General features: G+C 48.5%; 2 protein-coding genes across 2 annotated transcripts; both read right to left on the bottom strand.

Annotated features, from left to right (window-relative positions):
• Nucleotides 1-24,089: 24,089 nt before the first annotated feature.
• Nucleotides 24,090-39,244, bottom strand: CCM2L (CCM2 like scaffold protein). Its single transcript, XM_060277387.2, has 10 exons — nt 39,105-39,244; nt 35,041-35,208; nt 34,494-34,577; nt 33,600-33,783; nt 30,894-31,402; nt 30,294-30,429; nt 29,072-29,135; nt 27,453-27,600; nt 25,824-25,962; nt 24,090-24,625 (listed from the first exon to the last, which is right to left on the bottom strand). The coding sequence occupies exons 1-10, from the start codon at nt 39,132-39,134 to the stop codon at nt 24,312-24,314; spliced, it is 1,776 nt and encodes a 591-aa protein (XP_060133370.2). The 5' UTR covers nt 39,135-39,244; the 3' UTR covers nt 24,090-24,311.
• Nucleotides 39,245-61,527: 22,283 nt separating this feature from the next.
• XKR7 (XK related 7) lies at nt 61,528-108,138 on the bottom strand. Its single transcript, XM_060277500.2, has 3 exons — nt 107,459-108,138; nt 65,259-65,458; nt 61,528-62,489 (listed from the first exon to the last, which is right to left on the bottom strand). The coding sequence occupies exons 1-3, from the start codon at nt 108,136-108,138 to the stop codon at nt 61,528-61,530; spliced, it is 1,842 nt and encodes a 613-aa protein (XP_060133483.2).
• Nucleotides 108,139-129,813: the final 21,675 nt, after the last annotated feature.

Genomic DNA, 129,813 nt, shown 5'->3' with positions numbered 1-129,813 from the left:
ATCAATCATGATGGCTCTGTTCTGCCTCCACAGTTGGAGGCAGAAATGCTTCTGAATCCCAGTTGCTGGAAACCACAGGAGGGGAGAGGGGTCTTGGGTTCAGATCCTGCTTGTGTGCTTCCCATGGGGGCACCTGACCTCTCAAGAGGTTAAAGGGTTATGGCAGGTGGGGGGGGAGGGAACGGGGCTTTCCCTCCCTGGCAAGCGGCTTATTTCTCTGCTTGCCCCTCCCCACAACTGGACCCCTGCGGTTACTTGCACTGCTCAGTATCCAAATCACAAACTGCAAATTCAAATAAGGGTGCTGCTGCTGCCTTAACCACTAGAACGTTAACTCCTGAAAAAAACCAACAGGACTTCCTTCGGAGAAAATAAGCGCCAGGTGTTTGTGTGGAATGTGCTGCTGTTCGTCTTTCAGAAATGTGGGGTGGAGCCTCTCCCCAAAATGCAGTTGTTTGCCCCTTCTGAACACCCCCAAATCACATAGGATAAGGCCACCATTGGCTCCTATCTCCACTGCTGGAGGCAGTTTGCTTCTGAATGCTCTTGCGGCCTCATCCTGCTCATGGCCTTCCCTTTGGAGCACCAGGTTTGCCACTCTGGGAGCAGGATGTTGTGCTAGATGGGCCGCCTGTGGTCGGACAATCCAGCCACCAAATACCCAGTTCGGTGTTGCAATTTTTGCTTTGTTAGTCACTTAAAACCAAACCGTCACTTTCTTTTCTCCCTCCGGAGTGTCGGTGGCTGGTGGGTGGGTTAATCACATTAGATTTCTTTTCTTCCTTTAATTGCCACACCAACAATCTTCCAGGTTGGTTTGCAAGTTCAGACTGTTTCCGTTTAGGATATTTTAATTTCCGATCCATTTCATGTAGAGTCAGAATTGATAACTGTGTTTGTAGCATTTTAATAGTCTGCATTACAACCGTGTTTCCCCGTTTTTCAGTTCATTTATTTTCATTCAGAGTAAGTTCTTTTATTATCTCTTGCTTCTTGGCTTCTCTTGATTTCTTTTGGAAAGTGTTTTGTTGCATATAAAGAAGCCTCTTTTACTACTTACTGCCTTACCGGCACCCCGTACCATATTTAAGTCTGTCCCTTTGCTTATATTAATTATATTAATTTCAAAGCAATCTTTTAGGACTTTCCCCAATACCTCTGGCTTCTTTAATAATCCTTCATTTAATGACCATCTATATGTTGATTTTCGTTTTATTATTTATATGCCACCTACCGGACTGGATTTCCCCAGCTGCTCTGGATGGCTCCCAACAAAATATTTAAAACACAATAAAACCTCAAACATTAAAAAACTTCCCTGTACTCCTGAAAGTACTGTAATAAAATTGTTTATCTGTTTTACATCTGACAGGAGGGGATTCCACAGGGAGGGTGCAACTGCCTGGTTCCCTGTAGCTCAGGGGTCAGCAAACTTTTTCAGCAGGGGGCCGGTCCACTGTCCCTCAGACCTTGTGGGGGGCCAGACTATATTTTGGAAAAAAAATAATGCACCAATTCCAATGCCCCACAAATGACCCAGAGATGCGTTTTAAAGAAAAGGACACACCCTACTCATGTAAAAACACAAGGCAGGCCCCACAAATAACCCAGAGATGCATTTTAAATAAAAGCACACATTCTACTCCTGTAAAAACACCAGGCAGGCCCCACAAATAACCCAGAGATGCATTTTACTCATGTAAAAACATGCTGATTCCCGGACCGTCCGCGGGCCAGATTTAGAAGGCGATTGGGCCACATCTGGCCCCCGGGCCTTAGTTTGGGGATCCCTGCTGTAGCTTCACTTCCCACAGTGAGGGAACCACCAGAAGCCCTCGGAGCTGGACCTCGGTATCCGGGCTGAATGATGGGGGTGAAGATGCTCTTTCAGTCTATTTCTACTGCATAAATACCGGTAAATAACCTTGCACTCTCTGGGGAGAAGAAAAGAGGAAACATCCCTCTCCCCCGTACAGTACTTCCCTCTCTAGCTCAAAAAAGCATGACAACTCTGGAGCCCAACCCCCCCAGCCCCCACCCACGGGAGTTTCATCTTCCGGGGTCACTGAGGAAGGGAGCTTTGCTGACTTGCTTCTCTGTTAAAAGTTTAAAACAGGAACGTGCAGAAAATAGAGGGAGGAGGCTGCTCTGGCAGCTGCACTTTGAAGCAGAACTACTCTGGGGTAGCATTAGAAGCCACAGCAAAGCCTGGGCTGCTTGCTGTCCTGCAGGCCACCTCCCCACCAAAATGCACTGCATTTTTAAGGGCTCATTATTTGTTCCTTAGGGACCCAGGTGGCGCTGTGGTTAAACCACTGAGCCTAGGGCTTGCTAATCAGAAGGTCGGCAGGTTCGAATCCCTGTGACGGTGAAATGTACTCGGAGTCGAGAGTGAATTTCATGCTCTTTATTCAGCTCATAGTCATCAAGGAGAAGAGGAGAAGAAGAATGGCTCTTTTCCCAAAACCATCTGCTTATATACATTATTTACACAATGGGCCTTGCGTGATTGGCTACTTCAGGGCTACACCTGTGGGCCAATTATATTGTGGATTGACTTCTGCCTGCAGCCTGATTGGCTGCTCCTACAGGCCAATCAGGTAGCAGATTCACTTCTGCCAGCCGCCTGATTGGCTGCTCCAGCAGGCCAATCAGGTTGCGGATTCACTTCCACCTGGAGTTGGATTGGGTAGCTCCCGCTGATTCTGAATCCTATTGTTCTAGGATTCAGCTCAGTACATAACACCCCTCCCCTCTAAGTTCCAGTCCTGCCCGGGAAGTTGCATTCGTAGTCCCCAAGGTCTGCTGGCCGCCTCCGTGTGCGTTGTGGCCTGGGGTGTTCCTTGGTCAGGGGTTCTGGTTCTGGCTCGTGTTCCGAGGCTGCTGGCTGTGCCGGGGCTGTCTGGTCTGGCGCCACTGAACCACTAGGTTGTGGCTCTGGTTCCGGTGTCCTTCCAGCCTCGGGGCGCCCCTCTGTGCCTACTGCTTCTGCTTCCCCTGTCCACCCCTCTCGCTCTACAGGCCTCACTGCCCTGCTGTCCCCTTGGGACCCCTCTGTCCCACTCTCCTCCCGGGTTCCTCCTGGGAATCGTCGCCGTAGCTGGTCGCAGTGGCGGCGCCAACATTGCCCCCCTTCCGTTAGTACCTCGTACGACACGGGACCGGTCACCTTGGTGACTGTGGCGGGTACCCATGCTGGGCCTGCCCCAAAATTCTTTGCGTACACTGCGTCCTGGGCCACAAATGGTCGGGGGTTCCTGCCTTTCCCCACCACTACCTCATCCTGAGCTCTGTCGGGGTGAAGTCGGTCCAGTCTAGTTGCAAGGCGCCGGCCCATTAGTAGTTCAGCTGGGCTCCGGCCCGTCGTTGTGCTTGGGGTGCTGTGCTGTGCTAGAAGAAATGCGGCAAGGCGGTATTCCCAGTCCCCTTGTGTCATGCGGCGGAGGCTGTCCTTGGTGGTCCGCACCATGCGCTCCGCTTGGCCATTGGTGGCCGGGTGGAATGGTGCTGAGCGGATGTGGCGGATGGCGTTCTGCGCTGTGAAGATCTGGAACTCCTCTGACGTGAATGCGGTTCCATTGTCCGAGACGAGGGTGTCAGGGAGCCCGTGGGTTGCAAAAAGCTTACGTAGTACCCGGATGGCTGCCGCCGTAGAAGTGGACGGTACCAGTGCGACCTCCAGCCATTTGGTGTAGGAATCCACCACTATGAAGAATGTTTTTCCCTGGAAGGGGCCAGCGAAGTCCACGTGCAAGCGTGACCCTGGATGTCGGGCGGACTCCCAGGGCTGGACTGGGGCCCTTGGGGGATCCAGGCGGGATTCTTGGCAGGTCTGGCAGTGTTGGACCCAGGCCTCTATCTCTCTGTCAATCCCCGGCCACCACACATAACTCCTGGCAAGGGCCTTCATCCTCACTACCCCTGGGTGTGTCTCGTGTAGGGCTGTGAGGACCCTTTTGCGGAGGGGCTGGGGAACAACAACCCTGCTTCCCCATAACAGGCACCCCTTGTGGGCCGACAGTTCATGTTTGCGGTTTGTGTAGCCAGCGAATTCTGGCCCGGGGCTGCTGCTGGGCCATCCTCGCCACACCCAGTCCAGGACCCGGGAGATGACCCTATCTTTTGTGGAATGGTGCGCAACTTCTTGTGCCTGAATGGGTCGGTCGGGAAGCAGCTCCAGGGTCATAACCTCTTGCGCAGGCGCTGGGTCGGGGCCTGTTTCTGGTAGTGGTAGCCTGCTGAGGGCGTCTGCGTGGCCCATCGCCTTCCCAGGGCGGTGGATTAGTGCATACTGGTAGCCGGCAAGGAAAATTGACCACCTGAGGACACGTGGAGACAACACTTGGGGGGTCTGCTTCTCGGGGGCAAACAGGCCAAGCAACGGCTTGTGGTCAGTCACTATGGTAAAGGGCCGCCCGTACAAGAAATCATGGAATTTTTTTACGCCCTTCACGATTGCCAGACCCTCCTTGTCAATCTGTGAGTAGTTTCGTTCGGCTGCAGCAAGCGTCTGGGAGAAGTATGCCACCGGCACCTCTCTTCCATCCGGGAGTTGGTGTCCCAGGACAGCGCCGATGCCATAGGGAGAGGCGTCGCATGCCAGCACCACTGGCAGCCTCTCGTCGAAGTGTGCCAAGACCGAGTTCGAGACGAGCAAGTCCTTGACTGCCTGGAATGCGGCCCTTTGTCGATGGCCCCACACCCAAGGGGCCCTTTTATCTAGGAGTCTGTGTAGGGGCTCCGCTACCGCTGCCTTATGGGGAAGGAAGGCATGGTAAAAGTTCAATAGTCCCAAGAATGACTGAAGTTCGGGCTTGCTCTTGGGCGCTGGGGCCTCACAAATGGCCCGTACCTTGTCACCGGTTGGATGGACCCCTTCTGCGTCCACCTTAAATCCCAGAAAGTCCACCTGCGGCACTCCCAGTAAACACTTTTCCCGCTTCACCTTGAGGCCCGCCGTCTGGAAACGGTGCAGGACGGAGCGGAGGCGGTCCTCAAATTCCTCTGGTGTGGGCCCGGCGATCAGTACATCATCGAAGAAGGGGGTGACGCCAGGAATCCCTTTAAGGAGAGAGTCCATTAGATTCTGGAATATGCCTGGTGCCACGCTAACGCCAAATTGCAGCCGCTTTACTCTGAATGCCCCTCTGTGCGTCACAATCGTCTGAGCCTCTGCTGTGGCTTCGTCCACAGGTAACTGTTGATACGCTTGGGCCAAGTCCAGTTTGCCAAAGATTTTTGACCCAGCCAGGGTGGCGAGGACATGGCTGACCACTGGCACTGGGTATGCATGGGCCGTGAGAGCCTTGTTTATGGTGCATTTGTAGTCTGCACAGATGCGGACCGAACCGTTAGGCTTGACGGGTGTGACAATTGGAGTTTCCCAGGGGGCGTTGGGCACCGGCTCCAGCACTCCTTGCTCCACGAGCCGGTCCAATTCCTCGTCTATGCGGGGTTTCAGGGCGAACGGGACCCGGCGGGCCTTGTGCCTGATGGGTCGTACAGCGGGGTCTAGCTGTAGGGCAATGGGGGGTCCTGTATATCGTCCCAATGCCCCATCGAAAACCCCTGGAAACTCTTTGCATATGGCGTCCACATCCACTTGTAAGCTAGTGCGGTTCACCCCGGTAACGGCTAGCCCCAGAGGTCCAAACCATGCCAGTCCCAGTAAGCTAACGTAGGGGCCCTTAACTACCAGCAAGTCCAATTGTTGCTTTCGCCCTCGATATTGCACCCTGAAGGTCCCCACCCCCATTGTAGGGACCTTACGTTTCTGGAAGTCCCGGAGGGTGAATGGGGCCGGCCTTAGTTTGGGACCCCCATTAGGGCACAGTTCCCTTAATGTTCGGGCCGAGATTATGGATAGAGTTGAACCCGTGTCCAGCTCCATGCGGCATGGGGCTCCCTCTATCTGTACCTCTATATAAATTTTCTCTGTGCTGGGATGGGGCAACTGGAATACCTGGTAGTCCGTGATCTCCGTCGAGTTGCCTTGGTGCATGGTGCCGTGTGACCTGGGGCTCCTGGGTCGGTCATCTGATGCTTGTCGACGGGTGAGTCGAGCCCGACACACCCGGGCGATGTGTCCCAATTTTCGGCACTGCCTGCACTCTGCGTTGCGGAAACGACAGGTCCTCCTCTCGTGGTTCTCCCCGCAGCTTGCACAGTTCCCTCCTTCTCGTCGAGGCTGCTGTGGTGTGTGTGCTGCTTGAGTGCGCCGCTGTACTCGGTGTACTTCCTCCCTGTCAGATTCGGATTCGTCGGTGAGGTCTTCGTGGTAGACCCTCGGTTGGGATGGCGGGGCCGGTCGTGCCTCTTGCGTTGACTTCTCGGCGGCTTCGGTTGCCAGGGCTTCCTCCAGAGCAATCTGGAACGTGAGGTCTTTTTTTGCGTAGAGGCGTCGTTGCAACATCTCGTCCCTCAGGCCACCGACGAGGCGGTCACGAAGCATGTTCTCCAACTCTGAGAAGTTGCATAGCCGGGCGGCTTGGCGGAGGGAGGTCACAAACCCAGTTATGGTTTCCCCCGGGGCTTGCCGCTTTGCGTAGAAGGCATTTCGGCAAGCTACCACCGAGGGCTGTGGTGAGAAGTGCTCCTTCAGCCGTTCCATTATTGTTTTGTAAGAGACGGTAGCGACATCTCTAGGTGCAAGGAGAGCCCGGGCGATTTCAAACGTCTCCTCTCCACAGACGCTGAAGAATGTCGCCCTCTTCATGGCATCGTTGGTGACTTCTTTCGCTTGCAGGAGGAAGTTGAAACGGGCGGCGTACCCTTCCCAGTCTCCTGATGCTGGTTTGAATGGCGAGAAGCTGCTGTCGGTTGCCATTCTGGGTTCCTTGGGTCCTGGAGCTGAAGCCTGGATGCACGGTGCGATGCAGCGGTGCAGCAGGTGGCGGTGCTGCGGTGCAGTGCGTGGTGGCGGTCAGCTCAGCAGGATCCCACCTTCGTCGCCAGTGAAATGTACTCGGAGTCGAGAGTGAATTTCATGCTCTTTATTCAGCTCATAGTCATCAAGGAGAAGAGGAGAAGAAGAATGGCTCTTTTCCCAAAACCATCTGCTTATATACATTATTTACACAATGGGCCTTGCGTGATTGGCTACTTCAGGGCTACACCTGTGGGCCAATTATATTGTGGATTGACTTCTGCCTGCAGCCTGATTGGCTGCTCCTACAGGCCAATCAGGTAGCAGATTCACTTCTGCCAGCCGCCTGATTGGCTGCTCCAGCAGGCCAATCAGGTTGTGGATTCACTTCCACCTGGAGTTGGATTGGGTAGCTCCCGCTGATTCTGAATCCTATTGTTCTAGGATTCAGCTCAGTACATAACAGACGGGGTGAGCTCCCATTGCTTGGTCCCAGCTCCTGCCAACCTAGCAGTTCGAAAGCACGTCAAAATGCAAGTAGATAAATAGGAACCGCTACAGCGGGAAGGTAAACGGCGTTTCCATGTGCTGCTCTGGTTTGCCAGAAGCGGCTTTGTCATGCTGGCCACATGACCTGGAAGCTATACGCCGGCTCCCTCGGCCAATAATGCGAGATGAGCGCGCAACCCCAGAGTCGGTCACGACTGGACCTAATGGTCAGGGGTCCCTTTACCTTTTATTTGTTCCTTATGTGCTGATTTTATACCGAAATAAGCCCCAGGGTACGCAGTTGACAAAACAAAAACAAAAGACAAAGCAAATGAAAAAACCACAAGCACCTCTCATCTAACTGTGCACCAACACCAACCCTTTACAGAAAGGAAATTCATAAGCTGATCACATTGAGAATAGTGTTATAGGTTGTGGGCTAGTCAGTCACGAGTCACAACCCGTGACTCCCTTGCACATCGGTGAGCCTGCCATTGTGAGTCTAGATTCTACAAGAGGAAGCATGGAGAATTGGTCAGACTGGTTTATTGGTAAGACAATGGCCTTAGCTGGTCAGTTAAGCACAGACGGAAGTTTACGTGGGCAAAGAGTGAGCTCTGTTGCCATAGAGGCAAATGGATGGGACTTTTCACAACTCATGCTAGAATGGAGAGCAATAGGCCAGGGAGGAGCAATGTGTGAGACTTGTGGCTGGTGCTGGAAGCTGGAGACACAGAAGCTTGTCTTGCTCTGAGCTGAACCCTACAAAGGACCTGCGACATAAACATTTCTTTTTTAACTGACTGAAACCCAGAATGTGGCTGAAGTATCGCACCAGTGCATAACGGCAGCTCCTGGCTGGGTGGCCGTCAACACGTCCCCTCAATACAATTTTGCTTATATTTATGTAGCTACGAATGTTGGCTTCTTTCCGTCTCAAGAGATAATGGAGTGCACCTCTGGGGGTGTTTCCTGCACCAAAGTGATCTCCCCGGGTGCAAGCCTGGGCAGGATGTCTGGAGCTCCTGGGTTCCCAGACAACAAGACACCCCCCCCACCCCAAGCCTCGCTGCTGTGGCCCAAAGGATATATATTCATAGCCATGGGGGCCCCCTAAGAATTCCTAGGGGGGCAAAGAGGCAAGAGAGTTTCAAGGGCTGCTAGAGGTGTAAATGACCATCTCTGAAAAGCTGGCATCCCTGGATCAAGTTCATTAACATGGTTGAATTAATTGAACTAAGTAGTTTAAACAGACCCTCCAAGTGTCCCTATTTTCCACAGATTTACGTAAGTCTTCCTATTTTCTGATTTGATCATGGAATGCCCCTCTTTGCCTTAGGCCACCCCTATTTTAATCAGAGAAATGTTGGAAGGTATGGAGTTATGTGACCTGTGAGCCAAGGAGATAAGTAATCATGCAAACTTTAGAAGGCAGCCATGTAATAATAATAATAATAATAATAATAATAATAATAATAATAATTATACCCCACCCTCCCTAGTGAGAGCCGGGCTCAGGGCGGCTGACATCAATAAAATTACAATAAAACGTAAAAGAAAGAAAAACAATGGATTAAAATGCAGATTAAAATACAATTTAGATTTAAAAAATATTTTAAAATGCAGCATCACTTTAAAATGGCCCAAATCAAAACCCAAAGGCCAGGCGGAACAGCTCCGTCTTGCAGGCCCTGTGGAAAGATGTCAAATCCCACAGGGCCCTGGTCTCCTGTGTGAGAGAGTTCCACCAAGTCGGGGCCAATACTGAAAAGGCCCTGGCCCTAGTTGAGGCCAATCTAGCCACCTTATGGCTCGGGATCTCCAAAATATTGTTATTTGTGGACCTTAAGGTCCTCCGCGGGGCATACCAGGAGAGGCAGTCCTGTAGGTACGAGGGTCCCAAGCCGCATAGGGCTTTAAAGGTCAAAACCAGCACCTTAAACCTGATCCTGTACTCCACCGGGAGCCAGTGCAGCTGGTAAAGCACTGGGTGAATGTGGTCCCATGGCAAGGACCCCGTAAGGAGCCTCGCTGCGGCATTCTGCACCCGCTGGAGTTTCTGGGTCAGCTTCAAGGGCAGCCCCGCGTAGAGCGAGTTACAATAATCAAGCCTGGAGGTGACCATCGCATACATCACTGTGGCCAGATCAGGGCAAGAAAGGTAAGGGACCAACTGCTTGATTCGGCGGAGATGGGAAAATGCCACCTTTGCTGTGGATGCAACCTGCGCCTCCATGGAAAGGGAGGCGTCAAAGGTTGCACCCAAACTCTTGACAGAAGGCGCTAGCACTAGTTGAGCCCCCGCAAAAGATGGGAGTTGGCCCCCCAACCCCATGTCATCCTGACCCAACCAGAGGACCTCTGTCTTCGAAGGATTTAACTTCAACCGGCTCCCACATAGCCACAGCTTCCAAGCACTGGTCAGTGTGTCCGGGGCGAGGCAGGACGGCCGTCCATCAACAGATAAATCTGGGTGTCATCAGCATATTGATGACAACCCAGCCCAAAACTCTGGACAATCTGGGCAAGGGGTTGCATAAAGATATTAAAAAGCGCTGGGGAAAGGATTGCGCCCTGCAGGACTCCACACACCAAGGAGTGCCGCGGTGACAACTCCCTCCCTAGTGCCACCCTCTGTCCCCGACCTGAGATAAAGGATCGCAGCCATTGTCGGGCTGTGCCCTGAATCCCCATGTCAGCAAGGCGGTGGTCTAAAAGTTCATGATCAACCAATGTCGAAGGCTGCTGACAAATCTAAAAGAATCAGCAGTCCCGACCCGCCTCGATCCAGCTGTCTACGGAGATCATCTGTTAGGGCGACCAGAGCCGTCTCAGTCCCATAACCAGGGCGAAGGCTGGACTGAAATGGATCTAACACCGATGTTTCATCCAGAAATCTACCCATCTGTTTGGCAACCGCTCTCTCAATTGCTTACCCAGGTACGGAAGATTCGAAACTGGGTGGTAATTGGAAAGATCTAAAGGATCTAGAGAAGTTTTCTTTAAGAGCGGAGACACCACTGTTTCCTTCAACTCGCCTGGGAAAGTCCCCGTGCCAAGGACAAGTTAATGATCTCCCCGAGGGAAGTTTTTAAAGTTTAATGTTTGATGTTATGTTTTCATATATTTTGGAAGCTGCCCAGAGTTGCTGGGGCAACCCAGTCAGATGGGTGGGGTATTATTATTATTATTATTATTATTATTATTATTATTATTATTATTATTATTATTGGATGCCCCTTTTTTCATCAGAGAAATGTTGGAGGGTATGGTTTAAATTGAATTTTGAATAAACGTACAGTGGAACCTCGGTTTATGAACACCTCGGTTTATGAATTTTCGGTTTACGAACGCCGCGGACCCATCTGGAACGGATTAATTCACTTTCCATTACTTTCAATGGGAAAGTTCATTTCAGTTTATGAACGCTTCAGTTTATGAACAGACTTCCGGAACCAATTACACCCATGCTTCGGGTTAAGTACGCTTCAGGTTGAGTACTCTGCGGACCCGTCTGGAACGGATTAATCCACTTTCCATTACTTTCAATGGGAAAGTTCGCTTCAGTTTATGAACGCTTCAGTTTATGAACAGACCTCTGGAACCCATTGTGTTCATAAACCGAGGTACCACTGTATAAGGGCCACTGCGTGCAGATGAGTTTATGGAACCAAGCGGGCGGTGGCTAGAAAATATTTGGGATTCTATTATTTCAAGTTCCCACACTTCATAACAGGACGGCATGGGGGTCATTGTCTAAGAGCACCATGAGTCATTTCCCCCGCTTGACAAGGCACTGGCATGAAAAAGAAGGCACAATTTTGTTCTTTTCTCAGTCCCTCCATGCCTCTATGTGGTCACTGCCCTGATCGCGGCGAGCTGAAGAAGGTTCCCGACACAAACTGTGCCACTTCACTGATGTGAAATAACTGCCCACTCGCCACAATCATAGAATGGTAGAGTTGGAAGGTACCCCCAGGGATCATCTAGTCCAACCCCCTGCAATGCAGGAAGCTCCACTCAAGCATCCATGAGAAATGGCCATCCAACCTCTGTTTAGAAGACTTTCAAGGAAGGAGAGTCCACCACCTCCCGAGGGAGTCCCTTTCACCGTCGAACAGCTCTTACGGTCAGAAAGTTCTTCCTGATGTTTAGTGGGAATCTCCTTCCTTGTAACTTGAAGCCATGGGTTCGAGTCCTACCCACCGGAGTGGGAGAAAATGAGCTTGTTCTCCCTTCCAGGTGACAGCCCTTGAAATATTTGAAGATGGCTCTAATATCTCCTCTCAGCCTCCTCTTTTCCAAGTTAAACATACCCAGTTCCTTCAACCATTCCTCATAAGGCTTAGTTTCCAGACCATTGATAATCTTGGTTGCCCTCCTCTGCACACCTTCCAGCTTGTCAACATCCTTCTTAAATTGTGGTGCCTAGAACTGGACACAGTATCCCAGGTGTGGTCTGACCAAGGCACGTTAGAGCGATACTATTGCTTCCCCTGATCTGGACTTTCTAGACTTCTGTTGATGCAGCCTAGAATAGCATTAGCTTTTTTTGCTGCTTCATCACACTGTCAACACATGTTCAGCTTGTGGTCTACTAAGACACCTATATCATTTTCACAAATACTATTGGCAATTCAGGTGTCCCTCATCTTATATTTGTGCAGCTGGTTCTTCCAGCCTTATGTTTGTCCCTATTGAAATTAATTTTATTAGTTCTGGCCCAGTTCTCCAAATATGGGCCCAGGACAGAACCCTGCGGTACCCCACTTGTCCCTTTTTTCCAAGATGATAAGAAACTTGTTCAGCTTTAGTAATGATGATATTATATATTATATATATATATAAATGTAAAAATATAATATAAATATAAATGTAAAAATCGTGAAACTGCGTTTTTTAAGTTTCTCCATAACCGCTTGACCGATCGTCCTGAAATTTTGACACAACGATCCAGGCCACTCCCAGAGCGTTGTTGGGGGCAAAAATCCCTCAAATCGCACACCTGCGCAGGTACAGACCTGGATTTCCACCAAGTCAAACAGCGCCCTCAAGTGGAATTCCTCCCACAGTACACCCCCTCCCTTCCTGTGAAATCTAAGCCACACCCACAAACCAAATGACATCATCGTCAACCAAGCAACTGAAACCCCCAAGGCGGCCATTATCACACCACTACGCCTTTGTTTAATGTAGGCCCCTGACAGGCCCGGGGGGGGGGGAACCCACAACAACGCACTTGGGGGCATGGCAAGGGGTTTTTACTTTACCATTTAGCACCACTAATCCCCCCCCCAAAACCCCCCAAAAAACCAACATTGCCAAGTGGAGGTTGGGGCCTGCCTGGGGGTGGGTGTGGCACAGACCGCAGCACGGCCTTTGATTTCTGTAGACTCCTGCACGGCAAGGGGTTTTAACTTTACCATTTAGCAACACCACCACCCCCCAAAAACCCACCAAAAAACCAACATTGCCAAGTGGAGGTTGGGGCCTGCCTACAGCCCATTAAATACTATCCCAAATGGAGCCCTGGGTGGGAGGTGGGGGGAGGAGGAGCCCAAATAGGTCATGGGCTGACGTAGGGGGGGGGTAGATAACCTACAGCATCGCACTTGGGGGCACGGCAAGGGGTTTTTACTCTACAATTTAGCACCACTACCCCCCCCCAAATCCACAAGACAAAAATTAATACCATCCTTCAAAACTTCATGAGATAAGCCAGTCATGGATCATGACAGGGTGGGTGGGGGTCACAGGAAAGAACCACAGCAACGTGTGGCCGGGTCAGCTAGTTATTATTATTATTATTATTATTATTATTATTATTATTATTATTATTATCAATAATAATAATAGCCTGCCCATCTGGCTAGGTTTCCCCAGTCACTCTGGGTGAGTCCCAACAGATTATTTAAAGCACGATAAAACATCAAACATTAAAAAATTCCCTAAACATAGCTGCCTTTAGCTCTCAAGTTTCTCTTAAAAATTGAGAGCCAGTCCAGTTGGACCAGAGTCATGCCCTCGATTGCTTGAAGGGAAGTTGCTGAGACTCCTGGCATTCCAAAAGGTTAAGAAACTGACTTGGACTTCTACATCAATTTATCATTTATATTCCTCTTTTCCTCTGAGCATAGCTGTCAAGTTCTCCCTTTTTTAAAGGGAAATTCCCTTCTGCTGAATAGGCTTCCTCACGAGAAAAGGGAAAACTTGACAGCTATGCCTCTGAGTAGCGCACACAATTCTCCACCCTGACCCATTTTACCTTCACAACAATCTGGTGAGGTGGGCCAGGTGATAAGATTGCAACTGGTTCAAGGTTTCTCGGTCAAAGCTCAGTCCGTGTGGTCTTCTTTGAGATCTCTAACATGTTGCTACATGGGAAAACCAGGCTGAAAGAGGTCCAGATAACCCTTTTCCTACAACCACATTTGAAGCTGACCAGCCACCATGGATTCAATGAATTTGCCTGCCCACCTGAAATGTTTTTTTTAAATTTATAGTTCTTTGTAAGTGTCTATAATTCATGTATAGTGAATGCACCTGATAACCAACAGCTAGTCCACTTCTTTGTCATTCTGGGGGAGGTATTCTGGCAATACTACGAGTTACTTTGACTTTCTTGAATTGTACTGATTGTGTTGATGAATGTGCGGTTGTGGTTGTCGTCTGCTTTACAGTGGTACCTCTACTTACGAATTTAATGCGTTCCAAGCGCACATTCGTAAGTCGAAAAAATTTGTAAGTCGAATCCCATAGGAATGCATTGGGAGAAAAAATTCATAAGTTGAAGCAACCCTATCTAAAAACTTGTAAGTAGAAAAATTCCTATCTAAACAGCATCCAAGATGGCAGACGGAGCTCCATTCGTAAATAGAAACATTCGTAAGTCAAGTCATTTGTAAGTAGAGGTACCACTGTATATGCTATTGTGTTTGATATTACAGTGATCACCGTGTTCTTCCAGCTCTACAATTCTAGGGTTCTTGTGAGCCACTTGGGAAAGAGGAATCCAAATATTAAATCAACTCTACTCAATCTCATCTCAATTATGCCGTGGGGCGAACTCAGGGCCATATTTTTATTAGCAGTTTTGGAATGTTGTCCATTTCTCTTCAACCTGCAAACATTGCATAGCTCTTCACGAAGTAACCTTTGTGAAACACGGACCACTTTTAAACGCCAACTCCTCAAAAGATTCCATCACCGGTGTCTTCGAAATTTTTTACACCTCACTTGGGAAGACAGGTGAACTAACACCAGTGTAATGCAAGAAGCAAAGATCACCAGTGTGGAAGCAATGATTCTTCAACGTCAACTTCGTTGGACTGGTCATGTTGTGCGGATGCCTGTTTATCGCCTTTCCAAAGCAACTACTCTATTCAAAACTTAAAAATGGAAAGCGTAATGCTGGTGGTCAACAAAGGTTCAAAGACTCTTTCAGGGCAAATATTAAAAAATGCTGTATAAACACCGACAATTGGGAAACACTGGCCTGTGAGTGCTCCAGTTGGAAAACAGCCTTTACCAAAGGTGTCATGGGCTTTGAAGACACTCGAACTCAGGATGCAAGGGAGAAACGCGTTAAGAGGAAGGCATGTTTGGCAAACCCTCACCATGATCAACTCCTGCCCAGAAACCTGTGTCCCCACTGTGGAAGGAAGTGTGGATCCAGAATTGGCTTCCACAGTCTCTTACGGATTCACTGTTAAGACTGTGTTCATGGAAGACAATCTTACTTGGCTACGAGGGATCGCCAAAGAAGTAACCTTTCACATGGGGTTCGGCTTGCTGTTGTGTCCATGCCCCGGGGATGTTGGTTTGGTGCTGCCAACACAGCGGTTTGACTTCATCCCAGAAGGTGCACTTGATTGTCTCCAAAGACAGAGGTTAACTCAACTCAACTTTGTTGAAGAGCTGTGCTGCACAGAGGCGTCTTTGCCATAGGGTAGGGGTCCCCAAACTAAGGCCCGGGGCCCGGATGTGGCCCAATGGCCTTCTAAATCCGGCCCATGGACAGTCCAGGACTCAGCATGTTTTTACATGAATAGAATGTGTCCTTTTATTTAAAATGCATCTCTGGGTTATTTGTGGGGCCTGCCTGGTGTTTTTACATGAGTAGAATGTGTCCTTTTATTTAAAATGCATCTCTGGGTTATTTGTGGGGCATAGGAATTCGTTCATATATTTTTTTCAAAATATAGTCTGTCCCCCCACAAGGTCTGAGGTACAGTGGACTGGCCCCCTCCTGGAAAAGTTTGCTGACACCTGCCATAGGGCCCAGTGGCATGTTGCGCCAGGGCGCCAGCTTCTGGGGGGCACTGGCGGGGCGCAACCAGCCACTAAGCCCTATGCTGGTCCCGCCACTGTGCTGCGCCTCCTTCTCCTTTTCCCCTCGCTCCCCTTTCCGGCCCTGCAGCTCTCCGAGTGGCGATGGCTCAGCTGAGGTGGAGTATTGAGGCCTCCCAGCGAGGGGGAGGCGGTGAGCACGGCAGGCCTATTGTGGGATGTGGCGGCAGCGGAAGACGAGGCACTGTGGTCGGGGCCTGACAGTAAGGTGCACCGCACTCCCCAAGAGGCTTCGGTGCTGCTCTTCCCTGGCCATGGCAGCCGCTGAGGAAAGTGCGGGCGAGGCTGCAGGCATGCGTGTGGGAGGGTGGGGGGGGTCCCCCGGGGGATCCCTGCACCAGGGCGCGAGACAAGCTGAAGACGCTACTGGTGCTGCAAAACCCAGAGAAGTGTGCATTTTGAAGGGTTTGCACTGGTTTGCATATTGTTTCCGAAAGTGTGAACGAGGTTAGTTTGTCTTTAAATGTGAAGCGAGCCAGATTTCTTCCCCATCCCTTGTGCCTGACACCTTCCTGCCTGCGATCATAGCTGCCAAGTTATCCCTTTTTTAAAGGGATTTTCCCTTATGCTGAATAGGCTTCCTCGCGAGAAAAGGGAAAACTTGGCAGCTATGCCTGCGATCCAACAAGAGGAGGCCATCAGTTCCCTGCAAGAACTCAGCTGAGGTTGGTGCCATGCAAACCATGTCCACTTCCCCACGGCAAGAGAAGCTCTGTCAAGCCCTTCTTGCTGAAATCTGGTTATCATTTTCATGGACTACTTATATAAATACACCCCCCCCCACACACACATACACGTACCCACACCTTTTTCTGTTTCAAAGAAGGAACTAGCAAAGCCTCTGAGTGCAAGATTTAAACAGAAAGCCTTTGCTCTTCTGCAGAAAATGAGGTGGTGGATTTTTCTCTCTTCACTGAACCCCACACCCACCCACCTCATCGACCTAATGTGCCGTTTTGCACACCCCACTTCTCCTGTGAAATGCTACAGGAAATCCTGATCAAGTTTGCAGAAGACACCAAATTGGGAGGGGTGGCTAATACCCCAGAGGACAGGATCACACTTCAAAATGACCTTAACAGATTAGACAACTGGGCCAAAGCAAAGAAGATGAATTTTAACAAGGAGAAATGTAAAGTACTACACTTGGGTAAAATATATATATATATATATGAAAGGCACAAATACAGGATGGGAGACACCTGGCTTAAGAGCAGTACATGTGAAAAGGATCTAGGAGTCTTGGTAGACCACAAACTTGACATGAGTCAGCAGTGTGATGCACCAGTTAAAAAAGCCAATGCAATTCTGGGCTGCATCAATAGGAGTATAGCGTCTAGATCAAGGGAAGTAATAGTACCACTGTATTCTGCTCTGGTCAGACCTCACCTGGAGTACTGTGTCCAGTTCTGGGCACCACAGTTGAAGAAGGATACTGACAAGCTGGAACGTGTCCAGAAGAGGGCAACCAAAATGGTCAAAGGCCTGGAAATGATGCCGTATGAGGAATGGCTTAAGGAGATGGAGAAGAGAAGGTTAAGGAGATGGAGAAGAGAAGGTTAAGGGGTGATACGATAGCCATGTTCTGACTCAAAACTGCTAGTCTGCAATTCTTTTCCACAGACACTGGGATTTACTGATTTCTTCATCTGGGAATCAGTGCAGATGAATGGTCTCTTAGCTACCCCAAACTACTCAAAAAGCTGCTGCTGTTGAGAATTTTAATAGCGAAGAATTGGAAGACGCAAGAAGTACCAACAGTGGACGACTGGCAAATGAAGATGATTGAATTTATGGAACTTGCTGAACTGACAGGGAGACTGCACGACCAGAGAGAAGAGTCGGTGGAAGAAGATTGGAAGAAATTCAAAATATACTTTAAAAAATATTGCAGTATTTGAAATTTTGAAATATATAAAAGTTGTTATAGGCTGTAGGTGTAGACGTAGAGATTAGTTGTAAGGAAATTAATGGTAATGGAGTTAAGAAATTAAGGTTATGATAAGGTTATACTAGAAAATATGGTTAAAATTATGAATTTAGAAAATTGCTAAGGATGATATATAATGGAACTCAGAATGGGGGGATTTGAGGAAGTCACCCTAAGATGTTTAGAAAATTAGAGTTGAGAATAGAATTTTTTTTCTTTTTCTTTTGTAATTGTATGTGGTTGTTGTTGGTTTTGATATTGTATTGTGATGCTTTGTTTTGTTTTGTTTTGTGTGTGTGTGTGTGTGTGTGTGTGTGTGTGTGTGTGTGTTATAATAGAAAATGAATAATTTTTTAAAAAAACAACAACAGCAACAAACTACTCAAAAAGCCAGGGATCAACGCACAAAGGAGATCTGCTAGGCTAGGCTTAGCCAGACCCATTTATCCTAGGATTTCATAGAATCACAGAGTTGTAAGGGACCCTGAGGGTCATCTTAGTCTAATGCCCTGCAATGTAGGATCTTTTCACCTGACGTGGGGCTTGAACCCACAACGTTTAGATTATTATTATTATTTTTTTTTTATTGATTTTGCATATAAAAATACAATCAGCAAACATCAGTCCAAAATCTAAGTCAAAATGCCGAGTAAAATATGCATAAAGATGTAAATAAATGATAACAAATCATACCCCTCCCTTTCCCTCCCCAAACCCTACCCGTCCACCATCCTCACCCTTACCAATAAGGAGTGGGATAAGAGGGTGGACCTATTGACTCCTTGTTGTGCTTAATTTTATTTCCTTCCTCAAACTTCCCGCCTTCCCCGATGCATAATTCCGTCTTAATTTTGAACGTACACAACACAATGCACTTATCTATATCTAATATCAAATACGTTCATATTTCTTATTGCACCAATATTTTACTATCCAAACGTCTACTATCCCGCCACATTTAAGTATCAATCCGGCAATAAAACAGGTAATATTCCTTTACAATATTTTCCCACATATAATTTATATTTCTCCCACTTTTCAGTGAAATTTTGTTTTGATTTACCTCGAATATTATTAGTCAAAATGGCCATTTCCGCTAATTCTTGTAACTTGCCCTGCCAATCACATACTGTGGGAACCTCTATTTCTTTCCAACTCTTGGCGACCAGAATCCTGGCCGCCGCTGTTGCGTATAGGAATAATTCCTTCATTGGGTTCGGTATGTCTTTCCCTATTATACTTAGTAATAGTGTCTCTGGTCTTTTTGAAAATGATATTCCAAGCATTTTTTTTATTTCTTCATATATCAGCCCCCAGAACTTTTTTATTTTCTCACAGGTCCACCACATGTGGTACAAAGTACCCCTACTCCCCCCACACCTCCAGCACAGATTTGATAAGTTTTTATAAATTTTTGAGAGTCTGGAGGGAGTAAGGTACCAACGATGTTGCATCTTTAACATGTTTTCTCTAATAGCATAACTAGCGGTAAAATTTATTTCTACTTTCCAAAGGTGTTCCCATTCCTCCATCATTATAGGCCGGCCAAAGTCTTGGGCCCATTTTATCATACTCACTTTAGTTGCCTCGTCCATTACTCCCCATTCTAACAGAAGCCTATACATTCTGGATATTATCCTTGTCTTATTGTTTATCAATTCGCTCTCCAGTCTTGATGGGTTTTTTTGGAATCCTAATTCTTTGTCTTTTTTGTACAACTCGTGTGTTTGGTGATATTCAATCCAAGTTGTGAAGTAAGTTTTCACTTCCTCATATTTTTTAATTTTCTTTTGGCCCTCATGTTCTGTTAATAAATTATTGTACGTTGCCCAGCCCCTTTTCATGTTTCTCCTTTTTACCGCTAGCGCTTCTAGTGGGGATACCCAATTTGGTGTCTTTGGTTCTAGGAACCTCTTATACTTTTCCCATACTTTATATAACGAATATCTTATTATATGATTTGTGAAAGCACTATGCACCCGTTTTTTCCCATATATTAGGTAGGCGTGCCACCCAAAGCGGGTGTCATGCCCTTCCAAGTCTAGTAATTTCGTATTGTCGAGAAGAATCCACTCCTTTAACCAAGCCATACAAGCGGCTTCGTAATATGTTTTCAGGTCCGGTAGACCAAATCCACCTCTTTCTTTGATGTCTATTAGAACTTTATGTCTTAATCTAGGTCTCTTCCCAGCCCAAACAAATTTTGATATCTCTTTTTGCCACTTCTCTATACAATCTAGTTTTCTTATAATGGGTATCGTTTGAAAAAGAAAGAGAAGCCTAGGTAAAACATTCTGCTTTATTGTCGCTATCCTCCCGAGAAAAGACAGCTGGAGCTTGGTCCACATCTCCATATCCTTTTTTATCTCTCCCCAGATCTTTATATAATTGTTTTCAAAGAGATTTATATTTCTTGAGGTTACCCAGATCCCTAAATATTTGATTTTAGTGTGTATTTTTAATTGTGTCGCTTCCTCCAATTCTTGTTGCTCTGCTTTTGTTAAGTTTTTAACTAATAAATTTGTTTTGTCTATGTTTAACTTAAAACCTGACACTTTCCCGAATTCCTGGATGATTTCTATCGTTTTCCGTATGCTTTTAACTAATAAATTTGTTTTGTCTATGTTTAACTTAAAACCTGACACTTTCCCGAATTCCTGGATGATTTCTATCGTTTTCCGTATGCTTTCCACTGGCTGTTCTGTGGTAATCATGAGGTCATCCGCGAAAGATCTCAATTTGTATTTATTTTCTCCCAGCTGTATACCTATAATGCTCTTTTCCTCTCTAATTTTGTTACATAACACTTCCAAAATCAATATAAAGATTAATAGCTCTACTGACTGAGCTATCCAGGCATTTTTTAAAATAAAAAAAACAGTATAGATTTAAAAGGGGGATTTAAGACTTTTGTCCGGGGAGTGGACAGTGGGGTTGTGATCCAATGGAATTAAGACTTCAAGACCTGGGACTTTTCTTTTACTACGGTAATATTTTGTTAAGCATTTCTACAGGGTTTCCCCGCAAAATGTGGTTTTTACCACGTTGCAAAAATGCAAAGCTTTGCCCGAAATGGTGAGAGAAAGTTGGTGCAGATTCCGGAATGATGTCACAAGTGCATTCTTCTGGTGACTCACCTTCCAGCCTGGTTGGGGCCGTCTGTGGGGCCAGCAGGTACCAAATGAGAAGCAACCTTCGCCCCACCCAGCTGACAGGAGGCCTGGGCTTCTTCTCGGAAATTGCAAGAGGGGGAACTTCCTTTTCTGAAATGCAAATTGCTCCATGTTGACACTTTGATGCAACCCACGAATCTTTTTTTCACTGCTCAGTCATCTGAGAATTGAGGAAGGAGGAGGTAGAGGGAAAGTACTTAGCCATCAGGGCTCACTGTTTCCTCCAGCATCCGTGCTGGACAAGGCGGACCCCCTTCGGCCTGATCCAGCCACACGGCTTTTCTCCTGCCCTTCACATTTTCCAGGGACAGACCTTGATGTGGAAAACACCTTATACAGGAATGATTTTCACGAGTTATAAGGGCCACTGCTGAGCCAAGAAACACAGGTAGCACACAAGCCACTCATTGAAAGCACATGACTTACCCAGCAAAAAACCCCGGGAAATTGTAGTTAGCAATGCTGGGAACTGTAGCTCCACGAGGGGCAAACCATTCTGCCTTAGACAAACCTTAAAAGGGTAGGGTGTTACGGAGAGAGGACAGCACCCTCTCGTGGTTCCCCAAAGCACCACCAAATGGACTCATACTGACCTTGCTCTGCTTTGCTGCAGGTCAGAGAAAACCTTTGGTCCCCAGGTTTTGTTGGGCTACTACAACTCCCACCATCCCCAACTAGCTGGTTTGGGATGATGGGCGTAGGCAGGGGGGGCAGGAGGGGGCAGCTGCCCCCCCCAGAAGCAAAAAATTAATGTATTTTACAGACCATAACCAGCACTTTCCCCCTCCAAAAATTGAAGTGGAAAGGGCTTTGCTTTAGCAAGAGCAGCTCAGTCTCCACTTGCTGGGGGGGGGGGGACACACAGCTGTAACAAAAACACATCAAATAAATAAAGCAAAGTGGCTACCAGTAGTTAAGCAGTTAAGACAATGGAGCAGATATCCCCAGGCAAGATTTGACAGCTCACCACTTCACCCTATTGTTCGGAGCCGTCGTGGGTGCGGCCATGCCTTGCCTCGCCCTCGCCCGCCCTGCCACCCCCTCTCGCCTGCCCAACCCTCCCGTCCTCTCCAGCCAAGCAGGGTAGCCGCCAACGCTGCCAGCCCCAGAAGCACAAGGTGGCCGCCGCTGCCGCCGCCACGATGTCATTGTGCCCGCTGGCCCTGTAGCCCCGCCCACATTCTCACTTTGTGGCCCCTCCCCTCCCATGCCCTGGCCCCGCCCCTGAACGACCATGGCTCCCCCCCCTAGTTTTGATCCTGGCTACGCCCCTGTTTGGGATGATGGGAGATATAGTCCAACAACGGCAGGAGATCCAAGATCGAAGAACGCTGGCTTAGAGGACTCTCTCGCTCAACCAAGGACTGTCCGCAGAGCTGCAAAGCAGCCATTGCAGAGACCTCAGGAATGGTGAGCCCAGGGGCTTCCAGATGTTGTTGGACTCCATCTCCCATCTGCCCCTGCCAGAATGGCCCAGTGGGCAGGGACGATGGGATATGGAGTGTAGCAACGTTTCAGGGACCCCAGTTTCCCCTCTCTGCGTTAGAGGTAGGGCAATGGGGAAGGATAGGATGGATGAAGTCCCATTGTATGAGTGGAGGTCCACTTGCAGAAATGTTGGGCTCTGCCTAAGCTTTTAATGATTTTGTTGTGAGAGGGCCATTGCATAGGGCTGAAAACCAGTCCAGGAAAGCTTCTGTTAGTATGAAAACAAATAAATATTGCAATTCCTAAAAGAAATTCTAACCTCATTTCAAAAACAAAAGAAAAACCCTGCCATTGCACAAATTGTAAAAGCTTGAGTCTGGAAACAGAACTTGCACATGAGGGTGCAATGTGATACCTGTCTTGGTATCACTTTATAAGCCCACTGCATAGGGTTCTCCAAGCGACCAGCAGAGGGCAGCCTTGCTCTATTGAAAATTGCTTGGCACTTGACCAACTTCACAAGGCAGAAGCCAAGAGGAGAAGACATTGGAAGTCCATCCGAGGGGGACTCTCCTGAACCTAGCAGACCAGCAGGACGAACTTGAGCTGCAGAGAGCAAGCCATAGGTGGGACAGGTGCAAAAACATAGGCAGAATTCCTGCATTGCAGGGGGTTGGACTAGATGAACCTTGGGAATCTCTTCCAACTCTACAATTCTACAATTCTATGATTCCTGGTGGATCGGGCCAGAAGTCCATCTGGTCCAGCATCCTGCTTCTCACATTGCGCAGCCGGATCTTTCTGGGATATACAAAGGCAGGACATGAGCTCCACAGGCTTCTCCCAACCCCACCATTCAGCATATGATATTGAATGGTAGACTGTCTCTGAACATGGATGTTTCAATGCAGATCAGTTTCACAACTGGGGATAGAAAGGTGTCTCTCACCTTTGCTCGCCAGGATCCATGCCCTCCAACATTTCTCCGATGAAAATAGGGATGTCTTATTCAATAACAACAACAACAATTATACCGTGTCCATCAAACTGGGCTGCCCCAGCCACTCTGTGAGGCTTCCAACATATATAAAAACATAATCAAACATTAAAAAACTTCCCTATACAGGGCTGCCTTCAAATGTCTTCTAAAGGCTGTATAGTTATCTCCTTGGTTCTGTACTTATTCTACATTTCTCTGATGAAAATAGGGACACCCCAAGGATACTGGTTTTCCCAGTAGTGATGTATGGAAGTGAGAGCTGGACCATAAAGAAGGCTGATCGCCGAAGAATTGATGCTTTTGAATTATGGTGCTGGAGGAGACTCTTGAGAGTCCCATGGACTGCAAGAAGATCAAACCTATCCATTCTTAAGGAAATCAGCCCTGAGTGCTCCCTGGAAGGACAGATCGTGAAGCTGAGGCTCCAATACTTTGGCCACCTCATGAGAAGAGAAGAATCCTTGGAAAAGACCCTGATGTTGGGAAAGATTGAGGGCACAAGGAGAAGGGGACGTCAGAGGACGAGATGGTTGGACAGTGTTCTCGAAGCTACGAACATGAGTTTGACCAAAATGCGGGAGGCAGTGCAAGACAGGAGTGCCTGGCGTGCTATGGTCCATGGGGTGACGAAGACTCGGACACGACTAAACGACTCAACAACAACAACAACAAAGGATAAGCAGGACATTCTGTGCTCAAATCAGAAACTGGGATGGCTTCTGTAAATCTGGGACTGTCCCTGGCAAATAGGGGCAATTGGAGGGTCTGCAGGATCCAGATATTTGCTGAATAGAAGGCTCAAATAAGGATTAGCTGCCCCTCCACTAAAAATAAATGCAAAGGGCTGCAGCCCCATCGTAGAGCATCTGCTTTAATTGCAGAAAGACCCAAATTCAACCCCCAGCATCTCCAGGTAGGGTGGGGAGAGACCCCCCCCCCATCTGAAATCCTAAAGAGCTGCTGCCAGTCGGTATAGACCATATTGAGCCAGGTGGACCAATTGTCTGACTTCATATTAAAGAGCTTTCAGTGTTCCTGGCTCTCCTCCACCATTCAGGCCTAGGTGGTCCCCCCTTCTCACAGGTAGTTGTCTTCATTATCATTGTCACCGCTGCCATTGCTGTCATCGCCGTCTTCCTCCTCTTCGTCCTCATCCCTCGCCAGGGCTTCGATGTCGTGGGTGATGTCCGTGATCATGCGGTTGAAGGACTCCGACTCCGAGCGCAAGGACCAGCTGTCGTAGCTGCGCACGGCGGAGGCCGAGGTGTTGCTCATGCTCTTCTTGATGCGCCCGAAGCTGTCAGTCAAGATCCCCCCTTCGCGGATGCCGATGTTCTCCAGGAAGCCCTCGAAGTAGCCGATGTCCTGGTCGGGAATGAAGGGGCGCATCCCTGGGGAGGCAGAACAGACAGGGAAAGATGCGAGGGAGATTGGGCGAAGGCTCCCTGGCCCATCAGGTAACCAGGAGCCCGTCCCTGCCATCCCCCCAAAGGGCAAAACACCACCCAATCTAACTCATCACCACGGAGGTCAGCCTCTTCCCAGCCCCTAGGAAACAAGGTTCATGTTGCATCGCACAACACAGACTTCTAGCATTCTCTCTTTGCTACCTGCCTGTCTCTCTCTCTCTCAATATCTCAAGGACCACAATACTTCAAGGACAGCCTCTTTCCATATGAACCGACCTGGACCCTGAGATCATCTTCTGTGGCCCTCCTTCGTGTATCTCCTCCTCGAGAGGTCCGGAGGGTGGCAACACGAGAACGGGGCCTTCTCTGCAGTGGCTCCCCATCTGTGGAATGCTCTCCCTGGGGAACTTCGCCTGGCGCCTTCATTATACACCTTTAGTCACCAGGCAATCACGTGCCTTTTTAACCAGGCCTTTGGTTGATCTGATTTACATCCTATGCACATTTAAAATGTGGTGGCTTTTTTGTGTGGGGGGATATTGGGCTGTTTTTTTAAATTTTATTATGTATTTTGTGGTTTTATATCTTGATTTTATTCTGTGAACCACCCTGAGACCCCTGGGGAAAGGGCGCTATATAAATTCAATAAATAATGATGATGATGATGATGAGCACAGAAAGTGGCGCTTGAATTCCAGGGCCCGAGAATCTCAGCTTTCGTTTTTTAAAGCGGAGACTATTAGGTCTGCAAAGACAGGCGTGGCAGAGCCTGAGATCCATTAGCCAAAGGTAACTGGGAATGAATGTGGGGAACAGGAAGACTTTGTGCTGCAACATGAGATGGGATTTAGTGGCAAGAGACCATATGCCATGCTGAGCATCCCAGTTTCAACCTCTGACACCTCCAGGTGTTGTTGTTTTTAAGGTGATGCTTCTTCTCAGTTCCCTGGAGAGCTGCTGCCAGTTAGTAGAAAAACCTGGCTGAGGTCATAGCACTGTAGTTTTGGAAGGGACCCCAGGCATCATCTAGTCCAACCCCCTGAAATGCAGGAATCACAGCTAAATGATCAGACAACCTGACCTGACCTCCTCTGTTAATTCCCATGATACCTCCCCCAGTGGCGATTTCCCCATCTCTTTCCTCTTCTGCCCCACCCAAAAGCAGAGATTTTTCATTTACCCAGCAGAAGGAACTTCCGCTTTTCTCCGTAGAGCTGGAGGAGGCCATCACAGTATCCCTCCACCGCCAGACCCATCCGGTACTCTCTCAGCAAGAAGGCAAACTGTTGTATCTCCTGCGGGGTCAGTTTGTTCCTGAGCTGCGGGGGGGAGGCAAAGAGACAGGACACGTTGCAACGAGGAACATTTATCATTTGCAAAGAGGGAACTGTAAAAACAGCCGTCTTGCACCTCTTTCAGACTTCTCCTTTTGGCAGCGGGTGACAAGGATTATAAATGAAATTACTGGTAGGAAAATAAGCCAGGGGAGGGGAGGGGGCTCTTGTGCTTGGATCCTGCTTGCAGTTTTCCCACTGTGGGCCACTGTGAGAACAGGATGCTGAGCTAGACCCACAAGCAGGATTCAAGCACAACATCAGCTCTCCCCTTCCAGCAACTCTATCCTGGATAGGAGCCATCAATAGTCTTCTGCTCCATGGACTTCTCTAATCATATTTCAAAACCACCCCAATTGTGGCCACCACTGCCTCCTGGGGGAGGGAGTTCCACAGAAGTCCTTCCTTTCATCTGTCTCGAATCTTCCAAAATCCATGAGTTCTAGGGTTGCTAGAGAGGGAGAGAAACTTTCTTCTTCTTAACATATAGAACAAGAGAACAAGAAGAACATATGTTTAAAGATCGGAAAATGTTTATTGAATAAACCGTAGGGGAAATAATTGTGTACATCTGAGAATGCTGGCAGCATTAAGATAAATTCAACGGTGTAAATAAGTTTTGATGGATGCAATAATGGAATACTGATTGGTATCGTTTTTGTAAACTATGCAGGGATTTATGATATGTAAAATGAACCATGGAAAGAGAATAAAGGAAGTCATTGATATCTTAAGGATGTAAAATGAGTATTTTAAATTGTAAAACAGAAAATTTAGTAGCACACACACACACACACACACACACACACAGAGAGAGAGTGCTTTTTTCTTTAAAAAATTGTTTTTCTAAAAAAACCTCTCATTTTCGTACTCATATTGAAATACTGCCCCTCAATGAGACCAAACTTAGATTCACAAAATGTTTAGGGGTATGTGTACCCCTGCGTCCTCCCCAAAAGCAGTGTGTGTGTGTGTGTGTGTGTGTGTGTGTGTGTATCTTCTATGTACTTGCTCCATGCCCATGCAATGTTATAAACCAGGCATCCCCAAACTTCGGCCCTCCAGATGTTTTGGACTACAATTCCCGTCTTCCCCAACCACTGGTCCTGTTAGCTAGGGATCATGGGAGTTGTAGGCCAAAACATCTGGAGGGCCGCAGTTTGGGGATGCCTGTTATAAACTTCTATCATGCTGCCTCCGTTTACATCTATAGGTGAAATAGTTTGTTTTGTAGTGATTTTAATTTTTGCAATAATAATGCTAATGGACAGTTCCCAGGAGGAGGTTTCAGGAGCACCACCCAGTGCATAGCTGCCAAGTTTTCCCTTTTCTCGCGAGGAAGCCTATTCAGCATAAGGGAATTTCCCTTAAAAAAAGGGAGAACTTGGCAGCTATGACCCAGTGACTGCAAGGCTCATGGATTCAGGGCACCCAAAGTGCACCCCCCCCAGGCTACCCCCCCACACCCAACTCACTGTGATCATGTAATCCTGCAGCTGCTCCAGGCCGGCATTGCTCTGGTCGCTGCCACTGCAGGCTGTGGCCAGGCTGTGATGGGACTGATGGAAGGAGGGGGACGAAGTGTCGCTGCAACAGGCCTCAAAGGTGTCGTGGGAACCATCGCTGTGCGAGGGAGGGAGTGGATCAGTAACCCTTCCTGTCTCCTTCTCCTCCCCACTCCCCAGTTGCCGAGGGCAGAGGAGGCATTGGACTTCCCCAATCTTGTGCCCTGGGACTACAACTCCCATCAGCCCCTGCAGCCAGCGCAGCCATTGTGGACTACAGCTCCCAGCATTCCCCAGCCGGCGCAGACATTTTGGACTACAGCTCCCAGCATTCCCCAGCCGGCGCAGACATTTTGGACTACAACTCCCAGCAGTCCCCTCAGCCAATATAGTTGTCACGGACTGGTTGGACGCAGAGGAATGGCAGGAGGCACCTGCTGGGGAACCGCCAAGGGAAGAAGGCTCAGAGTCAGGGGACTGGTGGTGGGACAGCGATGAGTGGTCAGAGGGGGGGGGAGAATGGGAGGAAAGAGGTGTTGGAAGCTGAAGAGCTAACAGGGCTTGGTGAGCAGGGAGATTCTGTGGCAGAGAGAAGTCCAGAACCAGAGGCAGAAGCTGAAGCGGGAGGGAGGCCAAGAGACAGAGATGGTTCATGCTGGTGAAGAAGCATGGGTGTCTTTTCTTTCTGCTGTGATGAGCTCCCCTTTGCGCTGGTCTCCCAGAACCAGGAGAGGCATGAAGAGGGCGGAGGAGAAGTTAGCTTCATGCAGGCGCAGTCTCAGATTGCCTGGGGGAAACCCTGGAGAGGAGGGGACTTAGGCAGCTGTGGGGAGGCAGGGAACTTCAGTCTCAGCAACTGCTTCTTGGGGGCAAGATCTGCCGGAGATGAGTTGCTGTGCTCATTAGGCCTGACGCCCCTGTGCAGATCCTGCTTTCACTAATAAAGATTTAACTCTAACTCGCTCAGTGCAATTTGCGGCTGGCTCGCTCCTGTCAACAGACATTTTGGACAACTCCCATCAGCCCCCTCAGCGAGAGGAAAACAACGACCTGACTTTTAGAAGACATCTGAAGGCAGCCCTGTTTAGGGAAGCTTTTAATGTTCAATATTGTATTTTAATATTCTGTTGGAAGCCACCCAGAATTATTATTATTATTATTGTCGTCCAAAATATCTGGAGGGCACCAGCTTGGTGAAATCTGCCTTGGGATCATAGAACAGGAAGTGACCTCAGGCTATACATACACCTAGCAGGGCACATTCTAGCTGTCCAAGGCCTTTGAAGAAAAGTGCTCTTCCCAAATGGTGCCTGCTATCTTATCTGCACTAGTTTTAGAAATGATTTATTAAAGAATCCCATGGCGGATTAAGTGGTTTTTTTTTTTTACCTTTTTAGCAGATGAAAAGGTGCTTAATTGGTTAACATAACGAATTAAATGGCAATTCAAGTCAGCCTTAAGAACCAGGTACTGTTCCGATGTCAACTCCCACCAGCCCCAGTTGGTGCAGCCATTTTGGACTACAACTCCCATCAGCCCCAGCCAAACATCCCACTTGTTATCAGAGGTGGGGGGGGGGCAAGACTCACAAAGAGCTACAGCAGCTGAAATCAGCATCATATCCGTACGTCCCATCCGTCCGACAGCTCTCACCTGGAAGCAGACAACACAAGGGGTGATACGGGGTAGTATAGGAAAACAGGTTTCTGCGCTGCCAGACCTCAGCCCTCCATCTTGTCCTCTTCAAATCTGTGGCCCTGGTGCTCATCACTTTGCAACCACCAAGTGGCCCAGGGGCAGCCCATGCAGTACTTGGCAGATTTTTTGGACTACAAATCCCATTATCCACAGTCAGCCAAGCCCAAGGGTCAGGGATGAGGCAAGTCATAGCCTATGGAAGGCACCCATAAACCAATTTCCACCAGTTTTTTTTTTAAATCACTAACCAAAGGGTGTTTGCAATGCTAAAAAAATGTTTGCTTGCAATGAGATTCAGGAACCAATGGCACTGTTCTACTCATCTGAAGACCCATATCTAGTTTTGGGCACAACAGTTCAGTCACTGCTGGTCACAGCAGACAATACTGGGGTAGTATTGATTCTTCAATGTCAACTTCGTTGAACTGGTGATGTTGTTCGGATGCCTGATGATCGTCTTCCAATGCAACTAGGCTACTCTATTCCAAACTTAAAAATGGAAAGCGTAATGCTGGTGGTCAACAAAAGAGGTTTAAAGACTCTCTCAAGGCAAATCTAAAAAAAATGTAGTATAAACTTCGACAATTGGAAAACACTGACCTGCGAGTGCTCCAATTGGAGGACAGCCTTCACCAAAGGTGCCACTCGAATTCAGGACAAAAGGGAGAAATGTGCTAAGAGGAAGGCACGCTTGGCAAACCCTCACCATGATCAACTTCCGCCTGGAAACCTATGTCCCCACTGTGCATTGGTGTAGGGATATGGGGCGGTGGAGGGGCGCCCCGCCCCGGGTGTCATGCCTAAGGAGGGTGACAAGATTGCCCCCCGGGTGGATTGCTGCCACGCCGATCTGCTCGGGGAGCAATCTTGTCACTCCCGGCGGATTGCCGAGGTTTCGATCCATTTGCGGGGGGGCCTCCTTTCCAGTTGAGGTCAGACATGTCTCCTCTCTGCTCAAATTCTTCATTCCAGCATGCATTTATATTTGTTTGAATAGTTTTAACTGATTTTCCCCCATTGCAACTTTGTAATTTGCTTAGAGATGCTTGCAGTTAAGCGGTATATAAATTGTTCAAATAAATAAATGAACGAGCTGACTCTGTATGTACTCACTCCGGCTAGATAGCCAAGGACGCTTCATGGTGGATGTGTAGTGATAGCCAGCCCGGTCCACACACTCAATGGTTTGGTCCCCGTAGATGATCTGGAAAACCTGGCAGATGAGAGCACACGATTCCTCTGCCATGTCCTGCACCCAAGGGAGAAAGGGCAGTCAGATCCACGTTCCAGAGTTGCTTGATCATTTGTGACCAGTCTAGAGGACGTGGTTTTTAAGGTGGTATATCATACCCTCCAACATTCCTCCAATGAAAATAGGGATGTCCTATTCCATTACAGTATTATTATTGTTATTATTATTATTATCCCGCCCACCTGACTGGGTTGTCCCAGCCACTCTGGGTGACTTCTAACATATAAAAAAACATAATAAAACATTAAACATTCAAAAACGTCCCTACCCAGGGCTGCCTTTTTCTCCTTTTTTTTGTTTTCATATACATGCTCCACCCCCTCTTCTTTTTCTGCTTTTGTTTTGATACAGATCATTTTTTTATCTTGTTGATTCATAAAAAAAAGCTTTTAAAAAGATGAAAGAGAGAGAGAGATTGTCTATTTTGAAGGGAGGACAAGACCGGGCTCCTGGCCACTCACCCTGTTAGCCACAGCCAGGATGATGAGATTGCAGTAGGCTTCAGGGCTGGGCTCCTTGGGGTCCAGGGGGTTGTTCCCGGTGTGCCACCGGCGCTCCCAGCTGCCCCAGGTCTTGCCCCTCTCCCAGCTCCCGCTGTAGGCCTGCCGCCTCCTCTCCCAGCTGCCCCCAGCTTTGCCCGTGGGGCGGCGCTCCCAGCTCCCGCTGTAGGTCTGCCGGCGCTCCCAGCTCCCGAAAGGCCTGCCACCTGCGGGACCCTGCCTCTTCTCCCAGCTGCCCGTGCCCTGCTTCCGCTCCAGGCTCCCCCCTCCGCTGGGCCTGCCCTCCGGCCCGCCCCGGGCCATCTTCCAGTCCAGGCTGCAGATGGTGTGGCGTCGCTCCATCGTGCCCCCCAGCTGCCGGGGCTCTGCTGGTCTCTTCTCAGCTGGCCCTCCGGGGAATTTCTTCTCCTGGGTGCTTCCAGGGTAAACATCCAAGCTACCTCCTGCAGGAACTGGGTCCACTCCCAAGCCTGGAAACAACAACAACAACAATTTATTATTTATACCCCGCCCATCTGGCCGTGTTCCCCCAGCCACTCTGAGCGGCTTCCAACAAAACATTAAAATACAGAAATCCATCAAACATTAAAAGCTTCCCTAAACAGGGCTGCCTTGAGATGCCTTCTAAAGGCCTGGTAATTGTTGTTCCCTTTGACCTCTGGTGGGAGGGCATTCCACAGGGTGGGTGCCACTACCGAGAAGGCCCTCTGCCTGGTTCCCTGTAACTCAGCTTCTTGTAGCGAGGGAACCGCCAGAAGACCCTCGGCGCTGGACCTCAGTGTCCGGGCAGAACGATGGGGGTGGAGATGCTCCTTCAGGTATACCGGACTGAGGCCGTTTAGGGCTTTAAAGGTCAGCACCAACACTTTGAACTGTGCTCGGAAACAACAACAACAACAACAACAACAACAACAACAACAACAACAACAACAACAACTCAAGCTTAACCTGAGCCAGCACTGTGATGTAGCAGCAAAAAAGGCCCGTGCTATTCTAGGCTGCATCAGCAGAAGTACAGTGTCCAAGAAAAGCTCACTAAATGCTGCTGAAACCTCCTCCTCTCAGACTTCTCCTGCTTCTCCCTTTGACCACTCATCTCCCTCCCACCACCAACCCCCTGGCTCTGAATTTTCTTCCCTTGGGGGTTCCTCAGCTGGTGTCTTCCACCTCTCCTCTGCATCCAGCCAGTCCATGACAGCTAGTACAGTGGAACCTTGGTTCTCGATCGTCTACATTGACAAACGTTTCGGAACCCGAATGCCGAAAACCCGGAAGTAAATGCTTCCGTTTCCAAACGCGCCTCGGAAGCTTCTGCTGCGTGTTTTTCAGTTTTCTCAATTGAATTTGCCAACAGCCCTTTGTGCCTCAGTTTTTCAACATTTCAGATGTCAAACGGTCTTCCGGAATGGATTAAGTTCGAAAACCGAGGTTCCATTGTAGCAGCAGCAGCTGCTTGCAGAGAACTTCTTGGGATCTCCCTTTGGGACCAGAGCGAGGAAAGTTTACTGAACCGCAGTAAAACTTTGAAGGACTTTATTGCAGTGGAGACACATCATTTGTACGCAAGGTCCAGATCAGGGAACAACTCTAACACAGACTCCCTCGGAAGGTGGTGGACTCTCTTTCCTTTGGAAGTTTTTAAGCAGAGGGATTCTTTAGTTTTGACTCCTGCATTGCAGGGGGGTTGAACTAGATGACCCTCTGGGTCCCTTCTGCCTCTGCAATTTTCAGATTTTATGCACAACAAGCGGTGGTGCTTAGGGAACTCCAGTGGAGAAGAGGCTGTATTTGCTTATCTCTAACCTTTCAGGATAATAGTGAATGGTTTTTTCTTGGTCTAACCTCAGAACAACCTGGTGAAGCAGGTTAGGCTGAAAGATAAAGGTAAAGGGGCCCCTGACCATCAGGTCCAGTCGTGTCCGACTCTGGGGTTGCGGTGCTCATCTCGCTCTATAGGCCGAGGGAGCCGGCGTTTGTCTGCAGACAGCTTCCGGGTCATGTGGCCAGCATGACAAAGCTGCTTCTGGCGAACCAGAGCAGCGCACGGAAACGCCGTTCACCTTCCCGCCAGAGCGGTACCTATTTATCTACTTGCACTGTGATGCGCTTTCGAACTGCTAGGTGGGCAGGAGCTGGGACCAAGCAACGGGAGCTCACCCCGTCACAGGGATTCGAACCGCCGACCTTCTGATCAGCAAGCCCTAGACTCTGTAGTTTAACCCACAGTGCCACCTGGGACCCAGGCTGAGAGATAGTAATTCTCATTTGCTTTCAAGTTGGCAAGAGAGGGCACACTTGTAACTGTTGCAAAACAAGACTGCGTTTTGGCAATGGAAGACGCATGCCGCTATAAGTAACCGGGTGAACAAATCTTGCGCATTCACACATTACAGCCAAGGAGAGCCGCTTATCCTGGCTGAACACCTGAGCTCAGGAGAAATGTTTTGACTTGTTCTTGGTACTTCTTTGTATCAATTCCATAAAAATCCCAGTAAAAATTATTGCAAGAGAAAAGGGAAAAGATATTGCGTGTACCAACTGAGCCAGCACATGCAGAAACACACATTCTGCCCTGAGGCCCATGGCTTGGAAGTGGCCTGGTCCATTTTCAACCAGGTGAGAATTCTCTAGTCGGGAATCCCCCAGGTTACCTGAACCGACCCACACCTGTTTTGAGCACCAGGAGGTGCAGGGCATCGTCCCGCAGGTAGGAAGCAGCTGCAATTTCATGGGTGGGGATCCTCAGGATCAGCTCCTCATTGTCCCTCCAGGTAAGAAGCAGGCAGCGGGCCGAAAGGCTCAAGATGCTATCCTGCTCCGGGGTTGTCTTCAGAGGAAGCTCCTTCAATTGCTGCAGGAAAGGTGGAGCAAAAAGGGGGGTAGGAGCCCATTAAATGGTGCCCAGTTTCGCGTCCCTGGGAAGGACTCAGCTGTAGTCCTCCAGGCCAGATGCTCTGGACCACAACTCACATCAGCCTCTGGAGGACTCCAAGTTGGGGGAAACTGGACTATGAGGCCATCCCATCAATGCAGAAAAGCACGGGTAGGCATTGCAGGGGGTTGGACTAGATGAGCCTCGGGGTCCCTTCCAACTCTACAATTCTATGATTCTTTTACTCTCGGGGTTCCTCCCAACTCCACACTTCTATGAAATTGGCTCAGATAACTCAGGCAAGTCAGCCAAGCCACACACCACAGGGAAAGGCAGAATAGTCTCTGAGCCTAAAAATACATGCTTCACTGCTGCAAGATATGCCGATGATTGCCACCACCAAAGAGGTAGCTTCAGAAAGGGAGTAGAAGGACTGGTCCAATATGTTTTGCCAGCTGGGGTGGAGCACCTGGGATATATAGCATCCCAGGCCGGCTAAGTTATTTTGGCAGCCGAGACATGAGGACATAACTTCTTCATCCTAGTGGTTCTTTCTAGAGGCACCTGTCACAAGTCTCTGCAGGACCTCTGCATCCCTTTGCGTCCTCCCAAGCGGGCAGCTTCCGTTCCAAGCATATGACTGTTAATTGAACAACACCAAAGTGCATTGAAGTACATTGGAAGGTTACCCTTGCAGTGTCCAGTAGCTGCAGCAGCTCGTCACGGCTGGAGGGGTTCAAGGAAGTCGTTACCCAAGTCAGGTGACCTAAAAACTGGAGATAAAGAGATAAGAAGCCACGATAAAGTGGAAGAAAACTAAGGCAGGAATCTCCTAAGCGATGGTTCCATGCTGAAAGCAGAGGGGTCTACCTGGATGGATCTGTGGTGAGGAGGACAGATTGCGCAGATCCAGAACACACTTTGCGTCATTTTGGGATGATTTCGTAATTTAGGCTGTCAAATAGTTTGGAAGTTTTAATTGCATAGGAACACACAAAAAGCATGAGTTCCATAGCTGCCAAGTTTTCCCTTTTCTCGCGAGGAAGCCTATTCAGCATAATGGAAAATCCCTTAAAAAAGGGATAACTTGGCAGCTATGATGAGTTCTCACAAATGCAGAAGCAAGGGAAAAACCCTCCGCTCGAAATCCACACCGGCATAAAATATGTCACATGGCCCTCAGTTGCTGCATTGACACCAGCAAGTTTCGCACTCAGCCCCCTTGGGCACCCTCACCTTCACTTCCTTTTCCACGTAGTCGTGCAGGAGGATCTGAGGGTCGATGAGATAGTCGGGAGGGTAGAGTGGGACAGAGTGCAGGGGGCGGCGGCAGAGGCTGCTCTTGAGGGCCTGCCTTCGGGCTGCCTTTGGGAAGACCAGCCTCTTGATGGGTGACACGAAGCCCTGTTGGGGAAGCAGGCAGAAGGGGAGGCCCCATTGGTAAAGTTACAACAGGAGGGTGATGGAGAACGGGCTGCGGGTGGCCCAGATGCTGGAGATGCCCTCGTTGCAAACATGAGTCAACAGTGCAATGCAGCAGCAAAATAAGCCAATGCAATCCCAGGCGGCATAAACAGAAGTCTAGTGCCTAGTCCAGGATTCCCCAAACTTTGGTCTCCTGCTGTTGTTTGACTACAACTCCCATCATCCCTAGCTAGCAGGACCAGTGGTCAGGGGTGATGGGAACTGTAGTCCCCAAGCAGTTGGAGACCCAAGTTTGGGAAACCCTGGTCTAGATCAAGCTGGAAGGTGTGCAGAGGAGGGCGACTGAGATGATCAAGGGTCTGGAAACCAAGCCTGATGAGGAACGGTTGAAGGAGCTGGGTATGGTTAGCCGGGAGAAGAGGAGACATAGCCATCTTCAAATATTTGAAGGGGAATCACATGGAAAATAGTGCAAGCTTGTTTTCTGCTGCTGCAGAAGGTAAGGCTTGAATCAATGGATTCAAATGACAAGAAAGGAGATTCCGACTAAACATTAAGAATAACTTTCTGACACTAGGAGCTGTTTGACCGTGGACTGTGGAGCGGATTCCCTCAGAAGGTGGTGGAGATTTTCAAGCAGAGGTTGGATGGCCATCTGTCACAGATGCTTTAGCTGAAATTCCTGCATTGCAGGGGGTTGGGCTAGAATAGATAACCTTTGGGAGTCCCTTCCAACCCTACAATTCTATGATTCCGTGATGAATGCAGATGGCTCCGAGCGCTCTCTCTGCCAGAAGGCCAAATTAAGTTCTGTATCAAGGAAATAAAAAGCCTGCAGCCTAATTGAAAGCAATTTGCATATCATTGCTATTTTGCATTATTTATCTTTGCTCCTGCTACAGCAATCAATAGGAAGGAAGAGGAAATGACACCGGGCAAGGAAGCCCAGCCTCTGTCACCCCAAACAGACCCTCCTCTCACATTCCCAGAAAGCAACTAGGTAGCCCCTTCCTCTCTCCAGAGGTTTTGCCTCAGTTTCCAGCTAATCTCGTCCAGTTACACACATTAAGGGCTCATCCATATTTACCTTTCGCCCCATGCTTTCCAGGCAACAATCACACAGTAATAGAATTTATCTATATCTATAAACTATTGAAAGATACAGATCATCATAAAAAACATCTCAGCACCAGCCCTTTCCTTAAAAAGAGTCCGTGGTTTCCTCAGGTGGGCAGTAGCGACTCCTGGGGGGCAGTGGGGGATGCTAAGAGGCAGGGGGCACTAGAAGTCAATGACTATCAGACTTCGAAATCATCATATTAAATTGAATTCGATTGTTTTAATTGGATTTTGTGCAATTATTTGTCACTGCTTTGAATTTTATTGTGTTACTGTATTATCTTCCTTAGCGGGACATGCAAAGCACTCTTCCAGGTGATGCTTTCTATAGGGTAGAGGGCACAGGGGTCCCACAGCATTTTGGAGCCAAGGGGGAGGCAGCTCAAAAAAGTTTGGGAACCACTGCATTAAGAACAGTCATCACAAACAAATCGCAATGCACGTTCATTAACCGGCCGGTGTTACCCAATCTCCCTGCAAACAAATCAGGATGAATTCTCCATTGACAGGTCACCTGGCCACAAAGTGAGGTGGATGGATCCTTCAGGTGTGGGGGTTTGGAGATATGACACACACGCCTGGAGAAATTTTCCTGTGCAAAAATCTCACTGACGTGGGATCTTTTGCAGCTCCCGTTCATTTCTGTGGGGCTTCAACTGGACAACCTTATGACGGATCAGGAGGCCTCTAGACAGTTAGAGAGAAGGCAGGGGGACATTTGGATCACCTGCCTCAGGCACCCAAAAACTGCCTTCGCTTTGCCCCAAGCAAATCAATTTAACACGCTGGTCTTGGGATCGGCTGCTGCTGTTTTTCCGGCCAGGAGCCCAGGCTGCCAGCTGGGCTTCGCCTTGGGCAGCTGGAGGGGAAGTGTATCCCCAGAGGCTTCGGATGGTGCTGGATCCATGACAGGGCGAGGAAAGGCCACCCAGGCCCATCTGCTCAGGATATGGGCAGGGCGGGGGAGAAGACATCGTTGCCCCCCGCTCCTCAATTCCCAAAGAACTGCAAGCACATTTGCTTCCCTTGAAAAGATTTTGCAAGGCTCGAGATGAGCCTGGGCTGCGTCCTGGGACTTGCTGGGCCAGTTTAATGCCTGTTTGCCTCAGTCTTGGGGGAGTTCCTCTGATCATGTGCAGAGTACATCCCCCCCCAATCCCAGGGCTCCTCCACCTTGAAGGCATCTCAGCTGTGGTGAGTGACAAAATGAGACTGTCAGTGCCAGGTAAGGAAGAGCCAAGAACAGCTTTCAGGTGATTCTGAAGCAGTCTGTGGCTGAATCCCAGTTCATAGAATTACCTGCACAAACACTATGCAATAGAACGAAAGAACATAACCCCCATGTCTCTCTCTCTCTCTCTCTCTCTCTCTCTCTCTCTCTCTCTCTCTCTCTCTCTCTCTCTCTCTCTCTCTTTCTCTCTTTCTCTCTTTCTCTCTTTCTCTTTCCTTTCAACCCCATGTAAACACAACTAAAGACTCCCTCACAGATGCTCCCCCCCCCAACCTCTGTTTAAAAACCTCCAGTGAAGGAGAGCCCAAGACCGTCTGTTCCACTGCTGAACAGTTCTTTCCATCAGAAAGATCTTCCTAAGGTTTGATCGGAATCTCCTTTCTTGTAACTTCGGGTGCCTCCCTCTGGATGAGGAGAAAGCTAGTTTGCTCCATCTTCCGTGTGACGGCCCTTCAGATACTTAAAGATGGTTCTCCTGTCTCCTCCCATCCTCCTCTTTTCCAGGCTAAACATACCCAACTCCCTCAACCGTTCCTCATCAGGCTTGGTTTCCAGACCCTTGATCATCTTGGTCACCCTCTTCTGCACAGCTTCCAGCTTGTGAATATCCCTCTTAAATTGTGGTGCCCAGAAGTGGACACAGGACTCCAGGTGTGGTCTAACCAAGGAAAAATAGAGTAGGACTATTCCTTCCCAAGGTCAGGCTGGGAATATAGGCTATCTGAAGCCCTGAAAACTTGCTGCCAGCCAGTGTGAGCAGTACCAAGAGAGATGACCCAGTGATCTGATTCAGTCCAAGGCAGCTTCCTACATTCTGATGTGTAGCAGTTTGTTTCTAAAATGTGAAAGTGCTGGGCACCCATCCCAGCATCAGAGCCCTGCCACCTAACCCAAGATGGATTAAAGTTACAGGTAATTACTCGGTTTGCTCTGATGCATTGCACTTATTTTTTGCAAACCCTGGCACTCAACTTGCAGGATGAAATTCTGGGGCCAGCTCAATCAAAGCTCTGGGAGAAGCCGGATAGCAGCATGGGGCTGGGGCTGGGCAGAAAACAGTGATGGAAACGGTTCTAAAATAGATTCCGTGGCACATGGCTGTCTCCTTTCACTGCGTGCCGACAGTAGTGGCATCTTTCTTTGCTGGCTCCTCCTCCTCCTTTCTAAGGGCCGTATCCTTTTTGTGGCTTAGGGGAAAGGCTGTGTGGCGTTCGCATAGGGCAGTCGGGGTTCCCCGAATCCTTTACACAGCCCATGCCAGCCTGGTGCCTGCCAGATGTTTCGGACTACAACACATGGGAGTTTTAGTCTGAAACACCTGGACTATACACTTTGCTGCCGCACGCTCCCTTAAAAGATCCAAGGATCTGTTTTGCACCCGGGGCCACAACTCAGCCTGCCACATCAGGTCAGGTTGGAGAGCTGGAAACTGATGTGTTGTCCCTCCCACCCCACAAAGCACCCAACACCCACTTACAGAAAAGCACCCCCATACGGCATTTGCCCCCCTCCGCCCCGCACTCACCTTCTTGCCTTTCTTTGCTTCATGCTCCATGCCTCGTCCTCGCTCTGCTCCTGCCCCAGGAAGGCGGCTTTTCCTTTACGCCAGCCATCCTTTGTTTCCTCCATCCTGTTTCGGAAACTCCACCAAACGAGCGGCCCTGATGTCAAATTGCCAAGTTCCTGCCCCTCCTGGGGATTGATAACCAGATGGAGCTGCTGTGGAACAGCAAGGGGGCTCGGAGGGGCTCTTGGATGTCGGAGAATGATCCAAGTGTAGAATGGAGAGGTCCCCCCCAAAAGCTCATCCAGTCCAACCCTCAGCAATGCAGGAATCACAACTAAAGAATCCTTGCTCGGTTGCCAACCAACCTCTGTTCAAAAACCTCTGTGCAGGGGGCTGGGTGGAATAACAAGGCAGCGTGAAGTTTCTAGGTTCATCCACAATTCCTCTTGCCCTGCCACTTTCCCCCAGGGTAAACCCACTGTTTACTGCTGAATCACAGCAAATGCCAACTAGTAGGTTTTATCCGGATTGACATTTGCTCTGATTTAGTGCTAAAGAATAGGGACTCAGGTGGCGCTGTGGTTAAACCACTGAGCCTAGGGCTTGCTGATCAGAAGGTCGGCGGTTCGAATCCCTGTGACGGGGTGAGCTCCCGTTGCTTGGTCCCAGCTCCTGCCAACCTAGCTGTTCGAAAGCACGTCAAAATGCAAGTAGATAAATAGGAACCGCTACAGCGGGAAGGTAAACGGTGTTTCCATGCGCTGCTCTGGTTTGCCAGAAGCGGCTTTGTCATGCTGGCCACATGACCTGGAAGCTATACGCCAGCTCCCTCGGCCAATAATGCGAGATGAGCGCGCAACCCCAGAGTCGGTCACGACTGGACCTAATGGTCACAGGGTCCCTTTACCCTTTACCTTTAGTGCTAAAGAATGGGCTTTCTGGGAGAAAGCAAAACTGCTTGGACCTGTGGTTTCTAGGTATGGGATGGGTGGAAGTGAGGACAAGCCTGGAAACAAGAAAGACAAGTGTTTTCCAGTGGGAACAGAACACCGGTCAAGTCATAGAACTTTAGAGATGGAAAGGGTTCTGAGGGTCATCTAGTCTAACCCTCCTGCAATACAAAGGTCAGGAAGAATGGAATCTCCTGGGTGTGGGACGTACATGGAAATCATCTCTGCCGGCTGAGGCTGATGGGTACTGTAGTCCAGAACAGCTCGAGGGCACCAGGATTTCATTCAGGGACTTCTTTGAGGCAGAATGCGAGAAGGCACCGAGCCCTCGCCTCCACCCTACAACAACAGATGATTTTGTTTTTCTCTGCCGTGGGGAGAAGTGTTGGAAGTCGGCACCTCCTCTCCCCTCCTGCAACAGATAGGCGCTGTCCCTTTGTCCAGAAATGGCAACAGCTCTGAACGCAGCTGGTAACTTAGCTGTCTCTCTCTCTTTTTAATTGCTTGAAATGGCAGGAAGCCTGGACATGAGAAGCGGCAGAGAGCCAGCCAAGAGCCGGTCAGATGACAAGCGTAATCATGGCTAGTAGCCACCAAGAGACCTCTCCTGTGTTGCAGGCATCTGATCTTTGCATTAATCTGGAATAAAGGCCTGCGACCTTGCAAATGACCCCTAAGAAGGAAGACCATAAAAACAGCCCTGTCGGCTCCGGCTGAAGCCATACCATGCATTTAAAGTACCATGATACCACATTGAACAGCCGCGGCTACTAGGGTTGCCAGGCTCAATAGAGGACAGGACTTCTGTGCCTTTCATTGCCCTGCTCTCTTTTGAGTCCGGAAACCTTGAAGAGAAACCAGCAGACCCTTTGTTTAATTTCCAAGCAATGGGTCTGCTGGTTCCTCTTTAAGGTTTCCAGACTCAAAAGAGAGCAGGGCAATTAAAGGCACAGAAGTCCTGTCCACTATTGAGTCTGGCAACCCTAGCGGCTACCCCAAAGAATTCTGGGAGCTGTAGTTTGTTAAAGGTGCTAAAGAGTAACTACGGTCCCTCCTGGGTGCTACCATTCCCAGAATGGTTTAACAATCAAGCCCTCTTCGCAGGGAATTCTGGTGTTATAAGAATTTTGAGGTCATATATATATATATAATAATTGTTCATAAAACATGTACATGAATGTACAGAAACATGTCTGAAGCAGCACAGGAAAACAGGCCTGACTGACACCATTTTGACTCTCTCTGACCAGGTGTTCCTCTGCAAGGAAGAAGGGGGGTGGGGGGAACCTTCTCATTGTCTCAGGAATTAAAGTGATAATCCCTGGCATCCTGATACCTGACTGCCAGACAAAAGGGTGTGATTAACTTGGCTGGGAAACAGGGAAATGTAAATATCTCTCAATTTTGTTGATTAGGTTCTGGGGGCAGGGGGCAGGGTCCAGGGTGCTCAGATTACTGCCACCAGACCTCCCCTTTCATGATGTACCTATGATGAATCTAGGGAGGGGGGGTCTTGGGCTACACCCCTTCTGTGACATATGGATGATGCTTCTGGGGGGTGGGCTGAAACCAATTTCAAATCTCTTTTTAAGGGCAAGACATCTTTGTTTGGGGTTCCTTCCTTGTTCTCCTGTGTGAGAGGAAGGACCCTGTTGCAACAGCAAAAATAAAAGTGCCTTGCTTCGCACGTCCTGGTTTGGTCTCTGTTATTTGGTGGGCAGGAGACGCTTAAACTTTGTCTGCTTGCCAGGATACCTGGACTCTTCCTGGGTCAAGGATCCACTTAATTCTAGGGCCGTGTAGCTCTGCAAAATTTTTACAACAGTTTGGCGACCACTTCGGGGACCCAGTTTTGCCTTGAGCTCCGGGTTCACTGAGGAAGGGGAGCCCAGCGCGCCCTTGCCTCTTTTGCAGGGGGGTAAACCAACCTCAGGACCCGAGGCACTTGGTAGTAATTGAGAGTCCAAGCGGGACCCCCAGGACGAAGCAACGTTTAAAGGGACAAGGCTGTTTTTTTTTAGGAACCAGTTGGAAGCTGGAGACAACGGGATTCGACTGAAAGGATCGGTCGTGAGTATTAAAAGGGGACACCTTGGGTGAGCTAAGAACCACAGCAACTAAAAATCTATTTCTCCACTTGGACTATCCTTTTCTACTCTCCTCTTTGGACCTTAGTTGCAGCAAGGCTGCCAGGCACAGTTACAGAGTAGAACTGAGGTCCCGGGCAACAGTCTTTACGTTAAACGCAGAGCTTAGAAAGACTGTCCCAGCTCCCTTCTGCCAAACTGAGCAGAAGTCTGAGCAAACTGTCGCTTTTCTACCAATCTGGGAATCTGGCTATCCCAGCTCTGTTTCCTATTCCTCTGCTCTTAATCTTCGGGTGAAGACGCCCCCCTGCCACGGCGACCCTTGTTGGGTAGGACCCGTGACCAGGGAATGCAAGTGCGCCTGTTCCTTTCTACTCTGTATTCCTCAGTTCCGACCTGACATTGCGTAGGCAAGCGTTCAGTAGGACCTGAGTCTAGTGTGTAAGAGGCAGGGAAGTTGCTGTGGAACCCTCAGGCAATTGATGACCAGTGGGAGGGTTCCAATAGGGTTTTAGCTGCACCAGGCCGCCTAGTAGTTAGTGCACGCGAACGGCAGGCAGGAACACCACTAGGACGTGGGGGTGAGTCATAGACTCGGGAAGTTAAGAGTGTCCAGGAACAGGGTCGGGGACCCAGAACTGCAGTATAAAAAGACAGAAGTAAAATGGGTGCAACCCACTCTAAGGAATTCCTTTCCCAGACTCCCAACCGAGGCAAAGCACAACTGAGGCTTTGCTCCGGTAAGGACTTTGAGGATGAAAGTCCACTCCAATTCGTTCTCTTAAATTGGCATGAAATCCCCGGGGCGGACAAGCTTGAAGGGAACCAATTGCAAAAACTTTGTAAGAAAAAAACATAGGGTCCGATTTACTATGGACCACCCAGATGAGGGGAAATGGCTACCAGGAGGTTCCTTTAACATACAGTGAATCTCCGCTTTAAAATTAACCCTGGTGAACTCTGAATGGGAAAAGTTTTGTGAGGAATCCTGCAAAGTATGTTATGGTATAAAATTATATATGTTTGCATGTTACATGTTGTCTGTGTTGTCTGTTACGTGTATGTGCGTCTGTTCCTTGTGTCTGCTATAGATAGTTGTTTCCTTTAAAGTAAATGAGAGATATAATCCAGGTTTAGGAAATTAGGGGTTTGTGTTTAAAATTTGGCCATGACACCCACAGACTGCCTTTTTTAAAGCATGCATAGTTTAAAATAATATAAAAATTAAGGCAAGCTTGCTTAAATAATCTTATGTAAGGGCTTGATCAACCCAAAAACATGGCAAATATTTAAAAGAGTGGAGGTAGTGTGTAAAGGTTTGTTTTAAAGAGGCTGTAGAAGGCCATTGTTTCCTCTCCAAAAGTAAAAAGAGGGGGCAGGATGAAGGAAAATAACGAGCTGTAAGTTTAAAAATGCTTGCTCAATGCTTTGAAAATATTTTAAACTTGAAAATGTTCATAAACTCCAGCTATAAGTGGATAAGAGATGTACTCAAGGTTTAGAATGTTATGGGGTGTGTTTAAATTGGCTACAACATCCATAGACTGCCTTCTTAAGTGTGCATAGTTAAAACTGCCAACTTGTTTAAATTTCTAGTATAGAAACAATGTTGAACCGATCAATCTTAAACATTATAAATATGAGAATGAGGTGTGCAAATGTTTGTTATTGAGAGAGGCTCCAAAGGGGAGTCTTTCTCCAAGTGACTAGATGAATATTGACTAAAGGAAAATTGAACAGCTATTCCAATAAAGGTGATTTGTTTGTCAAAGGTAGAGCTTCCATAGCCAGGAATTGTCTATCTGAGTCTAGTTTTAACTTCAATTGTGTTGGACAGAAGGGTTATTGTTGGGCTCCTAATATCAGTCTCTTAAGAAAAAAACAACTCATCTGCTCAAGGGTTCTGTATAAAGTTGGTATTTTCATTCAAATCTTGTGAATCCTGTATCTTAGAGGGTTAGACTAAATGACCTCAGGGTCCCTTCTAACCCCCATTTTAGAGCTATGTGAAAGGCAATGTGTCTGATGTGGTGATGGGTTGAAATTCAGCCCAGCTCTGCTTTCTGGCAAGGAAAGATTATTGGTTTTCAGAGTTGGAACAAGAGTGTAATTGTTTTTTTTATGGAGTGATTATATAAGTTTTTATCACGTTGTCTATTAAGGTTTAAAGTTTAAGCACATATGAAAGTCTTGAACATTTCCCAATCTTTATCCAATCTTAAGGTTTGCTAAAGGCTTCTATATAACGTTGGTACTTTTAATCTTCCCCTTCCTTATTTTTCCCTTAGTACACACATGTGCTTCCGTGATAGGGCATAGCCTGTGTTTCCTTCCCAGTCAGGCGTCTGTACTCAAATGTATGTGTATCCTAAGGGCAGTGATAGTGTTGAGATCCCCATATTTCAGAAGGGGGGGACTAGATTACTCAAGATCCCTTCCAACCCTTTCCAAACTTAGAAAAAGGAGGGAGAGAAAATGTGTTTGTAAGCACTGAAAAGTGAGTTTAAACCCTGGTGGTATAGTGAAATGGCCTGAATTCAGTCAAGCATTACTCTTTGGTGGAGAAGGATGGAAAGATAGATTTTTAAAGTTTGGCATGAAGAGTTTGAGGTGCCATTCAGAAAGAGGTAGAGATGGTATATCATGCATTGAAAATGAATGTCTGGTGTTATTTTTTCCACCATATTGTCAGCTATTTTTTTTAACTGCAAAACTCCAGCCAACAGTTCAAGTAAATAAAGGGCCAGAAAATTTTGTCTGGAATTGGTAAGGCTGAAAATCAATGAGAATGCAAAGGATTTTATGAATTCTGGCTCTATGGCCATATTACCCATAGATAAAGGGGCAGAGAATTTAGTCTGCCATGGCTGTAATAAATTAATTAAAAACAAACAAACAAACGAAAACATTTGCAATTACGAATTCACCCCGAACCCTGTAGATAAAGGGGGCAAATCAAGATTTATTTTGCCTGGGGTATGAGGTGTTTATTTGGTGACTTCATTAGGACTTTAATCTGACCCAACTTTTATTGCAGCTTCCAAGTTAGTTTAAGGTTTATAAGCCTGCTTCTTAAGCAGCAAGAAACAAGAAACAATGTATCAAATTGTATTAGGACTCCAAACAAGGAAAAAGAATTTAAACTGGCTCTGAAAAAAAAAACACTGCTATGTTTCTATCTTTTGTTTGAAATCTAACCCTACTTTAAAATCTACTCTTTCCCCTTCCCTTCCTTTATTCAGATGGTAATGTTGTCAAGAGGTACAGCACTTTAAAAAAAAAAAAAAAGGTATAATAGACTGCCGAATCATGAACTCTGTACATGCACAGAGGCTATGTCAGCTTGAAGAGGAAAATAGAGGAGAAAAAGGAGGTTTAAACTAAGGGGCGAAAAGGTTATAATCTGCTCATGAAATATTATTCAAATTTCTTAATGTAAAGCTTTGAACCACTGAGGGAAAACAACCTCATGTATGTTACTGGTCCATCAAAGTTAAATGGTTGCCAAGTTTCAAAATCTTAACATGCCAGATTCTTTCCACAGGTATAAATAGCAGAGTACTACTATAAGTCTGTCTCTTGAGTAGTTTATAAATTAATTAAGAGGTTCAAGGTTATGCTTTGCACATGAAACTTAAATTTAAATTTCTTTATGTAAAAATAAATAAATAGATAAAGAACCATTGAGAACCATCAACTGTTTAGAAGCTGCCAATTCCAGTTCAACATGCAAAACTCTGTAGATTTTAGGAACATTTCCTGACTGATTTTCACATGAAATAATTTTCCCTTTCCAGCAGGATACTGAGATTCAGTGTGCAGAGAAATTCTTTCAGAACCTTAATGCAAAATTATCTCCCAATGGGGGGGGGGACGCCACCTAAACAAGCCCCCTCCACACTTGGAAATTCATAGAAAATTGCTGTCTACCAGTTGACAGACTATGCAAACAAAAGGCTCCATTTCTTTCCTAGCAGGTACTCAGGATGGATACTTATCTCTCATTTGCATTTCACCCCGAAGCATTACCCTATGTTAATATAACCCTCCCTTTTCTAATGTAGCAATGATTGAGTGTTTTGCCAATTCTTTTCTTCCACAGCAAAAAAAAAAAAAAGTGAGGAGTGAGGAGATACAAACAGTAATTTCATTTCTCTTTGGCGCTTCTCTTTAGCTTATAAATAATCTGCTTCCATTTATTAAATCAGTTTTTCCATTATGTCTATGAAATTATTCTAACAATAACCAGGTATTGTTTTGTGACTGTATTTTGTCAGGTAGTCTTGCCTGAGTATTTCTTATTATGATGAATTTCAAAGCTTTTTCCGTTATTTTACCATTTTTCCATCTTAATTGGATATTTCACCTTCAGATCTTTAAGGTTCCTCTCCAATTTATAATGTCTTTGTATTATTTAATGATAATTCTTTTTTTAAAAAAATCTGATATCTTTGTGTCAAGTCCAATTTCATTTGAAAAATTGTTGTGTGAGTGGTAATCTAAATTTTATTGTTTTATTTTTGTATCTTTTTTTTTGGTATTTCTACTTTTTCTTTCTGTACATACAAATGTAGCATCTAACTCATTCTTTCCTGTAAATAATAATAATAATATTAATCCCTTTCAAACAAGATACGTGAACCTCAAAGAGAATTCAGAACCACATAAGGAAAATGTTAATAACTTATCGATTGTGTCCTAATTAACAAAATTTTTGTCCTTTGTTTCCTCCACAGCCAAACTAGGTGAAGTAAATTAAACTGACTGAGCAGACAATAACAGCAGTAATTAAATATGAATGATAATAATAATATTTAGATGAATAAAATGCTTAACTATGATCTTATATTCTTTGCAGCTTCCCAAGAAGAAATTTCTAGAATATTCTCCCCTTTCTTGACTTTATCATTATTATACTATTTATTATTATTATTTTTTAACTAATTATATCTTCAGACCCCAACCCCCTGCAGGCCTATTTTCAAAAGGATGTTTTACAGGAAACCAAATTGACATTTTATCTCTTTGATCACAACCTAAGAAGGAGGACCTAGAAAGCTATAACGTTTCAGCAAGGTTTAGAAGTGCTGGCATAGAAGTACTGTTAACTTCCTCCCAGTGACTCGAAGGCAGACAAGAAAACCCCCTTGTTGGAGATACATGCAAAAGCAGCAAGAATTATCTCAAGTTCACCTGATTGCCTCAAGATATACAAGTGGCGTATAATTAATAATTTGAAGGTTTTGTGCATTATGTGTTATATAGGAACACTGAAATGTGTCAAATGACTTTGGGACAAAGGGGGAAAGTGAATTGCAAGGACATTCTCTCTCCTTGACCTCAAGACTCTGTGCCCTAGGATTTAAAAGCAGCCGGAATTGTCTCAAGATCATGATGGCCTCAAGACATACAACTGATATATGATTATGTTTTATGTTGTGTGATATTCGACAGAAACATTGAACTATGTCTGACAGTATGTTATTTCCACAAGGAGGGGGGGTGAACCAATTTTGTGTTTAATTGTTTTTTTATGTTTAATGTATAGTGTCCCAATGATTTTTTTTGTATTATTGTATGCCTTTTAAAGGATCAGGATATTGCATAGTCCAGTATTTAGATTAGATCAACTTATGACCACGTTTTCTTGTCCCACCTGGCACTCTGCAGTGTGCCAGCCTTCTTACACAATTTTAGATTGTTTTAAATCATTTTACCAAGAATAAGCCCCAAGATCCATGAAACACCAGATAAATGAAGGTATTTATGTCTTGATTTAACAGGAATGATCCCTTTTAGAGTTAAATTTGACTAATTTGGACATGTTTTATGGGGCTGTATAAATTCTAATTGGGTCAGTTCTAATTGGGCAAGTGTATCCAAGGTGCAAGTAGCTTTCTTCCTTTAAGAGCAACTGGGCAACTCCCTACAGTGCAAGGCCAGAGCCTATAATAAAGGCCCATAGGAAGCCCAAGGCAAAGGCATCTCTCTCATGACATGTCCAAACCTGTGGCAGCTATGGGGGGTGCCAGGCGACATGGTCAATATGAAAGCCCTAAGGGGATTCACCAGGGATTGTTGCTGTTGTGCCACGATGGAGGTGTGCAACCAGAGGAGAGCTAGCTTTTGACACCTGAAGAACACACAAAAGGGTAAACAAACAAACTGCACTTTCCAGTCAATATTGGTGGACCATCCTGTTAAATGAAATACGTAGACCATTTTTGAGAAATGCTTCTCCCAAAGTACTAAAACAACACATCTGGTTATTCTTTTGTGGGGCAACAATTTTTAAGAAAAATTATAGCCCCAAATGGGGGATATTGTTATAAGAATTTTGAGGTCATATATATATATATAATAATTGTTCATAAAACATGTACATGAATGTACAGAAACATGTCTGAAGCAGCACAGGAAAACAGGCCTGACTGACACCATTTTGACTCTCTCTGACCAGGTGTTCCTCTGCAAGGAAGAAGGGGGGTGGGGGGAACCTTCTCATTGTCTCAGGAATTAAAGTGATAATCCCTGGCATCCTGATACCTGACTGCCAGACAAAAGGGTGTGATTAACTTGGCTGGGAAACAGGGAAATGTAAATATCTCTCAATTTTGTTGATTAGGTTCTGGGGGCAGGGGGCAGGGTCCAGGGTGCTCAGATTACTGCCACCAGACCTCCCCTTTCATGATGTACCTATGATGAATCTAGGGAGGGGGGGTCTTGGGCTACACCCCTTCTGTGACATATGGATGATGCTTCTGGGGGGTGGGCTGAAACCAATTTCAAATCTCTTTTTAAGGGCAAGACATCTTTGTTTGGGGTTCCTTCCTTGTTCTCCTGTGTGAGAGGAAGGACCCTGTTGCAACAGCAAAAATAAAAGTGCCTTGCTTCGCACGTCCTGGTTTGGTCTCTGTTATTTGGTGGGCAGGAGACGCTTAAACTTTGTCTGCTTGCCAGGATAACTGGACTCTTCCTGGGTCAAGGATCCACTTAATTCTAGGGCCGTGTAGCTCTGCAAAATTTTTACAACACTGGGAATTGTAGGTCTCCTAACAACCCTCAGTGCCCTTAACAAACTACAGCTCCCAGAATTCTCTGGGGGAAGCCACGACTGTTTAAAGAGCACATCACTTCCCACAAGCAGGAAGTAAAGGCAAGAGAGTTCCCGGCAGCTGGGAGTCAGAGGGGCTTGTCCAAACTTGGCTTGACCATAAGTTGCAGAGGTGATTTGAATCCAAGATTTCTGGGCATCATTCTCATCGACGTTACCCTCAGCCAGAACCAACCTCACATTTTTTTGTCTAGTGACTTTGGATTTCCCAAAACGGGCAAATCCACCCCCCGAAGGAAAACCCACACTACCTTTTCATGCAGTACATACTTAAACTATAGATCTCACTTGCATAGGAGGAGGGGACAGGAGAGAGGCTGCTAGTCGAGCAGCAATGCTTCCGAATGCCATCTGCTGGAAAGCCCCGAAGGAGAGAGGGCTCTTTCCTACAGGCATGTGGCTGTCCCATTTGAGAACAGGATGCTGGACTGGGTGGGCCATTGGTCTGATCCAGCAGGCTGTTATGTTTTTATGTACTGCCCCCCCTTGCATTCTCTTCAGTTACGGTGGAACCAGAAAGATCTACACCCTGTGGGGGGGGGGCAGAGAATCCAGAGTGGAAGGGAACAGAGGACCCTTTTCTGCTTCTCCACTTTCAGAGACCCGCTTAAGACAGAGTGGAAAGTGGGGGAGCATGGCTTTGATTTTGAAAGAGAATGGAGGTTTGTTTGTGGAGGGCTCCTTAAACCTTGTTAAAACTTCTGAGCACATTGAAACTCTGAACGCCTCTGCAAGCAGCTGTTTGGGTCTCTTAGGTCTCTAAAGAAGCAACACTGAATTGGCTGTTTGGTTTGTGGAGCTGCGGGCTGCATTTAGGATCCTGCTTGCACTTAGGATCCTGCTTGCGCGTGTCACAGAATCATAGAATCATAGAGTTGGAAGAGACCACAAGGGCCATCCAGTCCAACCCCCTGGCAAGCAGGAAACACCATCAAAGCATTCCTGACATATGCCTGTCAAGCCTCTGCTTAAAGACCTCCAAAGAAGGAGACTCCACCACACTCCTTGGCAGCAAATTCCACTGCCGAACAGCTCTTACTGTCAGGAAGTTTTTCCTAATGTTTAGATGGAATCTTCTTTCTTGCAGTTTGAATCCATTGCTCCGTGTCCACTTCTCTGGAGCAGCAGAAAACAACCTTTCTCCCTCCTCTATATGGCATCCTTTTATATATTTGAGCATGGCTATCATATCACACCTTAACCTTCTCTTCTCCAGGCTAAACATACCTAGCTCCCTAAGCCGTTCCTCATAAGGCATCGTTTCCAGGCCTTTGACCATTTTGGTTGCTCTCCTCTGGACACGTTCCAGCTTGTCAGTATCCTTCCTGAACTGTGATGCCCATAACTGGACACAGTACACCAGGTGAGGTCTGACCAGAGCAGAATACACTGGTACTATTACTACCCTTGATCTAGATGCTATACTCCTATTGATGCAGTGCAGAATTGCATTGGCTTTTTTAGCTGCTGCATCACACTGCTGACTCATGTCAAGATCCTAGATCCTTTTCACATGTACTGCTCTCAAGCCAGGTGTCTCCCATCCTGTATTTGTGCCTTTCATTTTTTTTTTTTTTGCCCAAGTGTCAACCTGCCCTCAGATACACTGCTTAGGAACACTGAGGTTCACCTTTAGCCATTGTGGCCCTCAGTCATCAGAGTCAAGTGCATACCAAAAATTTAGCTTTGTGCAATTAAAATGGATTGAAGCACTTTAGCAAGCCCTCCATTCCCCAAATGGGCATTTTGGAGTTAGGAAAGCAATGTCAAGATGCACTGAAAAGTGTGGGATGAATGAATGATCAACAAGAAGTTGTACCAGGAGAAATGCTCATTGTAGTATGACCTCCCCACAAACAAATCAGAATAAATGCTCAATAAACACTGGGTAGAGCAGTGTTTCTCAACCTTTTTTGGGCCACGGCACACTTGTTCTATGAAAAAAAATCCCGCGGCACACCAACTCTGTGCCGCCCTATATTTAGTTTAGTTTGGAGGGGAGACGTAAAGCATGCCACTGAAGAACTGCTGCGCGGTAGCCAGGCGGACCCACCAGGCGCAGAGCCTGCGGAGCAAGCGGGGACACGTTAGATGGCACGCACAGACCCCAGGCGGGCAGACACGGGCGCGCAGCTGCCGCCGCCTCCCTCCCAGCCGCCCCAGGCAGCCGCCGCCGTTCTGGCCCGGCGAAGGGAAGCCCTGCGCAGCCTTCCCCGCCTGCCTCCTCCTCCCCAGGCGGCGGCGGCGCCCTCTCTGGCCTCCGGCTGGATGCCGACTCTAAATTTTGCCGCGATGTGCGGCGACGAGAAGGGTGATTTGCATTGTCACGTGCCTGGCGGCCGCCAATAAACAGCACTGACCCGCCAGAAAGGAATCCGGCCGGGTCACGACGCGGGCGCTCGCCTCGCGTCGTGACCCGGGCGGCTTCCTTTCCGGCGGGTCAGCGACGTGACAATGCAAATCGCCCTTCTCGCCGCGGCACACTAGCCAGCGTCTCGCGGCACAGTAGTGTGCCGCGGAACACCGGTTGAGAAACGCTGGGGTAGAGTATAATCTCCCTGCAAGTTTTCTGCAAACAAATCTGGGTGAATTGTCAATAAAGAGGTTGTCCAGAGTCGTTGTCCCCCCCTCCGGAGTCTGATCTGTTTTTAAACCATCTAAGTGAGTGATTCTCATCATATCCTGTGTCAATGAGTTCCACAAGTGGATTGCATGCTATGTTTTGCAAGCTATTCCCTAATGGCAATTAGAAGTGTGGGTGCCCTGCAGAGGAGAAGAGAAAGCAGCAAGAGGGAGAAGAAAGAGCCACACCAAGGCAGGCTTTATTGAAATGAATTTTAATATCATGTTGCAGCAGAATTAAAAATATACAAAAAGTTTGTGGTATACAAAAGAGTCTCAGAACAGATCCTCGGCTCCTCCCGCCCACCCGGCATGTGTCTGCGTGGGAGAGTCAAGAGAAGAAGGAGGCATTTGATGTATGTACAGAACGTGGTGGAGAGGACCAGATCCCAGGAGGGCGGAGGGAGAAGGGGAGGGAGGCATGGATGGGGAGGCGGGAATGTGTCCATGTGGGGTCCTCCGCCCCTCCTCCGTGGTCAGCGGCTGGCCCGTCAGCCAGTTTCTTGGCCTGGCATAGATCAGAGTGGCCCCGCCAAAAAGCCTAAACAGGGCTCTGGATTCTAAAACAGGTTTTCCTTGAGCATCATAACTCCATAGAAGATACTGAATGGCTCTTATCTCAGAACATCACAGCCACAGAGAGTCCTTGTCCTCCCTTTCCTCTTTTTTAAAAGTCTGATCTGACAGTCCTGCTCCTAATTTGCACCAGTGTAAGCCAGGAGTTCAGCATCCTCATTTTGAAAAGTGTGTGTGTGTGTGTGTGTGTGTGTGTGTGTGTGTGTGTAAAGCACCTCTGAAGACACACCTGCCCTGCCCCTCACCCCAAACCAGTGTTTCTCTTAAAAAGCAAAGCCGCTCTCCTTCCCCCTTCCACACGTGCTACCATTTCCAGTGAGACCTAAATCTATACAGAAGCACCCAGGTTCAAAATTCGGCACGTCAGCCTTCAACCTGGGCCAGAAATCCTCGTTTCTGGGTTGCACGGTGGCCTTTAACTGGGGAGAGAAGGCTTAAGAGCGAAGCGAAACAAGGTCTGGTTTTTTAAAAATAGATTTCCTCATGGATACGATGCACTCTGGAGAGGGGGACCCCGCTCTCCCTCTTGTGGGGATCGCGGTATCATCCCTCGTTCAGGATCCAGGTAACGGCAAAACGTACATTTTTCAAAGGTTTCATTCTCTGTTTAGTTGAGTCAGCCCTATTTTCAACTTCCAAAAACAGTAACGGAAAAAGTTGCGAACGATGGGAGTTGGTTTTTTCTCTCTCCAAAGCTCCTTGGCGACCCATGATCCCGACTGATTCCCCAGCTGCATCCTGTAATCTCAGATGGATGTTCCAACATGGCAATAATAATAATTTTATTATTTATACCCCGCCCATCCACCTGGGTTGCTCCAGTCCATCTGCAGATCTCCCCCCCCCCACAACACACACTTGTCCCAGGTCAAGGAGAGCTGTATGGCAGAGCTACAGAGACTCGGTATGGAAGGGGGACCCCCTCAGCCTGGGGAGAGAGGGGGGGATGCTATTGTGTTCTCCTTTTAATCTCCCTTCCATCACTGCCTTTTGCATGTAGAGACCCACACCAAACTCACGCACCTGTACACATCATCAGGGGGAGAAGATGCTGGCCGGCTGCAGGAGTGTCTGTTTGGGATCTACTCTGAGATTATTGCAAAGGTTGAGAGAGCTCACAGCCCAGAGGCTGAGAAGACCGTGGCGAGAGTGCATAGAGAGTAGACCCCCCCCCCACTCCTTTTGCCAGCAAAAGCTCCCCCATGTAGAGGATGCTGCAGAGATGCTGTGCATCTTAAAAGAATGGCTTTGCCCGGCTCTCGGAGGCTCCCCCAGCCCTTCTGAAAGACCCACAGAAGGTCGTTTCAAGGTCATTACTAATCACGCCATTTTCTCCACAAGGAGAGGGAGAAAAACACACACACACATTCATGCTCAGGACTGTCCAGTCCTTCATGTTCCCCATCCCAGAAAGGCCCGGCAAGCAGAAGCTTCAGTCCCTATCAAAACCCATAGCCATTATGGTGAGGGGGGCAGCTGGGCGCCCAAGAGATGTGTCACCAGGGGAAATGGTGCCTTTGGTTTGGGTGACAAGGGCCATGTAGCACCAGATACCTAAAGCTGCATTGGTTGTTCTTTCCGTTTCAGCCCTCCTGAATTTCTGGTGGTGGTGGTGGTGATGAAGGCGATGGTGATTTGCCCGTCCAAAACCATCCCCTCAACAGAACAAGTAGCATTGCGGAGACTTTACATTTGCTGCATTTTAAGAACCAGCCTGGCTGCGCTAAGCATCCCAAGTGCTTAGAAGGGCTACTATTTACTTAAAGGATTGGTGCCTGAGTGTGCTATTTTTCCTCTTCCCTCCCTGTTCCTTTTCCCTTTTGTGTCATGTCTTTTCAACTGTAAGCCTGCAGACAGAAGCTGAAACTCCAGGAACACAGGGGGTTGCCTTAAACTTTGTTGTTGTTGTTTAGTTGTTTAGTCGTGTCCAACTCTTCGTGACCCCATGGACCAGAGCACGCCAGGCACTCCTGTCTTGCACTGCCTCCCGCAGTTTGGTCAAACTCATGTTCGCAGCTTCGAGAACACTGTCCAAACTAAGTTGGAACAATGGTCTTTCTAGCTCAGTATTGTCAGCAATGGCTCTCCAGGAGGACTCTCTCCCTGCCCCACATAGGGAGGCCAATGGGGCCTGACCCAGAGACCTTCTGCATGCAGTGCAGATGCTCTGCAGCTGAGCTACTTCCCCTCCTCAGAAAGAGTGCAGAATCCTGCCCTTTCAAATTGGACCCGTGGCAAGACCTCAGACCAACAACTGCACATCTCAGGCAAAAGACCTGTGGGCAAAAGACCAGACCACCAAGAGCTGGTCCAATTCACCAGGCAGGTCACAAGGCAGGCAGGAGACAATGATGGGTGGCACCAGCCTTGCAGAGGAAGCATTTCTGATAGATGCTGCCAGGTGGCCTTTTAGGCACCTCTTTGGATCAACAGGATACGAACAGCAGGAATCAGCAGCTTCAGAGGAATGCTAAGGTACAAAAAAATAATCTGGGGGCCGGGGAAGTAATATGGGGGAGTGGAGGAACCTCCGAAAACAGCCTCTTGAGGACCAAGCATGCTTAGGAAAGGGAGTGCTCACTGATGCTTGCCGGTGGGGTGGAGGGACAGAAAATCAGGAGGGGAAAGGAATGGAATGGAGTCATATGCAGGAGGGCACAGCTGGCTGGCTGGCACAGTGAATGGGACCGCCCCATACTGCAGGTTCCATTTGCTTTTATGACTACATGGCCTGATATTGCTTCCTTCTTGCTGACCCAATAGAGTCTCGGTTCCTAGGGAGCGAAATCAAGCTAGGCTGCTAAGGAAGGTGCAGGCAGGCAGCTGTGATCCGATTCGGAGCTATGCTCTGGACCTCGTTTTCAGTGCCAGGTTTCAGCCCTTAGATTGGAGCCCTTGGAGAGCTCCCTGGATCCTATGCCAAATCCCTTTCCCGATAATTGTGTAACCACAACCAGCCCCCCCCCTACACTGCCCTTAACACGCACAAGAGGATAAGCCAATGACTTTAGCCTTCCTTCTTCAGACAGAACCAGGGGAAGCTGGTTCACTTGGGCTGCACCCAGAAGTTCTAAGACATCTAGTGGAAGTCTGGAGCACAGCAATGGCAGCCGCCAATCAAACCGTCACCAAGCTGCCAAACACACGACCGAGCAAACTCCTTTGCCAACCTGGCGCCCTCCAGATGTTTTGCCCTACAGCTCACACCAGCCCCATCCAGAAGTTTGTTTCCTTCGCACCTCGGTTAAAACTGTAAGCCCTTTTGCTATTTTTAAATACCCCCATCTGCTTGGTGGTGTCCCACTCGCATGGATGGAAGTGAACTTTCCCTCACTGGAAGATTCAAAGCAGAGGTCAGGCGGGCATCTGTCAGGGATCCTTTCGCTGCGATTGCAGGGGGTTGGACTAGATGGCTCTTGAGGGACCCCTTCCAATTCGACCATCCTATGATTCCGTGGTGGCAAGGAAGCCACCGGCCCCATCACAAAGCTCCAGCTGGGTGAGCCCTCCCAGGACGCTGCCCTATGGCACCATGGAACTCAGTGAGATGGGAAGCTGCTGAACCAGACCATTGGTCCATCCAGGTCAGTGTTGGGCTGCCAGTGGCTCTGCAGGGCTTCAGCCAGAGGACTTTCCTAGACCTACCTGGCAATGCTGCTGGAGATTGAACTGAAGGAGCGCCTCCACCCCCATTGTTCTGCCCGGACACTGAGGTCCAGCACCGAGCGCCTTCTGACGGTTCCCTCATTGCGAGAAGCCAAGTTGCAGGGAACCAGGAAGAGGGCCTTCTCGGTGGTGGCACCCGCCCTGTGGAATGCCCTCCCATCAGATGTCAAAGAGAAAAACAGCTACCAGATTTTTAGAAGACATCTGAAGGCAGCCCTGTTTAGGGAGGCTTTTAATGTTTAATTGTTTTATTTCATTTTTCTGTTGTAAGCCGCCCAGAGTGGCTGGGGAAACCCAGCCAGATGGGCGGGGTATAAATAATAAATTATTATTATTATTATTATTATTATTATTATTATTATTAGTGGGGCTTCCTGCATGAAAAGCAAGAGTTCTGCATCTGAGCTATGACTCTTATACTTTCTTGGAAGGAAAGAACCTGCCGCAGCCTTAGCCTTTACTAGCTTAGCTGAGTGATCTCCAAAGTGGCTTATATAAACTGGACTAGAGGTCTCAGTGCAAGTCAGGCAGGCACAAAAAGCCCAGGGCCCAGAGGAGGGCTAGATCTTCCATCAGGACCAGCATCTGCCCCTGGCATCGCCTATAGCTCCAGAGAACACAAGAAGAGTCTACTGGATCAAGCCAATGGCCCATCTAGTCCAACATCCTGTTCTCACAGTGGCTGAACAGTTGCCTATTATGGGAAACCAGCAAGCAGGATCCAAGCACAAGACCCCTCTCCCCTCCTGGGGTTTCCAGCAACTGGTATTCAGAAGCATTGCTGCTGCCAACCGTGGAGGCAGAGCAGAGCCCTCCTGGCTAGTAGCCATAAAGGCATCTTGCTTGCCTCCTGAAGAAGAGGGCAAACTTTGTCTGCTGCTCTCCTAACAGGTGGGGAACACACAAGCCTGGAACACACAGGTTATTCCACAATCACGCCACCCGTTAGCCCTCCGTTCTGTTTCCACATTGCTGCTGCTGCTGGATTTTAGAGCCAGCCTTTCAGATCCTTTCCCAGTCCCGAAATAGCCCTAGCAGCAAGGAAGGCTCCCTGATAGCCGAGACTCAAAGAGTAGAGCAACAGGGACAAGACTGTCCCTTTCAAACGGCCCCCTTTGTCTCGGTGCCTTGGCAGGCGTTGGGGGCCTCAGCTGCACCTTGTAGGAGTCGGATGGCACGGGTTCCGATCTGCCACAGAAGCTGGGAATGCTTTGCTAATTGCCCCGTCCGAGCTGTGCATGGGAAGATGGCATGATGGCACAGGCTGTTCAGGGGAGGGAGAATGCAGGGAAGACCCCCCCTCTCTCCTCCCTTCGAGGGGCCCTCCCTGCTGCTGCTGCTGGTAGTGGGTGCTTCAATGGAAACTGCTAATCACAGCCTGAGGTAGATAGTTTTTCACATTGGGCGGAAGCAAAGCGATGGGCAACCGTTTTCAGCTGAGCTGGTGAAACAAGGTGGGAAATGGGAGCAGAACGGATCCGGGCCTTTTGCACAGCCGTCGTTCTTGCAGGGAGGTTTGAGGTGGGGCCAGGGGTCTCTCTCCCTCTCTGCAACATATCCTCTTCGCTTTTCTCTTCCTCCTATCGCTGCCCTAGCAGCTGCAGATAATTTTGCGGTAAATGTAGCACCAGGGGACTCTAAGCGGCTGCTGTGTAACTGCCCTTCGGTCTTGCACAGTTAAAGGCAGGGTCATGTGCATTCCATGCGCCTGAACCACGGCAGTGCAGAATTTAATATTGGCCCTAGGATGCGAGCGCTCCAGAACAAGTTTCTAGCCCTTATAGAACCCAGAGATAAACTCGGAAACGGCTGCGCAATGGTTGGTGGCATCTCAGGGGCTGAGTGGGTTCGAGTGCTCTCCATATCCCCATCAGAACCAATGGTTCCTATTTACATAATCTATCCACATCACAAAATTCAAGTTAGTTCATCACAGAAATATGGATGCACTGAGCACTGAATCTACAAGGCTTGGTTAGAGCTGGAGACTAATTTTCTAATCCAGTTAAGGAAAGCTTTAGAGAAAATTCAAATGGTCTGGACGATCAAATTCCACACCTAGCGAATGCCCAGGGGGGTCCCATCCACAATTTTGCCCACATCGCTTAGTAATTTGGGTGGGAGCTTTTGTCAGCAGTAGGACTGACGGACAGTTTCTAAAAATATCCCGCTCACCCTCCAAAGCCTCGGCAGCAAAAAAAGCACAAAAAGCGAACAAAAAGCACAGCCACTCATTCCACATTCTTCCTTCCCCCTCAGCTGCCAATGCTAGACAAGTTGCGGATATCACTCCACTCTTGACATGTGCGTGGACGATTTAAATGATGCTCCGATACACGCTAGCAGACACAGGGAGGCCAGTCCCATCACTGCCTAGCCTAGACCTAAGGATGCTTAATCATGTATGTGGCCTTTACCAAGGATGACACAGGTCCAATAGGAACCCAAAGAGCAAGGTTAGCACTTTGCAATCAAATCAAATTAGTTCCTTTTAAGATCTCTTAAGGGACTCAGGTGGCACTGTGGGTAAAACCACTGAGCCTAGGGCTTGCTGATCAGAAGGTCGGCGGTTCGAATCCCTGTGATGGGGTGAGCTCCCGTTGCTCGGTCCCAGCTCCTGCTAACCTAGCAGTTCAAAAGCACGTCAAAAATGCAAGTAGATAAATAGGAACCGCTACAGCGGGAAGGTAAACGGCGTTTCCATGTGCTGCTCTGGTTTGCCAGAAGCGGCTTTGTCATGCTGGCCACATAACCTGGAAGCTATACGCCAATAATGCGAGATGAGCGCGCAACCCCAGAGTCGGTCACGACTGGAACTAATGGTCAGGGGTCCCTTTACCTTTACCTAAGATCTCTTACTCTTTTTCCCACTCCCTGCTGAGGTTCATATCAGTCTGGCCATGTCCTTTCACCTAGTTTTTGTTTTTATTTTTCTGACAAAGAATGCTTAAGTATGTGGGAACCATCACAATTTGCTATTTTGTTATTTCCCCTCCCCTCTTCCCCCCGTTGCCTCCCCCTCCCTCCATGCACATTGTTGGACGTTTTGGAACAGGCGGAAGAGACAGTTCCCTGCCCTGAGCAACTTACAATCAAATCTTCATTAGGGCAGTTGGTTTACTAGGCCAACCAGCATGATGCAGGAATACAGAACTCCTTTATCAGGCTAGATGGTAAACATTGACAGGAACGGGTAAACATGGAGGAAAGGGATATCAAGGGCTACTTAGCCACGATGGCTCTGCTCTGACTCCACAGTTGGAGGCGGCAAGGCTTCTGCATACCAGTTGCTGGAAACCACAGGAGGGGAGAGGGGTCTCGTGTTCAAATCCTGATTGCCAGTTCCCCATTGGGGCATCTAGTTGGCTCCTTTGAGAACGGGTTGCTGGCCTAGATGGGCCAGTGGGACTCTTTGTGTCATTATTTGCTCACCATCCAGCCCCATCAAGTCTTGCACATTATTCTGTAACCATCTGGCTGCTAGCTTTCCCTTGGAATCACAAAATGGTAGAGTTGGAAGGGTCCCCGTGGGTCATCTAGTCCAACCCCCTGCAATGCCGGAGTCCCAGCTAAAAGCATCCGTGACAAAGAGATGCTTCTTCTTCTCTACATGTCATTCCAAAAAAGCACCAATGTACTGTATACTGATAGCGCTAGGGAGACGAATACCCACCCACTGCATACACTTCTGTTCTGGGTCGCTCATCCCGCGGGGGCAACACTGCTGCGATCGGCCTGAACAGAGCTTTTTGTCAGCCAGTTGGGGGGAAAATACATCATCTGGGAAGCCACGAAGCAGCGGCTGCTGCCACCAACCCACTCAGGTGAGAAGCCCTTTCCTCAGTGGGCTGAGCGGGGGGGGGCACACAACCCATTTGCTCCTGGCTAGAACACTCACAACACCTCCTTTAAGGCAGTGTTTCTCAACCAGTGTGCCTCCAGATGTTTTGGGACTACAACTCCCATCATCCCTAGCTAGCAAGACCAGTGGTCAGGAATGATGGGAGTTGTAGTCCCAAAACATCTGGAGGCACACTGGTTGAGAAACACTGCTTTAAGGCATATATCTACACTACAGACTAAAGTGGTGCAATGACCACACCCCTTTCCCTATGGAACCCTGGGAAATGTAGTTCTGAGGGGGGGAAGCTGGGGCTCTCTTAAACAGAACACTGTCGGTGACCTTGACCCGACTACAATCCCCAGGAATCTTTGGGGAGGGGGGAAGCTAAAAAGAGGTAAAGAAAGCAAGATAGGACTGCAATGTAGGTAACATGTCCTTAGAGACCGGCTCCTTGGCTTGGCGTATTAACGGTGTGTGCCCCGCCTTTTATGCCCACAGGGCTTGGAAGAAGACCCATTCATTCTGGAAGCCCTCCTAATCAATGTCAAATCTACATATATTTTAATGAGGGGACGTGTGTTGTGAGAAAACGGACACCCAATGGAGATGGACGAGGAACGAGACGGGCGGCCATGTTTTTGAGGGCTAAATCTGCTCTCGTTTCAGCCCCATGGTCTGTTTACAGAAAGGGGTATGAAATGCACCAGTGTGCCCCAGACCAACCTTCCCTTCCCTGGTGCCCTCCAGATGTTTTGGACTACAACTCCCATCAGGCTGGGGCTGATGGGAGTTGTAGTCCAAAGCTTCTGGAGGGCACCAGGGAAGGGAAGGCTGGTCTGGACCCTCACATCAAACCCACACAGATGCCAGCAGGCATCACACGGCCCCTGAAGGCCCATTCCCAGCCCCTATGAGCCACCCCTCCTATCTCCCCCCCCCAGAAGCCATCTTTTGACTCTCCAGCACCCCTTTGCGTCCCCAGAATCAACGCCGCCAGCTGCCCACAGGTTAACTTTGACCCCATCATCACTGTCCGGCCACTCTCAGGCCGCCTATTCCCCCCATTGCCCAATGACCAGAGGTCAGCAAATAACCCACGGACTCGAGAGGCCTTAGCTAGCTGGGCTCAGGTGAACAGGTGAGGTAATTTGGGAGAGACCGCAGGGCCTCCACAGGGGCGTATCAACGGGGTGACTGGCATTGCCCCCTCCCCATTCAAGGCAGGAGGAGAAACAGCACACCCTGCCTGAGGGATGGGTGGTGGTGAGAAGCAACCTTACGGCCGGGCAGTGAGCCTGCAGAGGAGAGATAGCACCAATTGGCCTCGATAAAGCTCACCCCTGTCTCTGGAGGAGTTGTCAGTGCTGTGTGTGTGTAAGTTGGGGGGAGAGAAAGAAAGACCAAATCAAAGTTGGGGTCAGGATGCTACTTTCTGGGCCTCTGTCGCCTCGCCCTAAAGATGGCGGGGAGAGGACCACAAGGCCAGCTCGCTCTGGCTGCTGAGGAGCCAGGCGTGGCCCTCGGGGTCGGGAAGGGCCCCTGCAGTGTGGCTCCAGGCCCCCATGGGAGGGGGGACTCCGCTTTACACCGTGGTCTCGTACTCCAGCAGCTCCTGAGAGACCCCCACGGTGCGGTACTGCAGGCGGGGAGTCGCCGGCGAGGTGTACTCTAGCGCCAGGATGGTCTTCCGGAGGCGCCTGTCGATGAAGTGGGCGTCCCAGGCGGGGTATTTCTTGCGGGGCAAGTCGATGCGGATGACGGGCCCCTCTGTCCGTGGGGCCCGGGCGACGGGGGTGGGGGGCACGCTGGGCCTCACCTGGAAGACCGGCACGCAGCTGTCTCTGTCCCCCGGGACGCCCTCCCTCTCGGCCCCTGTAGTCCTCGGCAAGGAGCGTGGGGGGCTGGTGACGACGTCGGCCGGGGGGCCCGCCCCACAAGGGACCACGGTGGGCTCCTCGCCGCACATGCAGCTCCCGCCGTGCGGCCCAAAAATGGTTCCGTTGGGGTGCAAGAGGCAGTAGTAGATGAACATGAAGAAGACCCCTAAGGCGAAGCTGGAGGTGACCACGCAGACGACAATTAAGGCGTTGGACTCGGGGACCCCGCTTGGGTCCCTGAACCAGTACCAGAGGCCCGTCATGGCGGCGTTCTCCGACAGGATGATGACATAGTAGATGGACATGCGGCAGCGGCTGCGGCCTTCCTTGACGTTGAACCAGCAGAAGATGTAGATGATGCCCACCACCATGTTGTAGATGATCTCCTCCCACTTGGACATGCAGAAATCCGTCTCGCCCTGGATGATCCAGAAGGTCATGATGCACCAGTGGGTGACAATGAAGATCCCAAAGTAGAGGTGGAACACCGAGGCGAAGAGGGCGAAGGCGATGGCCCGGGCGGCGATGGTGAAGAGGTGCCAGAGGATTTGCGTCACCGCCCCCTTGTAGGACATGGGCATCTTGTCCTCCCGGGAGTCCCGCAGCACCTTTTGGTAAGAAGCCAGCGTCCAGGCCAGGGACACCAGTGAGGCGGAAGCCGAGAGACCTGCCCAGGCGAAAGAGAGAGAGAGAGAGAAAGGGAAAGCCGGGAATTAGGGGGGAGAGAAACGGTCTTACTGAGGGATTGCAGGGGGAGAGAGAGAGAGAGGGAGGTGGAGGCAGGAGGCGAAAAGGAGTGGATCAGCAGGAAGGCTGGTGTCCAAGAGGAGGACAGGAGACAGAGGTCATGGAGAGAGGCTGGAGTGATGGAAGGATGAGCAGGAGAATGCTGGTAGTAGCCTGAGTCTGTGTGCATGTGAGAAAGACACACAGGCAGGAAGAACGGAGTCATGGTTGATGAAGTCCCAAGAACATGGTGGGAAGGGAGCCAACTGTGGGTGCGGTGGTTAGAGTGTTGGACTAGGGTTTGGGGGAGGCTGGGGTTCAGGTCCCCGCTTGTTGGCCATGAAACTCACTGGGGGTGACCTTGGATGCCAGTCCTTGCTTCCCAGCCTAACCTGCCTCACATGGTTGTTGTGAGGATGAAATGCAGAGGGAGAGAATTGTGTGTGCCACCCTGAGCTCCTTTGAGAAAACATGGGATACAGGGAAATCAATAGATAAGAGGGGGTTGGGTCACAATTTTGTGGCCGCGTCTGTAATGCTGGTCGTGCCCACCTCAATGAAATATACAGCACACAGAGAGAGATGAGCTGTAGGAGGGTGGAGAAGTTTGGAAAGCAAAGAGGGGGGACACCCTGTAATTATCAGGAGGCCAGTGCAGTGCAAACACGATGGCAGGAGATCCTCTTTGTCACCTTCAGAACCATGCCCTTCTCTCTCCCAGTGATGCCTGTGACGGACCACTGCTGGGAGAAGGAATCTGTTCCTTATGAAGCATTTGACCTGCTTAGGGTGAGAGGTGGAGGAGCTGAGGGGCACAGGAGAGATTTGTGGAAGTATGGAGAGAGCATTGTGTTTTGCCTCCTCTTAAAAAAAACCCACTGGAGGTGCATTTGCACTGCGCCAAACTAAAGAGACTTGTAACTGTTGATGGAGCCAGCTTGTTTTCCACGGCTCCAGGAGGGGGTAGTAGAACCCAAACCAATGGATTCAAATGACAAGAAGGTGATTTTGGCTAAACATCGGGAAGACCTTTCTGAGGGTAAGAGCTGTTTGACAGTGGAAATGTCTCCCTCGGGAGGTTGTAGACTCTCATTCCTTGGAGGTTTTTAATCAGAGGTTGGATGGCCATTTGTCATGGATGCTTTAGCTGAGATTCCTGCATTGCAGGGGGTTGGACTACATGGCTCTCGGGGGACCCCTTCCAACCCTACAATTCTATGATTCTATGCTCTAGCCCAGCATAGTCGTTTTTATTGTGGAAACAGGAAGCATGAGTAGAGGATGCGGAGAAGATGGAGAGAGAAAAGAAAGAAGGTGACAGCCTGAAAATGGAAAGAAAGAGGTAAAATTGCAGGTGTACATCAAGGAAGCAACAGTAAGGTGGAGAAAGCGAGCACTACAGGGTAAAGGATTGAGGGACAGGAAGAGATACAACATTTCTGAAAATTTTGAAGGTGTGGAAAATATAACATTTTTTACAGATAGGTAGCCGTGTTGGTCTGGATCGAAGTAAAATAAAAAAAATTCCTTCCTTAGCACCTTAAAGACCAACTAAGTTTTTATTTTGGTATGAGCTTTTATTTTGGTATGAGCTTTCGTATGAGCTTTCTGAGTGATCCCCCCTCCCCATCCCCACCCCTCCCCACCCCTTCTCCACATAAGTGCCTGGAAACTTCCATTTCACTGTATCTGAAGAAGTGTGCATGCACACGAAAGCTCATACCAAAATAAAAACTTAGTTGGTCTTTAAGGTGCTACTGAAGGAATTTTTTTTATTTTATAACATTTTTTACCTCTCTCTTTCTTTTTTTAAAAATACAGAAATGCTAAGGGGGAGATGAAATAATTGCAGCAGTGACTTGATGGTTAATACCAATCTGAGCTGCAAATGCTGTTGCAGTCAAGCGTCACTTGCCCAAAACGATAGCTGGATTTGTGCAAAGGGCTCTGTGAAAAAGAGTGGGATTCTAGCCATGTTTGCTCAGAAATAAGCCTCAGCATGCTCAGTTCCTATGATAGTTAGGGAAAGGCAAAAGTGATGCTGTGCTCCCCACCCACCGAACCCCAAGTTACTGAATCAAATCCTCCTCCCATCACTTGGTCGGGAACCTATTGACGGGAGCAACAGACAACTTGCTCACGGAGCATTTGTTCTCATTTGTTTTTAGGGAGGTTAGATGAGGTTGCATCAAAGCCAGCGTCATCCCACACTTTCCTAGCGCATTGGAGATACAGAATAATGAAGGCGAGAACGAGCCGTCTCAAGAACAGTTTCTTCCCCGGAGCAATTTCGGCCTTAAATGGAAAGTCTGGACTTCGAAGTCATCTTGTTTTTACTTGCCATTTCATATTGTATTGTTTAATTAATGTTTTGTAGTTATCTTAAATTTATGTGGAGTGCCTTATCTGAGTGGATGGAGCAGCCGAGTAATTTTGTTGTTCCCGCAGGGGGGCAATGACAATAAAGATTATCTTATCTTATCTTTATCTTATCTTATCTTATTTTCCAATTTCCTTATTGCAAAAAAAAATCAACAACCCATCTTTTGGAGAAGTGGGCTTGTAGTACAAGGCCTCCAGATCAGTTTTGCAGGCACTCCTGCACTTAGGTGCTATCAACTTAAATCACCCCCAGTTTAGTGAGGGCTGCTGCACTTAGATGGGCTTTGATCTCATCCATGGAGGGGGCTTCTCAGAAGGCTCCACTCACCCTGCAAAGGATCAATCCTGTTCTGCTGCACCATGATGCTGAGCTGCAGCACCAGCTGCGGGGCGCTCTTGAGGAAGGTCTCCAGGAGCCGCAGCATGCTGATGTCGGCGCTTTCGAACATCATCCTCCAGTAGAAGTGCCGCCGGCGATGCTCCGACTGCCAGCGGCTCTGGAGACCCAGGTACAGGGTCCGCAGGTACCTGCGCAGAAGAGGGAGGGTGCATGTGGAAGACAGCAGGTGAAGACTGGAGAACCGCAAGCCTGGGGGCAGGGCCGTCTTAAGCATACCTGGCGCCCTGGTGCCGTGGTGGAAAGATCCCTCCAGCGGCCCCCCCCTGCCCCGTTTCCCAGCGCGGCTGTCTGGCGGGCGGAGCGCTGCGCCACCCAGCCTTGCCGTAGGGCCGACCCTGCCTGGGGTGGGGGGGAGGCACCAAACTCTGAATTATTGCAATGGGATCAGGAGTCTTATCCTTGCACCTCTAGAGGGAGCTGCTGGCCTGATGCGCCACCACTGCAGCTGGCTGGAAAGTGTAGTGTGGTTTCCATCCCAGCAACGATCAGGTGATCGCACTAAGCCAATATGGTTGCATTTGGCCTCGTATAACTGGCGGCTCCTGCTTGGCAGGGGCGTATGAAGGGGGGCGGGGGGCGGTCCGCCCCGGGTGCCACCCTGGGGGGGTGTGACAAGATGGCCCACTCCCCCCTCCAGCTGTAGAGCGACCGAGGGCGCGTGGCGCCCATACAGGCTGCTGCGCATGTGTTGTCCGTACAGGCTGCCGCTTGAGCACCGTCCATTTGGGCACTGCTTGTGCACCATCCACACAGGAGTTGCGCATGCACCACCAGGTGGTTCGCCCCACCTCTCGACACCCCACACCCCACACTTCCTCCTCCACTGCTGCTCGGTTGCTCATTTTGAGCAAGAAGCTCTGATCAGTCTAGTTGGAGCCCTCCTTGAAAGTCTGCTACAAAGGTGGGGGGCCTGTAACACTCTGGTGTCATTGGACTCCGGCTTCCATCAACACCCTGCAGTCAACATGGGACAACGGTCAGGGATACTTGACATTGTAGTCCAGCAAGGACGGGAGGGTCTCAGTTTCCTCCCCCCCTGTGCTTTACCAGGCTGTCTGAAAACTTGGCTTCTAAGTGGGTGGGTCACGCCTCTGCTCAGTTTGGTTTAAATAAATACAGTAAATGCACACCCTCCCATTCCACGGCCACACAAAGATAGCAACATACAAGATAGCATACAAGATAGCAACAATTTATACCCCGGAATAATCATTGCACAATTGTTCACACAGCACCACTATGCGAATCCCATGAGCTAGCAGACCGGGTCCCTGCCCTAGGAGTTTACTAGGAGTAAGGAAGAGAAGAGGAATTGGAAGTGCCCAGGGAACAAAGGGTTAATGTGAGCAAATGCATTCTCAGATACTGTACTGAAGCTGCATCCTGGTTGAGTTGGATCAGGGGTCAGCAAACGTTTTCAGCAGGGGGGGCCGGTCCACTGTCCCTCAGACCTTGTGGGGGGCTGGACTATATTTTGAAGAAAAAAAAAGAATGAATCCCTATGCCCCACAAATAACCCAGAGATGAGTTTTAAATAAAAGGACACATTCTACTCATGTAAAAACACCAGGCAGGTCCCACAAATAACCCAGAGATGCGTTTTAAATAAAAGGACACATTCTACTCATGTAAAATCATGCTGATTCCCGAACCGCCCACGGGCTGGATTTAGAAGGCGATTGGGCCGCATCCGGCCCCCGGGCCTTAGTTTGGGAACCCCTGAGTTGGATGATTGAGCGGGCTGGGGGGGGACGGGGGGGGGGGGGAAGAAGCAGCACCAACAGAGGTAGGGCACTTGGAGGAAGCTGCCTTACGATGAGACAGAACACTGATTTGTCTAGCTCCGTAGTGCTGACACTGACTCGAACTCCCAGTGGGAGGATTTGCAGACAAAATCACAAAGGCATGATTGCAAACCGGGACAAAGCTGTTTCAGAACCTGCATGGAGGGGACTCTATACTTCCAAACCTGGTGGTGAGGAAAATACAATGGGTTAATCCCTACCTGCCGGCCACTCATACCCTTTTCTGAAGAAGTGTGCATGCACACGAAAGCTCATACCAAAATAAAAACTTAGTTGGTCTTTAAGGTGCTACTGAAGGAATTTTTTTATTTTACCCTTTTCCCAATTTGCACTGAGTGAAGACAGTATCTTCGTTCTCCTCCAGAGAGCAATTTCCATGTTGAACTGAACTATGGATATTTGTAACATTTTAGGATTATTGCCTGCCTGATTTTCATCACTGTACATGCATATGCATCCTAGCAAGACTTTTGATGTGAGTAAACCTCGTGGTGGTGGTTTTTTTTGGGGGGGGGGCGGCACGAAGGAACTTTGGCTCCTAGGAGTTTGCTCCTATGATTTCCAGTGAGATCTCATGAGCCTCGCCCCCCAAATCTCACAAGATCTCACCTCAAACTGCCACCACTTCCTATTGCCACCACAGCACAACCTAGGTAAAGGATGCTTCAACAGGGGTGGCAAGGGGGTGGCAGAAGGGCAGGGCGACAGTTTCCGTTCCTCCTTAAGAAAATCAACAAGCAGGAGTGTTTTTTTCCCCGCCATCCTTTTCACTTTTAGAATCATAAAATCATAGAGTTGGAAATGTCCCCAAGGGTCATCTAGTCCAACCCCCTGCAATGTAGGAATCGTGAGTAAAGGTTCCCTGCCAGGTGACCATCCAGCCTCTGTTTACAAACCTCCAGTGAAGGAGAGTGTGCCATCTTTAAAAGCCCATGAGCCATGCCAGGCGGTGGCGAAAGAGGCCGCTCTCATAACTTGTTACCAACAGAGCAGGCTTGTGTCTGTTGGTCATCCTGCACTTCCTTTGCACTGCTGTCTCCTGTCCTCCAGGGGGCACTCATACCTGTTGCAGGTAGATCCCCCCTCAGGGCAGCTGTAGGCAGAAAATTAGCTTATATGGAGAGGGAAGGACTTCTGTAGAACATTTGTCTGTCTCCCTCTAGGTCTGCCAGCTCCAGAACGAACCTTCACCCGACTTCTAGTGAAATGCCCATCAAATGGGTGCTGTGATGGGGAGCAGGGGGTGGGGAGGAGATTTTATAGACAGCGGGTGCAGCTCATTGCACTGATCAAATGTGCCAGAGAAGGAGGCAGGAACAGCTGGTCTCCCAGAGCCACATGGAGCTGTAGCAGTGTTCTCCTCGCAGGGCCGGATGACGAAAGGATCCTTGGCTCCTGCTGCCGAGGACTGTGTCGACCATCTGCCCGTCAATCTGCACTTCGTGTAGGTGTTTGGGGGAGACGTAGTTCTGCTGCTACCCAAAAAAAAGGCTTTTCTTTTAGGTGTTTATTGCAAATATGGACACGCTCATCCCTGCTTCCACCGTACCTCTGCTTTCCCTGCACCCCATCTTTCTGAAAGGTTCCCTGAACCCGAAAAGGTTGCACAGAGTCAAGTGCAAATATTCTGTCGTCGTCGTCACAGTGCTAAAGATTCCAGGCCAGTTCAGCCGCAGGCTCTCTGCAAGTGACATATTGATCCATCTGCATGTCATAAGTCACTGTTTGGGGCGCTGATGGGGCAAACACCATTTCATGTATGTACGGCTTAGGCCCAGGCTATTCTAAATGGCAGCGTTCTCCCACAAAAAGAAAAAGAGAAGTGAGATTTATACCTGATCCTGGAGCCCAGTGCAGTGCAGGGAAAAAGCTGAAGGACCGTATTATCCCAAACCTCCCATACAAATCTGCCTGGGCTCTAAGGTCTTTGGGGGAGCACTGTGATGCAGCAGCAAAAAAAGCTAATGCTATTCTAGGCTGCATCCACAGAAGTTGGCCTCACATTTTAGAAAGGATGTTGACAAGCTGGAACATGTGCAGAGGAGGGCAACCAAGATGATCAAGGGCCTGGAAAACTAAGCTTTATGAGGAGCAATGTTTATAGTTGTTGTTGTTTAGTCATTTAGTCGTGTCCGACTCTTCATGACCCCATGGACCAGAGCACGCCAGGCACTCCTGTCTTGCACTGCCTCCCGCAGTTTGGGCAAACTCATGTTCGTAGCTTCGAGAACACAGTCCAACCATCTCGTCCTCTGTCGTCCCCTTCTTCTTGTGCCCTCCATCTTTCCCAACATCAGGGTCTTTTCCAGGGCATCTTCTCTTCTCATGAGGTGGCCAAAGTCTTGGAGCCTCAGCTTCACGATCTGTCCTTCCAGTGAGCACTCAAATGTTTATAGTACAGTACAGTAATTGAGGAATTGAGTATGTTTAGCCTAGAAAAAGAAGAGACTGAGAGAAGATATGATAGCCATCTTCAACTATCAAAAGGGCCGTCACATGGAGGATGGAACAAGCTTGCTTTCTCCTGCTCTTGAGGGTGGGACCCAAACCAATAGTCAAGTGACAAGAAAGGAGACTCTGACTAAACATCAGGAGGAACTTTCTGACAGCAAGAGTTGTTCAATAGCGGAAAGGACTATATTGGGAGGTTGTGGGCAAGGAGATTCTTAAGCAGAGGTTGGATGGTCATCTGTCATGTATGATCTACCGTAGTTGAGATTCCTGCATTGCAGGGGGTTGGATCAGATGTCCCTTGGGATCCCTTCCAACTCTACGATTCTGTGATAATGGCATAAGACTTCAGGGACTGCAGTCGCTTCACCAGATGCATTAAATTCTATCCTGGCTTGCAAGTACATATATGCATGATTTCAGGGATGCTGTAATTGTCTGTACTTTTTGGCATTTTGTTTACTGACCTCATGGTTTATCATCCTCTGCCCCACCCAGACAGACACAGATATTTGTACTGCAGGACAGCACTGCGTGCTTTTGATGAAGCGGACTGTAATTCACAAAGGTTCATCCCACAAGAACTTTGAAAGTTTTTAAGGTGCCACTAGAAGACTCTCTCTCTCTCTCTCTCCCCAAGAAATTAATCGGAATTCTATGCCAGCATAAGAGAAAAAGAGACTGGGGTGGAGAAGAGTGTGGGGTGGGCAGATTTTCTAAATTGTCATGATGGACACACAATGGAACATTTCAGACTGCCGGGGGGGCGGGGGAGGCGGACGGACACACAAACAAAAGCCGTCAGAAAACTGTAATTAAAAATCAGTATGAGTTTTGCTCTTGACTTCAGCGAAGCGTAGATTGCAGCACATGTGAAGGGGGAGGGGGGGCATTTTCAAACAGGTTGAACTTTCTATTTACGCTCCAGCAAGGAACTATTTTCGTCCTGTGAATATTAAACCATGTTTTGATTGAGCTAAGGTACATTTCCAAATGAGAGCACTGGGAGAGATTTTGTTCCAGGGCATGTTTGGAACGGATTCAAGCCCCCCCCCCCCCGCCTCAGCCTCTTCCTCTTAACAGTTTTTTTCTGCTGGGGAGAGCTGACTGCTCCATGTCGCTTCTCCAGTTTAGCAGAACCCCTGGCTCCCCAGTTCTTGCCATAAAACACCAAGACTGTACATGGACTAAGAACATAAGAAGGGCCTGCTGGATGAGGCCAATTGGTCATCTAGTCCAGCATCCTGTTCTCACAATGGCCTGTGGGGAACCTGCAAGCAGGATCCGAGCACAAGAGCAACTCTCCCCACTTGTGGTTTCCAGAAACTGGCATTCAGAAGCATTGCTGCCTCCAGGCACCCACAAATATTTGGTGCCAAGGCCATCTGCATGGCACCCATGGCCCCGGATACCCACAGTCATGGGGCCATGTTGGCACTCCTGTTGCCATCTGTGGTGGCAGAGTATAGACACCCTGGCTAGTAGCCACCAATAGTCCTCTCCTCCTCCATGAATTTGTCTAATCCTCGTTTAAAGCCATCCAAGTTGGTGACCATCCCTGCCTCCTGTGGAAGAGAGTTCCATAGTTTAACAATGCGCTGCGTGAAGGAGGACTTTGTTCCATTCCTCTCCAGTCTGTCCTCTCACAGCGATGCAACAGAGGCTTTTTAAAGCTTGACCCAAGGTCACTCAACCCAATGGGGTGTTGTGGCCAACAGAGTCCTGATTCCCTCTCTGCAGGGCAATCCCAGCCAGAATTTCCATTCTAGCTCTGCATTCTAGACAGCAGCTCTTGAATTATTCAGTTGACATTAAACTTGTCTGGCTACGAAAAGGAGAGGTGTGCATGAGCAAGGACTTGGTGCAAGGGTGTTATTAAAGGAGGGTTGGGCGCCATTGCTTAGTGGCAGACGATGTGTTTTGCAAGCAAAAGGCCCCAGGTTCAATCGCTGATGATGCCTCCAGGTAGGGCTGGAAGAGACTCCTGCCAGAAATCCTGGATTGCCACTGCCAGCCAGTGTAGACAATACTGAGTGTGATGCAGGGTTCAAATCCCCACGCAGCGATGAAGCACACTAGGTGACCTTGGTCCAGTCACCATCTTGACAGCCATCTGTCAGGAATGCTTTGATGGTGTTTCCTGCTTGGCAAGGGGTTGGACTGGATGACCCTTGTGGTCTCTTCCAACTCTATGACTCTATGATCTCTCAGCCTGTCCTACCTCACAGGGTTGTTGTGAGGATGAGATGGGGAGGAGGAGAATGACCACCTTGAAATCCTTGGAAGATAAAGGTGATATATAAATGCAACCAACCCAACAAACAAACACAAGGCAGCTTCCTTGGAATCTATGCCCTGGGTCTTTTGGGTCTAGCCCAAATCCTGTTGTCAGTGGATCTCTGTGTGTGTTTTTGCTTGTGTGTGTGAGCCAAGTGCTAGCAGCACACATCAGCTGTGCAGTGAAAAAACCTCTTCTTCTTCTTTTAAACTCTTTAGCAAAGGCAAGTGTGCTGCTGAGCTGTCACTGCCGTGTGCTATGCAGCGCTAAAACCACAAGTGCATGGGGAAAGCAATGGCGGCAGCCAGGCTTGCGCTCTGGTTTAAGTTATTTTTATTATCAAAGAAGAAAGGCCACCACGGGCCACCTTGTCTCAGAGTAAAATAATAATAAAACAAAACCCCTCCACCACTTGCAGGAAACCTCAGTGAGCACCCCATTAGTTGTGACTTTAATTTAATTAGGGGGAGGGGTAATGATGCAATATCCACAAACCGGGGGGGGGGGCAAATGAAGAGAAATTGATTGCGGAGCAGGATCCAGAATAGATCGTCTGCATGGGGAATTAATTGGGAGTAATGGTTAAATAAATTGAACTGATACTGCATGATCTGGGAAGCGGTGCAAATGAATCGGAAAATGTATCTAGTGTGATTTGGAGGGGAAATCAATGTGTTTGCATGCCGCGAAATGTAAATTCTACCGATTCTTTGTAAATTTGCACATCTGCATATAAATTTGTATGCAACTGTGGAGTCAGAGCAGAGCCATCCAGGCTAGTAGTAGCCATTGACAGCCCTCTCCTCCTCCCTGAATTTGTCTCATCCTCTTTAAAAGCCATCTGGGTTGGTGGCCTTCACTGCCTCCTGGGGGAGCAAGTTGCATTGTTTAACTATGCACTTTGTGAAGCGGGAGGGGGGGGGAGGAGGAGAGGGAAAGAGAGTCTTGTTTCCTGTGCCCCTTCTGTACCGAAAGGGATTCCTGCCTTTGTGAAAGGGGAGAGATGATGACTGCGAAAGGAGAAGGATTAAGCAAGAGGTACAGGGGCCATAAAGCTCCCTGAGTCCCTCCAGACCTAGTAAACCTGTCACCCAAACGGATGGCTTTTATATCGGATCCATAAAACGCTCCCAGTCGACTCCATTAGGCACCGAGGGCAAGGAGAAAACCTTATTCCAGCACTTTCGCCCCATACATCAGCTCTAAAGAGGGCTGCAGGAGGGGAGGCAGAAGGCTGAGCTTGTCAGCCCCACTGCTCCGAGACACCAGGGGGGCCTGCCAAATGGCCTTCTGCGCATGAGGGTCTAGATGCCTCCGGCAAGTCGGCAGGGATCATTTTCTCACCTGCCACCATAAGTCAAGGCTCCTTAGTCAGTGTGACTCTGGCTCGATGGAAGGCTTAAAGGGAGTCTGAAACAGCCTTCAGAGAGGCTTGTTGTGGGGGTGTGGAGCACCAGGGGATGGGCAGATAGCACCCCCCAGGGAACGTGGGAACGTGGTCTGTCTATCACTGGACAAAAGGGGAATCTTTGGAAGCAATCAGCTGACCTGACCATCTGTTCGTGACAATGATCCTATGTGCCCCCCCCCCTCTGCTTTTAATGTAACGTAAGAACATAATGGGACCCAGGTGGCGCTGTGGGTTAAACCACTGAGCCTAGGGCTTGCTGATCAGGAGGTTGGCGGTTCGAATCCCTGTGACGGGGTGAGCTCCCGTTGCTTGGTCTCAGCTCCTGCCAACCTAGCTGTTCAAAAGCACGTCAAAATGCAAGTAGATAAATAGGAACCGCTACAGCGGCAAGGTAAACGGCGTTTCCATGTGCTGCTCTGGTTCGCCAGAAGTGGCTTTGTCATGCTGGCCACATGACCTGGAAGCTATACGCCAGCTCCCTCGGCCAATAATGCGAGATGAGCGCGCAACCCCAGAGTCGGTCACGACTGGATCTAATGGTCAGGGGTCCCTTTTAGAACATCATAAGACTGCAGTGCCTGGAGACAGGCAGGCCGTGCATCCATAGCAGTGACCAGAGGAGGGATGACCGCTAGGAATGACCACAGAGAAAAGAACGCCACGGTGCATCTGCATCAGCAAAACTGGACACCTTCATCTGCCCCAGCTGCAACAAAACATGTCTCTCCCCTATTGGTCTCCACAGTCCAGGCACGCCAGCTTGTCCCCATGATTGAGGAGGCCGGCGTCATGCAACCTGCTGACGCGTCGCACACATGCCGCTCGTATCACTCATGCAAGTTGTGCGGCATGCACATTTTAAAAACTTTTTTTAAAACGTCGCAAGGGATTTACTGATGGTTTTATGCTACTTTCCTATTTTAGTTTTTAATTCATCCGTTTGTTTTGAGGGTTCAATAAACATTGTATTTATTCCTTGTTATAAGCTGCCTTGTGAGGCTTATACCGTAAAAGGTGGGATATAAGTACCTTAAATAAGCAGACAGTCCCGAACATGACAAATCCCCTCCGCCAGAGTTATCCTCGAGGGAAATTAAGTAGCAATTATGCATATAAATTGCTGCGTGTTTATGCAGCAATTTTACACGCATGGAGGGTTGTCACACACAACAATCTACATGTGGGATTCATCTCTCACACGACCAAAGTTTGGTTTTGGCTGCATTTGGCTGACCAACACATTTTTATTTGACTCCACTATGGCATAAGCGCGGATCTGCAGCCCTACCAGAGAGTAAGTGATACTTTCTTCCAAGAAAGCAGGCACACACTTGAGTTGCAAATTTTAATCTGTAAAGATGCATATCGCAATCTGCGTATCCAAAAGGATCAAAGAAACAAGGCGATAAACAGAGAGGCTTAATTTGCTCCTAGTTTTTTTGTGTCTGTTAGGAACTAGAACTGGAATAAGATCTAGAGGAGGAAGGCTTGAAGGAAAGCTATCTGCCATTGTTGTACCAAATCATCTCCTCCCATACAGCTAATTAAATACTGGAGTTTATATCCCACCCTTCAAATACATTCTCAGGGTGTCCCAGGAACAACGAAAACACTAGTATAGATTAAAAGAATCTTCAAAAAAACTGCAAATATCTCATGGCAACAAAACTGCTTAGATTAAAAGGAGTAACGGACTAAAAAGATCTTCATGTGGCGCCCAAGTAGCATCCAGGTAAGGTGTCAGACAGGCGTCTCTGCAGGAGAGCATTTCACTCGCAAGGGTGCCACCACAGTGGAGGCCATGTTCCTAGTAGGACAGCTGCTGCTACTGCTACATTTTAAAATAGTGGTTTCCCCCTGTCCTCAGCATGGTGTAGTGACATGACTTTTTTGTCTGGTTCATTAGAACGGACTTGTCTTGCTCATGTTGCACTGCATTGTGGGAAACAGTCCCCCTGTAACCTCGAAATTACTTGTGACTCTGGGAACCTAAGAGCTGGCATTCTGGCTTCAGAGATAACTGACACCCCCCCCAATAAGGAAGGACACAAAATCCATAATTTTCTCCCCCTTTAAGAATGTGTCTTCTTCAAGCAAACAGAGGTGCAAGTTTACGATCTAATGTTTGACATGGTAAAAAAAAAAGCCTGTTCTCTCACCATCCTCCCATGGATGAACATATTTTGCACCTTTCACAGGAGACAGAGAGGAGGCATTGGAAGACCCCCCCAGATCACCTTTCCAACAAATCCTTTCGAATGCCTCTTGGTCCATTTCCACTCCTATTTTACATTGGCTCCTACAAGATCCCAAAGCACATTTAAGGTGGAGTTTTGGAACAGGTACTTTGGCACACTCTACTCCAACAGAGCTCTACCCACTCCACATCACTGTCGAGGATCATAGAACTGTAGCGCTGGAAGGGACCCCGAGGGTCATCCAGTCCCACCCCCTGCAATGCAGGAATCTCACCCTGACAGGTGGCCATCCAACCTCTGCTTAAAAACCTCCAAGGAAGGAGAGTCCACCACCTCCCAAGGGAGTCTGTTCCACTGTTGAACAGCTCTTACTGTCAGAAGGTTCTTCCTGATGTTTAGTTGGAATCTTCTTTTTGCTACTTGAAGCCCTTGGTTCGAGTCCTACCTCCAGAGCAGGAGAATTCCCTCTTCCACGTGACAGCCTTTGAGATGTTTGAAGATGTTTCGGACTACAATGCACACCGTTCAGACTGATGGGAGTGGTACTCAGAATCATCTGGAGGGCACCGGGTTGGCAAAGGGCGATGGAAGCAGAATCGATGTCAGGAATCCTTAAAAAGACTTGTGTTATTTATGGAATTTATATCCCACCTTTTCCCCCTCCAACAAGTTCAAGGGGGGCATGTGGTTCTGTCTCCCCACTTAATCTGCAAAACAACCCTATGAGGTAGGTTAGGCTGAAAGGCTGTGACTGGCCCTCAAGGTCACACCCAGTGAGCTGGGATTTGAACCCTGATCTCCTAGTCCAACACTTTAACCATTATACCACACTGCCTTTCACTGTATTGCTAGGTCCTTTTCTCTTTCCTGACAATCAACTACTTTCCATTGGGACTCCTGAGCATCCGATAGAAAAATGGTCCGCAGCGGATGTTCTTGCATTGACACCTCACCCAACTAATACATCTCAGCAACAGAAGAGCCCCTCAGCAGCTGGGGAACGTGGAGTGGAAAGGGGAGGCAGCAAAAGGCAGAGAGGAGGGGAAGCCTCCCCCATAGAGTCAGGGCACAGAAAAGGACCAGCAAGGCCAGTTCAAAACCATCGCGGGGTCAAGAGCAGCCGAGGCAGCCTGGAAGCCCTGCTCTTGAGCTGTCAGCCGGTGCTCTGGACGGCTGCAATACCAAGGACACTGACATGTGACAGACTCTGTTAATCCCAGACTTCAAATATTCAGAGAGAAATGCGGGGGGAGGGGGAGAATGAGGATTTAATGGGCTTTGGACAGCTTCCCGGGCATTCAAATATGTCCAGAACGCTGCAGCGGCGCAATGCTCTAGGAAGCAGCTGGATGAGAAGCGCCAAGGGCATGCCCGTTGCCACCAAGGAAGATGCCAAGCTCAACATCTGCTTTTCAAGGCGCAGGTTATGTTGGGGGAGCAGCAGGTGTAATGACTTGGGGAGGAGGCAGCCCCCCTCCATCTCAGGCAGGCATTCTGGTCTGCAAGGGGGTCACCTGGAGCCAGGGGGCGGCATGGTGATCCGCCCGGGGGGGGGGCAATTGGCTCAGCGATTGGCACCCATTTGGGGCGATCCGCACGGCAATCTGCCTGGGGTGGTGGTGATGCGACAATCCATCCAGGGGGGGGCAGCGTGGTGATCAGCCAGGAGGGGGGGCAGTTGTCACCTCCCTCAGGGATGACACTTGGGGCGGACTTCCCCCCACCGCCTCCCCTTCCTACGCCCCTGAGTCCACCACCTCTTGAAGGAGTCCGTTCCACTGTCAAACAGCTCTTGCTGTCAGAAAGTCCTTCCTGATGTGTTTTTCCTGGGTATGTTTAGCCTGGAGAAGAGAAGGTTAAGGGGTGATATGATAGCCATGTTCAAATATATGAAAGGATGTCATATGGAGGAGGGAGAAAGATTGTTATCTGCTGCTCCAGAGAAGCAGACACGGAGCAATGGATTCAAACTTCAATAAAGAAGATTCCACCTAAACATTACCGGTAGGAAGAACTTCCTGACAGTAAGAGCTGTTCGGCAGTGGAATTTGCTACCAAGGAGTGTGGTGGAGTCTCCTTCTTTGAAGGTCTTTAAGCAGAGGCTTGACAGGCATATGTCAAGAATGCTTTGATGGTTTTTCCTGCTTGGCAGGGGGTTGGACTGGGTGGCCCTTGTGGTCTCTTCCAACTCTATGATTCTATGTTTAGTCAGAATCTCATTGCTTGTAACTTGAAGCCATTGGTTTTGGTCCTCTCCTTCGGATCAGCAGAAAACAAGCTTGCTGCATATTCTTTTTGACAACCCTTTAGATATTTGAAGATGGCTATCATTATCTCCTCTTATCCAGGCTAAACATCCCCAACTCCCTCAACTGTTCCTCATCAGGCTTGGTTTCCAGACCCTTGATCACCTTGGTCACCCTCCTCCTGCACACCTTCCAGCTTATCAATATCCTTCTTAAACTGTGCTGCCCAGAACTGGACACAGGCCTCCAGGTGGGGTCTGACTGCTTACTGCTTAATTGGAACAAATGTCAATCCATAGAAATCCAAAAGGAAAATTTGTCCCCCTTCTGAACCAGTCCTAAAAATAACTCCTGAACAGGATTTGCTTTCCCAGAAACTGTGTTGTTGATGGTCCACTCAAACCCCTTTTCTTCCTTTGCTTACCTATCCCTGCAGAATAATTTTTCCAGTTGACTTTCCAGCTCCCAGCAGTGCACTTCCAGTTTTCTCTGTGTACTTATTTTGCTTTCCTCTGGCACTCGTATAAGAATTACAATTCAACGCTATATGAGCTCTCTCTCTCTGTGTGTGTGTGTCCCACTCATTTGTTTTGATTGGTTGTGATGGCTCCAATCACAGCTTTATTTTCTGCCTTTAAAAATACACGTTGGAAAGGTCCCAGCTCATTTTGTATATGTCAAACGATTGCCTGTTCATCCGGCTTTCTGATTATCCGGTTTTCTGATTCTCTGGCTCCCTGTCCTGAGTGGGCAGGACTGAAGGTGGAGACAGCATGAAAAGTGCTGTCCTATTGATTATAGGAGGAACGAACAGGAAAACACGGCCCGGGAAACTCAGGCCCGGAACAAATTGAAAAAGAAGAGGCATGGCCTTAAGGGAAACTATGACACTGGGCTCTGATCTGTAGAGCCGTGTAATAGCATGTGCTAACCGCAGAGTATTCTGTGCAAACTCTGCCAAATATTTCTCCCCTCCCTCTCCCTCTCCAGCTCTTTCTCACACACGACTCCAACCTTTTCTTCCGGCTTTGGAATGGCTTTTAGCAAGAGATTCGTGCAGCAAGTGAAAGGTGGTTTCTCCCCAAGCACAAAAGGGCCGCCTTGCAAGCGGCCCATAATAACCCCTTTGATTTCCCCCTCCCCGCTTTAATCAGCAACTTTCAGTCATCCCTCCACCCCTTTCTCCCCCCCCCCCCAGATGGTTTCAAGTCTCTCCTGCTGTGAGTCGTGAAAGGGCCGAGCAAGTGTTGACAAGTGAACAGGGCCCGTCTTGTCAGCAAACAATGTGATTTTAATAGCCACATTTCCAGCGTCATTATGTCCCAATTACTGCCATGTGGTGGTCTGGAAACCCAGTGGCCGGCTTCTCTGGCTTCAGCAGCTAGGTTGCAGCGGGTGGGGGAACCAACTCTTAAGATTTAATACAGAGTTTGGCTCAAGCTGCTAAATTTAGCAGCTGGCGTAACTTGCGGCTTCATGTGACCTTTCAATGCCCAAGCTATGCCCTGGAGCATGTGAAATATTAATAAAGAGCCTGGAATTATGCACAGAGCACATCTTTCCTAACCACAGGCAGCCTGTCCTATCTAGGGCACTTCCAGACTGTTGTGATTTTCGGGTAGCATTTGTTGAGCTTTTTTCTTCTTCTTTTTAGGAAAATCTGAAAGTTGTCCAGCTTTTTTTCTGAATTGATCCATGACAAAATGCCACCTTCCAGAACCCCCCCCCCCTGGGTGTCAATTCCTCCTTTGAAATCCCAGTAATGTCCAGGAAAATCTGGACATATGGCAGCCCTAGATTTGGTCACTTGCGGACAGGAGTTATTGGTTCAGAAAATCTGGAGGGCATCAGGTTGGGGAATGCTGACCTAAGATCACCAAGACTGCAGTGAGGGTCCAAATCACACAGAAGTGTTTTTTAAAGGTGATGCTGCTCAGGTATGGAGTGAATCAGGCTGAGTCTCCAACATCAAACACCATCTCCAACTCCTCGAAAGATTCCATCAGCGGTGTCTCCGAAAAATCTTACACATCACTTGGGAAGACAGGCGAACTAATGCCAGTGTACTGGATGAAGCAAAGATCACCAATGTGGTAGCAACAATTCTTCAACATCAGCTTCGTTGGACTGGTCATGTTGTGCGGATACCTGATGATCGTCTTCCAAAGCAACTACTCTATTCCGAACTTTAAAATGGAAAGCGTAATGCTGGTGGTCAACGAAAGAGGTTTAAAGACTGTCTCAAGGCAAATCTTAAAAAAATGTAGTATAAACACTGACAACTGGGAAACACTGGCCTGCGAGCGCTCCAGTTGGAGAACAGCCTTTACCAAAGGTGTCATGGACTTTGAAGTTACAGGTAGGTAGCCGTGTTGGTCTGAGTCGAAACAAAATAAAAAAAATTCCTTCAGTAGCACCTTAAAGACCAACTAAGTTTTTATTTTGGTATGAGCTTTCGTGTGCATGCACACTTCAGTATCTGAAGACACTTGAAATCAGGACGAAAGGGAGAAACGTTTTAAGAGGAAGGCACGCTTGGCAAATCTACACCGTGATTAACTCCCGCCCGGGAACCAATTTCCCCACTGTGGAAGGATGTGTGGGTCCAGAATTGGCCTCCACACTCACTTACGGACGCATTGTTAAAACCGTGTTTATGGAAGACAATCTTACTTGGCTACGAGTGATTGTCAAAGAAGAAGTAATTTCCAAAGATTCGCAAGTAGCATGCTTGTATTTTCTCTTGCGACCGTGAGAAGCAGAAAGTTGCTCTTGCTTTCGGAGAGGAGGTGCTCAGAATGCTCAATTTTTAGCACCAAGGGTTACTACGGATGTGCTTTAAAATACAGTACCTGATTTCCCTTCTCCGTGTGTTGTTGGCAAAACATAAGAACAGGCTCTCCGTTTGTGGAATGCTCTCCCCAGAGAAGCTCACCTGACAGCAGCATCATTACATATCTTCAGGCACCGACCAAAAACATTCCTTTTTAACCGGGCCTTTGGCTTTGGACAATCTAGGAACTTAAATGTTTTAATGCTTTTGTCCCTCCCTCCCTTGGTTTTAATATATGTGTGGTTTCCTTTCCCTTTCCTTTCCTTCTAGATCGTTTTGAGTTGCCTGTGGCAAAGGAGTGCATAATGTGTAAAGAAATAAAATTAATAATAATAATAATAATAATAATACAGCACCCAGCTCTCTGTGTTCCTGTTGCTTGGCTATTTCAGCTAGAAATGCCATAGGGACCCACATTTCTTTGCTTCATAGCATCATTGTCAGGAGTTAAAAATCAGAGAGCACAGCAGAGAGATGGATGTGATCTGTTAAAAGCACATTCAGCCAGTGCCTCCTTTTGCGATGTGCAAAGGACAAGCATGAGCCGCTGTCTGTGCCTCTCTGCCCTCTGTCTCTCTCCACACCCTGCTGCCTCTCATCTCATTCGCCCTGCTGGGTCCAGACCTCTCTGCTAACGGATATGGGTGCAAATGAAGATAACCCTGATAGTGACAGGACAGCCTTTTGCCAACCTGGTGCCAATCTGGATGTTTTGGACCACAGTTTTAGACTACTATCATCCAGAGGGCATCAGGTTGGCAGAAGGCTGATATAGAGTTGTGTAGAACAGATGAGTCCTGGAGAAGAAACAGCTGTCAGAAGAACAATTATAGGCGGCATCAACAGAGGTCTCATGCCCTGATCAAGGGAAGTCTTCTGCTCTGTTCTGCCTTGGTTAGACCCCACCTGGAGTCCCATGGGGACCACAGTCTAAGGACGATATTGAAAAGCTAGAAGGTGTGCAGAGGAGGGCGACCAAGATGATCAAGGGTCTGGAAACCAAGCCTGATGGGGAGTGGTTGAAGGAGATGGGTGTGTCTAGCCTGGAAAAGAGGAGGATGGGAGGAGAGAATGATAGCCATCTTCAAATATCTAAAGGGTTGTCACATGGAAGATGGAGCCAGCTTGTTTTCTCCTGGTCCAGAGGGAAGGACCTGAACCAATGGCTTCAAGTTACAAGAAAGGAAATATCAACTAAACATCCGGAAGGACTTTCTAACAGTAAGAGCTGTTCTACAGTGGAACAGGCTCCCTCAGAAGGTGGTGGATTCTTCTTCATTTGCCGTTTTTAAACAGAGGGTGGGGGGGCTATTGCTGGGGGTTGGACTGGATGTCCCTTGGGGTCCCTTCTAAGCTCTACAATTCTACGATTCTATGGTGCTTTTCGCAGCCCATGTGTTTTCTGCTTTGTCCCTTTCCACTCTCCCCTGAGCGATCATATGACAGCCATCTTCAAATATCTATAGGGTGGTCACATGGAAGATTAACCCAGCTTGTTTTCTCCTGCTCCAAAGGATAAGACTGAACCAATGGATTTAGAGTACAAGAAATGAGATTCCAACTAAACATCAGGAAGGACTTTCTGACAGTAAGGGCTATTCAACAGTGGAACAGACTCCCACAGAAGGTAGTGGACTCTCCTGCATAGGAAGTTTTCTTAGCTGTGATTCTTGCATTGCAGGGCAGTGGACTAGATCAGGCACCCCCAACCTGTGGCTCTCCAGATGTTTTCGCCTACAACTCCCACGATCCCTAGCCAACAGGACCAGTGGTCAGGGATGATGGGAACTGTAGTCCAAAACATCTGGAGGGCCGAAGGTTGGGGATGCCTGGACTAGATCGCCCTCTGGGTTCCTTCGAACTCTACAGCTCTATGATTCTAGGAGCCCATAAACACAGCATTTCTGCTGGCTTTCAGATACTGAGCTTTCCCCAGTCTTACCCGATGCTGCTGCCAGGGATGGAAACTGGGGCCTTCTGCACACAAAGCCCATTTTGTGAATGCACAAGGATTCTGCCCTGACTTCCATACTACTTCATAAGTGCCTATTCAGATAATAAATGTTGCTGAGTCGGCTCATGAGTCACGGCTATTCAGTAAGAAGGACAACAATGTCTGCTACGAGATGAAACATTCTCAAGAGTGGACTTTTTTTTTTAAAAAAAAAAAGGGAAATGGCCCCTTTGTCAACACAGCTGCTTTTCAGAAGCCAGCGCAAGTTAGGTTCTTGCGGATTAAGTGAACCCAGTGATACAGCAGGTGGTGGAAAAAGTCTTAAAAATAGGATAGGTTTGCATGGTGTATGCGCCTGCAGAATAGGGACATAGCACTTGAGACCACACTTTCCAGGCAGAAGGTCCCAGGTTCAAAACCTGCTCTGTATTTATGTATTTTTTTGGGATGCGGCTGGTGCTGTGGGTTAAACCATTGTGCCGCTTGGGCTTGCTGATCGAAAGCTCAGCTGTTCGAATCCCTGCGACGGAGTGAGCTCCCATTGTTTGGTCCCGGCTCCTGTCAACCTAGCAGTTCGAAAGCACGCCAAAGTGCAAGTAGATAAATACAGTAGGCACCGCTCCGGCGGGAAGGTAAACGGCGTTTCCATGCACTGCTCTGGTTTCGTCAGAAGCAGCTTAGTCATGCTGGCCACATGACATGACCCGGAAGCTGTCTGTGAACACCGGCTCCATAGAATCATAGAGTTGGAAGAGACCACAAGGGCCATCCAGTCCAACCCCCTGCCAAGCAAGAAACACCATCAAAGCATTCTTGACATATGCCTGTCAAGCCTCTGCTTAAAGACCTCCAAAGAAGGAGACTCCACCACACTCCTTGGCAGCAAATTCCACTGCCGAACAGCTCTTACTGTCAGGAAGTTCTTCCTAATGTTTAGGTGGAATCTTCTTTCTTGTAGTTTCAATCCATTGCTCCGTGTCCGCTTCTCTGGAGCAGCAGAAAACAATCTTTCTCCCTCCTCTATATGACATCCTTTTATATATTTGAACATGGCTATCATATCACCCCTTAACCTTCTCTTCTCCAGGCTAAACATACCCAGCTCCCTAAGCCGTTCCTCATAAGGCATCGTTTCCAGGCCTTTGACCATTTTGGTTGCCCTCTTCTGGACACGTTCAAGCTTGTCAGTATCCTTCTTGAACTGTATAGGCTCCCTTGGCCTATAGGAACTGTATAGGCTCCCTTGGCCTCTATAGGCTCCCTTGGCCTATAGAGGCACCTGCGTCCCTAGCTAGCTAGTAGCCATCCCTCCATGAATTTGGCTAATCTTCTAATGTTGGAGACCATCCCTGCCTCCTGTGGAGGTGAGTTCCACACTTTAACCGAGTGCCGCATGAAGAAGGACTTCATTTTATTCATCCTGAATCTTCCAACAAGAAAGTCGGGAAGGAGAGAAATCACAAAAGGAACCCCTAGGGAAAATCTGCACATGGTCTCTCAGTTCAGGTAGCTAGCTCCCTGTCTCTCTCTCTCTCTCTCCCCCTCCCTCCCTCCCTCCAGCTTCATGAACAATAAGGAATCAAATGCATCTCCTCTCTCTCTCTCTCTCTCTCTCTCTCTCTCTCTCTCTCTCTCCCTCTCTCTCTCCCTCTCTCTCTCAAAAACAAACAAAAAGAAACGCTTAAAAAGTATTTAATTCTCCAAAGCTGATGATCAAGCGGAATCCCACAGAGAAGACCCTCGCCACTAATTGCTCCCTCCATATTAAGGATGGTGGTTGTGGTGGCAGAGGCTAAGAAGCTTAATTATAACAATTAACATAAAGGCTGAAGGTGTAATAGAGATAAGGCGAAAGCTTTCCCTGGAATAAATAGTGGGGTCATAAGACGCTGGTTGACCACTGTTGCTTGTTGGCTTAGCCACAGTGGCCTTAACTAGCTTATGACTTCTTTGTTGGTGCAATGCTCCTGGATTTAAAACTGAACTGCTGCATTGCTGCAAGGCAAGTAAAAGCTACTCTCTTATTCTGCCTTGGTCAGAGCTGCAAGGGACCCCAAGGATCATCTAGTCCAACCCCGTGCAATGCAGGAATCTCAGCTGAAGACAGATGGCCATCCAAGCTCTGCTTACAAACCTTTTCTGAGGGTGTCTCTTCCACTGTCAAACTGCTCTTGCCATCAGAAAGTACTGTACTTCATGATGTTGAGTCGAAATCTCCTTTCTTGTAAGTTGAATCCATTGGTTCAGGTTTTAATTTGGAGAGCAGGAGAAAACAAGCTTGCTCCACCTTCCATGTGGCAGCTCTTTAGATATTTATTATTATTATTATTATTATTATTATTATTATTATTATTATTATTATGCTTTCCCACAATAGTTCAAAGGGCAATTCACAGCAAAATTTGAATATGGCTATTATATCCCCTCTCAGTCTCCTCTTTTCCAGGCTAAACATAGCCAGCTCCTTCAACTGTTCCTCATATGTCTTTGTTTCCTGACCCTTGACCAGACCCTTAATGTATGGTCCAGAAACCAAGCCTGATGAGGAACAGTGGAGGGAATTGGGCATGTTTAGCCTGGAAAAGAGGAGACGGGGGGGGGGGATATGACAGCCATGTTATCTGGAGGGCTGTCACATGGAAGATGGACAAACTCATTTTCTGCATTATGAGGGGTTGGACTAGACTGACCCTTGCGTGTAGTTTGCAGCTTTACAATTCTAGGATTCCACAATTGACCTGCCGTGTTGCAGTAAAGCTATATATAAGAACATAACAAGGGCCTGCTGGATCAGGCCAATGGCCAATCTAGTGAAGCATCCTGATCTCACAGTGGACGACCACAGCTGGAGGCAGCAATGCTTCTGAATGCCAGTTTCTGGAAGCCGCAGGAGGGGAGAGTCGCTCTTGTGCTCGGATCCCGCTTGCTGGTTCCCCATAATGGGCACCTGGCTGGCCACTGGGAGAACAGGAGGCTGGATGTGATGGGCCATTGACCTCATCCAGCAGGCTTTCCTTACATTCTTGATATCACCAAAGGAGCCCTTTCTATTATACTCCAAATGCCTACTCCTTCACACAGTTAAATGGTGGAACTCCCTCCCACAGGAGGCAGTGATGGCCACCAACATAGGTGGCGTTAAAAGAGGATTGGACGAATTCGTGGAAGAGGAGAGTACTATGGATAGCTATTAGCCACAATGGCTTCTGAAAGCCAGCTGCTGGAAACCACAGGAGAAGAGATTTGATCCATAATGGGCATCTGGATCAAATCTCTTCTCCTGATCAGCCCTGAGTGCTCACTGGAAGGACAGATCCTGAAGCTGAGGCTCCAATACTTTGGCCACCTCATGAGAAGAGAATAATCCTTGGAAAAGACCCTGATGTTGGGAAAGAATGAGGGCACCAGGAGAAGGGGACGACAGAGGACGAGATGGTTGGACAGTGCTCTCGGAGCTACGAACATGAGTTTGACCAAACTGCGGGAGGCAGTGCAAGACAGGAGTGCCTGGCGTGCTATGGTCCATGGGGTCACGAAAAGTCGGACATGACTAAATGACTAAACAACAACAACAAGGGCATCTGGTTGGCCCATGTGCGCACAGGATGCTGGACTCTAGATGGGCCATTGGCCTGATCCAGAAGTGTTATTTGTATGGTCTTAATCTGAACGAGTAACCATCACTTCGAAAGTGCGAGCTGCCTCAGCACCCTCCGTTTGCCACAAAGCAGACAATCACAGGCTTTGAATATATATATATATATATATATATATAGTGCCACAAGCGCTTCTCACTTTACCCCAAGTGCCATTTTAAACATTGCACTCCGGAATAGACCTGTTTGGGGGGGGGGGATGTTTCGTATTCCAGCCACTGCCTGGAGATGAGCCTCACAGCGAGCGGCCAGTTAAAGACCCTCATTATTAACCTTCTTCAGAGCGATATAAATAATCCAAACCAATCTGAGCGTCTCTCTCCCCAGCTCCTCTCCCCAGCCAGCCACGGCTCTTAAGTTGTTCCAATTACAACCACCCATTTCTGAGTGTCGGGAAGGAGAAAAGCAAGCCCCCGTTGTAACTAAATTCATTAATCATCATCTAGGATTCCCTCCCCACCCCCCCCACTTCTTCTATTAAAAGAGAGAGAGAGAGAGAGAGAGAGAGAGAGAGAGGGAGAGAGGGAGAGAGGGAGGGAGGGAGGGAGGGAGGGAGGGAGAGGGAGAGGGAGAAGGTGGTGGAAGGATAGGTAAAAACCCACAGATCTAAACCTAATTGATACGGAGTAGAATTTTCCTAAAAAGTAATTTGGCGATATTAGTCTATAATCCTTTATTTAAAACAAGGCAAGGAAAAATGGCCTTTGGGAGGGGTGGGTGGTGGGCTGAAGCCGTTTAAATCCATTATGCATCGTGCAAAGTCAGATAATTAGACAGGCCTCCGAGTGGCAAGTCAGTCTGAATGATGTCACGTCAAAGAGCATTGATTAAAGGCTTAGAGCCCCCCACCCACTTGTCTCTCCCCCACCCCCCATCAACACCATCATAAAACAGGCAGCTGTGGGTTTGTTAGATCACACTTGTCAGCATGCAGACCAGAAGGGAAGGTGATGGGTTCAGCGCTAGATTTAGGGGGGTGCAGGTGGTTCCCCCCACGGGGCTCTCTGAGCAAAATAATAATAATATTTATTGTGAAAATAAGAAATATTTGGCAGTTCCAAATTTTGTCCTCACTCAGGGCGGCAGAGTACCAAAGTCCACCCCTGAAGGGCTGCTGGGGTGGGGAGAGCAGGATTAAGGGGCCAGATCCTGGGAGGGTCTTCTTTTATTATTTTACGGTTACAGTATTTATTTATTTTACTTTGATGCCCTGCCTTTCCTTCAAAAAACTCAGCATGGCACAGATGTGTCTCCTCTCCCGATTCCATCCTCACAACCTTGTAAATTAGGTTCGGCTGAGGGGAGGGGGGGGACTGGCCTAAGGTCACCCAGTGAGCTTCATGGCAGAGTGGGGATTTGAACCCGGGACTCCCAGTCCCTAGCCCAATGCTGTAAAGCACTAAACCATGGCGGCTCTCATTTAGTGCATATGGGCCACCTAGAAAAAAAAAAGAGAAAGCCATTCTAGAGAGCAGCAAAGTTTCGGTGGAAATCCGAGGATGGGGGAGAGGACAGGGATATATAAGAAGATGCAGAGAAAGTGGACAGAGGAAAGTTTTGTCTCCCTCTCTGAGGACGCTAAAACCCAGTGGGGTTATGCAGCTATTGGCAGCCGTCTGTCTTGAGAGACAATGGAAGAGTTCTCCTTTTGGGTCAAACAACTGGAAAGTCACAGCGCCTGCTGTGGCTGTAGAGGCCCATGGGGGAGAGATATGTTTTGTTGCAGCTGGGGCAGAAGAAGGCATCTGGTTGTGCTGCTGCAGGTGCACCAAGGCTCCTCCCAGCAGTCATTCCTCCTCTGGTCTTTGCTATGGATCCACAACCTGACTGTCTGTCTCCAGGTACTCCAGCCTTCATGTGACATTTGCATGCATCCTTGTAACACAGAGTTGGTCCATCAACAGGCCTGGTGCCAGAAGTCAGCTCCCTGCAGAGCTCGTCATTGGGGATCCATTCGGGACTGACAGGAGAAGGGCCTTCTTCGCACAGTTCATAGCTAAACTAAGTACCCTAACTAAATCCCATGGGAGCAAGGGTTCTGTCTTGGGCCCAGTCTTATTCAACATCTTTATCAATGACTTGGATGATGGGCTTGAGGGAATCCTGAGCAAGTTTGCAGATGACACCAAATTGGGAGGGGTGGCTAATACCCCAGAGGACAGGCTCACACTTCAAAATGACCTTAATAGATTAGACAACTGGGCCAAAGCAAACAAGATGAATTTTAACAAGGAGAAATGTAAAGTACTACACTTGGGCAAAAAAAATGAAAGGCACAAATACAGGATGGGTGAAACCTGGCTTGAGAGCAGTACATGTGAAAAGGACCTAGGAGTCTTGGTAGACCACAAACTTGACATGAGTCAGCAGTGTGATGCAGCAGCTAAAAAAGCCAATGCAATTCTGGGCTGCATCAATAGGAGTATAGCATCTAGATCAAGGGAAGTAATAGTACCACTGTATTCTGCTCTGGTCAGACCTCACCTGGAGTACTGTGTCCAGTTCTGGGCACCACAGTTCAAGAAGGATACTGACAAGCTAGAACGTGTCCAGAGGAGGGCAACCAAAATGGTCAAAGGCCTGGAAACGATGCCTTATGAGGAACGGCTTAGGGAGCTGGGTATGTTTAGCCTGGAGAAGAGAAGGTTAAGGGGTGATATGATAGCCATGTTCAAATATATAAAAGGATGTCATATGGAGGAGGGAGAAAGATTGTTTTCTGCTGCTCCAGAGAAGCGAACACGGAGCAATGGATTGAAACTACAAGAAAGAAGATTCCACCTAAACATTAGGGAGAACTTCCTGACAGTAAGAGCTGTTCGGCAGTAGAATTTGCTACCAAGGAGTGTAGTGCAGTCTCCTTCTTTGGAGGTCTATAAGCAGAGGCTTGACAGCCATATGTCAGGAATGCTTTGATGGTGTTTCCTTCTTGGCAGGGGGTTGGACTGGATGGCCCTTGTGGTCTCTTCCAACTCTATGATTCTATGATTCTATGACTCTAAGTACTGTAAGTAAATCCCATGGGAGCAAGTGGTGGCCTTGAACCTAGATGGCTTTAAAAGAGGATTGGTCAAATTCATAGAAACATGGGGTTGTGGAGTGGGAAGGGGCTCCCAAGTGTCATCTAGTCCAATCCCTTGCAATGCTCAACTAAAGCATCCATGACAGGTGGCCATCCAACTTCTGTTTAAAAACCTCCATGGAAGGAGAGCCCATAACCTCATGAGGGAGGCTGTTCCATTGTCAAACAGCTCTTACCGTCAGGAAGTTTTTTCTGATGTTTCAGAATCTCCTTTCTTGTAGCTTGAAGCCATGGGTTCGAGTCCTACCCTCCAGAGTGGGAGAAAACAAGTTTGCTCCCTCTTCCATGGGACAGCCCTTAATTCATGGAGTTGGATGAGGCTATCAAAGGCTACCAGCCCCAGAGGCTATGTCCAAAGATGGAGGCGACATGCGGTTGAAGTGTAACAGGGAAACATAAGCAGGGAAAGATCTGTTGCGCTAAGGGCCTGATTCTAGGCTTCCCATAGGCACCTGGTAAGGATAGGGTGCTGGACAAGGTGGTCCTTTGGCCTAATTCTGCAAGCTCTTCCTTTTTTCTCATGATGCTTCCAGCCTCGCAGCTTTGAACGCCCCCCCCCCTCACAGACACACTCCTCGCTCTACCACTGTAAGCTACGTGAGGAATTGCAGGCTCTTTTCACACACTTCAAGGGGCATGGCATTTTTTAAAAACATGCTCATCCCTCTTGTGTTCTGTCCACACTGCTGAACACCACATGGCTGCAGGGACCGGCAAGTGACAATGAGCTTCAGCACGCTATATTTGTAGAAAGAAAATAGCGATACTGTTCTGAACTGTGGAGATGCGACAAAAGGCGCAGGCACCTGAAATGTCACTGCACACCGGTAGAAGCCTTACTCTTTCAAAAGGCAGGCAAGGAGGGTTAAGGCAGTCTTTGCCAACCTGGTGCCCTCCAGATGTTTTAGACTACAAATTCCATCAACGTTGAGCAGCTCTATGCAGCCTGTAACAGCAGCTGCCTCCCCCATGAATTTGTCTCATCCTCTTTTAAAGCTGCCCTATATCTTGTGGGATGAGACGCAGGTGGCGCTGTGGTCTAAACCACTGAGCCTAGGGCTTGCCGATCAGAAGGTTGGCGGTTCGAATCCCTGTGATGGGGTGAGCTCCTGTTGCTCAGTCCCTGTTCCTGTCCACCTAGCAGTTCGAAAGCACGTCAAGTGCAAGTAGATAAATAGGTACCACTCTGGCGGGAAGGTAAACAGCGTTTCCCTGTGCTGCTCTGGTTTGCCAGAAACGGCTTAGTCATGCTGGCTGCATGACCCGGAAGCTGTCTGCGGACAAACGCTGGCTCCCTCAGCCTATAGAGCGATGTGAGCAGCGCAACCCCAGAGTTGTCCACGACTGGACCTAATGGTCAGGGGTACCTTTACCTTATATATTGTGGAAGCAAAGTGTCAACAGCCAAGAGGCACACTTGCAGACTTCAGGGTGGGAATCAGTCACATGCCAGCTAGTTTAGGCTCCACAATTTATAGTTTGCGCAAAATGCCCACTTCCTCAAAGGATCAGCCTTTTTGCATTAAGGAAAGTGATAGGGGAGTGCGAGATAGCGCTAACTTTGATGCACCCATGCGGGCTCTCTGCAAACAAATCAGAGTGAATGCTAATTGAATAGCCAGCAATGTCTAATCTCCCTGCAAACAAATCAGGAAGACAGGTTGTCCGGAGGTGTCCAAGCAAGGAGGGAGTGGGCAGGCACTCTACGGAACCTGCAGGCATTATAAGGCATTATACTTTGTGCTCGGTTGTCCTTTCCCATTACAGTGGTGCCTCGCTTAACGAATGCCCTGCTTAACGAAATTTCCGCTTAACAAAAGGTTTTTTCTAGTGGAGGTTGCCTCGCTAGGCGAATTCGTTTTATGAAAAATTCGTCTAGCGAATCGCGGTTTCCCATAGGGATGCATTGAAATTCAATTAATGCGTTCCTATGGGCAAAAAAAATTCAAAAAAATTTCAATGCATTCCTATGGGATTCACTAGACGAATTTTTCGTTATAAGAAAAGACCCGTGGATGCCTCTGGAATCTCTCAAGCAGGGCCTGAATGTGGTGGCCAATCCTCTCTTGCTTCTCTCCAGCATCTGGTACACAGCGAGAGCTACATTGTCTCTGACCATAGAGGTTCAATTTAGCTGTCATGGCTAGGAAGAGTTAACAGACTCCCAGCCCTCTCCCCGAGGTTGTCTCACCCCTTCTTTAAAGCCACACTGTTGACTCAGATTCAGTTTGCTGTCCACTATAACCTCTAATCATTCTCGGAAGTCCCACTGCTGAGCTGGTTGACGGTTATTCCCTGGCATGATGACAAAACCAAAATTACTGCCAGTCTCTGACCGGAGACGAACGGCAGCTTGTATTGCAGTTCTTAGGGCTCAGCTTGACTTCGGCCAGTCCCACCACTTTCCCCCAGGAAAACCTGATCTTTACTGCTGGATCGGAGCCAATGTCTATCGGGTTTTCCACGGATTGATGTTTGCTCCGATTCAGCAGTAAAGAACAGGTTTTCCCTGGGGAAGCAGTGAGGCAAACAGCTTGGACCCGTGCCTAGAAAACACAGGGGAAATGGAAAACGGCTCAGACACATGCTTCCTAGGACCAGGACAGGCAGAAATGTGGGGGAGCACATAATGTGGAAGCACCCCCTTGCAGATGTTAAAACAGCCTCCCCCAACCTGGTGCCCTTCACGTGCTTCAGACGACATCTCTCATCAGCCTCAGCCAGCCATGGTGCAGCTGGGTAATTATGGACCCTGGACTTCATGGTCTTAGCTACTCTCTCTCTCTCTCCAGCCATGTGCATTATCCCATAATATCTCGCTTCTGCGTTCCAGATACATTAGAGCAGAATACAGAGATGAAAGTTTGCCAAACCTGTGAAAAGCAAATAAATCCTCAGCTTACAAGAAGTTGCCCAAGGAGTGTATTCTGCAAAACTACATTCTGCACACAAAAATAGTGGTGGATTTGTACTGGACTGTCTACACATATCATTCCATTTTGGCAATTGCTCTGTGATGCTTCCCCAACGTTATCAATAGGAGTATAGCATCTAGATCAAGGGAAGTAATAGTACCACTGTATTCTGCTCTGGTCAGACCTCACCTGGAGTACTGTGTCCAGTTCTGGGCACCACAGTTCAAGAAGGATACTGATAAGCTGGAACGTGTCCAGAGGAGGGCAACCAAAATGGTCAAAGGCCTGGAAACGATGCCTTATGAGGAACGGCTTAGGGAGCTGGGTATGTTTAGCCTGGAGAAGAGAAGGTTAAGGGGTGATATGATAGCCATGTTCAAACATATAAAAGGATGTCATATAGAGGAGGGAGAAAGGTTGTTTTCTGCTGCTCCAGAGAAGCGGACACAGAGCAACGGATTCAAACTACAAGAAAGAAGATTCCACCTAAACATTAGGAAGAACTTCCTGACAGTAAGAGCTGTTCGACAGTGGAATTTGCTACCAAGGAGTGTGGTGGAGTCTCCTCCTTTGGAGGTCTTTAAGCAGAGGCTTGACAGGCATATGCCAAGAATGCTTTGATGGTGTTTCCTGCTTGGCAGGGGGTTGGACTGGATGGCCCTTGTGGTCTCTTCCAACTCTACGATTCTATGATTCTACCTCATTACTGCTGTTTGCAGGGGTGCTGTGGTGCAGGGGCAGACTTTGGTTTTTCAAATTTCAGCAGTGCCCTGAACGAGGCCAAAATTTGGCATGCCCCTGCTTCTCATCTTCCGTTCCGCTCACCCTGGGGTGCCCCCCACTTAGCTTGGCACCTAGTGCGGGGGAAACAGTTGCACTGCCCTAAATCCACCTAAAGAACCTCTTAATGAGGGTGAAAGAGGAGAGCACAAAATATGGTCTGAAGCTCAACATAAAAAATAAAAACTAAGATCATGGCCACTGATCCCATCACCTCCTGGCAAATAGAAGGGGAAGAAATGGAGGCAGTGGGAGATTTTACTTTCTTGGGCTCCATGATCACTGCAGATGGTGACAGCAGTCATGAAATTAAAAGACACCTGCTTCTTAGGAGAAAAGCAATGACAAACCTAGACAGCATCTTAAAAAGCAGAGACATCACCTTGCCGACAAAGGTCTGTATAGTTAAAGCTATGGTTTTCCCAGTAGTGATGTATGGAAGTGAGAGCTGGACCATAAAGAAGGCTGATCGCTGAAGAATTGATGCTTTTGAATTCTGGTGCTGGAGGAGACTCTTGAGAGTCCCATGGACTGCTAGAAGATCAAACCTATCCATTCTGAAGGAAATCAGCCCTGAGTGTTCACTGGAGGGACAGATCGTGAAGCTGAGGCTCCAATACTTTGGCCACCTCATGAGAAGAGAAGAATCCTTGGAAAAGACCCTGATGTTGGGAAAGATTGAGGGAAGAAGAAGAAGAAGAAGAAGAAGAAGAAGAAGAAGAAGAAGAAGAAGAAGAAGAAGAAGAAGAAGAGGAGGAGGAGGAGGCGGCGGCGTTTGGATTTGATATCCCACTTTATCACTACCCAAAGGAGTCTCAAAGCGGCTAACATTCTCCTTTCCCTTCCTCCCCCACAACAAACACTCTGTGAGGTGAGTTGGGCTGAGAGACTTCAGAGAAGTGTGACTAGCCCAACGTCACCCAACAGCTGCATGTGGAGGAGCGGAGACGCAAACCCGGTTCCCCAGATTACGAGGCTACCGCTCTTAACCACTATACCAAGCAGAAGGGGATGACAGAGGACGAGATGGTTGGACAGTGTTCTCGAAGCTACGAACATGAGTTTGACCAAACTGCGGGAGGCAGTGGAAGACAGGAGTGCCTGGCGTGCTCTGGTCCATGGGGTCACGAAGAATCGGACACGACTAAATGACTAAACAACAACAACAAATCTACTGTACCTCTGTTATAGCGCAAGAAGCAAAACCCAGAATATTTGTGGTAGGAAAAGTTACAAGCAGGAAGTTGTGGGACGTGAGCTATGTGGAAATGAAGCACTATGCCCTCCCTGTAACCTCTGCAGGAGCAAAACAGTACAGTTGTACCTTGGATCTCAAACGCCTTGGCTCCCAAAGAAATCAGCTCCCGAATTATTGAAACCTGCAAGTGAGTGTCCCGGTTTTCTAACGTTCTTCTGGAACCTGAACGTCCAACGCGGGTTCTGTGGGTTCTGTGCTTTGCTTTCCGAACTTTTTGGAAATCTAACAGACTTCCGGAACGGATTCCATTTGACTTCCAAGGTAGGACTGTATTGAAAGCCGGATGAAACCTATGTGTCCTGAAACCATCACGTGCACAAATCATTCTCAATACACAATGAAAACAGCAATCTGAGAGGAGTCGTGCAAGTCAGCTAAGCAATATCTCACTTCCAACTAAACATCAGGAAAAAGTTTCTGACAGTAAGAGCTGTTCAACAGTGAAACCGTCTGCCTTGGGAGGTGGTGGACCTCTCCTTCTTGGGAGGTTTTTAAGCAGAGGTTGGATGGCCATTTGTCATTGATGCTTTAGCTGAGATTCTTGCAGTGCAGGGGGTTGGACTATTACATGACCCTCAGGGTCCCTTACAACTCTATAATTCCATGAGTCCATGATTCCCAAATGCTGCACTTTTCAGTATTTCATCTCGATACAGAATGATACATATCTGAGATCAAATATCACGCTTGGCAGGTGAGTCCCATTTTTCGGAACAAATTCAGTTCACTCCAGCACCCTGTGAGAAAATAGGCACTGTAGCCATTCGGCACATATGGTTAGAGGGTAAGGATCTCCTTACTACCCACCTAGCAAATGCATTTTTAAACATTTAGGTTACCCCAAATCTATATATTTTCCTGTGCACCATACAGATTTGCCTTCCAAATACTATAATTTTCAGACATTCAAAACAGTGTATTGTTGAAGATGGGGCCATTGGACAGGAGAGGGTTAATGGGGCCAGAGGAATAGCTGAAACTTCCTTAGGGTACTAGATGGTGGCAAAGTTGCAGAGCATCTTTTATTAGGGAGATTGCTAGCTTTAAATGGGGAGTGGGTGCTTTCTAAATGGCTAGGAAATCCCTGGAGGCCCTAAAGGGTCATATGCAGTCATCTTCCCCTCATCCCAGCTAAGAATGATGTAATCTGTAGACTGCTTCCAGAGTCCCACTATTTTGCAGATGGGATTCAATTGCATAATGGCAAATTAAGGTTACACAGTGGATCTGATACTCTTGTGCCTCAAAAGTAACCAGAAAGTGGGCAACACGTGACCAATAGAACCATATGAAATATATTTACAAATAAATAATATAAAAAACAAGACTCATAACTGAGAATATCATGTTGTTGTTGTTTAGTCGTTTAGTCGTGTCCGACTCTTCGTGACCCCATGGACCAGAGCACGCCAGGCACTCCTGTCTTCCACTGCCTCCCACAGTTTGGTCAAACTCATGTTCGTAGCTTCGAGAACACTGTCCAGCCATCTCGTCCTCTGTCGTCCCCTTCTCTTAGTGCCCTCAATCTTTCCCAACATCAGGGTCTTTTCCAAGGATTCTTCTCTTCTCATGAGGTGGCCAAAGTATTGGAGCCTCAGCTTCACGATCTGTCCTTCCAGGGAGCACTCAGGGCTGATTTCCTTCAGAATGGAGAGGTTTGATCTTCTTGCAGTCCATGGGACTCTCAAGAGTCACCTCCAGCACCAGAATTCAAAATCTTCAGCAGTCAGCCTTCTTTATGGTCCAGCATATCATATCATATTTGTAAATATATTTCATATGGTTCTTATTGGTCACATGTTGCCCACTTTCTGGTTACTTTTCAGTATTTGCAACAAAGGGGTTTGGTTTGTTCTTATTCTTGTGCCTCAAGCCTGCCACCCTTAAAAAGCGGGGGGGGGGGGATTTTGCTGTAAGCAAAGGGGAAATGCAATGCAAGTATGAGATAGCAATTGATGTGAGGATGTGTACATAACGTCTTTGCAACCCACCCAATCAAAATGAAGTATCAGTCAACAGCAGGCATTATACAACCTCCCTGCAAACTTTGTGCAACAAGTCAGGTTGAATGTTCAATAAACAGTACGTTCGGAAGTGACCTCAGTCTGGGACACAGCTGAAAGGGAGGAAAAGGAGACAGGCAGCAATAGTTTTGGGGAGAAAGAGAGGATCTGGAGATATAGGGTTGTTTTCTCACTCTGGAGATCTGATGTGAAACAATGAAGTCAGCTATCTGCAACTTCGCCTTTGCCTGCATATAACGCTTGCTAATAACTTACAAAACACCATGAGCTTCCAGTGATCTGGAAAAAGAAATGAAACCCACACCAGCACTGTGTCTGGGCAGCCTCCAGCTTCTCACCTTGTGGGAAGCTTAGGGCAAACATAATAACAGGCTAGCAGTACGATCTCCATGCAAAAGCAAGGAAGTGGTACTTTCAGATGGCAGCATTGGCAGAGCTTAATTTGAAACAGGATATCACCAGGTTGTGTGTCATTATGTCGTGGTTTATTTCTATGCCACCTCTCTGCCAAAAGGCTTGTATGCCCAACCCATGCCTTCCGAAATGCCCTCTTCTGCACAGCTGTTAAGGATGCAAGAGCTTTGTCCTCTTTCGCATGTGCCCCCCCCAATTTGCCCTCTTTTTTGCAGTGTAAAGGAGCAGGCATAGGGTGTCACCAGTGCATGCGCAGAGAACCTTTCCCTTACCACCCTGTAATCACAACCAGCCTGCCAAATGTCATGGGGTTAGAGACAAACGCTTCCATGGCATGACTGGGGTCGTCACCATTTCCCCACCTAGCAGGTTTCCTGTCCTATGCCTTTAATAACTGCACATCAAGCAGAAATTCAACAGGTCAAGCCTTCCCCAATTTGGAGGGGCTGCAGTAAGCTAGATTGCACCTGTTGAATTTCTGCCTGCTGCGCAGCTCCGTGAAAGGCATAGGGCCTGTGGAAAGGTCTGATTTGCGAACAGGTCTAAATCCCAACACCTCTCACTTGAGAAATTGTGAACTGAGTAGGATAGGCTTCCTCAACCTCGGCCCTCCAGATGTTTTGAGGCTACAATTCCCATCATCCCTGACCACTAGTGGTCCTGCTAGCTAGAGATCATGGGAGTTGTAGACCAAAAACATCCGGAGGGCCGAGGTTCAGGAAGCCTGGAGTAGGAGATAGAAATTTGGACGATTTGCATATGGCCCCCTTAGGAGATGAGATAGAAAACCCAAATTGTCCTCAGCCAGCAGTAACATAATAATACTTTAAGTAACTCACAATTTTCTGCCTCTTGTGGTGCACAAAATTGGCTGCTTTGGGCACAAAATCATTGGAAAGTAAAGGTGCTTAGGTATGCCAGGTGCTTAGTTTTTGTGGAAGCTCTTCCTACAGCACAGGCCTAGGCAGGTTTACTGATCTCATTGGGCCATGTTCAGAAAGTGGTGGTGGGGGGATGAGTGTTCAGACCCCTGGGCTCTCACTTGTGGGGTGCCTCAGGGATCTGTCCTCTCCCCCATGCTTTTCAACATCTACATGCAGCCGTTGGGAGAGATCATCAGGGAGTTTGGGCTGGGTGTTCATCAGTATGCGGATGATACCCAGCTCTACCTCTCTTTCAAATCAGAACCAGTGAAGGCAGTGAAGGTCCTGTGTGAGTGCCTGGAGGCGGTTGGAGGATGGATGGCGGCTAACAGATTGAGGTTGAATCCTGACAAGACAGAAGTTCTGTTTTGGGGGGACAGGAGGCGGGCAGGTGTGGAGGACTCCCTGGTCCTGAATGGGGTAACTGTGCCCCTGAAGGACCAGGTGTGCAACCTGAGAGTTATTTTGGACTCACAGCTGTCCATGGAGGCGCAGGTCAATTCTGTGTCCAGGGCAGCTGTCTATCAGCTCCATCTGGTACGCAGGCTGAGACCCTATGTGCCCGCAGAGTGTCTCACCAGAGTGGTGCATGCTCTAGTTATCTCTCGCTTGGATTACTGCAATGCGCTCTATGTGGGGCTATCTTTGAAGGTGACCCGGAAACTACAACTAATCCAGAATGTGGCAGCTAGACTGGTGACTGGGAGCGGCTGCTGAGACCATATAACACCGGTCTTGAAAGATCTACATTGGCTCCCAGTACGTTTCCGAGCACAATTCAAACTATTGGTGCTGACCTTTAAAGCCCTAAATGGCCTCGATCCAGTATACCTGAAGGAGCGTCTCAACCTCCATCATTCTGCCCGGACACTGAGGTTCAGCACCGAGGGCCTTCTGGCGGTTCCCTCGTTGCGAGAAGTCAAGTTGCAGGGAACTAGGCAGAGGGCCTTCTCGGTGGTGGCGCCTGCCCTGTGGAACGCCCTCCCAACAGATGTCAAAAAGGAAAACAACTACCAGATTTTTAGAAGACATCTGAAGGCAGCCCTGTTTAGGGAGGCTTTTAATGTTTAATAGATTATTGTATTTTATTTTTCTGTTGAAAGCCACCCAGAGTGGCTGGGAAAACCCAGCCTGATGGGCGGGGTATAAATAATAAATTATTATTATTATTATTATTATTATTATTATTATTATTAGGCCTCACCCCCCTAGGAAGTGTGCACAGGATTGCAGCCTGCAAATGCCCGTTAAGTTTCCAAGTCTTTGGCAACCAAGGGCTACAACTCAAAGCAGCCTTTATGAACTCTCACATGGATCTCTCATGTTTGTGGACAGGGGGTGCTTGTTCCCACAATGAAATGCATGTCTGGGGAAAACAATTCAGAAATGCTTGATCTGTGCAACTGCACGCAGATTCATGGGCGTACCCAGGAACAAATCTAGGGGAGGGCAAGCCATGGTCGTCCAGGTTGTGACATTTCAGCATGGAAAAGGCGAATGAAACCAAAATTTTATTATATATAATTATATCAGTGTTTTATTATGGTAGTTATTACAATTATTTGCTTGAGTTTTTTTGATTTCTATTCTAATTACATGTCTTATACTAATATCATTTTTCTTGGGTTTGAAGAAAATGTTGAGGTTTGTTTGGTGCGGCCTTTTTACGTACCTGGACTAAACAAACCGGCAGTTGTGTGGTTATAGTAATGCATATACAGTCCTGCCACCATGTACACTGGTTAAAGCAGACTACTGTGCTACACAAACTCTTCACCGGGAACAAAACTGAATTCAATAACCACATCTTTTAAAGATGTAGGAAAATTAAGGAGTACTCTCACCGGAAGAGAGTATGGTAGGGTGCCCCTCTTTCCCTCAGAAAATGTTGAAGCGTTAAGCGACCCCCAAGCTACATCTCCTCCTGGTGGTCATCTAGTCCCGCCCCCTGTAATGCAAGAACATGCACCTATCCCATATGGGGATTGGGCCTGCAAAATTTTGGCTTTATCAGCACTACTATCCTGCCAACCAATAATATGCAGCTTGCTCAAACGGGGATTGAACCTGCATCATAGGGGTTATCAGCACTACCGGTATTATCCTGTCAACCCAGGAATAGTACCTCAAAGTTTGGATGGGACCCTGGGGGTCATCTAGTCCAACCCCCTGTACCACAATAATATGCAGCTTTCTCATATGGTGAAAGAGCAATTGCCAAAACAAATCTGATAAAATGGGCCCGAGGCTATGCACAAAGAGGGGGTAGGGTAGGGTAGGATTAAGGTAATTTAGCTGCTGGCTACAAACTGCCAAGCCCTTAAGCAGCAGTTCAGCCCAACACAGGACAGCACGGTGATCAGGGAAACAAAGAAACTAGGATTAGAGTGATTTAGCTGCTGGCTAGAAAGGGACTTAGAGGGAACCTTTACGATGCAAAAACCAACAGAGGTGACCCAGCAATCCTTCCCTGTCCCAGGGAATGGTCCACACTGAGGATGAACACTGCAACTCCGCTCTCCGCTGCTGGCTGTTTTTTTTTGCTGTGTGGGAGCTCCCCCCCTTTTTTGCTTCTCTAGGGAGGGGCAGCTGCACCCCCCTGCCCCATGCTGGGTACACCCATGCGCAGATTGACAAACCCTTCAGATTTGCTCAGGGCTGCTGCCACAAGACGCTTTGGCATCCCAGGGACCTCTGTGGTTGCTTCCTATAGCCCATAGTGAACTCTTGCTCATGGCCCATTTGTTCCAGTTGGGCCTGCAAAGTTTCAAGAGCTCTTGAACTACATAGAGACTCCCGTACGGCTGCAACCTAGATCCACTCTGCTTTTTGTATTATTTAAAGGTACGCTCTGCTTCCTAGCTGTGCCCTTACAAGATAGGTGTCATTCTAAAATGATACATATGCAATCTAAACTCACGGTCACAATTAAAAAGGTCAATACATACAACCCACAAAACAGCAGAGCAATAGCACTAATCCGAACCCAGTCGAGATTGCTGCATAACACCAATTCTGCATTTGTAAAAAAAACTGGATCTTTTAGTGGGGCAGCACCTATATACTCTGGAACTCCCTGCCTATTGACATCATGCAGGCAACTTCACTGTTTAGTAAGATATCCAAAATTATAGCTCTCTGCTTTATTTTATGTTGGCAAGGAAGCTCCCCCTGGGAAATTTTTAAATTTGGAGTGCAATGAATGGACAATGCTAGATCTGGTGTGGGCCTCCCCTCTTTAGCCCTGCTCACACACAGCAATTAGGCTTAGCCCCATTCATGCAAATGGGAGCTTCCCCCCCCCCAGCCTAATTGCTACAGGAGTGTGCAATTTGGGGGCTGGTGACACCTAGGGAAGGATAATGCTCCTTGCATGCTGCAGTTTCCCCTTCAAATCACCCTTGCACAGCAATTTGGCTTACAAAGAAAGCTCCTATTCCTATAAATGGGACCCTTTTCTAATTCAAATTGCTCTCTCTCTCTCTCTCTCTCTCTCTCTCTCTCTGTGTGTGTGTGTGTGTGTGTGTGTGTGTGTGTGTGTGTGTGAGAGAGAGAGAGAGAGAGAGAGAGAGAGAGATTTTCCAGAGGGGTGGCAGCTGGGGTTCTGTAACATTAACCTATTCCCATCCCTTGGCCGACCCCAGTGTGAAATTTAATTCCAGCTAAGATGACAATGTTTGCTTCCCTTGCAGAAGTTGGATTGCAAACTGCCTAGTTCCCTAAGTAACTGAGTATGGGTGGGGGCAGACTGAGGGTACATGATAGGTGAAAAGCACCTGAAAACCTGTGCAAAAATTGTCCCCCCAACATCTGACTATGCCTGAAGGATCTTTGTTTCCCTCTTGACAGTTCTACAATGTACATGATGAGAACAGGGCTTTGACCTCGTGTAACAAGGCACAGGGGATCTCCCCACCTTGGAAATCTTATCAGCCCAAGACAGAAGCTGACGGGCTCATCATGTTAAGGTGGTTAATTATGTCTCCACAAGCACATCACATTGGTGCTACAGTAGGAGAAGAGGCTTCTGAACGCAAGGCAAGGAAGGCAGACCACCTCCTTTCATGAAAGGCACTTTCCTGTAGGAATTTCCATGCAGCTTCTATGAGAATCATTGCAAGTGACAATGGCTCAACATCACTTTTTGTTCCAAGGTGGTACCATGGACAGAAAACCTGCCTGTTCAGTGATCAGTCTGCGCAGAAGGTCACACATGAACCAAGCTATATAGGAACATAGGGAACTGTCTTGAACTGAGTCAGCCCATCTAGCTCAGTATCGTCTTTACACCAGTGTAAAGGGGCAACTGCCCCCCTGGTCGCCTACCCTATAAAAAGCATTACTCCGAACATCAGTTTTCACGACCCACTAAGGAAAATAACAACACAATAATATTCAGAAGTGTGGCAATTAATTGCACATTTATTCAAAATTCAATTGAAACTACTTAGTTTAGTTATTTCAACGTAATTTATGAACTGGATCCAGTGATACCAGCATCTTAAACTCTGATACCGGTAGTCATTTGCACCTCCAGAACCCCACAGCTGTTCCTTTCTCTCTTAGCACCCCACTAGGTAATTCCACTTCCCACCAGGGGGCACCACTGGCCACTTTGGGAACCACTGGGCTACAACGATTGCACAGAGGAATTGTGCAATGCATGACTTGGCTCAGGGAGGCTCAACATTAGCCTCTAAGAAAATTCATTTCAGAATTGCAGGCTCCTCACAAATGCAGCCTCTCGGCAACGAAGTAAACCACAAGCACTATAGTTGGTTTTGCATGGAAACAGATCCTGCGATTTTTGAAGAAGAAAAAAATGTTTTGATGCAAAATTATGCTCAGGGACAAGATCCCAGGCCTTGCACACAGGTACATACACACACACACACACACACACACACACACACACACACACACACACTGTAATTGCAGAGATGAAATTGGGGAGAGTTTGAGAAAACAAACCCACCCCCTACCAAGTAAAGTCAGAGCATGGGTCCATGTAGCCAAGCATAGTGCATGCTAGCAGGCAACAGTCTTACAAGCCAAATATCCTACGATCAGATGCCAGAGATTGAACCTGGGACCTCTGCCATGCAAGAAATGCCTTTCTTCACAGAACTGTGGCACCAGCCCTAATATCGACTGCGCACAACAGGCACTGTCTCCAGAACCGTGCTATAAAGGAGCTTATGAGATGCAAGGGGACGGGGAGGGGGTCGTGAAGAAGCCCAGGCTCACATTCTCCTCTTCCAGGGCACAGTTCATCCAGCAATAATTCATCACTTCTTAGAAACAACTGTCTACTCCCTGCACCAAATCCAGCCTCGCTAATGGGTTTAGCAAACCGCATTTAACTGGTCAGTGGAGCAAGTGCCACAAATCCCAAGATTAGGAAGAGACTGATACACAGCTCAAGAGCATCAGTGGCCAGGAGGGCCTCTCTGAGAGGGACAGCTTTAATTGGCTTAATGCCCTGCCTGGTGGAGCAGATCAGGGAGGGGGGGGGGAGAGGGCCAGGCTGGAGAATAGAAAAGAGAAACTTCATAGCAATTGCCATGCCTGTTACTGTATAATCCAGCAGTTCAGCGGGTTTATTTGTAGAGATGTGTATAGATGCTATAGGAGAGGATATATTTATTTGATATTATCCTTCCTTCCTCACCCTGAGTTCAGCAGAGTCCCATCCCTTTGCAGTTTAAAAGGGAAGTTTTCATAGGCTACTTTTAGCCTTTTAGTTTAAGTAATCCAGGATGCTATAAGGCAGAAGGGATTCTTCTGGTGTAATAATTACAGACAATCTTATAAAAGATAAAAAATGACATTTACTCTCTCAAAATACTTGTTGAAGAGTAACAGGTAACAGCAGCTTTGTTCAGGCAGGCTTAACATGGTAATCCAGTTACAAAGACATACTTTGGTCTAGTTTAAGATGGTGTCTGAGCACATGCAGATTGTTCTCACATTGCTGGAATGGGGTCAAAGAGCAAAGAGGAAGCAGCCTGGCCAGGTGAGGAGATTCTATGTATGGCTATGCCCTCCCCCTAACAGGGCACAGTGGGAGTCTCTCTCAGAGTCCACTCTGGGAAATTTACAGGTCCCTGAGCTTCAGCTCCTCTCATGTGCCTAACCAGCAAACATGCATTCTTGGTTTGACTGCATTGTAAATACAGCATGCCACATAATCGACTCAAGTGGCTTAAAACCAATTCATGCCTGGTTGCTTATTTTCACCCACACAAACAATACATTGCCCTGTGCCTGGGCAATCCAAGACAAGCTGAATTATGCAACCTGCACATAGTGGGCAGATTTGACCAGTTTATTTTCTTTGGCCTGATTCAAACCAGCTTTGATAGTTTGTAGGAAGGGCCAAGGAATATAGAAAGGTACTGGAACTCTGGCCCCGGCAACTGGGAGTCTCATCCAGCCACTCCTCTGGCTTTTGAGGTTTCGGTGGGTATTGCTCACCCACTTTCTCTGTGGCCACTATCTTGGAGATACAGTGGAGATAGGAAGCTGAATCCAGTGTCCAATATCACATGCTGTGCCCTGCAGATGCTCAGGGTACACACTGTTCTGTTTATTTTCTGACCAGAGCTCCCATGCCAAAGCAGTGGTCTGAGTGGATCCTGTACCAGGGCACACACAGGACCAGCCAAAGGCGTTTTGTTGCTTGAAGCAAAGGACCAGATTCCTCCCACTTCCTATTCCATGTATGGAAGCCAACTGGGCTGCCATGGATTCTTTCAAGGGGGTCGCATCCTGCACCACAGGTACAGCAGTAAAACAGATTAGGGGGCCCAGGTCAGGCCATGTGAAGTAGCTGGGACTAAGGGCACCAATACAATTTTCTGAACCCAGTACACTGTATGCAGACTGAACCCACTAAGTCACAAGAGAGAAGAAATTCAGATTCCAGCCCCTTCCCTTCTCCAGCCCCCTCCCAATAAATTTCTGGTTCTCTGTGCTGAAACCACTTGTAGCAACCTTCATTGTAACTCACTCAAATGCATCACAAATACTTTGGGGTCTCAAGGTTAAGTCCTGCAGCTCAAGTCAAGGCCCTGCTACATCTCCATGCCCAAACTGAATCATCATGCTTTTTTCCTGGTAATTTTCTTCAGCTAGCAATCAGCAATTTCCTCCATTCATAACCGACAAGCTGTACTTCATGAATCTGCAACAACTTGATCCCGTCCTTACAGCAGCTGAATAAATGTGGGGTGGGGGTGGGCGGGGGCTCCTCAACGTCCAAGCAGCACAGAACAAAACCACAAAAAGCTTTCAATGGTGAGCTGCACAAAAGGAAATATGCCGGAGCCTTTTGCAAGCTCCACACGTGGCAATCCCCGGTGTCAGGGAAAATTCAGACTGGCGCGATGTTGCAAACGGATGAAATCCACTGAGACTGCATTTCTCCATGAAGAGCACATTCTGCCGCTTTCCCTTGTCAATTCCCCATGTCAACAGCTGCGATGAGAATGGGCTGGAATCATGAATGGGAGGGGACGTGGCTCGCCTTCTTTTGAATGGGGAGAGGAGCAGCCAAGGAGGCAAAGCTCTGTACCGTATTACGGATGTGCGCTCTGCGTTCTCCTTCCTTCTCCTGAGCAAGGCCACGGGCAGCAGGAGCGGGCAAAACACCCACCACATGGCATTCCTGGGAGCCAGACGAGACCTCACCTTACATCGGAGCGTAAGGGCGAGAACTCCCTTCTGCAGCTCCAATTTGCAGCGATCGATGAATAGCTAAGCAGGCTCTTTCAGAAATTCACCATTGTCTCCAGCTCAGCTCCAACTTCCCTAGCAGGAAGATCCATTACAGACCGGTTGTGCTGTGTGGAGGGAGGGAGCTCTGAGGCTTAGGAAAAGGAGAGCTGTCTGGAGTGGGGGGGGGGAGAGCGAAAGGTCAGCTCAATAGTCTGGCCTGAGGAAATAGACCTGCCAGGAAATGATCCTCTAAGAGCCCTGGAGTGGAGGTGGTTGCCGGAGAGTCATTCAGTGCACCTACTCCATCTGCGTTCTTCCTCTCAAGCCGGCTCCCAGGGGCCTGCTTGGCTCCTCCCCAGTCTCAGCTCCTTTGGAGGTGGTCTTGGGGAGTGGGGCGGGGGCGGGGGGCTGTGGATAAAACACAGGGAAGAAGAGGAGGACGGGTGGGGTGGGGGATGAAGAGGAGAGCTCTGGCTGGAAAACACGCACACAGCTTCTGCCCTCGTCTCCAGTTGGACTTTCATTTCAATGGAATCACAGGCACTGTGATAAACCAGGCTGTGGTTGTCTGAGAGCAGCTCCCATGTAGCAATGATCTGCTAGCTTCAGTTGCTGGGGGGGGGTTAGGGGGGTTAGGCATGCCACTCCCCCACCACCACCACCAGTGCCATCAAAAGGAAGCAAACAATGTGTCGGATCAGCCTTCCTCAGCCTGGTGCCCTCCAAATGTCCAGGGCTGCAGCCGACGGGGTTGGGGACCATGTTATGAACAGGACAGCTCAGCGCACACTGGTGAATTCTTAGAAAGTCGGAGGCGTGGAGGAAAGGAGGCAGCGCTTCTCAGGTTTCTCTGGGAAGCAGAATGGGGTGGTGGACACTACATTGCCCCCCCCCCTGCCATGCCTGCCTAACAGGGCTGTCATGACAGTGAAGTATGACTGGGATGGGCTCTAACCTTCTAACCTTCTCCTCACCCCCTTGCGCGTGTGTGTCTCCTGGGGTGGAGAATCTAATTCTATTTCTGACACCTTCTCCCCTTGAAAGAACCCATGATTGCCTTGCCCTCCAACCTTTCATTTCATGGGTCCCGTTCCCTCTGGTCAATGATATGCACGGATACAGTTTAACAGCAGAGACACCCAGTTATGTCATGGCAACCCTTCTCTCTCCCCCCCCCCTCATTGCAGCACCTTAGATAAATCATATTTAGTACAGCACTTAAAACATCTCCACACAGAGCACCAAATCAGAGTGACTCCACTGTCGCCTTCCTTTCCCATTGGTGAGAATTCGTTTAACAAAATCAATGCTGCTTTCCGATACCAAGCCAAGACTTGGCCCTGAAGAGAACGAGGGTGCCAAGTCCCCTTTAAGCATCCTTGAAGCTGGTCTGGAAGAGGGATCAGATGCATAATAGGGACCAGCCAGGTGCTGCTAACCTCCCCTCCCCTGCTCGGAGCCAGATGGTTCAGCAAATGTCTCAGATTTGTTGCCTGGCAGGGCTAAAGGACTGATAATTCTCTCTATGTCCAGGACGCCTTAAAGCCTCAGGCTACAAATTAGAGCTGGGAGGCCTGGCAGAATAAAGTGAATTATGTATTAGATTTCTAGCCCACCTTTTAGGGAGTGTTATCTTAAAGAAAGCACAGGCTCAATTCCTACCCCCTGGTTTGCAGGGGTGAACAAGAGAATGGGGAGACGGAGCACCGAGGTTCCCTGGCCTGAATCAGGCCCCTTTGGGGAGAGGGGAAGGAAGTGGGGTGCTGCTGGGCAGGGCTAGGAAAAAGAGGCAGGGAGCCGGCTTGGCCAGGAACTGCCGGCGTGCCAGAGGGCTGTATGGCTGCTCTCTCTTCCTCCTGCCACGGGGACGATTCCCCCGCCCCCCTCTGGCTCGGAGCCCCCGCCCCCCTCCAGGCGGGCCGCGTCTCCTCTGCTCCCCGAGGTTCACGAGACGCGGACCTCCACCACCCTAAAACTTCCCCTAATGGGGAGCAGCGCCCGGGGGGGGGAAGCGGAGGGCTTCCCACCCACCCCGATCTGCCTCCGCCCCCCCCCCCGCCCCGTTTCCCGGAGCGCACATGGAGGCAGCCCACCGCTCGGCCTGCCTTTTGTGCTCGCAACGCCCTCCTCCAGCCCCTCGCAGACACCCAGCCCCCGGGTCCCCTGGCTCGCCTTGCTCACCTCCAGACCTGGCCGAGTTGCAGGAGGTGGATGAGGGACTGGAGGATCCAGACGCAGAGGCGGCAGCAGCCGCCGCCGCCGCCGGAGGAAGCCCGCGGAGAAGGCGGCGGCGGCGGCGGCTGGAGGCCGGCTCGGGCGCTGTCCTTGGTGCTGGCGCTGTCCTTGGTGCTGAAGGCGGCGGCGGGCGGCCCCGGCGAGGCTCTGCTGGGCGCGGAGAAGTCGTAGACGAACCACCTGAAGCTGAGCAGCTGCACGACGAGCGAGGGCAGCAGCACGAAGAGCAGCGTGAGCCCGAAGAAGGAGTACTCGCCGCGCAGGTAGTAGTGCGCGGCCAGCCACAGGTCGCTGGCGCCGTCCGAGAAGAAGACGAGCAGGGCGCCCAGCACCCAGCAGCAGTCCAGCAGGCTATACTCGCGGCCCGGCAGCAGCAGCGACGGCGGGGCGGCGGCCGAGGCACAGCCGGAGGCGGCGGGGCTGCCCGGGTTGGGCAGCGGAGGGGGCGGCGGCCCTCCTCGACGGGACCCCCGGGCCAAGCTCGAGCTGCAGCTCCCGCCGCCGCCGCTCCCGCCGCCGCTGCTCCCTCCGCCGCCGCCGCCAGATCCCTCCCGGCGCACGAGCGACGACGAGGCGGAGGCGGCGGCGGCGGCGCCTGCCGCTCCTCCATCCGACTTCGCGGCCATGTTGGAGGAGAGGCGGAGGGAGAAAGGAGGGAGAGACGGAGACTTCCGGATGGAGGGAGAGAGGGAGAGAGGGATGGAGAGAGAGAGGGAGAGGGAGGGAGGAAAGAGGGAGGAGAGTGGCCAGATTGGGGTGGGGGGAGGAAGGGGAGGAGGTGATGGAGGAGAGGAGGTGGGGGAGGAGGGAGGGTGGGAAGGAAGGAGGCAGGCAGGCAGGCAGCGCCCTCTTTCTCCCTCTCCCTCCTCTCTCGATCACCTCTCTAGAACAGGAGAGGGGGGCGTATGGAGGAGCACGAGAGCCGCCTGCCTCCGCCCCGCTCCCTCCGCCCCCCATTCATTCCTCTAACTCGGCTCATTCACGCGCTCCCTCCGGAGCTGCTTCGGGCGGCGCCCTCTCCACGCTCTCCCTCGCCGCCTTGCAGGGGTCCCAGATCGGCCTCTGCTCTCCCTGCTCCTCCCCACCGCCGGCCTGCCACGCCTCCCTGCTCCTCTCGCCTAATCCTGCCGGCGACTCCCTGCTCCCCTCTTCAAAGGTGGGAGGCAACGGGCTAAGGCTCTCCCCCCACCGCCCCAATCTAGAGCATGCATGATGTTGGATTCAAGAATGCTGCTGCCCCTCCCACCTCATGCCGGTTTGGGGACTCTTCTATCATTTGAGGGGAGGGGGTCTATCTTCCCGTGCAGGTGTGAAGGGTGGGGGGCTTGACAAAGGCTAAGAATCTCCTGGGTGGGGCTCCTGCCGCTGCCTTGACCGTTCAATTCAGATTGCTATAGCCCTGGCCACACATGTGCTCGGTGCTGTGCAAATCACATCAGCCGGGAGGGTTTTTCCTCGGAGGTAAGGTGGTTATTGGGGATTTAGCCATTTAAACTGGGGAGCCGGCAGGGTGCTTGGAGTCATCACCGCCAACCCCAATGATTGCGCTGCAACACACGGGGGGGCGGGTAGTTTGGTTGGTTCTTGCCAATGTTACAGAGAATGCTTGGCAGTGGGAGATTGGACTTTCTCCAGTCTAGGGTTCCTGTGACTTGCATGATCTGTGCTGAGTACCGACTCTTTATGAGACCTCCCTGTCCTGGCTACTGTGAGGTACTTTTGTTGATTGCTGACTCCAGATCTTCTCAAGGCACTTCCACCCTGCCTCCATGTTGCCTTAAAAGAGAATCGGACCGGTCCAGGGATGATCAATGGCTCCAGTTCATGATGGCTGTGCTCTAAGGCTACTACTGAGTGCCATTTGCTGGTAACCACAGGAGGAGAGAATGCTCTGGTGCTCTAACCCTGCTTGTGGGTTTCCCAAAAGAGTCATCTAGTTGGCCACTGTGAGATCAGGATATTGGTCTAGATGGGCCGTTGGCCTGATCCAGCTGAGCTCCATTTAGGTTCTTATGCTTGAATCCCTCCCAATCCTCAGGTGCTTCAGCTGCCTAGCTAGTGTGAAAGGTCTTTAAACATTTGTGGGAACATTTCATGCCCCTTCTTTTTCAAGTGACAGATACATAAATGTCCTTTAAAAAAAATATACTAGCAATTAGACTGCCTTACCTTATGTGCCCACCAAATGTCAGATTTCAAGCTCGTACATATGCGCCTTACAGGGTGTTCTTTCATGGGTATACAGAAATAAATCCTATTGTATTCAATAGAATTTATTCCCAGGTTAAGTGTGCATAGGATTGCAGCCTTAATAATTCTGGCACACCAAGGAGACAGCCAGATGATCAGTCCTCCCAGTGCCTTAATAAAGATGATGTGTTTTAAAACACACACAAGATGCATTTTCAGCCTTTGTTATGCTGCCGTTTTGGAACCCACTCGGAGCCTTAGGAAAGTGCAGAGCAAGAAATCAAATAAAAGGAGAACAGAATATTGCCTTCTTTTACTTCCCTCCTCTGCCTTTGTTTTCTTCTCTGTCATTATGACAGGCCTATATGACCCCCTAACCCAAATGGGGCCTCCCTCGTCATGTCACTCCTGCTTCTCAGGGTCAGGGACCATGAAGGGAAGGTTTCAAAGGGGATTCTCCAGGGGGCTCACAGAAATGATGGGGAAATAATTTCCCAGTAATCTTTAGTCCTCTCCAGAGGCTGCCCAGATCCCCTGAGCAGAAAGTGAAAGGATGCAATAGGGCAATAGGTTCTACAAGTTTAGAAATGAAGCATAAGTAGGGAGGAAAAGAAGCTTTTTCTCTGCTAACCAGAGGAAGAAAACCTAGCAAAAGGGCAAGCCTTGAAGCCTCGAAACAGGAGAGATAAGGGCTAAAGGGAAGCAGCTTGAATGAGATTGGGCATTTGATTAACTGTCTGTCATTCTCGCTCTCAAGCAAAAACTGGATCTGCAGGATGTCATGTCTTCTTCAGCAGGATGAGAGAGCGGGGTGCGGAATGGCACCAGCAACTCACGGTTTCGAGATTGTGTCACAGCTGCAGCGCATGAATGGCGCCGCAGGTGTTGGGAATGCTCACAAACATTTGTCCTGGATCAGCACATTGCCAACGCCAAGGAAAAGAGACTCTTCTAGCTTAACTAGGTGTTCTGGGGCCCTGGGCAATTCTCAGGACACCATCCCTGGGGTGGGGGAGTTCTCCTACACAAGGAACGTCGGAAGCTGCCTAATAGTGAGTCAGATCATCGGTCTATCTGCCTCAGTACTGTCTACACAGACTGGCAGAGGCTTTCTGGAGTCTGTCCCAGCTGTACCTGGAGATGCCTTCAGGGATTGAACCTGGGACCTTCTGCATGCTATGGCCCTTCAAGCCCCACTGAAAGGAACAGGTGATGCGCAAGAGCATGTACTGTGTCCATCATGGTTAATTAGCCCCTGACAGCTTATCAAGGACCCTTTCCACCCAGCTAGCCTTTGTGTTGCACTTGTTGTTGTTTAGTTGTTTAGTCGCGTCCGATTCTTCGTGACCCCATGAACCAGAGCATGCCAGGCACTCCTGTCTTCCACTGCCTCCCGCAGTTTGGTCAAACTCATGTTCGTAGCTTCGAGAACACTGTCCAACCATCTCGTCCTCTGTCGTTCCCTTCTCCTAGTGCCCTCCATCTTTCCCAACATCAAGGTCTTTTCCAAGGATTCTTCTCTTCTCATGAGGTGGCCAAAGTATTGGAGCCTCAGCTTCAGGATCTGTCCTTCCAGTGAGCACTCAGGGCTGATTTCCTTCAGAATGGATAGGTTTGATCTTCTTGCAGTCCATGGGACTCTCAAGAGTCTCCTCCAGCACCATAATTCAAAAGCATCCATTCTTCGGCGATCAGCCTTCTTTATGGTCCAGCTCTCACTTCCATACATCACTACTGGGAAAACCATAGCTTTAACTGTGCGGACCTTTGTCGGCAAGGTGATGTCTCTGCTTTTTAAGATGTTGTCTAGTGTGTTGCACTTACAGCAGAGCAAATCAACAGAGCAGGGAGGACATGTTTTTCAACCTCACCCTCATTTCTGTATATTTTGAAAAGCGGACATACAGCTAAACTATGGAACTCACTCCCACAAGAGGCAAAAGTAGCCACCGACTGAGGTGGCTTAAAATCAGACAAGTTCATGGGTGGGAGGGGCTGCTGTTGGCTAGGCTCTGCCTCATAGGAGCTAACTCCTAGGGGCCGAGGCCCCTTCACCCTCCCCAATTAAGTATTTGAGGGGGGGCAGTGGGCCCAAAGTTGATGGGCATTGCCATTCAAATGGCGTGCATGTGCCATGTCTTGGGATCAATTATGTGGGATGGGGCTTATTCCCCCCCCCCAATATTTTATTCAAACTGGCACCCCTGCGAGTCTGCCTCCACAGTTGGAAGCAGCAATGCTTCTGATTACCTGTTGCTGGAACTACAGGACGTGAGAGATGCTCTTGCGCTCAGATCCTGCTTGCGGGTTTTGCACAGGCATCTGGTGGACTAGATGGGCCGCTGGCCTGATCCAGCAGCCTCTTTGCATGTCCTTATATTATTACATGAGACTACAGAGTAATGCAGAGCTGAGCATGCTTAAAACCCTTGAAGGGATGGGTGGGGAAGAAGGATGGCTTGAGTTTCCCACTGGGCATTGCAGTGGTCCTTCACATAAGGTCAGGCTATTGGTCCAAGTTGGCCAGTATTGCCTGCTCTCACTGGCAGTGGCTATGCACACCCACCGGCTGCTTCTAACTAGGGATGCCAGGGACTGCACTTCTGTATTCAGAGCATGTGCTCTGCCATGGAGTTATGGTCCCTCGATGAACACTTACGTCCAATGCGCAGGCATTTGCTGGTGATCATGCTTTTATTCCATGCTGCAAAAAACAACAACCCTCCCCCTGCTCATTCCTGCCTGCCAAGATCTGTTAAGGGTACAAAGAGAGGAGGCTGGAGAAGACATTCCCCACCCCACAGACTTCTAACTTCCTAATAATAATAATAATAATAATAATAATGATAATAATAATTCATTACTTGAACCCTGCCCATTCAACTAGGTTGCCCCAGCTGCTCGACCCGCATACATGTGAAGCCAAATCGGCACCCCAGAGCATAAAAGGGGGTAGTAGATGAGGGGGAAAACCTCAATATTTGCAGTAGCGTTGTGCACCAGAATCCATTTAGATGAATTTGGGTCAGTCTGGGATGTGGCTGGGTCGAGCTGAGGCAGCCCCTGGTCACTCTGGGCCAGGTCAGGTCTATCTGGGGCTACCAAAAGGCGTGGCAGCGAGGTCTGGCAGCGAGGAGAGCGGGGAGGAGATGCACAGGTAAGAACACAAAATATGTAAGAAAAACAGGAAGAAAAAACAAACTAATAACCCCCCACCCATGGCACATTTTAAAGTGTCTTGGGTGTTTATCAGCCAAAGGCCTGGCAGAAGAGGAACGTTTTCACCTGATGCCCAAAGGTGTATAATGAAGGTGACAGGTGACCCTCCCTGGGAGGGGGGGCATCGCACCAATGGGGAGCAACTGCAGAAAAGGCCCATTCTCATGTTGCCCCCTCTGGACCTCATGTGGACGATCCAGGTAGGTTAATATGGAGAGAGGCGGTCCTTGGAGGTATTGAAGTCCTGAGCTGTTTCTCTAGTGACAGAGAGTTCCACAGGACCAGGCCAATGATACGGAACGTTCTATTTCTTCTTGCCCCAGACTCAACCCAAGGAACACATGTTCCAAATAATGTTTATCCACCTCGTTGATATTCTCTTAAGTGTACTTCCTCCCTCCCTCCTCCACACCCAGCCTCTGCCTGACTTCTCTCCCAAATTCCTAAATACTTATCTACATACTTAGTTTAGCCTTCCTCCCATGCTTCCAGCTGCTTTGTATATTGTTCACTGTTTGACAGTTTATACCATGATAAGGGAGGTGTGGGAATGTTAGGGATGTGGATTAGGATATATTATTAGATAGATCCTATCCAAGCTTGTGTTAGCAAGCTTCCAATATCAGCAGAGTGACATTCCCCTTTTGTGCGCAGCAAAGCATGAGCGTTAGGTTTGTTAGAACCTCTGCAACAATATTATACTTCAATATTATACTTCCTGGCAAATCCCCTTTTTCCCTCTTAAAAGAAATACACGACACAATAGTATTAAAATAAGATAGAGTTTACTCACATGACATCCTGAGTTAACAGCATAATCTCAGAAAGGCAGGCTTACGTACAAAAGTTACAATTATATACATCTGGAGTCTTCTTGGTAAATTGAGGTTCCATCTGGTCTCTCTGTTGGCAACAGGCCGAGAGGGAGAACCATCCTAACTGTAGATTCTCTGGAGATGTGTTCCCATGGAAGGAGAAATGGCTAAGAGAGAGAATGGCTGCTGGCTAGGGGCTTTTCTCTGCCAGCTAATCCATCTCATCTGCATATCTGGAGGAACAGGAACTGAACTTAGTCAGGTGTCCCTCCAGGTGAGTTCCTCTTAGTGGACACTCTAGGAACTGTTGTGACTTGTCTGCCCCAGTGTTCCATCCCACAGGAGGGGCGGGTGCTCCCATCCCTGTCCTGGCAGCAACCGAGGCAATCATTTCCAGCCATACCCTGTTTACATTCAGCCATGGTGAGGCCAGAGAAGACTGGAGACTGGAGCCACCTGTGGACAGTCCCTGGCCAGGGCCTTTTGGGAAGGGGGCTGACCTTCTGTGCAATGTGCAGAACGGCAGCAGATCCACCCTAGACATTTAAGGCACACCCAATGCACATTTAAAGGACACAACCTCTCCCAGAGAATCCCAGCAACTGTAGCTTGTTAAGGCGGTTGGGAATTATAGTCCTGTGAGGTGGGAACTCCAAATCCCAGGACTTTGGGGGGTGGATCTGCACTGAGGCTTAAAACGCAGCTCGGTCATTCTTGTCCTCAGTTTGGATCAAAGCTAGTTTTTTGGGAAGCACACCAAAAGCCAGCTTTTTCTTTAAAATAAATAAATAAATGACACGGAAACGGACACGGAGCAATGGATTCAAACTACAAGAAAGAAGATTCCACCTAAACATTAGGAAGAACTTCCTGACAGTAAGAGCTGTTCGGCAGTGGAATTTGCTGCCAAGGAGTGTGGTGGAGTCTCCTTCTTTGGAGGTGTGGTGTTAGGTTGTGTTCACAGCTACCCAAGAGCCCTCTTAGAAATCTGATGTGGCATTAATGCCGTGAATTTCCACCTATGTGCAACCAATGGATATGTATAAATAAATATACAGTATCACAGAATGCTTTTAAGTCTTCCGTGACTTCATTCAAAAAGCATCTGCAGGAACCCCTGAAATCTCTCGTGGCTTAGAGACCTGGGTGCACATTAAATGGTACTGCCATGTATAGTTGTTGCCTGTTACATTTATATACTGACCTTCAGCCAAAGATAATAGGACTGTTTACAGCATAAAAACACAAAATAAACAACGTGATCAAAATAATAACCCCACCCCCACATGTCTAATAAACGTAGTTAAACACCCATCATGCAATCTGCTTTTTAACTTCTGCTGGTCCCCTACTCTGTATGATCTGCCCTAGGGCTTCAGTCCGAAATGTTCCTTCCATACTCCATGTGATTGGTTGCTTATTGACCAGCACGGGCAATGAAACCTCAGAAAAGAGGAGTGGAACAGTTTTAACTAAAATAAAAAAATTCCTTCAGTAGCACCTTAAAGACCAACTAAGTTTTTATTTTGGTATGAGCTTTCGTGTGCATGCACACTTCTTCAGATATCTGAAGAAGTGTGCATGCACACGAAAGCTCATACCAAAATAAAAACTTAGTTGGTCTTTAAGGTGCTACTGAAGGAATTTTTTTATTTTACTTCGATCCAGACCAACACGGCTACCTACCTGTAACCAGTTTTAACTAAGAAATGATGGAGAACTCGAGAGCTGAAATCCAGTATTAGGAATGCTTACTGGCGACTGATGTGTGAATTGCAGACACACACACACACACACACACACACACACACACACACACACACACCCTCTGCCCTATGGAGTACTGTGTCCAGTTCTGGGCACCACAGTTCAAGAAGGATACTGACAAGCTGGAACATGTCCAGAAGAGGGCAACCAAAATGGTCATAGGTCTGGAAACGATGCCTTATGAGGAACGGCTTAGGGAGCTGGGTATGTTTAGCCTGGAGAAGAGAAGGTTAAGGGGTGATATGATAGCCATGTTCAAATATATGAAAGGATGCCATATGGAGGAGGGAGAAAGGTTGTTTTCTGCTGCTCCAGAGAAGCGGACACGGAGCAATGGATTCAAACTTCAAGAAAGAAGATTCCACCTAAACATTAGGAAGAACTTCCTGACAGTAAGAGCTGTTCGGCAGTGGAATTTGCTGCCAAGGAGTGTGGTGGAGTCTTCTTCTTTGGAGGTCTTTAAGCAGAGGCTTGACAGCCATCTGTCAGGAATGCTTTGATGGTGTTTCCTGCTTGGCAGGGGGTTGGACTGGATGGCCCTTGTGGTCTCTTCCAACTCTATGATTCTATACCTCTTTGGCATCTTTGCCTTCCTTGGTTCTCTCTCTTTCTCGCACAGTTCTTCCACCTCCAAAGCTCTTTTGCTTCTTGCCCCCTGTGCACTTGCTGCCTGTGTCACACGCCTCCTCTGGCCCTCCTAGACCCCACTCGAAACAATGACTTCCAAGTTACAAGAAAGCAGATTCCGACTAAACACCAGGAAAAAAACTTTCTGACAGTAAGAGCCGCTCGACAGTGGAACCGCCTCCCTTGGGAGGTTGTGAGCTCTCCTTCCTTGGCGGCTTTAAAGCAGAGGTTGGATGGGCACCTGTCATGGATGCTTTAGGTGAGATTCCTGCATTGCAGGGGGTTGGACTAGATGACCCTTGGGGGTCCCTTCCAACCCTACAGTTCTATGATTTGCTCAGTGCGCAATGGGAGTCATAGGTGAAGGGACAGACAGGTCAGAGCCAGCTTCAAAGTCTATATTTAGCACTTTGGGGTTTGCCTGACTGCCTGCTTGCTTGTTGTTTTCCCTTCATGGAAATGCTTCATTGACGCCGGTGGTGCACTTTGTCAGAAACGGTCAGATCAGGCGCTCACAGGCAGGCGTGCTTGTCTGACTCATGATGAGTTGCTCTCTTGGCCAGTGTTCAGCCCGGGCAGCAGTGCCAAGCTTGGGAGCTGGTGCCAGGAGCTGGTAAAGGATCAGGGAGCAAAGAGACTTATGGGAGAAGAAAGAGCTAGCCACGCCATAAGAAAAGGGAGAAGAGGTGAGCTGCAGCTATACAAAGACACACACACACACACACACCCCGATTCTGAACACCTATGTGCTCAAAGAGCACATGGAATGTCACAGGGGGAGGTCTGCAGAAGACTTTTGCCCACTGCTCTGTACAGTATCTACAAGGACCCAGATTTCATCTGCAGTCATTTTAGTTCAAGAATTTCAGGGAGCAGCAGAGAGGCTTGGGTAATAATAATAATAATAATAATAATAATAATAATAATAATAATAATATGTTTATTGGAGAGGGTTTACAGGTTTGTTTTTTGTCATTCTTTTGTGTCCTCGTTTTGTGTTTTTATGCTGTGAACTGCACTGTGATTTCCAAATTTAATTAAGTGTAATAATGATGATGATGATGATGATGATGATGATGATGACAGAGGCCTTTGGGGAACTGCCACTAGTTGGAGTAGACACCGCCAGGGCAGGCATGTCAAACCTGCGGCCCTCCAGATGTTTTGGCCTACAACTCCCATGATCCCTAGCTAGCAGGACCACTGGTTGGGGAAGATGGGAATTGTAGTCCAAAACATCTGGAGGGCCGCAGGTTTGACATGCCTGCCGCCAGGGGATATGAAAACCTGGTTCGACTCAGTGTAAGGCAGGCGTGTGTGTCTTAGCTGCTCTTTCTGTACAAAGTGTGGCAATTCCGTTCCCTTTCTTCCCAAGTGGGCAGAAAGCAGGTCGCTGCAGTTGCAAATGCTCTAGGATAGCCTTCACCAGCCAAGCATGCCAGCTTTGGGGCCGATGGGAATGGCAGTCTGAAACATGCAGGTTGGCAAAGGCTGCGCTTGGCCACTTTCAGACTGTTACTGTTTCTCAGGTGAGATTCAGCTGCATACCAGCACATTCAGATTGGGTAGTTAAAGTGGTGTTGGAACCCAGGGGAAATGAACCCACTTCAAAATTGTGCTGCTATATATTTGCTTTGTTGTGCAGGTGGGAGGATTTTACTGATTTATTGTTTTAGATGCTACTTCTCTCTTTCTTTCTTTCTCTCTCTCTCCCTCCCTCCCCCTCTCTCTCTGCCTCTGCAATATTTGTTACTTTGTAAACTGCTTAACAATTGCCTTAATATTAAGCAGTATATAAAAAGATACAAAGTAAGGAAAGAAAAATCAGACTTCTTGCAAGAAGGAAAGTGAGGGGGGAAATGGATTGGGAAGTGTGGGCTGAAAGGATGTCATATGGAGGAGGGAGAAAGGTTGTTTTCTGCTGCTCCAGAGAAGCGGACACGGAGCAATGGATTCAAACTTCAAGAAAGAAGATTCCACCTAAACATTAGGAAGAACTTCCTGACAGTAAGAGCTGTTCGGCAGTGGAATTTGCTACCAAGGAGTGTGGTGGAGTCTCCTTCTTTGGAGGTCTTTAAGCAGAGGCTTGACAGGCATATGTCAAGAATGCTTTGATGGTGTTTCCTGCTTGGCAGGGGGTTGGACTGGATGGCCCTTGTGGTCTCTTCCAACTCTATGATTCTATGATAATTGCTTGGCACAACACCTTTTCTCTTTCCCACCAACAAATCAAAACAAACATCCAATAAACAGCCAACCTCCTTGCAACCCCCCTTGCAAACTTCTGTAAACAAATCAGCCTGAATATTTGGTAAACAGCTCATCCTACGTAGAAGTGACCATGGCATCTTACAGAGTGGTGGGTTTGTTTGTTTTTTACACTGACTCCAAGGCTTGAAGGGATGAGAAGGCAGCCCTCTCTGTGTAAGAACTCCTCCCCCCCATGATTAACCCACCACACAATCCATTTAAAGAACAAAACAGACGTAGGGTATGAGAAGGAATGGTAAGCAGAGCTGACACAAGACGCTTTGCTGCCCAAAGTGGAGGTCTCTCAGCTCAGCGTGGAAACTGCATCTTGTGTACTGAAGGCCCCAGGCTCTTAGTAAGAAGCTTCCTGGGCAAAGCCTTGCCACCAATTAATACTCAATTATCTCAGTGGGTCTTGGCAAGAAGGCACAGCCACTGATTAATGGGTGCTTTCAAGTTCACCCTTCAAATACATTTGGCCAGTCAGCTCAGCGGAGGAGTTCCTTGGAAACCTATGCAGAGGCAGAAGTTTCGAAGCAGAGAAAGACTGAAGGAAACAGCTGAGACTGATGGCAGTGGAAGTCCATGACAAGAACTCTGCAGGATGCAAAAACCCTCCCTGTAAGTCTGTGATTCATCCTGGTAGAGACAAGGGCAATAAGTCCTTTGACTAGGACCACCAGGTATTATATAGCCTATGAGTTAAGCCATTGGTTCCAGGCAAAGGTATCTCTGAACCTGGGACCTTCAGATGCAAAGAAGATGCTCTTCCACTGACTTATGGCCATTTTGTGAGGATTCCTGGAGGCTGGATAAAACTTGTTAAAGGAATGGAGTTGACAACCTTCATTTGAGGTCCTCTGAGGCCTCTCTAGCATTCATCCTGCTCCACACCCATCATTTGGCTAGCAATTTCCTTCTCAAACCAGCTAGAGAGGTGGTTATTCTGTGCTTGCTTGCTAGGTGGTTGCTTGCTAAGAAGGGTTACCTGATAATATAAAAGTAAGAGCGCCACTAAGCATGAGAAGAGTGCCACTTCTTCCTCCACAACCACAACCAGTCTCCAAATTTTATGAGTTGTTGTGTATTAGGTAGTGTGCATTAGGTGTGTGTGCAGTGTCAGACCACAACTGGAATACTGTGTCCAATTTTGGGCATCATGATTTAAGAAGGATGTTGACAAGCTGGAAGGTGTGCAGAAGAGGGTAACCAAGATGATCAAGGGGCTGGAAAATAGAAAAAAATTCCTTCAGTAGCACCTTAAAGACCAACTAAGTTTTTATTTTGGTATGAGCTTTCGTGTGCATGCACACTTCTTCAGATACCTGCACACGAAAGCTCATACCAAAATAAAAACTTAGTTGGTCTTTAAGGTGCTACCGAAGGAATTTTTTTCTATTTTGCTTTGACTCAGACCAACACGGCTACCTACCTGTAACTAAGGGGCTGGAAAGTTAGCTTTATGAGAAACGGTTGAAGCTGGGCATGTTTAGCCTGGATAAGAGGAGACAGAGAGGGGATATTATAGCCCTCTTCAAATATCTTAAGGACTGTCACATGGAGGATGGAGTGAGCTTGTTTTCTCCTTCCCTGGAGGGTAGAACTCGAACCAATGGCTTCAAGTTACAAGAAAGAAGACTCTGACTAAACATATGGAAAAACTTTATGAAGGCAAGAGCTGTTTGACTGTTGAACAGTCTCCCTCGGGAGGTTGTGGACTCTCATTCCTTGGAGGTTTTTAAGCAGAGGTTGGATGGCCATCTGTCATGGGTGCTTTAGATGAGATTCCTGAATTGCATGGGGTTGGACTAGATGACCCTCGGGGTCCCGTCCAACTCTACGATTCTATGATTCTATAATCCTTAGAACGTATTTGGTGCCATTTGCAAAGTGATTTATGTACAATATCTCAGCAATCCATGCAATAGCCCTGTGAGATAGATCCCCACATGAAAGCAGTGGGGCAGCAATGGAGAGATAATGGTTTGTCTTTGTGATGGGTTCAGGGCTTAATCTGGGGCAAGGCTGAGCCACTGTCTATGTTTTCCATGTCTTGGCTAAATCTTGGAGCATGTGAAGTAGGAATAGATCCACTGTTTTCCATGAGCACCTTCCCATGGCTGTTTAAAGAGGAGAAGCAGTGGCCACGCCAGCCTTCCCCAACCTGGTGCCCTCCAGATGCTTTGGACTACAACTCCCATCATCCCCTGGCATAACTGCTTGCATGCGATCTGATAGCTGCAGCCTCTACCCACCCAACATCTCCTGCAATGCTGCAAGGGATTCTTGCGGAGGGGGGGGAGGGTGCTGTGAGGGACAAGGGATACAGGGAAGTCCCTCCCATCTTAAGTTCCAGCCCATCCCCAAGCGCTGGAGAGAGTAAGGAGAGCTCTGCCTCCAGCGGAGAGTCAGGAAGTGGTGTCCGAGGCTCAGGCAAGGTTGTGGAGCCCAGGCCGCAGGTGGGACAGGAAGTTGGACGCACGGGGGGGGGGGGAGGCCAATCCCCCCAACTCCCGAATTGCGACGCAAACGTAGGGGGAAGAGGTTGGGTCTGCCAAAGCTGTGGTGCTGGAAGAAAACGCGCCAATCGCCATTCGGGAGTTCTGACACCTCACCTTAAGGATGCATTTTTACTGCTCTGAACACTGTAAATAATCAGCACTTAATAAAAGCCTTAAAAGACCATGCTGGAGTCGTCACTCTAGAGTAGCCATACCAGGCCCTCTGACAGGTGCGTTGCATTTCCTTTGGCCTCTGGACCTGCAGCCGTCATTGAACCGTGGCAGCACTGAGCTGGTTTTTGAATAAGGACCCTCATTTCCTATTCATGACTTCCCAATGCATCTGCTGAAATATTTAAACCACCAATAACACAGTAACCCCATCCTAGGAAGCTGACTCACCCTCATCAGTAAAATGCCCAGATGAGAAACAATGAAGTTGCAAGTTATCAGGGAAGGTCTGGAAGCTTTAGCAGACCGCCTGGGAGTGTGGCACAAGGCATTAACGTGGAAGCTTCCGGATGGTCCGCAGGAAGCCAGTCAACTGCACTGGCCCAAGGTCACCCCTAGAGCTTCGTGGCTGAGTGGGGATCTGAACCCTGGTCTCCCAGATCCTAAATGTTGTGAGATTTTAAGTTTATGCAGACTGGTCCCCATTGCACTGCCAGTTTTGTTGGAATCCTGCTTGTCTGACTAGTACAACACTCTAACCGCTGCTCCACTATGGACTCTCTGTTAACATTTTGTGATTGGTCCTCCCCAAGGAACTTCTGTTGGCACTTTCCCTGCCTCATTCAGAAGAGTGGTCCCTTCCCGGTAGATCTCCTTGATCGTGTCATTGGCACAGTCAGTCTGAGGCCAGCTCTGAGTCATCCCATCTTTTTCCAGGGGCTTCACTGGTTCGTTGCTTCCTCCCTCGGAGGGGAGAGGTGGTCAGCTCTGGACCACATTTTCAACTGCGTTGCTGAACTCTGAGGACGCACTTATTCCATTTTTGCAATCCTGAATCTGCTGACAGGCCTAATGAAGCCAGGACATGGCGTCCTGAGAAAACAATTTTACCAGGCCCTCTCTGACCCTTTTATCTCAGGCAATCAAAATAGCAATGCAACAGAATTGTGGGATGTTGGGGGAAGAGAGTCCAGAGCACTGGATGCTTTTATTTCATAGGGACTTAGACTCAAGGACTACAACAATAGCCTCCTCCCAGGGGTTTAGGGTCCAACTCACCCTTACAAAAAGGCCGTCTATTATGATTTCCAAACTTCCCTTCAAGGAGATATATCCCAAGGAGGTTTGCACACATATAGTTAAAGCACCAAATATACACAATAAAACCATCGACGTTTTAAGATTTAAAACCAAATAAAAGTTTTCCCATTCAAAGCAATCCAGACTTAGCAAACCACAGGAAGAATCTTAACAGACCCTCCAAGTGTCCCTACTTTCCAGGGACAGTTCCAGATTTACAGAAGCCTGCCGGATCAGGCCAGTGACCCATTGAGCACAGCACCCTGTTTTCACAGTGGCCAGCAAGATGCCTGTGGGAAAGCCACAAGCAGGATCTGAGCACAAGAGCGACTCTCCCCTCCTGTGGTTGGTATTCAGAAGCATTGCTGCCTCCAAAGGTGGAAGCAGACCATAGCCATCAGGGTTAATAGCCATTAATAGCCCTCTCCTGAATGAATTTCTCTAATCTTCTTTTAAAGCCATCCCTGCCTCCTGCAGGAGGGAGTTCCATAGCTTAACTATGTGCTGCATGAAGAAGTCCTTTATTCTGACCTGAATCTTTCAATGTCCAGTTTGTTAGATGCCCATGAAGTCTAGGGTTACAAGAGAGGGAGAAAAACTGTTCCATGAGCGACTGATGTAGATCACAATCTCTCTGAGGGCATAGTAAACAGCTACAAGGACTAGCATTTTGTCTCTTGCACTGGCTGCCCAAATGCTCCAGGAAAGCTTACAAGCAGGGAATGAAGGCAACCCACATACACAAACATGACTTGCCCCTCTGCATGACCCTTCCCTGCTCTCCCAGCATGTGTTCTTTGGAACACGTTTTGTCATTTCTTTTTTTACGAGGGGTGGGTGGGTGGGTGGGAAGAACCCTACAAACAGTGCTACTCAGAACCACCATATTCTGTGGGAATTTTCTCATTCATTCAGCCAAATATGGATTGAAACACTAGCTATCCAAGAATCTCCATAGAATCATAGAATCATAGAGTTGGAAGAGACCACAAGGGCCATCCAGTCCAACCCCCTGCCAAGCAGGAAACACCATCAAAGCATTCTTGACATATGGCTGTCAAGCCTCTGCTTAAAGACCTCCAAAGAAGGAGACTCCACCACACTCCTTGGGAGCAAATTCCACTGCCAAACAGCTCTTACTGTCAGGAAGTTCTTCCTAATGTTTAGGTGGAATCTTCTTTCTTGAAGTTTGAATCCATTGCTCCGTGTCCGCTTCTCTGGAGCAGCAGAAAACAACCTTTCACCCTCCTCTATATGACATCCTTTTATATATTTGAACATCACCCCTTAACCTTCTCTTCTCCAGGCTAAACATACCCAGCTCCCTAAGCCGTTCCTCATAAGGCATCGTTTCCAGGCCTTTAACCATTTTGGTTGCCCTCCTCTGGACACGTTCCAGCTTGTCAGTATCCTTCTTGAACTGTGGTGCCCAGAACTGGACACAGTACTCCAGGTGAGGTCTGACCAGAGCAGAATACAGTGGTACTATTACTTCCCTTGATCTAGATGCTATACTCCTATTGATGCAGCCCAGAATTGCATTGGCTTTTTTAGCTGCTGCATTACACTGCTGACTCATGTCAAGTTTGTGGTCTACCAAGACTCCTAGATCCTTTTCACATGTACTGCTCTCAAGCCAGGTGTCTCCCATTCTGTATTTGTGCCATTTTTTTTGCCCAAGTGTAGTACTTTACATTTCTCCTTGTTAAAATTCATCTTGTTTGCTTTGGCCCAGTTGTCTAATCTGTTAAGGTCATTTTGAAGTGTGATCCTGTCCTCTGGGGTATTAGCCACCCCTCCTAATTTGGTGTCATCTGCAAACTTGCTCAGGATGCCCTCAAGCCCACTTCCAGTTTTAATTGGAAAAGTTTGAAAATATGGACAATGCCTGGTAAAATCTGGGAAGCCAGAGGGGGAGAGGCAGACTGAGTGCCCCCCCCTGCATTGCTTCCTGCAGCTCCTCGCCCTTCTTTAATAGCCAGCAGAAGCAGAATGCACTATGCAAAGGACCATGTACATCTGCATAATTTATTCAAACTGCAGAATTAGCATCCCTTTGTGCAGAATTAGGAGGAGGCCTTTTTGCAGAGAATGCTCAGCTTTGTTTGCAATTCTTTGCATGAGGGCTTAATGAGGAAGGGTAGTTTTGGGCTCAATTTTTCTAAGCCCAGTGCTTCATTCACTGGACTACACAGTCTCACGGGTGAAATGTTGCTTTCGAGCTGGTCCAGAAATCAGCCTCTCACCCCCCTCACCCCCAGCAAACAATGAAGGATGTTTTGGATCAGGTTGCAGAGTGCTGAGCTTCTGCTCAACGAAAAAGGGGAAAGAGATCTCAGCAAGTTCTTGGTGTGCCTACTCCTTGGGCAACGTAAGCATTGGGAATTGCAGAGCACAGGACTCATTTGCAGCACCGTCTCTCTGGCGCATCCTGTTGCTTGTCAGTGTGGCATCTCTAGCTAACTAGAACAAATAGCCTTACGTGATTATGACCCATAATCTTTCAATTTAGAGGTAATCTTTCAGAAGAGATTATATCCAAACAAAACTACTGTATTGTTACTGCTTTGGGAGTATCTGTTGCCTTGCCTTGTGCTAGTTGACGGGCAATGGGGACAAAATCTGGCTGGCTGTCATCCCCTGTTAAGGATAATGGATAAGTATTTTCAAGAACAAGGGTAGCCTAAGCCTGGCACTGAATCCACTGTGATGGAACTAGAAAATGGCAGAAGGAGTCTTGCAAAGTCCAGATTTTTTTTTTAAAGTTCTTATTACTCAGAGGAAATTAAGGAAAAGTCTAGGTAGGATTGGGATCCTCAAGACTGCCCAGTGCAAAAGCCTGGAAATCTAAGCTTTTGATTTTCTTTCTAGGATTTGTAGTGCCTTTCACGTATACAGCCTCCCAAAGTGGTTTACAAAAAGATTTTAAAATGACTTTCAAGTTTCTAGTCCTTATGGCTATGAAGATGAGCTTGAAAGGGAGTGGCCAATACTTTCTTATCTCAGAGATCAAAGAGGCAGGAGGAGGAGATTTCTAGTGGCTGGGGTCCATGTGCAGCTTCAGGGTCACCCAGAGCTCTCTGCCCCTTCCCAAGGCACCCCCCCACACACATTCAGGCTGCAGAATTTCCTTGCTCCCTTCCTTTCCTTGCACTTCAGAATGTTGTTTGATGCACACAGCTCTGCCTATAATTCAGATGGCGTTTGCCCCAGGAACAGAACTTCAGGACTACTGCAGCCTCCTTAATGTAGAAGAATGATGGCTTTTGGCAAAGCTAAAGAGAGTCTTTGTCTCCCTTTTCCATTTCCTCCAGAGGAAGGAATGATATGTTTTTCAGCTGATGCTTAGAGACACTCAGGATGAGTGATAAAAGCTTTCTTCTGGGTGGTGGTTAAGGAGCTGCCTTCGAGAATCCTTGTGTGCTGCACCTTCTCTTCCTTATAAATGAAGACAACTTCATTTACCAGGAGAGGCCTGTGCCTTTCCATCGAGACGATGGCTTTTTGAAACAGAAGGGCTCCTTGACCTTTTGGCTTGGCCCATATCAAACGCGAACATGGCAGTGGGCAGGCTGTATGATTCATGCCCTGGTCTGTGGATCTCCTGCACAATGTCACTAGATGTGAACAGTCTTTGATATGGGAAACAGAACTCCTCTCCAGTCTCTCAGCTATTATTCTGAACAAAGCAAGTTCCTAGACCTCGTGGAGCCTTATGGGAAAAGGTACAGTGGTGGTGGTCTGAGATTATACAAAAAGAAAAAGAAATGTTCTCCTTTTATTTCGCTTTTTGGTTTAGGTTTTAATTTAGATTCATTTCTTTTATCTTTAATGTTCTAAAAAGATATTGGCTACGGTATTAACTTTTGTATATCTTTTCAAACTTTATTAAAATAAAATAAAGGGAAAGGTGCAGGGGGAAATGTTTGACCCCTTTTCCCTAGGTACTAGTAAATGCTTGTCCCCGCAAACCAAACTTCAGGATCCAGAATGCAGCAGTCTTATTGGTCCGCAGGGGCCACCCAATCCAGCTCCAGGTGGAAGTGAATCAGAAACCTGATTGGCCTGTAGGACAAGGGCGTAGCCAGGATGAAAATCAGGGGGGGCAAGGGGCGGGGGGCAAGGGGCGGGGGCGGGGCCACATCGGAGCAGCCCGAAATCGGGCTGCTCCGACTCCCTCCTTCCCCTCCGCGATAGGAAGGGACGAGGGGGAGCCAGGATCAGCCCGAAATCGGGCTGCTCCGACTCCCTCCTTCCCCTCCGCGATAGGAAGGGACGAGGGGGAGCCAGGATCAGCCCGAAATCGGGCTGCTCCGACTCCCTCCTCCCCCTCCGCGATAGGAAGGGACGAGGGGGAGCCAGGATCAGCCCGAAATCGGGCTGCTCCGACTCCCTCCTCCCCCTCCGCGATAGGAAGGGACGAGGGGGAGCCAGGATCAGCCCGAAATCGGGCTGCTCCGACTCCCTCCTCCCCCTCCGCGATAGGAAGGGACGAGGGGGAGCCAGGATCAGCCCGAAATCGGGCTGCTCCGACTCCCTCCTCCCCCTCCGCGATCGGAAGGGACGAGGGGGAGCCAGGATCAGCCCGAAATCGGGCTGCTCCGATCCCCTCCTCCCCCTCTGCAATCGCTGGGGCAGGTGGAGGGAAAGCCCCAGAGCCGCACAAAGCGGTTGCCTGGCTTTCCCTCCGCCCGCCCCACAGCCAGCCGGCTAGAAGGGAGGTCTCCCTTCTCCCTTGCTGGCTGTGGGGCGGAGGGAGGGAAAGCCAGCCAAACGCTTTGCGCGGCTCTGGTGCTTTCCCGCCGCCCGCCCCACAGCCAGCCAGGGAGAAGGGAGACGGCACCGGGCGGGCAGTGGGGCAGGCTGGCCAGTGGCCCTGCTTCTAGGGGGGGCAATTGCCCCCTCCTGCCCCCCCTGCCTACGCCCATGCTGCAGGAGCAGCCAATCAGGCTTCTGGCGGAAGTGAATCCGCAACCTGATTGGCCTACAGGAGCAGCCCTGAAGTAGCCAATGACACAAGGCCCATTGTGTAAATAATGTATGTATAGCAGACGTTTTGGGGAAAGAGCCATTCTTCTTTTGCTACTACAAGCTGAATAAAGAGCATGAAATTCACTCTCGATTCCGAGCATATTTCATGATCTCTACTTGTCCTCCCCATCTGTGTTTTGCTTCTTGCTCACTTGCCCTCTCAAATTAAGGACCCAGCATTGCAGGTGTCGGACTAGATTACCCTTTGTGTCCCTTTCAACCCTACAGTCCTATGTTTCTAAAAGCCAACTAGGCAGTGGTGTCCATCATAATGCCTCTTCACCCTGGGCATCCCACAAACAGGGCCCAAAGCTTTTCAGGTTGAAATATCCACTCTATGGACTGAAAAATCTGAACCCTGGATTTCTATGGGTACACACCAGGTGAACTACTTGCTCAGAAAGGAATGGAAACGATTCTGTACAGTACGATCACATCTTGTGCATGTTTAGCTTGCGGAATTTCAACCATACACAGTTGAAGGCAGGCTGGTTGAAATTGTGCAAGCTGAGCCCAAGCAAGGTGGGTTACCCAGCACAAAAATAAGTTTTAAGCTGGCTCTAGAGAGCCCTGCAAGATCTCACATGAGCACCCCAGAACCATCTGAGTATATACCGTTTTATTGGGTGATGGTGAAAGGCTGTTCCCTGAAATGAAGAGAGGATACAGGGTGGACTCCTGGTGGTTCATCTAAAATGAGGATGCTTCCCCCAGGTATCGAAGGGGGATGTTGAGCTTCATTGGGTCCTCTAATTTATTTGTCTTATGAAATGTACAGACCATTCTGTATACCAGAGGAGTTCACAAAAAAAACAAGCACAAGGCAGAAATTCTACGCCAAAGTAAATAGAGTTAAAATGACAGGCAAACACTATGAAATGGTCAACAGACAACAATTAAAATGTTCTTTCTAGAAGAGGCTGAGGGATTTGTTTTATTATTAAGTCTTAAGCATATATCTGAAATAATGGATTGTCAGAGCATGCCTTATACTATAGATAATAATGAATTGTTCATTAAAGGGACTAAAATACTGAAAGCCTGACTTCCTCATGCCATGTCACCACTGCTTGGAAAGTCTCCCATTTTGAAGGGTTCAGGATTTCAAACAGCCTTTGCCAAGCAGGCAGCTGGGGAGAGACTGATGGCTGAGACTTCCTTTTTTCGGACCAAAATTATTTCCCATTACCTCCGCTGCTGATGACAGAGGACTGGACGGAGCCTTCTTGAAATGCACCTGCTTCTCCCTCCCCCTCCCCCTCCGGTCCCCCCTTGACCCTCGGAAATCTGTGAGTGACGTGGAACGCTATGATTTTAATCAGCAGAAGCAGGGCTGGAATGGCAGGGGAAGGGGATAATAATGACTGCTCCGTAGCAGCTTTATGCAGGGGGAAAAAAGGCTCACGAGGCACTTCTGGAATGCTAAATTGCCTCTGACAAATTGTATGGCAGTCAACAGCTGCTAAAAAGGGAGATGAAGGGGGACAAATGGCTCAGGGGGATCCAGGGCGGGAGGGAGAGAGCCAGGCCTGGTTACGCATGGCACGATCTGATGGCTCCCTGGCGGTGCAGGGAAGCCAATTGCCAAATCATTCAGGGGGCTGAAGGGTGAATCTCGGCAGGAATTAGGTTCAGAGCTGGGGCTGTCCCCATATCTCCTCTGGCGACATTATCACAGGACTGTGTAGCATCAGTGATGTGATTGAGGGTTCCTAATCTAGATGAGACACCTCCATTCTCACAAATGATTTCACTTTCATCATCGCTTTCTTTCTTTCTTTCTTTCTTTCTTTCTTTCTTTCTTTCTTTCTCTCTCTCTCTCTCTCTCTCTCTCTCTCTCTCTCTCTTTATTCAGCTCCAAACAGATTAAAAACAGAATAAAACATCAAACATAAAAACTTCCCTAAACAGGGCTGCCTTCAGATGTCATCTAAAAAGTCAGATAGTTGTTTATTTCCTTGACATCTGATGGGAGGGCATTCCACAGGGCGGGCGCCACCACCGAGAAGGCCCTTTGCCTGGTTCCTTGTAAACTTGCTTCTCGCAATGAGGGAACCACCAGAAGGCCCTCGGAGCTGGACCTCAGTGTCTGGGCTGAACGATGGGGGTGGAGACGCTCCTTCAGGTATACTGGGCCGAGGGCCGTTTAGGGCTTTCAAGGTCAGCACCAACACTTTGAATTGTACTCGGAAACGTACTGGAAGCCAGTGTAGGTCTTTCAGGACCGGTGTTATATGGTCTCGATGGCCACTCCTACAATGTGCACACAGGAACAGTGAAGAAGCTGCCTTATGATTAGTCAGACTATTGCTCCATCTTGGTCAGTACTGCCTACACTGACTGGAAGCAGCGGCTCTCCTGGATTTCAGGCAGGAATCTCTCTAAACCCTACTGCCAGCGGGGATTAAAGCTGAGACCTTCTGGTGGCAAGGTAGATGCTCTCATCACTGAGCTATGCCCATTCCCAAAGCGGGCATGGGGATATGAACATGACACCAGGCACCGCAGCAGAGATTCCACACCACCCTTCCCTGTGTTCTTTACGCATTGACTGAAGCATAAAGGGTTTTTGCCTCTGGAAGCTCACGCCACTGGTTTGGGGCAGCTGTCTGCATGGCTAACCATCTACGCATACCGTCCCTTTGATGCT

Source organism: Zootoca vivipara, chromosome 7, assembly GCF_965207765.1.
Source record: "Zootoca vivipara chromosome 7, rZooViv2.hap1.1, whole genome shotgun sequence".
In the NCBI taxonomy this organism is placed as follows: Eukaryota; Metazoa; Chordata; class Lepidosauria; order Squamata; family Lacertidae; genus Zootoca; species Zootoca vivipara.
Note: the sequence above shows the minus strand (reverse complement) of the source record. Positions and strands in the feature narration are given on the sequence as shown.

Bases quoted from the DNA above. Each gene is read 5' to 3' on its own strand.
- CCM2L (XM_060277387.2), bottom strand. From the start codon at position 39,134: ATGGAGCATGAAGCAAAGAAAGGCAAGAAG. The intron at 27,601-29,071 runs GTGAGTCTTGCC...TCCCTCGCACAG, and splicing joins TTCAGCTGCTGTAGCTCTTT to CGATGGTTCCCACGACACCT. The intron at 24,626-25,823 runs GTAAATGAAAAA...CTGCCTCCCCAG, and splicing joins GCGGAAGTTCCTTCTGCTGG to GGATGCGCCCCTTCATTCCC.
- XKR7 (XM_060277500.2), bottom strand. From the start codon at position 108,138: ATGGCCGCGAAGTCGGATGGAGGAGCGGCAGGCGCCGCCGCCGCCGCC. The intron at 65,459-107,458 runs GTGAGCAAGGCG...TCTTCTGCGCAG, and splicing joins CAACTCGGCCAGGTCTGGAG to GTACCTGCGGACCCTGTACC. The intron at 62,490-65,258 runs GTGAGTGGAGCC...TCGCCTGGGCAG, and splicing joins CAGGATTGATCCTTTGCAGG to GTCTCTCGGCTTCCGCCTCA.